Source organism: Heliconius melpomene, chromosome 6 (assembly GCF_056956725.1).
Source record: "Heliconius melpomene rosina isolate 202511_hmr_F chromosome 6, ASM5695672v1, whole genome shotgun sequence".
In the NCBI taxonomy this organism is placed as follows: Eukaryota; Metazoa; Arthropoda; class Insecta; order Lepidoptera; family Nymphalidae; genus Heliconius; species Heliconius melpomene.
In genome coordinates, this window is record NC_140394.1 from 10,142,572 (window position 1) to 10,264,467 (window position 121,896).

At 33.1% G+C, this 121,896-nt stretch overlaps 7 protein-coding genes across 10 annotated transcripts; 4 read left to right on the top strand and 3 right to left on the bottom strand.

Annotated features, from left to right (window-relative positions):
- Positions 1–155: 155 nt before the first annotated feature.
- On the bottom strand, positions 156–2,526 carry LOC146538425 (uncharacterized). Its single transcript, XM_085186636.1, has 5 exons — positions 2,239–2,526; positions 1,817–2,008; positions 867–1,172; positions 527–656; positions 156–314 (listed from the first exon to the last, which is right to left on the bottom strand). Exons 1-5 carry the CDS (start codon positions 2,485–2,487, stop codon positions 229–231), a joined length of 963 nt encoding a protein of 320 aa, XP_085042762.1. The 5' UTR covers positions 2,488–2,526; the 3' UTR covers positions 156–228.
- A 1,244-nt stretch (positions 2,527–3,770) lies between these two features.
- Ppox (protoporphyrinogen oxidase) lies at positions 3,771–5,438 on the top strand. Its single transcript, XM_085186591.1, has one exon. The coding sequence runs from the start codon at positions 3,917–3,919 to the stop codon at positions 5,336–5,338; it is 1,422 nt and encodes a 473-aa protein (XP_085042717.1). The 5' UTR covers positions 3,771–3,916; the 3' UTR covers positions 5,339–5,438.
- Positions 5,439–5,793: 355 nt separating this feature from the next.
- Positions 5,794–10,451, bottom strand: DCTN4-p62 (dynactin subunit 4). Its single transcript, XM_085186590.1, has 8 exons — positions 10,216–10,451; positions 9,741–10,005; positions 9,430–9,584; positions 9,114–9,276; positions 8,645–8,828; positions 8,022–8,229; positions 7,485–7,627; positions 5,794–7,153 (listed from the first exon to the last, which is right to left on the bottom strand). Exons 1-8 carry the CDS (start codon positions 10,342–10,344, stop codon positions 6,937–6,939), a joined length of 1,464 nt encoding a protein of 487 aa, XP_085042716.1. The 5' UTR covers positions 10,345–10,451; the 3' UTR covers positions 5,794–6,936.
- An 8,783-nt stretch (positions 10,452–19,234) lies between these two features.
- Positions 19,235–46,100, top strand: LOC146538428 (phospholipase B1, membrane-associated-like). The gene is made up of 7 exons (XM_085186874.1): positions 19,235–19,607; positions 38,426–38,681; positions 39,349–39,518; positions 42,700–42,916; positions 43,757–43,902; positions 44,367–44,535; positions 45,006–46,100. The coding sequence occupies exons 1-7, from the start codon at positions 19,530–19,532 to the stop codon at positions 45,182–45,184; spliced, it is 1,215 nt and encodes a 404-aa protein (XP_085043000.1). The 5' UTR covers positions 19,235–19,529; the 3' UTR covers positions 45,185–46,100.
- Positions 46,101–51,483: 5,383 nt separating this feature from the next.
- Positions 51,484–73,757, top strand: LOC146538429 (tubulin alpha-1A chain). The gene is made up of 10 exons (XM_085186450.1): positions 51,484–51,639; positions 66,335–66,557; positions 69,132–69,304; positions 69,613–69,741; positions 70,214–70,384; positions 70,838–71,041; positions 71,856–71,911; positions 72,308–72,404; positions 72,549–72,661; positions 73,069–73,757. Exons 1-10 carry the CDS (start codon positions 51,637–51,639, stop codon positions 73,250–73,252), a joined length of 1,353 nt encoding a protein of 450 aa, XP_085042576.1. The 5' UTR covers positions 51,484–51,636; the 3' UTR covers positions 73,253–73,757.
- On the bottom strand, positions 73,745–80,078 carry LOC146538430 (palmitoyltransferase ZDHHC6). Its single transcript, XM_085186451.1, has 8 exons — positions 79,752–80,078; positions 79,454–79,635; positions 79,268–79,352; positions 78,761–78,888; positions 78,372–78,542; positions 77,139–77,345; positions 76,598–76,785; positions 73,745–76,331 (listed from the first exon to the last, which is right to left on the bottom strand). Exons 1-8 carry the CDS (start codon positions 79,801–79,803, stop codon positions 76,154–76,156), a joined length of 1,191 nt encoding a protein of 396 aa, XP_085042577.1. The 5' UTR covers positions 79,804–80,078; the 3' UTR covers positions 73,745–76,153.
- A 453-nt stretch (positions 80,079–80,531) lies between these two features.
- On the top strand, positions 80,532–120,345 carry Moe (moesin). 4 transcript variants are annotated; one of them, XM_085186445.1, is made up of 12 exons: positions 80,532–80,678; positions 80,996–81,029; positions 97,668–97,847; positions 110,611–110,715; positions 112,331–112,357; positions 113,029–113,151; positions 113,571–113,741; positions 114,114–114,325; positions 117,187–117,447; positions 117,708–117,813; positions 118,121–118,255; positions 118,508–120,345. In XM_085186445.1, the coding sequence occupies exons 2-12, from the start codon at positions 81,018–81,020 to the stop codon at positions 119,039–119,041; spliced, it is 1,866 nt and encodes a 621-aa protein (XP_085042571.1). In that variant the 5' UTR covers positions 80,532–80,678; positions 80,996–81,017; the 3' UTR covers positions 119,042–120,345. The 4 variants fall into 4 exon arrangements, with proteins under 4 accessions (XP_085042571.1, XP_085042573.1, XP_085042570.1 ...); XM_085186444.1 differs by lacking the exons at positions 80,532–80,678; positions 80,996–81,029 and adding an exon at positions 86,247–86,405; XM_085186447.1 differs by lacking the exons at positions 110,611–110,715; positions 112,331–112,357 and having other exon boundaries at positions 80,533–80,678.
- The last annotated feature ends 1,551 nt before the right edge of the window (positions 120,346–121,896 follow it).

The following is a 121,896-nucleotide window of genomic DNA, read 5'->3' on the forward strand; positions in this document are numbered from 1 at the left end:
GACGGGAATTTGTAATATTCGACTTCTAAGGGGTTGTTTTTGGGGTTAAAAGTTTGTATGAAACTTCGTTACTACAAATGCTAGGAGTCTCAAATTTTGCATAGACGTCACTTATAGGACGTAGGTACTCATGGAGACAGAAATTAATAATAACGTAGCTCACGCAGGCGAAGCTGCGGGCGGGCCGCTAGTGTTTAAATAAATACAAGATTTTCTATCTATATATAGTTAATCATATTCAGCGCCGATAGTGATACTGATGTCTCCAGGCAGCACGTTCGTCTTATGATACCAACGGTTTGTATCCACGACCACTGCAACAAAATAGAATGATATAAATAAGTATTTATGTTAAAATGATATCGCCTTATATATATTCTAAATTAAATCCAATAAAAAGTAGAACCGAGAAATATCAACATAAAAAAAAGAATAAAAAGAAAATCCATTATAAAGAGATAATTTTACAAAAAACGCATTATAAATAAAAAACCATATTAAACATCTATATAGATGTCATAATTACATATCTCCCCTGGTTCCACAGTGAAGGTAATCCATTTACAAGAGTACAGACATTCAGGGGGCGGCGCCAGCTCCCACTGTTTACGTCCTTTCACCTGGGCCTGCCACGACATGTGTCGCACTGAGTCCACCTGAAAACAAAGATATTATCTCATACTTAATACAATATGGCGGAAATAGGGCATCCCTATGCGGTCCCTGTCCTCTGAGTGCGGGATAAAGCCCGAAGGAGATTTTAATTTAATTGGATTTTAAAGATATTTAATCGGTTTTACAAAGACCTATTTATAATAGCTTTAGAGATCCAAAAAATTGCCACACTATAATAAAAGTGAACATACATGCATATGCGCTCCTTGCCCAGGTCCACCCATAAATATCCAATCCACCATATCGCTTTCAGCAGTTGTCGGCAAAAAGTATGGCCTATTATAATATTTTCTTAAAGCCCTGGTTTCTTCGTCATAGCAAGTACTCCAGCCAACGTACCAGGGATCACCAGACAGGTTGGCTCTGCCCTCATCCATATTAAACACTTCGTCCAGTGAATTCAAGCCAGATTTATACGCAAAATAGAAACAATCGTTTATTTTTCTTCCTAATTTTATGTTTTGATAGAAATCAGCGAAGAAATTGAAACTGAAATCCTGGAATAGAATTGTGATGAGAAAATATTATTTTTATTTATAAGGCAAAGCAGAGCGTGTGATCGTAAACTTATCACTAGCCTAGTGTTGTACCCTCTCCCTACTCTACTATATGCGGGATGCAACGTAATAAATAAGAAAAAATTCTTATGGTTAATTATTTTTTCAGCTTCAAGTCTAATAAATATTCAAATTATGTAACTACATATGTGGTTAATCTCGCTTGTTCACGTAGCATGATGGTTGTAAATTCAATCCTCACTTTTAAGGGAATACTTAATTGTAAATAAATTATGAATATTCTACTGGTTTCGTAACAATACGCGGCAGTAAGTTTCATCACATAAGGCGACATCTTGATAATGATTTTTTAAAGTTGACACTCCGACTCCATTTTCTGCTGATTTCTTTTCTCTGATTTTCTGATTCTGAATGCATTAGGTACTTATGTGTTGAGTGGCGGACCTTAACGCCACGAACATATACGGAATACGGAATCGAACCCATAACCCGTCGCGTGTACAGTCACACTTGGTGCCCCTACCCCACGACTTTCTCTATTAAATTTGGTAATGATATTGAGCGAAAAATTGCCAGAGATGCGAATGTTGCTGAAATTATTTAAAAAAGTACAATTTTGTCACCTCTATAGCTCTCCAATGGTAAGTACCGTCAGTAACTATAACCGGTCGTGTCGTATACGCGTACAGATCCTCGAACTCCTCTGCGCTGGTATTGGAGAGACGCGTGACATCATCAATGCCGATGCACATGGAACAGTCTTCTGGAGATCGAAAAAGGGATTTTGTGTCGAAAGGCAATGAGACGAGGCAGCGCTGTAAGAAAACAATAGTAGATAAATTTTAAATTATAGGTAAAATGGAATTACTACTTACATAGAAAATAATATAGGTAAAGACTTGATATCAACATGTAGGATTTGAACCCACAACCAACCTTGAATTACATTTTGTCTGTTTTATCTATCTATGTACATCTTGTTACAAAGTAGATTATGTAAAATATTTTTATTAGGTACGAATAATATCATAAGATCATAACTTACACTAGAAAAAGGCACGAAGAAAAACCACCACAAGCCGCCTACCACAAGTAAAATCGTACCAAAGTATAAACACCTTTTCAATTTACCATTTAAACTGTGAAAATTCCATTTTTTATTATTCTGTACATCTAAATGTGAAAGATGATCATTATTTAATTTCCAAGCATCGATTTTATTTAAAATCTTGTTCAGTTTTAGCTCAGCTGCTTTTAATTTTTTCTCGCAGATTTTTGTTCGTTCTGCGGTCATTTTTACTAGGCGGTGGAAAACATGAGAATGATGAACTTGCTTCTTTTACAAGAATTATATAGGATTGCTTCCATAGAGTTGATAATGCTAGACAAGAATTTTCTTGTAATTTGAAAAATCTACAACCAACACGAATCAGTGGGTGTAAGCATATTTAACTGGTATTTAACTGTAGTGTGAATTATACTTATGTAGGTACTTTTACTTTTTTAGGTACGTTTTCTATAAAAAAAACCTCGAAGACGAAAGAAAAAGATGAAATTCTTTTATATACAAAAGTTTACAACTAAATGCTTGAATTATATTTTTCAATTAATTTATACTAAAATTTATGTGTTTGTTACTTTCCTACTGAAAGATCGCTCTCTCATATCCACAAAAATGAACCCATTTACTTAAGTTAAACATTAATAGTAGATACTTTAGCGAATATTAATCTTAAATCATCACATTTATACCAAGTCTTCCTTTTCCATAAATTTATAGGTCTTCAGTACGTAAGTAACAAAGTTTAGAACGCGTGTTAAACAGCAATGTGGGTGCAGTTGGTATGAAATTGAAATTCATTATCTGCGCGCGACACCGCAACTGCGGCCCTTCATCCCATTTAACGTGTTCACGCTTCTGAATAACGAAATTGATATATTTGAAGCTATCAATTATGTGAGATATATCTTTTTAAGATACAACATATCTCATATAAAATAAAAGCAAAGTCGCCTTGCAGTTTTCCTGTATAGCAGGGAAGACAAATGGAGACATGTGTTAAGACACTCCGTTCTCAACTTGCCACCGTATTATCGATATATTTTGTGTTGAGTGGCGAAACACTAAGCCGCAATTCATCTGCCAAAGCGAGGAAATTAAAATTGGGGATTGAACCCAAAGACCGTCGCGTTTACAGTTAGACTCTTTCCTATAACACATGTGTTGATATAAAAAGTATAAATTTGGTAGCAAAGCTTGCAAAATTCTATTTTAAATAACAGTACTTCATTGGAAAAAAATGCTTTTTAAATACGTTGTACGTATTTTTTAATCTTTAAACATAGAAAAAAAATTTAGTTATATCTATTACTTTATTTTTTCGTTGTATTTATTATACATTTGTTCGTTTGTTGATCGTTATTTTTTTCCTGTTCTCTTTGTTGCCACAAAAATCCAAAATAAATCCACCTGTTGGTTAACAAAAAAAATGTATTGGTAGGCATTTCGTTCTAATATCTTTGCGCGTAGTAACATTCAACGGATCAACGGGACAAGTGACGTTTGACAAATTGTACATAAAATATTAGCGCAAACGTCAAAGTAGTTTTTGTTTTCAAAAAATCTCAATAAAGCATAAAAGTTATTGTAGTATGGATTCTTATGAAAACAGACAATACTAAGGTTATTCTTTAAAATTATATCTAATAGAAACGTAAATAGCATGGCAGCCATTCTCGGAGGTGGATTAGGCGGACTATCTACGGGTTATTATTTGTTGAAAAACAATATAAATAAAAACAATAACTTAAAATTATTTCTTTTGGAGGCTACTGATTATTGTGGAGGATGGATAAAATCTATAAAAACAAGGGATTACGTTTTTGAACAAGGTCCTAGAACTATCCGGCCTAAGGGCATAACCGGCCTTAATACGTTAAATATGATGCAAGATTTAGGCCTTAGTGAGCACATCGCTGCTATCAAACCTGACCATCCCGCTGCCAAAAATAGAATGATATACGTAAACAATACCCTGCACTTATTGCCTTCTAGCTTAAAAGGTGTCTTTCAGAAAAATCAACCATTTTCTAAGCCACTTATATTTGCTGCCTTTAATGACTTAAAACAGCCTCATAAAGAAATGAAAGATGATTCTATTTATAATTTCGTTGAAAGAAGATTTGGTAGAGAAATTGCAGATTATGCTGTATCACCAATGATATGTGGGATATGTGCTGGTGATGCAAAAGAGATATCTGTAAAATTTCTAATGAAAAACTTATTTGAATATGAGCAACTTTATGGGGGTGTGCTCAAAGGTGTTGTGAAATCATTATTTAAAAATAAGACTGATCAATCTATGGAACTAAGTGAATTAGCCAAAAAAGCACAAGAAGAAAAATGGAGTGTTTACACTATAAAGGGTGGTCTTGAGACTTTTCCTACAGTTATGAAACAATATCTAAAAGAACATAATGTTGATTTACACTTAAACACAAAAGTCAATGAAATAGAATTTGTCGACTCCAGTATGGTGAAACTGAGAAAAGAAAATGGAGAAAACATATCTGCTACACATATTTACTCATCTGTTCCCTCTCATGTTTTAGCCAAATTAGTTATGAGACAACATCCAGAACTATCAAAACTCTTAAATGATATACCCTTTGTGACAGTTGGTATTGTCAACTTATATTTTGCTACACAAAAACCTCTTATTACTCCAGCATTTGGATTTTTAGTGCCTCCTATTGAAAACTCACCAATATTGGGAGTAGTGTTTGATTCCTGTTGTATTCCTGATCAAAATGGCACAGTTTTAACAGTAATGTTAGGTGGGAAATGGTTTGAAGAGAAATTTGGTAGCAATGTTACTAAAGAAAGACTATTAGATATAGCAATTAAAGAAATAAAATCAATTCTTAAGATAGATGAGGAGGTATCAGCACATAATGTAAATATATTAAATAAATGTATTCCACAGTATGTTATAGGGCATTATGAACGAGTGGACAAAATAAGAGAATATATACAAAATCATAATTTGCCTATATCTGTAGTTGGCAGTAGTTATGACGGTGTCGGTATAAATGATGTTATTTATTCTGCTAAGACTCAAGTTCAAGAAGATCTTGTTAAATAAAACTATTTTTTTGTTAAGGGTTGTCATTAATACATGCTTTATGACGTTGTTGTTATATTATAATTTGTTACATTTATAAATAAATTATTAATTAAAGTTATTACGTAACAACTATTTATTTTTAAAATCACCCGGTTCACATTTTTTTAGATTATGAATGAATTACATTAATATAAGATTGCAATGGAGCAGTGAACACTTAGTGTTAAGACACTATTCTTCCCTTTCAGTTTGAATCTGGAATATTGTCAGTGGTGGGACTCAATGCCACATTCAATAAAACATTAGCGTAAAAATCAAAACAATTAATTTCGTTGAGTGGTTTTAGAATCTACAATCATAGTGTTTACTCTCAAATGTTGCTAGTACTTTGTAACTGCACCACTATAGTGGGTTATCTAGGAATTTTAATTCCCAATAGTATATGCACATAAACGAAAAGAAAACAAAAAAAATAGTTTAATAAATACTTTATTTAGCATTTGCTATAAAAGCTGTGGTTACATTAAGTTTTTAACAGAACAAAACATTTGCATTTGATTATAAAAGTACTGCATATTATTACTTTATTTAGTCTTTTATCAAGCCTTATTTTATTATGTTTTTGTAAATTTATTTTAGTATTTGTGTACTTATAAATTACTTACCACTACATATAAATCTTTTTTATATATAAGAGAAAGAGTGCATGTCTACAGTATGACATTGGTTTTAAGCATTTTGTAATATCTTGCTAAGAATTATTCTAAAATATATTTCATGATATCTTTCAAATAAATTAATTTAGTACATCTTTGAAGCTTAATTTAATAATGTATTACGAATTTTACACATTTGTCATGTTTTGGTACAGTTAAGTTTTTTTGAGATGAAATATATAAATGAAAATCCCTTTAAAAACTATAACATATTGGAATTTAAACCTATGCAAACGCTAGCTGTAAAGAATACGTGAAATTTTCGTAAACTTATTTTCTTAAGTAGTTTTAGTAATGCAGAACAAAATATTTTTACATATGTTTCAATACATATTGTGAACACTTAAAGTTAAAGTAAAAAATAATGTTTTAATTTATTAACAAAAAGTATAAATAAGTAATCTACAAAAAATATATAAATCTACATCAAGAATAAAAAAATGTAAAAATAGCAGTAATAGTTATTCCTTTGTTACAGACCAGGGTAACATGGTAGTACATAGTGACTGAATATTGGTAAAATATTGTTTTTTCTAGAGGTCTAAATATTTCTAACATAGATTTATTCTCATGTGAAATTATGAGACTAATGAATAAACTAGTCTTACTAAAAATATCACACAAGAACAGCAGGTTATTGACATTTGAAATAATAATGATTTTTGAACATGTGAAATAACTAGTTATTGCAATTCCTACCTAACAATAACTAGTTATTCCCCAAACATACCTATTCAAGTTATTTTAAACGTTATTTCACACTTAAGAAAAAAAAATACTTCTATAGAAGACGTAAAAAAAATTAACGATAGTGGAACCCGCGTCTCTCGGATGGTTTCCATGAGATGCGGAAAAATATTTATGTTTCCTAGAAAAAAAAGTATTTTTCCTTCAAGTTATTCAAATATTTTCACATATTTTCCCCAGTTCCAATAACACAGTGGTATATAGGGTGTAGTCGCGGCGCTGCGAGGCGGTAGAGGAGGGCGCCACTGTGTTCCGGAAGGAGTACTGCAGGGAGAGGGCGACTCGCGCGGCCTCGCCTACTACGGCGTTTTGATCGGTCTGCACTTTCAGTCGGAGTGCTAACTTGTTGGATTTCCTCCAGAGGATTACGCTGAAATTATTTAAAATTGGTTATTTAATTCAATTATTAAGTTCAATGGGGAAGCTTGATGATGTATACTGTTTTCTTCTTTTTTTTTCCGCTTCACGTTGTATCCCGCATATAACAGGGCAGACCTTTCCTTTGAAGGAAAGTGTTAAGACACTCCATTCCCCACTTGTCTATCAGAAGGATAAAACATAACTCATTTCAAAATCGAAGTATAAGTTCATAATCTAAGTGCAAACATATATACAAATTTACTCAAATATATAGATTCAAATATCACTGAAAAAAAAAAACAAAAAATATATTTCAAGACAAATATAAAATCCATACTAACTCGCTACTATCTTGCTGCGGGTCGTCGTCGTATTCGGCCGCGTCGTCACGCTGCGCCAGCGTCAGCGTGACGTCGGGCGCACACACCGCCGTGTTGGACGGCAACAGGGGCTTGCGCTGTAGTGCTTTTGTCCAGGACATATCCTTTGAAGGATAAAAAAAAAATTAAGATTAAGATATTTTTACTGATTTTTAGAAAACGTATATAAAAATACTAAAGTATTAAGAGTCGAACCCACGGCTCTCTTAGCGTTTAAGCGTTTAAGCGCACTTTCTCCACTTTTCACTCAAACTCAAGGCGTTAAGTTTGAGTTACGAAATTTAACAACACACTTTGTCTGACTAGAGCGATATTACCATCCTGGCTGGGCCATAATGGCGTCAAATCCTGAGTTTGGAGGTTACCAAAGATTTCTTGATGTTCAGATATTCTTCTTTACTTTGCTGTTCTGAGGCCTTAACAATCTCACTTATATTTCATGCACAATGTTGTTTGTCAGGTTTAACTAACATCCATATTACCATAAAATTGACTAACCTTCTCCAAATTGAGAGACTTCTCTAATGACTTCTCAATGGTCTGACCCTCTTCTTCAGTTTGAGGCTGTTCTGGAAGATCCTCAGGCTTTAATAGCCTCACTTGTATTTCATGTACTGTAGGATTTGTTAGCTTTAACAGAAGGGCTGAAGTAACACCGGGCTTTATTGTCTCATATGATATTATTTTTACTTCTGGTACATGGTAGCTAGAATAAAAGATATGTAATGTCAATATGTGATTTTTTATTTTTTAAGGATATTTTCTTTTCTTTTTTTTTAAAGGCTTTAGTTAATTAAAGATATAGCAAGTGCGAAAACAATGGTATTTTATGTTTTTTAATAGAGTTTGCAGAAAATTTATCCTAGCTCCTAACTTAAATTTTGATAAATTTGTTTTTAAATTTAAATCCTCTAACTTAATTGTGCATAGAGTCAAAATTATTAGGCAATATTCTAAATAGTTATTAATGTTAATTGTTTGTATATACTGTGTAAGTAAAAAGAAAAAAGGTAGAGATAGCAAAAACTAACAGCACACACACAAGATGTATAAATTCAGTACTGGTGACACATGCCTACAGTTTACTTCAGTGTAACACATATAATATATAGTATACTCACTATGCAAGCAACTCAATTTTGAACTTAACAGATCCAGGGTTGTACTCCGGCTTGGTGAGGTTATGGTCGCAGGCGCGGCATCTCTGGCTGCGTTTAACGCTGAGCGGACGTGCCACGGGGTGCAGGCGGGACACTGAGCGTGGTTGGCGCGATGGTGATGCCAGGCGCTGGGCCATTGTTGTTACTATAGGCAATTGGAGACATGTGATAAGTATAACATGTTTGTAGAATAAGTAAATAAATATTTTAGAGAATTCTGCAATATCCTTGGAACTTCATTTTTGTATAAAAATTATTTATAAATAACAATAGTGAGTTAATATGTATATATTAACTAACATTGCAAGCAAAAGTAAATGAAAATTTTGCAAAATTCCTGCTTATTTTTATTATTTTACTCAAATACAAAATTCCTGCTTATTTTTATTGTTTTAATCAAATAATTATTTTAATAATTAATATAACTCACTCTGTTTTAAATTAACCTCTTGCAAATGGTAATCTTCAGGTAGTTCCTCAACCTCCTCAGTTGCCTGGCTCGGCACAAAGTTGGCTATAGCTGATGAAGAACTTTCACTTGACGGTAGTCCAGCTATATTACGTGCCATAGCACCAGTTAGACCGGTTTTGTCCTGGAAAATGAAAATAGGTATTAACTAATTACCGATTTGGTGGAAACACACAAGGAACATATTTCATGCATTGGCTGGAATTTTACCCACAACCATTGCTTTATGCCATCATGGATCTAAAACTGTTATAAAAAATAAATAAACACTACTTACAGTAAGTGTAATGTATTTCCCCCTAAATATAATCTTCTTCCTCTCTCTGTCCAGTTTCTCTTGTTTCTCTTGCTGGGCTATTGCTTTATAGTATTCCAACAGTTGATTGAACCGAGTTGTAAATGGATTAGTGCTTTCAGGCCAACCTCCAGAGGCTGTTTATTTAGAAAAATGTTGTAGTTAAATATTATTACTTGTTTAATATATTTTAGTATCATAGTTTGTATCAGTCAAGGACTACATTACTGCTCCATAATATTATATATTTAAATAGATATATTTCTTTAGCGCTATCAATTCATCAATCTTACCAACAGGCTGATCAGGGATGCCAACATCTCTAGAAGTCCAGCGACAGTTAAAACATGATAAATAATACATTTTCTTAGGCTGTTTATTTTCCACTTTTGCATCCCCTCCAGCTGGGTCTTGCCGTGGCTGTGCTAGCGTAGCTCTAGTGGACAATGTATGGAAACAGCTTGGACAGTCAAAACAGCTGCTGCAACGATTTTTCTTTAACCTAGCTTCAGATGATGGCATGTTTTCGAGACAATTTGCACAATAGTGTGAATCAACCTGAAATATATAATTATATTCTGTAGATTTTAATTTAACAATAGTTTTTTCAAATAAGAAAAATAGGTCATGGCGATATAATATCACAGAAATAATATATATATAGAAATTATAATTACTCCAAAATAAGTTATATTTTCAAATATTAGTGTTATTTTTAATGAGAGCACTTATAAAAATATCAAACTACCTTACTTAAGTAAAACTTACTTCATGGCAAATGCAGAAGCCGCAACGGATTTTTAAGCAATGTCGACAGAAGTACAAATTCGTGATAGGTTTCAGTTGCCCGCACGAACAGACATACTTTACGTAGTCTGGTTGTGTTAAATAAGCCATTATTATACCACTTATTTAAATAAATTCGATATAAGCTGAGATTCCAAACCCTGAACTGTTGACTCACATAAAGAAAGTGTCACTGTCATTATCTAAGTCCATTGGTAAATGTCAATGTTTTTGTCATTAAAGAACAGATAAAATATACTTTTTATGATCCATTTATTTTAATTTGGTTTCATTTAATTATACTTTACTGTACGGTAGGCGTACGGCAATTATTTCATCGCTCCTAGTTCCTATTTTTATTTAGCGTTCCGAATTTAAAAAGCAGCCTTAAATCTGGGAGTTTTTGTGAGCGAAATAAATTGATTAATTACTTAATTTATTCGAGTAGAAACACAACTTGGCGCTTTTACCCCTTGTGCTGCCATGACTGGCCTCAAATATTTAATAATTAACTGTAATGTATAATGTAACCAATTACATAAAATATAATACTTTATAACATATATTATGTATTTTTGTATGTAGCAGGGTAGGCAGAGTGAACCTATTGGTAAGACACTTCGCTCCCCACTTTCCGCTGAATTCTGAAGGCATTGCGTATTGAGTGGTGGAACTCAACGTCGCGCTTTGCCTCGATATCAGAGCGAAGTAATGACAATATTAAATATTTCTTCTTCGAATGGGAATCGAACCCACCACCTGTCACTTGTGCCCCTGCGCCAAGACCTCACATACCTCATTCATCATCATTGGTTTCATATACATATAAAATATGTATATGATGTTAATTTCGATAATTTGTTTTATAAAGCTTGGACATGATGATGTTTTCAAATAAGTGAAATCTAAATTGCGTAGTAAAAAAAAGGAACAGTTGATCATAATTTAACATGTCTTTAAATTTAATTAAAAGTTAATGATTTTACCTCTTTACTATTTATATAACTGAAAGGTCGATCCTGCAGAGAAAGTTTTGTATGTAAAGCAATATTTTTGGTCATATTTTTAAAACCTGGCCTTGCTTATGTAACAGATTTGCGCCATGATTCCTATAAAATATATATTTTATTACACAGTGTATTTTTTCCATGTAATACAAAATGTTTAAATAAAGATATTAAGATATTATTGTTACAAATCGGAAGCGGTTAGTGCCTTTAAAAGTGCTTTAGTGTATTTAGAAAGAGATTCCACCGAGCGGGGAGAGGCGACAGTAGCTGTCCCTGAAGTCCGCGTTTGACACAATTCCACTGCTTTTACAGTCTTTTTCACCAACTTCTACCCACTTTTACACGAGTACGCTAGCGATACTATCATTGTGAGCAGTTGGTAAAGAACAGAGTATTCTACCTTTTAGAAATACGGGTACGGGTTCAAATCCCGTTAATTTCAATTTTTTATACGTTTCTAAATAAAGTATTTTTGTTTGCCAAGTGTGGAATAACACTTTAAGATTAAAAAAAACACAGTTATCTGTTGGTAGGCTTTTTCCCACGCCTTAAATTTAAGAGAAGATTAGAAGATCAATATAATACCTAACTAGTTCCGCTATCTTATACATCATCGATAAAAACATATACATTTAATTAGACTGGCATAACGAAACAACCTTTTAAATACAGAATGACTTTTTCAATTGTGTTATAATTATAACGACGTTCGATCTAAGTAGTAATACTTGCGTGTTTTGTGTAAAGTGTAAACTTGTGAAGTAATGTGAGAATGTCGCTATTTTTAAGTCTTTGGGAAAAGCAAACTATTTTTTAAGTACTTGCGCAAAAAATCTAAGATCTGTATTTGAAATGAAGGCCGAGAGTTGCAAACACTTTAAAGTGTGCACTATTTATCTATATGTGCATGATTTCCTAAAACTAACAGTGGCCGAGGCTACCCCGTACCCGACTCTCCCCTACCTAATTTATATTCTTGTACTTATATATATTATTTTTAGTTTTTTATTCTTTTGATGTACAAAGTAGTAAGTAAAAAAGTAGGTTATTCTATTTAAATTAAACGCACGTCACTTAATACTATCGCAACGACCATGTAAGATGTATCTGAAATTCTGTTTTCTTATTAGTTGTCTCAGCACGTATGACCCAGTGTTGTCAAACTTTAACAAAATTAACGCCTCGATTCATTACACGATTCGCAAATACTTGTGATGGGAATTATAATTTTTTAAATTTTTTAATGCCAATTATTGCCATGTCGTGTAATTTACCTTATTTTAGGGGAATTTGTAGTGAATGCCAATTTTTTTAAAAATCTACTTTATTATACGAGTATTTTTTGCGTATTTTAAGTAACTTTAACTGAGGCTTTAGAAGAACGCCACTATATTATCAAAACAGTATATATTTCCCTCGTCAGTAGACATTCATATTTGTAAAGTAGTAAGTGATCTGTCGATTATTAGATGCACTAGATACTATAAAATATATTTCAATTTCACATAAAACAAATTTCCCTAATAAACATAATCCGCTTATATGTTGCATATATTGACATTTATTTAAAAAGGTAATAATTAAAAAAAAAGTACATTACAGTTAAGTATAAAAAGAAATCATTTTCGGGTAGCAACACTAAGTTCTTTTTAAGGTATGCCAACAGGAACGGCGGACGGTCGGACAGGCTGAATGGCTTTCTAATGGCGTAATGTATTGCGAAACGAGGGATCCAATTATGTCACCAGTATTAATTACTCACGTTTTTTTAAATCCCGTATGACTTCTACATGGGTAATGATAGTTTTATGTTAGGATATAACCTTACAAAGTAACAACCTACCTAAGTATTACAGTATACAGATACTGTATTGGACTTGTATTACAAGGAAAAGTACTCTTGGGACAAGCTTATTTTAAAATATAATTAATTATAAAATGTATTTTATTCAATTTGTCCATATTATGAGCCAAAACTCAACGCCAAGATAAAGATCTCGACACCAGAGCAAAGAAAATGGAAATATAAATTTAAATAAATATTTCATTTCCTCGAGTGGGGATTGAACCCACAACCAGTCGCAATTTGTGCCCCTGCTCCACGAGTTATGGCCTCTAATAATAATTAATTATAACTTTTCGTCCATTCCACCCACAGCTGGGTATAGGCATCTGACTGGTAATAAGACGGTTGCGGATTCTATTTTCATTCGGGGTACAGATTTTTTTTTTCATTCACTTGAAAATTGGACAACGGAGTGTCTTGTCACTTCCTCTGCCTACCCTTTTATATGTGCGGTACAGCGTGAAGCGATATCGTATTATGCTCTGAATAATATTTACAGAAATTAAAAGGTGTTAATGAATATAAGATTTCATCCTAAATTTAGGAAGGTCAAGGTATAAATAAAATCTAGTGTGACAATCTCGAAGATTACAATGAGAGTAGGTTATCTATATATATAAAATCGATAGGTCACTCACTCATCACGAAATCTCAGAAACTACATGTGCTAGGAATCTGAAATTTTGCATAGGAGTTATTTATAGGACGTAGGTGCTCGCTAAGACGGGAATTTGTAATATTCGACTTCTGAGGGGTTGTTTTGGGGGTTGAAAGTTTGTATGAAACTTCGTTACTAATGACATTTGTCTTTGTCATTCGTTACTAAATGCTACGAGTCTCAAATTTTGCATAGACGTCACTAGGACGTAGTCATGGAGACAGAAATTAATAATAACATAGTTCACGCGGGTGTAACCGCGAGCGGGTCGCTAGTACTGTATATTATTATGTGAACATAATATTCCAATTAAGTTATTGGCCATTCTAAATAGTTTTTACTTAATTAAATTCATATAAGTTTAATCCAGAATTCGGCGAAATGGGGGGGTTAATATTAGGCTCCTCTGCATACCCTGGTACATGCTGGATAAAGGGGAAACTAAAAAAAAAGTAAGTTATAATTTTTTAAACATCGAACATAATTTCTTGTTCTGTGACAAACCTTTTTAAATATTTCATTTGTCCAAATATTTAAATAAATGCCGCGACCCATGTATATATGTATATAACTTTCACATTCTCATAATAATGTACACTTTACATAATACATGGTTTGCGCGCAGAATTAATTGTCTATGCTACTTATTATTAATTCTTTTTAAATTCTCGACGTCAACGACGGACGCTCCCGCGACTAATTTCTTTAATTGGATTCAAATGTCGATTAGAAACCAATTTATATGATGTAATGTTAAGTACTGTGTATAACAATTTATGAAATAGTGTAAAATGTTGTTTTTACTTATAACAATCTATATTTTTCCTTTTTTTATTTTTTTTTATTATAAGCCAATTCTTATAAGCCTGTCATAGAGCTTGTAGCAGCAAATATTTTTAAAATTCAATGTCGAAATTAATAAACGTTTCAGTAAGCAAAAGATCTTTGATTTAAGCGATAATAAATCCAAAATGTATAATTGGTGGCCCCAGGTAATAAAGAGTTTCCAATCGTCTTCTCTACTGAAACTACATATTTTTGTTTTTCAATAGATTCCCGGTCACCGATAACATTTGTATTATTTGACCAGGAGATCGAAGCTGCCAGTAAAAAAAAACATATTCCATAATAAATTGTAACATGTAGAACATTTTAAAAAGAACTTGTCTATAGAAAAGCGAATGAATGAATCATGCGTAAAAAATTCGCATTAATGACATTAATTAAAGTATACAAGGGATCGGCCATTACAACTATTAACATACAAATATGCAAAACTATATATCCGTATAGTCTAACACATACACATACCTACATACATATATTACGTATTAATTTCTAAAACGAACATAACATGTTAAACTTAACCTCGTTAATAAGCATTATGTCATGATATCTTTTAAATATTTCAACAAAATGTTGATTGGCCAGTCTTTTATTTAATTATTAATTATGAATCCGGAAGCAATGGTTTACTGAAATGCATATGATGCGAAATAGAGAAAAGGACTAACTAGAGCCGAATAATGTTTAAAAATTGGTTAATATCTTCTTAGAGTTAGTAGAGTAAAAGTGTTTATAATTTTCTTTATTAGCTTCAGAGAGGGTGTAATATTAAGACATTCAAATTCAAATTCAAAATATTCTTTATTCAAATAGGCAATTATTATAAGCACTTTTGAATCGTCGAATGAACATATGAACAAAAAGCTACCACCGGTTCAGAAGGCAGTTCTGCTGAGAAGAGGCAGCAAGAAACTCAACAGTTGCTCTTTTCAAAATCAATAATTGATTTAGAGTCTGCTACGGAGGTCTCTGCAGATTGTCTGCTGAATTGTTTATTTTACGATTTCACTAAGAAAACAAATATAACAAGTTAACAAAAGAAAACAAAGTAATAGTGGAAAAAACAACAACCTACCTATGTAGATTATGTGCATAATTATTGTTTAGTTATACCTACTTGACCCCGTCGTGGTTCGGTAAACGTGACGGTTGTGGATTCGATTTCCACTAGAGAATATTTCGTTAAGCGTTAAGTTCCGCCACGTAATACAAAATGTCTCGAAAATTGTTATAGGGAAACACACTAAGCTAAAAATGTACATACTTACTAGTTTAAAATTAATGATCACATTAAAATATTTTTTTATATGTTTTACATTTGCAATTTTTTACAATTATATCTATAAGTACATATAATGCTTATTAATTTTATACCTAAAATCTGTGTGATGTAATTTGTGGTTAATAAAATTGAAAATAAAAATATAATAATAGATTAAAAGTTCTGTTTGATGATATTGTCACGATACGGTAAATTATTATTACATGTATTCAATTTTCGTAGTGGGTATCGAACCCACAACTATCACGTTTATAGCCAGACCCAGTTCCACTGCACCACGAAAGCCTCTATCTAGAGTTCGGAATAATTTGCTATGGTAGAGCACTTGCGATGCGAGGTTTCTTCGCTTAGCATGAAACATCACATAGTGGTCAAATAGCGGAGAATGGTGAGTGAGTGACCTGTCCTTATATTTTTTAATTGTCGCAAAATTAAAAAGAGACGTAACGACTTCAGTATGAATTACATAATTTCGTACACGCTTTCTTTTAATGAGTTCTTTATTAGATCCATGGGAGAGAACAATGCTCGATTAATTCATATTATTAATATATAATTATATGGAATTGTCTTTTGTTTTTGCCGACAGAAAAAGTTCACTGGAAGTGCTAACTAATTAAAATTAAACTATTTTGAGTAATTACTGATTGTGAAATGGACTATACGAAGCTAATTCATAAAGAAAGGGGGGTTATTAGGTACATCGGCTGTTGTAATATAATGTTCAACTTAAAATAGTTCTAGTAAACATATTTATTGAATTTTGCGTTAGACAGAGAGCACCTGGGGAAGAAACATTGTATGAATAATTAATAAATTAAAAAGAAAATCATCTTCACGCATGTATGCCGCACACAGCAGGGTAGGTTTCCCCACTTTCTGTGGAATTCTTGAGGCATTGCGTGTTGAGTGACGGAACTCAACACTGCGCTTTGCCTCAACACCAGAGCGAAGAAATGAAAATACAAATTTAAATAAATATTTCATTTCTTGGAATGGGGGTTGAACCCACAACCAGTCGTGTTTACAGTCACACTTTGTGTACCTGCGCTACGACTGGCGACTGGTTATTTCAGAATAAATAATCGTTTTATCGATTAATAAGGCTTTCTTCTTTATCATACGAAATTTTATATTCATATAACCACTGCTATATTTGTAACGAAAAAGGAAAATAATGTATTAACAACAAATATAAATTCATATGAATTATTGAGTAATAAATAAATAAAAAAAAAACCTCCTTTTTTACAACATTGGTTGACAGTTTTAGGCATTTTTTTTTAAAGAATAAAAAAGTTAATATCAAAAATGATGAAATAAAAGCAAACAAATGTTTTTTACATTATTTACACATGTAAGCGATATAAACGGTCGCAGTAAAAACTTGTTCTACATGCATTTATTGGGTCAACAACGTTACATTGTGTCTGACAAGTAAAGTTCGATTATTTTATTAATATTGTATGTTTCTTGTTTTTCTGGTATTTGTAATTGTATTACTTTTCCATATCTTGATTTATGTTTTTATGGTGCAATATAACGTTGTTTTTGTATATGTATTTGTATATATAACTATTACTAGCGGCCCGCTCGCGGTTACACCCGCGTGAACTATGTTATTATTAATTTCTGTCTCCATGACTACGTCCTAGTGACGTCTATGCAAAATTTGGGACTCCTAGCATTTGTAGTAACGAAGTTTCATACAAACTTTCGACCCCAAAAACAACCCCTTAGAAGTCGAATATTGCAAATTCCCGTCTTAACGAGCACCTACGTCCTATAAATAACTCCTATGCAACATTTAAGATTCCTAGCACTTGTAGTTTCTTAGATTTCGTGATGAGTGACTGACCTTTCGATTTTACATATATAGATTGTAAGGTAAGTCGTGGGCCGCAGCGCAGGGAAACAAGCGTGCGACTGTAAATTTGACAGATTTCGGTTCACATTTAATGATATGTAATATTTAATTTTCATTTCCTTGCTCTGATGACAAAGCAAAGCAATAAAGCAACTTTGAGTTTCACCACTCAATAAAACACGTAATGCCTTGAGAATTCAGAACGGAAGTGACCTAATGGGTACGGAATGTCTTAACACTATGTTCCCAGGTCCCCTCTGCCAGGTGCCTCTGCTACGTGCAGGATACAGAGTAAAACTATTTCATTATCATAAGGCATTCTTTGCGTTTCACAGAGCTAGCAATAAGTTACTCTTAACTTTTATTTTCCTTTATTCGTAAATATCTTAGTAAACTAAATATCAAGCATTATTGGCGGAATAAAATGACAATTATATATAAACATTTATCTAAAATTCGTAATTACCATTTTCAGCCAGGCATATAACTACGCAACGATAGCATAATTCATTTACATATGTTATAATGAATTATGATAGTCATTAATAATTTCTACTATAGTGTCTGCTCTACGGTAAACGAATACATGAAATTTGGAAAGTCCACTTTGAAGGGTTGACATGATTAATTAGATTGCACATGTATAAGGAGAAGGGGCATTGGTAGCGTTTAAATTATTATTATTTTGCAATTTTTTAATATATTTTTCATAATATCTTATATGTAATTAATTGACAGAATTTAACATTGTGACCTACTTGAGATGTGGGGTGCGATATTTAAGGCTGTTCCACTTTTGCACAAGAATGCTTTTATTTATTGTTAGAAACTTAGAACCATTAGATAGGAAATGGAGACCGGAGGAGGTTTACGTAAGTCCTTCTTTCGCATAATAGTTGTAAGTAAAGAAAAAAATGTATATATTATAATATGTATTTTTTCTATTAATAGTATAATTATATTACATACACTTAATTTAATTACAGTAGCAGTTAGCCCTCGGTTCTCTCTGAATACCTAGGGATATGGCGTGAAGCTAAGTAAGTTAAGTTATATTACATACATTAATTATGTTATATATTATATATGAATCTCACACAATATAATACTAAAAATAAATAAATTGTAATAGTTTTTTAAGATTAAAGATAGTAGTTAAAAGATTAAAGTGATTTATTAGATGTCTACAATGAAATGATACCTTTAAAAAAGTCTACTTAATATCTTAGTTACTGTTTTAATAGCATCTACAAGAAAAATATCTTTTATTCATCTTTTATTAATAAAAATTTAATGTCCATCGAGCCAACCATGCCTTAAGGTTTATGCAGAAGAAAAAGAAAATAATATATTAAATATAGATTAAGTTTCAATTGCTTTAGCAAATACAAACGTCAATTATGTATTTGAAACCAATATATTACCTGAATGATGTGTTGATTGATTAAACACAGCCAGGTGGGGATATTCAAAGGTCGTGATAGTGCTATCTGTTGAGTAACGGAACGCGCGCGGCGCACTCGCGCATGCGCCAACATTACCCGCCAACGGCCGACAGTTCGTACTACACAGATAAAACATAAAAATAAAGATCAAAATTAAATAATTTAAAAAAAATCTAAAGTGTTAGAAATAATTTTCTCTAGATTCAGAAAAAATAATTATATTGACAAAAGATAATATTTTCTTATTATTAAAGAAAAACTTATAATAATTAAAAAATATAATAATATTTTGATATTACTGAATATGTTTTAATTAAGTGGTAGTGTCGTGATGTGGTCATCATGTGGGGGGTGGGACTGCTGTTGTTGGTGAGCGAGGTCCTCGCGTACAATGTCAGCTTTGTAGCTTTTAATAATGTGGTAAGTTCTAATATAATATTAATTAGTTTAAACTTTGTTAAACATATATTAGTTTTTTTTTTATATTTATGACACTTTATAAAAAAAAACAAAATTAAATAGCATTATGTGTATTATTATTACAAATATAATTACTTAAATCAAAAACAAATGTATGGTAATTGTATTGTTTATGCCGGTAAACAAACGTTAGTAGTTATTTTTATATTTATAAACTTAAAATTATTAATACGTAACCCTTTAAAAATATACTAATTAAAACAACGCCAAAATTACAAATCCACAATCTAGTTATGATCTACTTAAAAATTTTTTGAAATATTAATTAATATCATCAACTGAAAAAAAATCATTTATATAAAATTAAAAATACCAACTTATTACCAGTTGCAACGAATATAACATTATATAAGCTCGCAAAAGATTTTTGACTTTTCTTAAGTAATAAAATAAAATATATTTTGCATGACCGATAATTCAAAACGAATGTAAGCCAATTCGATAACCATTATTATATAAGTGAAATTAAAAACTACCTGTAGTACTGTAGGTATTCCGTTTTTGATCACGTTAAAACTTTTGCCGTAAAAGTTAATAAATGAATAAACTGGACTAATTTTGTATACGAGTATTGGATTAATTTCTTATACCAAAAAGGAATGTTGCAATCGTAACAATTATTTTTTTTTCTTTAGCAATATTGCACATCTTGTGGGTGTCGTAATAAAAATCTTATTAATATTAACATTTAAATATTTTATGTAAGGATTTTTTTGTGGGTTTTTAATTAGGATGGAATTTTTAGTATCATAGCTACGTTTACCCAAGTAATGATAAAAAGGAAGTAAAGTTTTAATTATATATTTATTAGCCTGTAATAAAAACTCGGCTCCCTTCTGTCCTTTTTTAATTTATTTGTATACTAATACATATATAGGTGCCTACACGACAAATAATTTATTAGGATCATTTAATAAGTAGATAAAGAAAGAAAAAAAATAAGCTATACGCTATATGTCGCAACAGGGTAGGCAAAGGGAACCTAGTGTTAAGACACACCGTTCCTCACTTTCCACCGAATTCTGGAGGCATTGTGTGTTGAGTGGTGGAGGAACTCAACGTCGTCGCGCTTTACCTCTACACCAGAGCGAAGAAAATGTAAATAAATATTTCATTTCCTCGAATGGGGATCGAACCCACAACCGTCGCGTTACAGTCACACAGTTGTGCCCCAGCGCCACGCCACTTAATTTAAAGTAATGTATATAAAGAATAAACTAGCTGTGTACCGCACATAGCAGGATAGACAGAGGGACCCTGTTAACTTAGTGTCAAAACACTCCGTTCCAATTAAGCCATTTCCGTTCTTCACTTGCCTCCGAATTCTTGAAGGATCGAGTGTTGAGTGGCGGAAGTCAACGCCGAGCTTTGCCTCGTTACCAAATCCAGGAAATGTAAATATTAATTAAGTACATATTTATTTCTTTGAGTAGGAATCGATTCCACTACCCGTCGCGTGTAAAGGTAGCATTATATAAATAAAAAATGTTTAAGTATTTTTTTTACACTCATACGAGGGTAAGTGACCTTAAGCACTGTCATAAGTACCTACTAAACTACAAACAAGATTGCATCGTTGTCTTTTAAAGAGTTTTATTTTTTTATCAGAACCTATATACAATAAAATAAAATTGATAGTTATATTTGGGTCATAATCTGATTTTGTTTTGGAAGCTTCGTTTTCCATTTTTCCCTCAATTTTTAAGAAATTGCTTACCTAGCGAGGTAAAAAAATAATTCCTGCAGTTGGGAATCGAACCCGCGACCGTTACGTTTGCAGTTATACATGCTGCTACATATAATCTGATTTAATATAAATTTTCAATATTCATATAAATGCAAATTCATGCAGATCTTATGTATTAAAATAACACTTTACATCTAAAGTCAGCTCTCAGCAGGTGCAGTTTCGCCATGATGTTTCTATTCCAATGTTATTTTTGACCTTAATCTGTATCTGAGACGACCACAATTCGTCATTCCTTTTCTAATAATGATTTATAATTCAGATGTTCCAGAACTTTCTTTTTATATTTGTACTAGTGGACCCGAACGCGGCTACGCCCGCTTGAACTATAAGAATATTTATTAAATATATTTATGAAATTATCTTCAGTCTTCAATACAGAAATGAGTTAAGGTAGTGGCGGTTGTTATTAATATGGCGGAATAAATTGCATGTCAAATTAATAAGTATTTTAATATATTGGTATATATCGAAAATATTACAAATATGAGAAAAAAAAGTATCCTATGTTCATCCCGAGACCCATATTTTATTATTAGCGGTTTGGCCCTGATTGCGTAAAAGACAGACAGACAGACAGAGTTACTTTCGAATTTATAATATAGGTACAGATATAGTATAGAATGGAAATATATTTGAGAAAATGTATGAAGTCTGAATTTAATGAGATTCGAACCTGTTCTTAAGTTACTTGTTATTTAATCAATGTACAGGCTGTACTCTGTTTTTACTATGTCCTAAATACGCATTGATTAGTTAAATAGAGGATAATAAAGTGACTTGTCACTGTTTTCCCTATATCTAGCATATATAAATTTTTCTTGTAGTTGAATATTTGTATGTATGTATGTCTGCTAAGCAATGAGGACGGGCTTGGATTTCTTATAAAACAAGTTAAGTACTATTTGTGATAGCGTTTTTGGTAGAATAATTGACGACGTTACACAAAAAGTGGGTTTACATCGAATTCATAAGGTTTTTAGTTAGTTTTGTGACTGAGTGAATATTAGGTAGATATTTGATAATAATAAAATATGAAAATTAAGTCAGGCAGAAGGAACGTAGTGTTAAGACACTCCGTTTTCTACTTACTGCATTAGACAAGACATTACGTTTTGCATTCTTACCAAAATGAAATAAACAATGACACGAAATGAAAATAATTCCAACCTCCGAGTGGGAGTCAAACCTAAATCAAACGACCACTACGCCAAGACGGACTCATAAAAAAAAAAAATAATAATGACTTTTAATTATACTTAACTTTTGCGCAACTAACTGTTTAACTCAGTCATAATTTAAAATGTGCAAATAATCTATTATAGTATCTCGTTAGTTTGAATCGTGAGAGATAAGTAAGTAAATACGTATTATATCGAATAAAGGAAATAGTAGGTGAGAGGTACAAATGGGCTCGCCATTAGTTGTCTTGTGATGCTTCGTCCGCGGTGCTTTGTAAAAGCTGTTTCAACACCATTCGATTTCAGTCACCCTGAGAATTCTGATGCTAATGAGTTCCTGTAAAGATATTAATGTATAATAAATATCGCTTCTCGTTCGGTCCCGCACATAGCAGGTTAGGCTAGGAAACATAGTGTTAAAACACTCCGTTCTCTATTTCCTGCCGAATTTAGGAGGCATTGTGTGCTGAGTGGCAGAGTTCTCATTAAAAATATTAATGTTTAAATCTCATAGTTGGGTAGGTAAAGGTGTTACTACACATCGCATATGTATTTTTTTGGACGATATACTTTTCAGTATAATTACTTAATAGGTAGTTAGATTTTTCTTTAAAAATACGTAAAGATTTCAAAATTTATACATTATTGACTAGCGATAAAGCAAAATTAAAATGTATAACTTTTTTATGTAAATAATTTAAAAAGACGAACTAGTAATAAAAAAATACAAGACCATCAACTAATAATATTAATTGATTGCTATATTTTTTACAACACATTGTGGATAACATCTCTAACTTTCTTTGGCCTTGGTTGTAACTTTTAATGCCATTCTATACTTGATTCATATAATTTATTCTACTAAAAGTTCGGCGTTGTCGGCAGGTAAATTTCTCCACACAAAAATTGAAAATCGAAAATCGGAGAACAGAGTGTCTTAAAACAGAGTAAATAGGCAAGCTTGCATCACCGTAGCCCGCATCAACGCTCATCAGGCTCATGAAGCGGTCAAACGCGAGCCTATTTCAGCATAAAAAAGTTCCTTCTGTTAAGCGGGAAAATGCGTGAAAGTGCATGCTTACCCTACTATATTAGTTTTACACCTCATGTTGATTGGCGGAACTTATATACTCTGTATAATCGATTCACCCCAATACAAGTGACTCGAGTTACAATATTAGCGATTACGATTATCTTTCACAACATTGGAATAGCCAGATCCCAACTTTCGTTAGCCTTGACGTTGCTTGCCCAACTGCGCATCGTGTATGTAACGAGCGTGCTGTACGCTTATTTACCGAAAAAACTAATGTTGAAAAAGTCATAAACATGAGTCATTTGTGCGAATATTTACTTGATGTTAGCACATTTTGAGTAATCTTCCTTTGTAAATCGTTACTAAATATAAACTATCTGTTTATACGTTTTTTTATAATCATTATTAATTGTAGAATGGCTTATCTATTGCAATGTTTCATGTCAATGTGGTCGGTCGGCATCTGTAGTTCCTCTGGTGTTACATGTGGTCGGGGGTGGCGATGATTACTCACCACCACGAGACCCGTACGCTACGCTGCCAAGAAGTTGAGAAAATAGACTGCTTTTCTTTTCTTAAAAATCCACTTAAGTCCTTATCAGAATTGCACTCGCACTGAGGGGTCCGACTTCCGAGTAAATATTGTGATCAACTTTTAAAAGTCGACAACTTTAGCTTAGCAAACTCATTTTATACTAAATGAAATGTTTAGAACGAAACCTATTAAAAAATAAAAATTAAATAAATTAGAAAAACCTAGATTTAATATACCATTGGAAATTAAAACTTGGAACTAATTCCATATCACATAATACCTAATTGCTATAATTTAAAGAAATATAATAATTTCTATATATGTATTGGATTTCCACTTCCGAAATGGTATTGTAGGACAGACGGACGTATTCGTAGACACTTGAGGTCCCTATCGGGCTGAGTTCCGACAGTCGTACATTTTGCATAATAACTCACTTTCCCGATACAAACCTGTCAAACTCACTTTATATGGCGAACGGATTCATAATATATGTACCTATATAGAGAGAGTTAATTGTTTTACTAATAACTTTCAATGATATATGTGCTTATTTTCTATTTTAATAATTATTTAATTATATAATTTGTATTTAAAAATATGAGGCCGTAGTGGCGCAGGAGTACCAGCATGTGATTGTAAACGCGACTGTAAGACTAAGGTTCGATCCACTCGGGGGAATGAATTATTATTGATTGAAGTAAATTTGACAGAAGATGGGGAACGGGGTGACTTAAAACTAGGTACCCTAAAGTAATAACTTAACACGCTGGATTCTGCGCATAGCAAGGCAGGAGGAATCCTGGGGAACGTTCATTCAACTCTTCCATTTTCCGCCAAATTTCTGAGCCATAGCATGCTGAGTGGCGGACCTCAACACACTTCGCCTTGGCAGACGAGCAAAGAAATGAAAATATGAAATATTTCATTTTTCTCTTGGTAAAATCGAACCCAAAACCTCTGCGTCACGGCTGGCCTCCAAAAAATATAAGCATATTTAAATAAAAACAAAATAAATAGATTTACGTTATATCCTGAATATAGCAATCCTCTGGGTAGGAGTCAAATTCATAACCGTCGCCATTACAGTCAGACCCTATACCGCTGTGCGACCGCCTCCTATATATTTAAATTATATTTAAAGATTTTATATACGAATTGCTTAATTTTCCTTTTGTATTTTGTGTAATAATATCAAACATAACATAGGGTAAAATTACGTGATAACGTTCTATATGGTGGTCTAGAGCTTTTATCCGGCCTGCCGGTCTCTGCGTACTGACCAACTTACGTCACTCAACCCGTTTACACCGTTCAGCTTAATTGTTGTCGATAAATCGAATGGACTAATATCCAGATTCCTTTTGAATGGGGCCGGTGGTTAAGCTTCTAGTAGGTCTTAGCTAAACTAGTTTTTAGTGTAAGCTAAAATATTCAAGATAGTAGGTAAAATATATGTGAATGTGTTTATTTCATGATTTAATGTTTTGTGAAATTTGTTTTTCTTAAATAATTAAAAAAATATAGCAGTGTAAGCAGAGAAAACCTGTTTTTCGAGACATGTGTGTTACTTGACGGAATTCAACGCTGCACTTCGTCTGCCAGAGCGGGAAAATGAAAATAAATTAAATATAACCGTATGGGGATCGCGAGATCGAGTCCCACTGAGCTAGGAACAGTTCAATAATTTGACTCTATATTTTTTTCTTTCTATAGAAAGAAGTATACCTCAAAATACTTTTTATATATTAGAAGCTGAAGACTTTAAAAGCTCAATTAAAACATGGACTTCTATTTTAAAATTACGTTTAAATAAATATAGCTCCTAGATATGTAGTTATAGACCGACCTCAAATCTGAGATCAATCTTGAAATACGGTTTTCATTCATTAAATTCTGAATTTCATCTATGAATGACAACTGTATCTTAATATCGATCTTAGACTTGATAATCTAAGCGGTATTAATTTAATGCTGCATCTAAATATAAAATTTACATTCGTTGTTATTTTAATATAATAATGTAAAATATTAATCGTGATGCCATAATGGTGCCATCAGCTTAATTTAAATTGATTATGTAGCATAATAAAAACTCATTCGTAGAAATCTTAATATTTCCTGCCTTGATTAGGCAAAATGTGGTGTTAGATTTCGTCACAAGGAATCCAATTTTGGACATTAGTTGATTCTCGAAGAAAGGCGTTAATCTATTTTTAATTAAAATTAAAAAAAAAAAATTAAAACTTTATTGAGGTGGACGACCTCACAGCGCAGGGGCATATCCTAGCTCAAAAGAAGAAGGCTTAATAGAGAGAAGTGGTGTTGTGTTCCGCGAGTCGACTAGCAATGTCTTTAACATTCGACGGAAATTGGGGAACGGAGGAAATTTTTAACGCTAGGTTCCCAATTTGCTACAGAATAAAGCTTAACGAAATATTTTATGGGCACAATTATTATAATATGGACATTTGAAAAGGGAAGGGCTCATTGACATTTGACTTTTGATCAATGATCGTACAGAACCGGTAAAGGTTTGGACCGTCCTTACAACATGTAAATGTGTTAATATAATTCAATAAAACTCACTTTTAGTTACTTTAATGGAATACCTATTCGATTACTAAATTTGAGTTTTACGTAACTCTGCAAAGAGAAATAGAATAGAGAGAAAGATAATTCAGCGAACTATTAATATTTATTACAATAATAATATAATGATATGGTAATTTAATTGTAAACGGGATGGCTGTCGGTTCATTCTAACTCGACGGAATTAATTATTTTCTTTTTATCGCTTTGGTAACAAGACGCATTGATGAGTTCTGAGTCTCAAAGTCTGGGGAACGGAGTGTCATAACATTAGATCTCACTAGGAGAGTCCTAGAGTCCTAGGGTAGACAGAGGTCTACCCTGCCATATGCGGAATACATCGTGAAGCTATTTATTAATTAAAATTGATATTTTCGGTATTGTAATATTTAAGGCAAATACAACAAGTATCTCTATTTTTGTGTTTTTAATTTATAAACCATTTCATAGCAGTAAGCTTAGTTGAGCACAATGTTGTCTTCTTTTGCATTTAAAAAAAACCAAATCAAATATATGAACTTAATTTTACGCTTTATCCCTAGCGGGGTAGTCAGAGAGAACGGAGCGCCAAACTCTACGGTCTCTCCATAATTCTTTCGCCTCGTCCACTGTCATCAACCTCTTCATACATGCTCTCAAATATATCAATGTATACGAAAACACTATTTACTAAATTTGATTGTGTCTCCTTAAAAAATTGCAAATGCATACGTCAATGTTCCCCCAAATAACTAAATTACGCTTCGATCATTGATAAGAACGTCTATTGTATAATTGTATTTAAAGAAGTAACTTTTATTTATTGTTTTATTATATGTTTATAATAATAATTTATTACGTTATCGCCTGCATGCGATGCTACTACATATAATTACATTAACCCACCCAATAAAGAATGGTGACGTAAGCGTGACCATACCTGACGTGACTAAACGAGACTGTCCCGTTTTTCTTGTTGTCCCGCTTGTGTGTCCCGACGTTCCGAAGCATGGCAATGTGACACGCGACACGTAAATCTCGGTATGACATTGCTAATAGATAACTGGACGAAGTAGAATAAATAAAAATAACAAACATCACCTGCAAAAACGCCAAAAACAAAAAGAAATATGAGATAAATGTTTCTCAATACAAAATAATTAAGAAAATTATATAACCAAATGTCCCGTTTTGAACAGAGCAAAGGATGGTCACGCATACCCATTACCCATATATTCGTATTTCTATTACTTTTTACTTAAAACATAAAATATTAAATAATTTTTTAATATGTAGTTAGTAAATTAATATTTAGGTAAAATAGTTTTAGTTTCCCAATGTTTTTTGGTAGTATCGTTTAATACTAATTCTCTCAAAAGAAACAATGAAATTGTAATATATTTTTTCATTTCTATGATTGCTTAGCTTTAGGTAATGAGAATTTTTTAATATAGCTCTAAAATTTGCGGGAAAACAATGTAAAATTAAGTGATGTATCGGTACTTTTTTTAAAATGAATTATTGGCATTGTGCGTTTGATCGTCACTAACGTATTTGTCTTTAATATTTTCAGCGTATTAGTTTGCATAATACTTATAATATTCTTTACTGCACTAAAATACATTAAAAAAAAAACAATCGTCGATTGTTTTCTAAATGTTTTTGATAGTCCACCTTTGTAGGTGGACTATCTCTGTAAGAGATCTCCAGCCAACAAGTGGAAGTGGATGAGTGACTATCAGCGTATAAGAACACAATTAGTATAATTAATTTTTATAATTTAATATAGATAATACAATTTTCAACGAAATCAAATGAATACTCAAAGACAGGCACACAAATTTAAAAAGCAATTCAATGAATTATTCCCTTCTTATGTGTAAAATAATATACTTGTCTATTAAAAGCTATAACGTCGTTAGATGCGCGTGCGCACCGACATAATTTTACGTTTAAATTGGTGTTTGTTATTTTAAATGTACTAATTTAATATATATTTTATTTTATTTTATATTTAGACTGCAATTATTGTAGGTAAACTCTAAATTTATTATTTTGAATTTATTTTGACATTTTATTTGTATGTACATACATATACGCAAGAAGTACTTAAGCCTTTACAAAATTCATAAGATTTTTTAGTTGTAACCCGAACATGATGAGGCAGGCAGAAGGATGAAGTAGAATTCGAACCTAAAACCGTCGCATTAACAGAAATATGCTATATCACTGCGCCAAGACGGCGTCGACAATTTTAAATAACATACTGTTTACATACAATGTTTGTTTGTAAAGGATGTTGCATTAGAAAGGTAAATCAGCCATAAATCATTCGTAACAATACTCACTTATATTAACGTAACCGTTCCACATTTTACGACTTCAAAACTGTGAACAGTTATTTTACATACAAATTATTACAATGTATTCTATACGTCAATAAGTTTCATGAGGCCAGTCGTGATGCAGGGTCGTCGGTTCGATTTCCAATCCATGTAATGAAATATTTAATATTTTCATTTCTTCCTAGTTCCGCCCAACACGTAATGTCTTCCGAATTCGAAAGTGTGGAGCGGAGTGTCTTGGCTCTAGGCTCCCTCTGCCTGCTTTGATATATGTAGGAAACAATTGAAAAAAAATTTTAATAAGTAGAACTTGATATTTCGTTTCAATATTACTAAAGTGAAAATTTCCTCATTATATAAGATATCCTGCTCACTTTGTATGAGCACTGTACTGTCAATTTACTTATTATTATGTCAAATTTAAATACGTTTACAAGTTTAACAAGTACACCTGTTCTACATTGTATGGCCGCTCGTGCTTTTAACAACCTGATTGTAAATGTTTTATATTCATTGAAATGTCGTATTTAAGACATATTAACAAATATCTTAACTAAGGTTTAAATTATATTATAAGGATTTTTTTAGTTTCATGCTGTATCCCGCACATAGATAGCGGGGTAAACAGAGGGGTCTTCAAAATAGTGTTAGGACACTCCGTTCCCCGCGTCTCGCTGAATTCACACTGAGCAATGAGGCAAAGCGCGGTGTTGAATTTCCCACTAAAGACGCAATATCTCCAAAAATTTGGTGGAAAGTGGGGAACGGAAGTGTCTTAATGTGTCTCACGAGGTTCCCAGGTTCCCACTGCCTACACTACTAGGTGCTGGATACAATATGCACTCCAAGCAATTGCTCCATTATAACAAATAAATATTTGACATTCGCATATTCATTATCAAGTTATGTAAATTATATCACTAAGCTTACATATCATTAGAGGTTCATTCACTCCGACGAGTTTTGACCGACTTTGAATATTGCTATATTATACATATACGTACGTAAATGTATGTATGTATGTATGTACGTATGTGGGTTTCGTCATATTAATTAAAATTTAATATAAATTGGAGTGCGGAACTATGAAGTAACAAGGAAGGTTATTGTGAGATATATTTGCTTATGTATATTTTGTCGATTAATTAAATATATTTTCTTTTTTATTAGTTTTTCACTCGAGTGAGAACCGAATCCACAACCGTCGCCTTTACAGTCACAATTAAATATTAGTATGTGATATAATACACATGAACGCTATTGGGTGGTCAGTGGGTTGCCGAGAAAATGAAATATTTTCATTTCTTCGGTGTATGGTAACAAGGCAAATCGCGGCTTTAAGTTCCGCCACTCAACACGCAATGTCTCCAAAATTCGGCAGAAAATGGAAAACGGAAGTGTCTTAACATCAGGTTCCCAGGTTCCCTCTGCGTACCATGCCATGTGCGGGATACAGAGAGAAGCTAAAAAAACAAAGAAGCTAATAAGTATGTATTAAAATTGCAAACTAAACGTTTGTCTATAACATTTTTTGTTCTATTACTTAATATTACAACGAGTTTTGCTTGTTCAAATCAAATACGTATGTGTTGCTCGTACCTGTCTTGATTCCAGTAATATTAAAATCATCGGAAGGAAATACGGCTATTGAACACTAATATAATCATTATTATAATTAACTGTGAACGCAACGGTTGCAGGTTCAACTCTCACTCGGGGTAATGGACTATTTTCGTATCTTTTACACAAGACTAGTGTTGACTGTCTAGTGTGAAAAGTTAGTAGGTAACCTACATACTCGTACATCTTATAAATGGCTTAGTTTAAAGTAGCTAGAGGAGTGTCTTAACACTAAGCCCTATCTGCCTACCCTACTACATGTGGGATACCTCGTAAAGCTGTATATAACAAAATGACAACCTACGAGTACTATATGCGAATACAATTTATAATTTTGTTTTTAATAAACAAATTGGACTACATAACAAAAAATGTACGACGCCATACTGTCTGACGCTTTTAGACGTTGATATTATGCTAATACTAAAATTGATGAATGAAAAAATATATTTATAATTTAAAGTAGGACCTAATAATATACGATTACGCTTCAGATTTCTAAACTTTCTAACATTGATAAAAGTTATAGATTATTTTAATTAGACTTAACTAAATGTCATTACAAAAAATTGTTAGTAGTGAAGTTTATAATTAACTATAGGTAAGTTAGTTCAAAAAAAAACATGAAAAAACCTTATCTTGAGGATTTACTATTAAATAATAATTCCACCACCCAACCCTACGTCTCGTAAATTATGCGGCGTGTGAGGAACGGGATGTGAAGCTTAAAAAATATTTTTCATCTAACTCTGGCAAGACAGGGCGCGTAATTGAGATCCTTCACATAACACACAATGTCTCTAATTCAGACTCTTAGAGTTGACTGGAGAGAGAGATAGACTGGAGATCAGAGTGTCTTGATAGTGGTTTATCTCTCCCTACCCTAATAGCCTACATAAAATCATATAATAATCATTAAAATATAACACTTTAACAAGAAATAAGACTTGCTGATTTGAAACTGGCATAGTAAGTTTGCAAGCCGTTAAGCTAAAACGACATTTTTGTGTTATCTACTCGAACTGGTTCTTATGCAATGTAATTAATTTCTTTTCAGATCATTGGATTTTATAATCACTCCAAACTAATATTTTTTGAGTTTTTAATAAATATAATTGATGGTAAAAGTATGAAAGTCCTTACTAGTTTTTACCTGAGGCTTTATTTAAAAAGTTTTTCCTAGGACCCATTCTCGGTTTTTCGATTTTCGTTCTAGATATAACAAAATATCGGAAGATCCACTAAGTCTCAACAAGTGCTATAGTGAAGCACGATGTATTCCTCAGGGTACTCACAGGGAACCCGGGAACCCAATGTTAAGATTAACCGTAACCGTTCCCATTAAGACACCACCCAATTTTCGAGACATTGTGAGTTTAGTGGCGGAATTCAAAACCGCACTTTGTGTTGTTACCAGAGCAAAAAAATGAAAAAACTTCATTCTAGAGAGCGAGAATGGAACCCATAACAGTCAGACGTTGTACCGCTACACCACGAGGGCCTCGATAATATATTCATTTAAATGTGTTTTTTTTGGTTAAGCTATCAATACTATTTAATTACAAGTATAGTAGTTAGTTAGGTAGTTTTGCAAACAATTTTGAAGTGCCTAGCTATGGCCTAATAGTTTTGAAAGATATATTTATATTATTCCTAATATCTATGGCCTCGTACTAAAATTTATGAGCAAATCATAAAATATTTTTATTTTTATTGTTAGCATCGTATGTAATCTATGTTTTAGAATAAATCTCCCATGTATGTTAAAAAACTCTACCTAGTTATTTCTTTTATTTGTTCTTAAGTTTCACATTTGATGAATTCAATTAATGTGTATATTTCATGGAAATATTTAATACCGTCTGTCTGATCGTTGGACCCATCGCTGCAGCGTCTGGCCGAAAATGTGAGGTTGTGGATCGATTCCCACTCCCAAGTGGGATAGAGAGAATTATTTTTCGACGGAGTGTTCTAACACTAGGTACCTCTAACTGCCTTGCATTATGCGGGATACAGTTTAAAGCTAAAACAAGATGTCTAATAATATAATGTCTTAAGTAACGTTCTTCTAGATGATAATATTAGTATATGTATTAAATGAGTCTCATCAGGACCAATTGATTTTTTATTGCATAGTCAATTTATAAAAACTTTTGATTTTAAATTTATAGCTTACTATGTTGTAATTAGAATGCCATTTAAGCTCTTTAATATTTATCGTTATAGCTATAGATTCCGTCGTGGCGCAGTAGGACACATTCTGTCTCTAAAAACGAGTTACGGATTCGATCCCTAATCGGGATAAAGAAATATTTTCATTTACTTAGTCTAGTCAGATCAAGCGCTGTGATCAGTTCAGCCATTCGATACAAAATATCTGAGATTCGGACGGAAAGCGGAGGACGGAGTGCCTTGACTCTAGAGCGCGTCGTCTGAGGAGGGCTACGAACGCGGTTCTACCAATTTCCCGGGTCCTCCCATAATGTCCAAGTCGAAAGCCCCAGGGGTAGAAATAATAGTAAAAATCCTACATAATCTGGTCCTCCCCAAGGATTGGATATCTTTTGAAGATTTCCCCTGCGAAAAACAAAAAAAAAATAGATGGTCTATCCCGATGGGTAGATCTGCTAGATAGAAAAAACCCTGAAACGGTTGTTTGCTTAATAACAATATCTAAAATGCAACTTACTAATTACTCTTTGTAATAGTTACATAATTTTAAAATATTACAAAAAAAAGATGTAAATTACTTGTACAAAACAACAAAAATTGCATGTAAACTCCTCTGTTACCCACATATTGAAGTCAATAGTCAAATGTCGATGTTAGGGGTCAAGCCAGAGCTAATTGTTATAACATATTCACTTATACGAATAGCATCTAAACGCTAGTGGGCAATAAACTGGTAAATGTTTTACGCACAATTTATGATGCCATATCATGATGATGATGCCATTGTGGTTAGCAGATGTGAAATAGTGATTATAAAAGAAATACGAGTGTAATTTCTGTTTCCTTGTTGTGTGTTTTTCATACAATTATTTGATTTCCATTCTATTCCACAGGAATGAAAATAGAATAACTGTTTGAATTTATTACTAGAACGTATTTTAAAGACAGCATTGGCTGGATCATTTCAAATTTGATATAGGAGATATGTAGGTACGCAATAAGGCAAGCAGAGCCTCGCATCTCGTTTTCTCTTCCACCAAGACCTACCAGAATGGGCCTTCAGTAAAGAAGAATACGACAAAGAAGAAAGGAGATAGGAGATTGTCGATTGATATAGGAGATCTGACAGCCCTGATGAATGATAGTTGTTTCAAATCATTCCCGAAGAAAAAGCTTACTTTAACAATATTTCTATAATAATAAAGAACTTGAGGATGTCATGGTTAAAAAGTAGAAACGTGCGATTGTAAACGTGTCGGTTGTGGGTTCGATGTCCACTCGGGGAAAGAACTACTTAATATTTTCATTTCTCGCTCTCTCGCAAAAAATTGTCGGAAATTGGAGAGCGGTAGTGTCTTATTATGAACGGAGTATTTTAACTCTATGTTTCCAGGTTCCCTACCCTGGGTTCGCTGCTCTGCTATATGTGGGATACAGTGTTTCACACTGTAAACAAAATAATCTGATTAGAAATTTGCATTAGATACAACTAAATTTCATCATTTAGCAAGTCTTTTAATGGCTGAAACTGAAAGCTATACGTACCGACAGAATATCATGTAAAAACGATGAAAATGCACAAAAATAGACAAATATTTTAATCATCTTTCTCATTTAAGATATAGGCACGGATAGAGGTAGAGCTGAAACTAAGTTTTACTTAAGAAAATGATTTTAATCTTTATTTTGTAACATCCATCTATGCAGGTCAACTATTAGAATGTAAGAAATTGTAGACGTATAAAGCAGTAATTAGCATAATGTAAAACGTAAACCACGACGGATTGCGTTACATTAGAAAACCCGAGAAATACATATTCCACTTTCATACTAGGGTACACAGGGTAGGCAGAAGAAGCCTAGTGCTAAGACATTTCGTTCCCCACTTTCAGCCGAATTTTGGAGGCATTGAGTGTTGAGTGGCGTAACTCAACACCGCACTTTATCTCTACACCAGAGCGGCCATAAATATTTCAGAAAATTACATATATTATATAGTTTAGATTAGATAGACACCATTGTTGTGTTAGTTCATGACATCTATATCTTCGGAAATGGAGAACAGAGTGATCGAAGGTAATCAAAGTTCTTCCTACACATTACATATCTGATATACGAGTTTGTATAATATTCTATGATTACTTTTAAAGAGGTAGAATATACTTGGTGGTCATTATGATTTAAATGTAAGCTTATAGCCCTACATCGTTAGGATAAATGCCTTATTTCCTACTTTTCTTTGCAGTCTAGACTCGTGGTACAAAATTTCACTGGTAAAGTAGTAGCAAGTAGCTTAAATGATGATAGGTTCGCATCCAGCATGTGTTGTTTTTAACTTATATGATTAAATGTATAAAAACTCATTAAATATTGTTAAGGAATAAAATAAAATGCATGTCAATTTTTTGTCTAAAAAAAATGGAAAAGCAGGTATTTTATTGTCCTTAAAGTAACCTACCTATCCTTATAGCATCTCACTAGACTAATAAATAAATAAAAATAATTGAAATCAAACTTGCAACCACCTCAGAAAGCACCAATAACTCACAACACCATTACGCCAGACTATCTATCTTTATTTATCTTTTCTATCTTTCTTATCTATCTTTTTATAGCATTTCGGTTAACAAACACACGTGTCGCTATTGTTATTACACAACTTAACGACAGTACTAAAGATGAAACAATTAGAGGTGCTCAAACAATCATATATGGTCACCGAGGTTCCCTTATCGTACTACGTGGTGCTTTCATATGACACCAAATGAGTCGCGATTAGGTGTCATCTATATGCGATTGTAGTAGAATTTCGGTCATCGTGCTCCTAAATTTGTTCTGGGTCAAAGCCAGTGTAATACTTCCTCACTTGGTGGTGTCTAATGCAAAATTCGTGACTTTTTTATGTTTTTTGCATGTGAAATAATACATGTGAACATATGGTTACCTCATTCTATGAAACGTGAGTTAGATCAAACGTTGTTTGTTTGTTATTGCTAAATAACTTAACTTAACTTTTTATTACTATTTTAAATATTTTTTTATATAAAAAGTACATTAAAATTAGTATGGCATTTATAATATTTTCATTTTCTTCACTCTGGCACCTAGGCAGTAAGCAGCAAGCGCGGCGTTGAGTCCCGCCACTCAACACGGAGTGTATTATCGCTGGGTACCCTCTGCCTACCCTGCAGCGTACACAGCGTAAAGCTGATTTTTTTTATTTTAATTAGTTTACTTTAAAAAAAAATATCCATAGTTTCTAATACACAATGTATCTATGTAACAATTTATTTATTATATAATAACCTTACATATGGTACTTTAAAAAACCATACGTAATATTAAGTAAAATTTACATACAAAATGAAAAATAAAATGTAATAGGGTCATCAAAGTGTAAATTTATTTAGTGTGCGTCCGATAAGTAAATACACAAGAAGAACTAATACCATACATAAGAGGTGCCAATACGAAACTAAACTTATACCGTTACTAAAATTTTGAAGACTTTTATAGACAGGGAGCTTAGTGCTAAGACACTCCACCCCCCCCCCCCCTCCACACCCCCACTTTCCGCTGAATTCTAAAGGCATTATGTATTGAGTGGTAGGCCTCAACACCAAAGCGAAGAAATGAAAATATTAAATATTTAATTTCGTCAAGTGGAAATCGAACTCACAACCTGTCACGCTTTCAGTCACACTCTTATGCCCCAACACCACGAAGGCGTCGGCTAATTATAATTAAGTTAATCCTAAAACAAAATCGAATCTACAACTTCTTCCTGGCATTAATCCCGGCTATCGCCAGGGTCTGCCTTCCTACTCAACTTACTCCATTTTGCACGGTCCTTTGCGTCCTGGGTGGTTAGACCATTGGCTCTCATGTCCTGCATCACGACATCCAACCAGCGCTTCCTTGGGCGTCCGGGAGTCACTCGAAATCGCATCTACAACTGTGTTATATAATCGATTATCGCCTTCAAATCCATTATATTTTATAACATTCACTAACATTGTCCAGAAACAAGGACAAGAACTCCATCACGTCTCGCTTTCCTGGTCACGTACGTTTGTTTGCATATACGCGGTCGGGCGGCGGGAGTCATCGCGAATACCGAATGATGGCTTGCGTAACCGATCCTATCGATACTTTCCTGATTCCCCTCTAATGTCCACTTTGAATAAATATTACATTATATTATGGAATCATTTCTTTAATTGTCATCAGAGTACCTACTTTAAATTATATAGAATCTAAAATTGCTTAAAGACCTAAAACTAAATTAACCGCGGCGTTGAACTCCGCCACTCAACACCCAATGCCTCGAGAATTTGGAGTGTCTTAAGACTAAGCTGTGTCTTTCTCTGCTACATGCGGGATACAGCGTGAAGTTGAAAGATAAGAGAAATCTAATATTTTTATTTGTACTCTCAGGCAATTTTAACAATGAAACGCATACTATTTAATCAGCTAAAATGACAGCCTTAGTATTAAAACTAAACTTTACCCAAAATGTTTAATCTGTTTTTTGTTTAGCAATTTTTTTCTTTATGTTCATATTATAAACATTATAATATATATATACATTAAAAGAAAAAAAATACATTCAATATTTTTTTGTTTAAACTAAAATTGAAAACCGCATGGTTTTCAATAAACTTATTTGTTACAAAATCGTCTTTCGAAACTTAAAAATATATTCATATTGTTTATGCTTACACAAGTTTATAATTATAGCTTTAAGCTTTCAATAATAATTGAATACGTAAAGCAATTTAAAAAGTTTCGCAAACACAATAGATTTTTTGCCAAATTTACACAACTTTCTTTTATGTGGCCTCTCTAAGACCGAAGACATTAAGAAGTAAAGCCCCTTTCGCAATAAAAGCTTATGTTTGTTCGTGATCAAATGATGATTACATCTCAACATTGTGCTAGTTGTGCCCTTGCATATGTAATTGGCTATTATTTGTAAGGTTTTTTTTACCATCATCCATGCTAGCTGGTCTTCTCTTTTCGCCCATTCAGAGACTTTAGGTATTGGGTAACCGAAGCCATTGCGATACAGTAATATTAGGCGAAAAAAATATAGTGATGAACCTACAATTACTTGTTTAAGGTGTACTCAACTTGTTCAGATCATTATTTTAAGCTGCTATAAAGACATACCTTTCCTAGTAAGACACTTACCACAGTAGGGAACGGCCCTACTTTCTGCCAAATTCTGGTAGAATTGCGTGGTGAGTGACGGAACTCTGCCGGGTTTTGCCTTGTTACTAGAGCGAAGAAATTAAAATATTAATATTTTATTTCCTCGAGTGGAAATCGAACCCACAACCCGTCGCGTTTGCGGACACAAGCTTGTGCACCCGTACTACGACTAAACATATATCATTTTGTAGTATTTAATTTTATTTTTATTGTATAGTCTTTGTAGAATCTATTAAAGAATCACTGAAAGCTTCTTAGTTCGTTTTAATTACATATACAATCGGTAGTACTTATAAACTTTACAATAAATTATAACAAAAAACGTTCTTAATTACAGTGGACCGTACATTACCCTCAACGCAAATCCAACGTGCGTCGTCAGCGCACCATATCACCCGCCACGCCGTTCCCCTGCCAGGACTCGGTTCCCTGGGGCCGCAGTCGACAGGTCCCCACGTCTGTGCACAAGCTGAGACCAGGGGATATAGATGTGGTTGCTGCGATAGGAGACTCTTTGGTGGCAGGAAGTGGTGCTTTAGAAGAATTCGCGCTGGGAGCCATCGTTGAGTACCGAGGCGTTTCTTGGTGTGCAGGTATGTCGCATATTTTTCTTTTAATTTAATTTTATATATTAAAAGTGAGTGGGAAAATAAACAATCAATTATGTTTTTTTTATTTCTTACTAAATTAAAATTCCGTATACCAAAAATAAAAGCAATTGGGTAACCAGAAACTTTAAATATAAAGAACAAAAAACTAAGTAAACTTGTCTTGGGTCTGTTTATATAACTGCGTTCGATTTTCTATTCCGGTAGCGACTTATGATGACATACAAGCGTATTCACAAAAAATCTCCAATAACTAGTACTATATATATAGGAAAATCACGCAAATCCATAGTATTGAAGACTTATACTTAGTGGTTCTATCTCTGATTGCGACTGAATGAGTATTTAATGTTCATTGCCTAAGAAACATCTTGTTGCCTGATCACTTTGTTGGCCAAAGGTTATATTTATCTTATATCTATCTTTTGAATTCTCATATATGAGAAACTCCTTGAGAAATGAAAACCGTGTTTTGTTACCAGACCAGCTTTACCTACTACTCTACCAGAGCTGAATGCATTTCCCCGAGTGGAAATCGAACCCGCAACCATCGCTTTTACAATCAGTGCAGCTGCGCTACAAGTGCTTCAAGATTACTTTAACCCAAGAATACTATAACTATAATTTATTAACAATATTGTTCACATTCCAGGTGGTGACAGTTCATGGCGGGAATTCCTTACTTTACCGAACATTCTGAAGGAATACAATCCGAACTTACGAGGCTACTCTACGGGCACCGGCGAGTGGCTTTCGAAGAACTCAAGGCTGAATGTCGCGTTCCCTGTGGCTTCAGATCAAGATGCTTACAAACAAGCGAAGGTAGATTTGTTTTTGATAGTATTTTTAGGTATATTTTTGTAAATATTAGATGTATAGGTAAAAATATTTATTTTTGTATAGACATAATTGTAATATCTAATTAAAATAGTTATTCGATCGTGAATAATTTGGAAAACAATTTTTTTGTAATATTTTTTTTAATTTAATTCGCTATGTTATTTTTTTCGTAATTTAGGCTATTGATCCAGTCTAAGATAATAATCCAATTCAATAGTAATACATTGTTACAACGATTCGACACATTAATTTCATTTAGTACTGATATATCAGTTGGTGTGTTTTTTTATGAATTCGTTTGACCCACTGCGTTTGTAGACCGAGACGGTTCAAGTATAAGCAAGTGCAATTAAAGTTAATTTGCCATTTATTGCTAATATCTTGTTATTTTTGTTGATATTGTTAGAATGTTTAATGTAAATTTGAATACAATCTAATTAATATACAGGGTGGAAGAGGCAGCGCTTCTTTAACTGAAACTGCATATAGGGTAAAATATTTCAATCCCAGAGCTAAGAAAATTAATCAAGGTACCTCAACAGTTTGGATGTAGGATTTTTTTTTCATTTCACGATTTTTATCCATACCTGTATTTCGTGTGACGCACACATAAGTGTACGACGTTGCCGCTTTGACATGTAAGTGTGTGCATGCCTATGTTATACATTACAAATGGCGTTTTATTTTAAAACGATAATTTTATTATTTATTTTGTTTGAAAAAATAACTTTTTCATTTTTGGGAATTATTTTTTTTCTGAATTATATTAGGCTTTTATAGAGTAGTTAAAACTGTGGTTTCCTTTAAAGTGGTGCTGAAAATTCCACCCTGTATATATATTAGATAATCGACTTTTCCAATTTTTAATACGTATAAACCTCTAGGCGTTAGTTATTTCATTAGAAAAATATATATATGAAGTATAGACATTTAAGGTTTAATAAAGTAAACATTTAAGAAGAAAAAGTGAATAATTAGCTATTGGATATCTACATATAAAGAGGCGATCCTCCTAAGCTTAGGACGTTACTAGCTGAAAACGTTACTACAGCATAATATTTTGAACTTCCTTATACCGCACATAGGGAACCCGGTAACCTAGCGTTAATATACTGTTTCAATTACGACACTTCCGTTCCCAAATACCCACAATATCCAACTAAAGAATACTTAATGCTTCCTGTCCTATACTATCCTATCCTATATCTTATAAAACAAAGTCGCTTTTCGTGTCTGTCTGAACTTTCTAACTCTTCTTCTTCTAAACCACCCAACGGATTTTTATGCGGTTTTCACCATTAGGTCGAGTATTTCTCAGGGAAGGTTTATATATAGTTTATTATTTGTACATTCTTATGTTAATTAACAAAAATACGATAAATGTGTATAAAGTCCTACCCGTTGAGACACTTTCGCGCATGCGCTGCTTTAATGGTAAGTACTATATGAAAATAATGTACTGGAGTATTGTTCCTCTTAAAAAGATCTACAAAAAAGTCCGCGACAGCATATTTTTATCTTTTAAGGATAACGTGTAGTGATAATATTTCTGTCTAAAAATTGTAATTTCAATATATTTTTTATTGTGAGGGATATTTTTCCATAATGATATTAATCCTTATCCTTTAAAATACTTTATTAATTTTCTACGTTAAACGAAGATAAAATTTGCTTTTTATACTATTTCGAAATTGCGAATAGTTTTAGAGAAAAACGCATTTAATTGTTGACACATCCCGCCGTTGACACATCAGCTGCATGTTACTCAAGTTTCACTTATCCCTTACTCTCAGCATATAAATAAATATATTAGTTACGTTGGCCATTTAATGTAGATCAAAACTGTCTTTTACTGTTTTTTCATTTTAATAAGTACTTTAGAAGTTGTTACAATATCAAAACATCCTTGCTGCGAAACGCGCCCCGCGACGTTTTGCTTATACAAGCGCGTCATGAGCAGTCATCGGTGGTTCAGTGGTAGAATGCTCGCCTGCCACGCGGGCAGCCCGGGTTCGATTCCCGGCCAATGCATTCTATTTAATTTTCCTCACAGGCAGCCACGTAGTGCTTGCTTTTCATCAGGGACAGAATACCCTCTTCAGCATTAATCACAAGCTCGAAAAAAAAACCCACCGCCTTTATAGCAACGAAGATTTAGATGCGTTTGCACGTATTGGATAATTCGAGTTGAATGTATTATTTAATGTCATTTAACTATCTAAAAATAGTAATTTAAATATATTTTAATAAGTACTTGAAAAGATTAGTATCACAGATATAAAATTACGGTACCTACTAAAAAATCCTTGCTGTGTAAAACAATTGGAAAATCCTTATTGAAACTACGAAAATGCGGGTTGCATTAGGGTTTAATTAATTTTCACATTATCTTAAGTGCTTTGCAAACCTACATTATATGAATAATCCAGTAGTAAAAGCGGGCGAAGCCGCAAGAGGGTCGCTAGTATATAATAAAATTATAAAGAAATGAATACCGCATCAATCAAAATTACCATTCTCCACACTCAGATCAATTGTTAATTCCATTAAACGGCGTTTAATTAAGCCTGTATAAAAAACTCGTGTGAACTATGTCACTAGGCGCTGCCTACAAAGTTGTACTCACGTAACCACGAGATTATGGTTAATGATAATTTCAATATACCGTGTAATCGCTGTGAAAATTATTGATTATGTTTTTTGCTTGCTGTACGTACCTGTAAGTATATGTATATTATAGCATATTTTTTTGTAGAATAGGCAGAGATTACTACGGGAAAAAGGCACTCATTTTGTTAATTTTGTTTGTTTGTGCTGAAATTAATGATAGGTATTGCCTTATAAAGAAAGGAAATAAGTACTCCCCAAAGCTGAGATTAAACCCACGACCATTGCGTGTACAATCGGATTATATTTAATGACACCTACTAAGTAAGAATAAATGATTTGTGCATGTTTTTTGTTTGCCGGTTTGAATTATTTAACGATTTGATTTTCCTTGCTCTCACATAATAAGACAAAACACGGGGTTAATTTCGACCACTTAACATTCGATATATTGAATATTGTCTGAAAAGTGGGAAACGGAGTGTCTTAACACTAGCTTCTCTTTGCCTATCCTGCCATACAGCGTGAAACTAAAAAAAAATATCGAAATTTCCAGATACTAGTAGCCCGCATCCGCTCATCGCCCGACATCGATGTGTCGCGCGATTGGAAGATGATAACAGTGTTCATAGGTGCCAACGACCTCTGCTCCGCGTCGTGCCTGTCGCCCGTCGCCTGGTCGCCCTCCGCCCACGCCAGGAAGCTGGCGAAGGCCCTGGACTACTTCCACGACCACCTGCCCAGGACTATTGTTAATTTAATACCTGTTTTAGGTGAGATTTCTCTGGTAATTCAAACAACAAGAAAAACATTTTAAATGTAGGCTTAAAATTTATTTTATGATATAACTATTTTTCATACATTTTAATCAATAACTTTAGTATATACATTGTAGTATAAGTATTCAATTATACAATCTCTATAGACCTACTTTCGTATTAAGAAATAAATTAAACAATTTCCATTCAAAATAAGTGAGCCCTTATGGTCTGAACGACTCGTTAAAGTAGTTCATGTGCCAATAACCGGAGCTTACGTTGAATATATATTACGCATTTCTTGAAAGCGTGTCGTATAAAAAGCAGCGTAGCAATTGGTTGCCGGTTCGATTTCTATTCATGGTAGCTAATATTTTTTTTTTCATATAAATAATTTATCATCCTCTCAATGGTTTTAAACAAAATCGTTTTATACAAATGACCCGAAACGAACCCGACCCAAAACTTGCAAGTTAATTAGAAAAATATATCCTAACCATTTGAGGGACTAAATTATTTTCATTTTTCCACCCTGCTAAGACAAATGGCGGTATTAACATTCAGCAGTCAATACGCAATATAAAATCCATAAGTAAAATAGTGTACGGAGTGTTGTAACACTAGGTTCCCTCTGCTTACAATACTCTAAGGAGCATACAGGGCAAACCAGGTGGACGTATTTAGTATTTACTTTTTAGTTTCACGTTAGGGACTCTGGAACCTAGTGTTAAGACACTGTGGTTTCCTTCTTAACGCCAAATTCTGGAGACATTGCGTTTGGAGTGGCGGAACTAAACGCCGTGCTTTGCCTCGTTACCAGAGCGACATATTTATAATATATTGTTATTTCATCAGATGTATCAGTATCAGTGCGAGTATTGCGGCCATTAATGTGTCGGTTGATGCATCCTCTTTTCTGCACGTGCTTCCATCAAGGTGGAGGGGAATTGGCGGAGTTGGTGAAACAGGCGAGGTTGTATCAGGCCGCGGAGAAGGCACTTGTAAGTAAAATTTGTGGACTTTATGATTTATATGTATTATATTATTTCATATTTTTGAAGATTTCAAAAGGGATTGTTGAGTGAGTTTATAGTTGGTTGTTAGTATTAAATATTATAAAGAGTTTATCAAAAATAAAAAACAAATATTTTACTACTTCGTTTTGGGTAAGTGCTTGTAGATTAAACTACTAATCCGATTTATATAAATCATAGTACTACTAAGATACTAAAAACCTCTGCGATGATAAAAAAACTACAGTCAAATCAGTCAGCAGTTAATTCTAGAGCTACAGTTCGACACAAAGACAAACATACACACACGTCAAGATTATTACACTCTTCCTCATTATGAAACTTAAAAACTCTTTCTCTGGCTACAAGCTAGGGAAAAAGCGTAAACCTAAAAAAAAGTTTAGGAAAGGAAAATAATTGCAAATATTTGAATGATAACGTTTTTTTAACAGATCGACTCAGGTCGCTACGACACGCGGCCCGACTTTACGGTGGTCATCCAGCCCTTCATGCGCCTCTTCAACGCGCCGCAGCCGACGCCCACGCCGCTGCCGCTGGTCATACACCAGTCCTATATCACTCACGATTGCTTCCATTTCTCACAGAAGGGGCATGCTCTTGGTAAGAATGCTTTTTTATCTTATTACGTTACTAATGTTTAAAGAATTTGGCTACAGAAGACTTACTCTTGATAGATGATGATAGAGTTTGGTATTGTTAATTGATATTAATCATTAACCATTTAATTGGTTTTTCCAATTCCTCGCTCTGGCAAGACGGAGAGTAACGTTAAATTACGCAACTCAACTCACAACATCTAAAGCTAAAAAAAGATAGAACATTATAAATTGCAGAAAAATTAAGTGAAAATAAATTAAGGCCATCGTGGCGCTGAGGCACAAGCGTGTAACGCGACGGTTGTGGGTTCGATTTGGCGAAGTGGAGAACAGAGTACCTTAACACTAGATTCCCAGGTTCCCTCTGCCTACCCTACTATACCTCACAAAATACTGCACACTGCGGTACTGTAGTTATAGAATACGATTATAAAATGAAATTATTCATATTATATGTATATTTTAAACTTTCAGCTGCAAACCTCCTCTGGAACAATCTCCTGGAACCAGTCGGCAACAAATCAGACAATGTTCCTCCTATACTAATGCGTTCCTTTAAATGTCCCTCTCGCGAGACGCCATTTTTATTTACTAAGAAAAATTCACAAGATTACTTTACAAATGGATATCAGGATGGGGCATTTGATGATTGAGATTTGAGTAATTTTAGTATTTTGTAGTTTTCTTAATATTTTTTTTGGTTCATTTTGTAAATTTGTTTTAGTTTTAAAGTGTTAGAAGTTATTATAAAATTTTGTGCCAGTCACAGTGCTCATTAATGTAGTAAAGTAATTAAATTCCACCTCAAATTAATTTATATATTATTAATGCAAATATTATACATTTAGAATAAAAAACACAGTTCTTTTGTTTCTTATAATTTCTTTTTTTAAATACAAAATCAAATTGTATTTTTTCTATACTTTAAATACTACCCCGAAACAGATTTGAACTAAAAACTTTCACATTTAAACTACTTTAACTATTTATAAGATTGGCATCTGTTTTTTTATTGAAACTTAACTATATTTAATTTAATATAAATTGTAAATAAATTAAATAATATTTAATGTAAATATTTTAGTATTTAATAATTTTCATTACTTAGAAGATATGCACCAAAGGTATAGATTTGTATTGTAAATAAAATATATTTTATTTTGTTATCTGTAACAATAAGAATGTTTCATTTTATGTTTTTTTATTGGAATGTACAAAATATTTTTGATTTTAAATTTTTTTGGCATGTAATTTCTGTATTTTAAAATAGACATAAAAATCCTTGCAAAAATCTAATATAATAGAGAAACAAAACAAAATCTTTTTATAAAACAAAAAAAAATCGCTGTCCCCATTAAAAAAGTTGAACAAAATTATTTGTTTGTACGATATTCATTGTGTTTGTTCCTTTAATTATTCATTTAGTTTAGTGCCATCATTCAATATGCCAATAATGTCAAACTTAAATAAATGCTATTTTACATTTCTCTTATTATTGTTTTCTTAAGTTCAATGGGTATTTTTAAATTAAAATTACATGCAAAATAAAAATTTGCTTAAAAAATGAAAGCTGTATTTTATTTGAACGCCTGATAAAAATGTGTGCGCAAATAGTAAATCATGAAAATTACTGCAATTTACTTACTAAGGAAAGAAACGTATAAAAAAAATTGTTATGTAACGGAACTCGAACTTAGACTAAAGCTGGAAAGAGTCGTTGGGTTTTTTCCTTGGAACTTTCCATGGGTTCGAGACCCGCTGTTAAAATTGTATTTAGTTTTGCCGCTCAACACGCTTCCGGAATTCGGTGGCAAGTGAGGAACAGAAGTGTCTTAATGGAAACAAAGTGTCTTAACACTAGGTTCCCTCTGTCTTTCCTGCTGTGTGCGAGATATAGCGTGAAGCAAAAGAAATTAAATGAAATATAGCAGACATTAAAACTCCTCTTTCCTCCTCTCCTATAAATCCTGTCATGCATGCGTCTATTGTTTAAGTTGAATACGCTATTACTGTCTGTATAAGAATGTTTTTGTGGACATTCAAGAACAGCGATGATCTTTAGTAATTTCACGGGTCATTTGTACCCAACCTTAGTGTTTACGTGATTGATGATACAATGCTATATAGGATACATGGGTAAATAAAGTTTCTTTTTAGGGTTCCGTTTGTCAAAAGAAAAAAATAGAACCCTTATAAGATCAATTTGTTGCACGTCTGTCTGTTCGTCTGTGAAGACCATTTATCTCGAGATCGCTTGGAAATATTAAGATCGTGCCAAAGCTGTGTTGAGTGAAGAAATGAATGCATACGGTCGCGAATTTCAGTTTGTCAACTTTTATAAGCAGTACTTGATTATAGTTGTAGTTGATCTATAAACCTGAAATACTTCAAGTAATTATTCCCTCCAGTGGAAATCGAATCCATAACATCGCGTGTCTAACAACCAAACATTATCCAACTACGGCACGACATCTCGACATCATAAAAAAATATTAATAGTTATACTTAGATATATTTCCTATGAATCTTTTACAAAAACATTTATTTGTATGTAATATAAATAAATATCTGTAATGTACTGAGAGTTCGTTCTTATAACAAACGTAATTAAACCAATATATTAGACCAAGAAAAATACCTACTACCTACATTAAACAAAAGTAAAAACACTCGTAAATTTCTTAATTATATTACACAACGAATTAGATTACAAAATAACAGGCGAATTAAACTTTTCATTGAAAACACGTTAAGGGCAATATCCATTCAATGTAGACGCCATATGGCGAGTCTCCGCTCTAGTTATTAGGTAGAGTTAGACAGACATACATATATGGTAGCACTGTGTAAAACCATTATTTTAAAGTACTATTGAAAAAATTTGCCTTTGAGGGGTTTTGAGTAAAATTAAAATTAATATATCACTTATATTTTGTAACTTGTAAAAGAAAATCATACCATATACTTATTTTGTTTGATTTAATTGTTTTTCACTCGATACTCTACTTACCTCAGAAAAATAGACGAGGAAGTAGTAAGAAAAATTCTGAGAAGGATTTGAATCTATGAAAAGTTAACACGTTTCAAATCAATGGTAAAAAAAATTAACTTATTCTGTAAAAATCTTCAAATAGTATAATTATATTGCCTTTTAATATTAATGCGGATCTAGTTTGTAAGATACTGTGTTCCTCAATTTTCTTCCTATTTTCTTTATTTTGTTTTCTGTGGTGGTTTTCTGCTCACGTCTCACGAAAATAATTCATTCAGTCGAGGTGAATTCGAACCCACAAATGTCGCAGTTGTTCCACTGCACCACAACGGGCAATTTATAGTAGTAGTTTTTTTTTTTTTTTCCCCTATTTGGGCAATTTTTAGTTTTATGTCCATGTATTAGTTACTATTTCCATGTATTAGTTACAGACAAGTTACTATTTTAAAATATATTTCTATTGGAAACTATTAAATAAATATTTACAAATTTGGTAAGCAAGCGTACTTACTCTATAAGGCGATTTCTTGGCCAATGCTTCTTGTATTATTACCGAATATGTACGGTGACTCACTCAATGTGAGCGGACGTCCAATATATCGAACAGTACACCTACATTTAAATTAAATACACTAATAGCAAGTTTAGTAATAAATTATTATTATTCACAGATACAAAAGCGTATAATAGCATTTGCCTAGTAACATGAAGTTAGCGGGTTCGATCCCCATTCGGGGGAAAGAATTATCCCACTACGCTACAACGATCTAATTCTAGTAATATTAATTTTCAAATTGTTATATTTTTTTATTTTGTTCAGCCTTATTTCATCGACTTAATACTAGTCGTAAAACATGAAATTGATATTTCATTTATGAAACTATTCTAGTAGAATAGAATAAAAAACACAAAGCCAATCAAAATGAAAGTTGCCCCAATAACTTACAAAGCATGTATTAGGGTAGTTAAGGGGTGGGGTAGGATGAATATATTATAAAGGAAAATTTGAAGAAAAACGTTTAAAGTAGCAATTCGATTGAATATAATTATTATATTTAAGTTACTAGCGACGAAGACGCGGCTTCGCCCGCTTAAATTTAGCGTGAAAAGAAATATATATACAGACGAGTGTTTTCTAATAATCTATATATATAAAATCGAAAGGTCACTCACTCAGCACGAAATCTCAAAAACTACAAGTGCTAGGAATCTCAAATTTTGCATAGGAGTTACTTATAGGACGTAGGTGCTCGCTAAGACGGGATTTTGCAATATTCGACTTCTAAGGGGTTGTTTTTGGGGTTGAAAGTTTGTATGAAACTTCGTTACTACAAATGCTAGGAGTCTCAAATTTTGCATGGACGTCACTTATATAGGACGTAGATACTCATGGAGACAGAAATTAATAATAACGTAGTTCACGCAGGCGAAGCCGCGGACGGGCCGCTAGTTATTATATAAGAGTATAATTATCAGGTAAAAACGCGGGCAAGGGCAACACTAGCTTGCAGTTATAGTGACCCCAGACATCCAATATGGCTAATAAACAAATAAACACTCTACGTAAGTAATGTGTAATACTGATGGAATGCTCGTCTGATCTGTATGGTAGTTAATTAACGCCACGGCGGCGTAGTTGGGTATTCTTCTTACTGTACGCTTGTGGGTTCGATTCCTATAAAAGGAAATGTATGTACTGAATGGTATAGAAAATAATATACTTCATTAATTTTTTTTCAGTCAGCTTCGTGATGTATGCCTCATATATGAGGGAAGGTAGAGGAAGCCTAGTGTTAAAACAGTCCACTTCCCACCTTCTGCCAAATTCTTGAGGTATTGCGTGTTGTGTGGTGAAACTCAACACATTTGCCTCAACACCAAAGCGAATAAACATAAATATTTAATATTTCATTTCTCCAATGGGAATCGAACCAACAACCATTGAAATCTAATACTTTCATTTAACACATTATATTGAATAGAAATAGAATACCATATATGAAATATGAGTATTAATAATGCAAATTTTAACTAGAATTTTGCTCTGAACAAAAGCTTGGACTCAGTGCCGCAGTGCAGAACTCTTGTAATAGAAGCTTTAATATAAACCTTGCCTTTGACCCGCTCTTGCATGTATTTAGGAAAAACTAAAAAAGCTGAAGTTGGCAGGAAACCTAGTTATGCTAAAACCAAGGTATGCATTTAATACAGAATATTACAAATTTACATAAATATTTCATGATTTATGATAAAATTAATACTCTAAATTTCACTCGACATTTTGTAACGTACAGACGTTTTTATTTTCGCAACCTAGTGTCCTCTGAACATGTACTGGACTATTAGGTTAATATTTGGGTTGATCCCTGGTGGTAAAACATAGCCAAGTCACATTTAAAACTTGAAGTTTACCCCGAGCGAACACAGACCTCGGCACCCGTATAATTCTGTAATTTTTTTTTTGAAAATCGTTTACTTTCGATTTTTGTATTTGTACAAATTTGTAAATACAACAATTATTACGTTAAAGTTAGACAAAGTACTATTAAATTTCTACTACTTTTCTAGTAAAAAAGGATCGAGAAATTCGTGAAAGTAAAAAATCTTATTTTAATAATACCATTTCTATATTTCACGTAAATATTTATTCAAAGCCTAAACCGACATGACAACCCTTTATACGTTAGATATAGGTGTGTTCAGTGAAATGCAGTCAAAACAAAACGTTAGGGTCAAGGTCCCTCCCTTAGCATCCCTCTTCATCCGTTTCCCCATTCGCCATTCATCTCATCCCTTCGCTAAGGTGACCATATTTCGCGACCACACTTTAAATTATTTCAAAAAATTTAGAAATTGTCATCACCGTCAACACGACGGTAGTGGATTCGATTCCCTCTCGGACGATTAAATTGTTTTCGTTGTTTCGCCTCCCCCTCGCCTCCTCGGTGTTGAGTTCCGCCATTCAACCCACGGAATGCCATGATAATTCAGCGGTGAATGGGGAACGGAGTGCCTTAACACTAGGTTCCCCCTTTGCATACCTTACTGGGGGTTATAGCGTGAAGCTACAAAAACAAGTTAAATAAAAAATAATATAGCTGAATTGTGTTATCTATTTTTAGAAATTATTTTAAAGTTTAAAATTTTTGTTTGTGTGTACAGTCATAAAAATTATCAGTTACAATTTTATATTTAGGCATTATTAATGAATCATAAATTTAAAACAGCATTAGTTTCATCAAAATAATTTGAGCTTTATACACTTTTAGTCTTTGAAATTATTTTACAAAATGGTATATGATATTTGCATAAATGTAAATAGTTTAAATAAATACACAAACATGTAAATAAAAAAAAATAGACAAAACGAATATTATTTTACATATTTTCTATTATAATTCCGAGCGTGTAAAGAGAATAAAAAAAATATATAAAATCCTATAAGAAACTAGTATTTAACGTAGCATTACTAAAATTTTTATTTTTTTTAATAAAAAAATGGTATGTAAATAGCCGAATTACACGGTATATTACTCACAATGTTAGTCATTGTTGTTGTGTCTTCAGTTTCAGTTTCGATTTCGGTCCACTAAAAAATAAGTGGTGGAGTCTGGTCACACTAGCGTCTGCTCTTATAAATCAGCAGTATTATTCTGAATACATAATTTAACTATGATACTGCGATACTAACTTTAGTTAAGTTACTACATTCCTAACATTCCTAATTTTCAAGACACCACGTGCTAAGTGGTGGAATTTAACGCCGCTTTGCCCCAGCGAGGAAATGTTAATATATCTCTGAGTGGAAATCCAATCCACAACCATCACATTTAAAGTCAGACATAGTGCCGCTAAGCCACGATGACCGCTTGAAGGTAGCACCCAACCCCAATCTTACCAGCTTGAAGAAATATATATGAAAATTTCAATTTTAATTGAAATACAGACTTCAAAACATGATATATCTAGAATAACCATCCAACCAAGTATATATAAGCGGGGCGATCCCCACGACGCCACCAGTCCGGCCCGGTGCGTTGCCTCGCGAACTCGCCACGCCATACTCTATTCTCAACTTTTCTCCGTTCTCTACATTTCTACTTCATCGTCATCATGGTAAGTTCAAACGCTCTAATATTATTTTTTCAGTTCTTACATGTTTATTTTTCTTGTAAGATTTTCTGTTTAAATATTTATTTTATTTAATTCTTCTTTTGGAAATTGAAATTGTAATAATAGTAAAAAATATAATAATTTACCTTTTTTCAATTTTACATATATTCTCCATGTTTGCTTATATTTTTAAACAAACACCCTCCAAACAAAAAGCTCCAAAAGCTAAAGTTAACTTGTTAATAATGCTCAAACAATACATCGATATTTGTTGATAAATATAAAATAAATAATTGGAATAGATTTTGAGTTGCTGAAAAAAATCCGATAGTTGATAGGCATTATTAAAGGCAGTTTTAATAATTCGTCTTTTTATACATTATACATATGTAATTCGCCTCACAAAATCAATGTTCTTTGCTTAATAAATAAATACTTTATTTTTTAAATTGGAGGACATTTATTACAGAATTAAGCTTATTTCAACAATTCTCGCACTGTCTAATTTCGGTTTTTCATAGGACAAATACATATATATACTTATAGCAGATAACTTTCCTTGCATATTTATTACAAACATTTTATGTAAATGTGAAACAAAATTAACACATATAGGAAAAATAGATATATAAAAGTAATATTATTTATAATCTGCGGTTGTGGATATCCTGACATTGTATTCAAGGAAATCTATTCGATCCGCATTATTCTGATATCGCCGTACTGGCACCACCCGCCATTGTTTATGTGTAGAATGTAGATATTCAATTATGATACTTTTATTAATAAACAATATGATAATAAGCGATTATTATATTTATGCTTTTTGCTAGTGGACAGCTGAGGCCAGTGGTTGCGCAGGGGTCAAGCGTGTAAGTGTACAGTCGTCAGGTTATAGGTTCATTTCCCACTCGATAAAATTAAACTAATAGGTATTTTCATTTTCCTCGCTCTAGTAACGAGGTACGCGACTTTGAGTTCTGCTACTCATCACGCAATGCCTTCAGAATTCAGGGGAAAGTGGGAAAGAAATGTCTTAATGTGAACGGAATGTTCACACACTAGGTTCCCTTTGCCTGCGTCTAACATATTTGCCTTTTTTATTTTATAAAAATATATTTTAGAGATAGAGCTTAATATACTTGTTTCTTTTTATACTGATTCTTAAGCTCTAAGTTTATTTTTTATTTAATAAAGTCCAGTAATTATTACTCCTTCCGTTCCTTGACCTAAAACTTATAGAAAAGTCTATATTTATATTATAAAAAAATAAATATTTCACCTTTTTAGTAACTTTTAATGGTGTAAACTTATAATGATAGTATAAACTTTTCTAACTAAACTAGCTGGAATCGTGATAGCACGCATCGAAGAATATCGATATGCATCGCGAGTAATGCACGCGTGAATCCTGGATTAAATCGACTCATGTTGAAATGTGTAAAGTACTTCTCTTAGTCTTTAATTGCTCAAAGATAAATGTAATTAAAAAATATATGAAACATATATCTTTGTATGCTATAACTTCTTTTTTATTATTGACTGCTAACTTTTTATAGCCTTTCTAAATAAAAGATAAAATAAAAACCTTAAATGTGTTTGACTGCCCCACAGCCCGGATCAATTAACTATTTCCCCTTAAAAAAATAGACTTAGAAGCACAAATAAAAAAAAATGATTAACACATATTCCATCATAAAAGAGAAAAGAGAGTCTCTAAAGAATAATAAATAAACAATTAGCGCTCTCCTACGAGCACACAATGGCCACAATGGGGCATTGTCAAACTGCATGCAAAATTAATATAAGCTTTGTAAGCTCTATAAAGCTACGTATATAATAGCTCTACATTTCGAAATTCTACTGTTTTGCCCCCTTTTTTCATACAAAAGGGGGAGAGTACACTAATCTTTATATTATTTTTATATATCAATCTAAATTAATAAAAGAAAAACATAAAAAAAACAAACAAAAAAGCTGAACAGTACCAAAAATAACAATTCGAAAAAACCTCAGTGCGTTCTTTATATCCAGTTATTAAATGGATATATCTTCGAAATTACATCGTGGAAGCAAAAACCGCGTAACTGATTGAAATCTGCTTTGATACGTACTTTAATAACTTGGATGATTCACGTAATCGAAGTAGCGACGAGCTCGAGCTCCACCCTCATGCTATTTTATAATACCTGCCTACTACGAAAGCTATGTGAAATGAAAACTATTATTATAAAAAAAAAACTGTGTTCTATGAATTGAAAGGAATATTTTTAGGGTTCCGTACTTCAGAAGGTAAAAACGGAACCCTTATAGGGTCACACTTTTGTCCGTCTGTTAAGACCTTTATCTGGAGATTGCGTGGTCTATGGTCCCTTGAAGTACAGAAAAAAATCAAACAATTTTTCTCCACTTTTTATGAAATTTTCTGCCTAATCAAAATCTATAGGATGCTACCCGTAGACTTACAGTTATGAAATTTGGCACGAAATAAAAATGTACAATATACATACAAATATATTTTTGAAATGCAATTTATTCTTCATTTGTTGAAAAGTTCTATTACTACAGAAAATTGGTAACGGTACTCCGAGCTAGACTTGTGCATAATAAGAATAGGAAGTAGGGGATTATGCGGTCACTAATCTCACTGCAATCTTTTAAAGAGATTCTATTTTAGTTTGTTGCAATATAGTATTATAGAATTTAGTAGGTAGAAGCCGTCGCGACCCAGTCGGACAACGTCTGGTGTAAGCGTGACTGTCGGGGGCTCATTTCCCACTTGCGGAAGTGAATAATTTTCAATTTTTCGTTCTGGATAGCTAGATTCTTATAGAAAGTAAAGGCGACTCTACACTCGTTGTATAAGAATCTATACTATAATTATAAAACTGAAGAATAGTAAAAATACGAAGTAATAAGTTTTATGTGTTGTAAAGTCTATTTATTGAGGAAACCTATATTACGCATATATAACCCACTGTATCCACGCTCGGGCTAGGTCGGTGTGCCCTCTGTTACAGACAGCTCGTAGCTTTTTTACCACGCGAGAAAAGCCGTAGGTTCAAATTAGTATTATCTGTATAATAGATTAAATATTATTTTCTTTGAAAATATAAAATTTTAACATCGTTATCAACGTGTCAAAACAAAATATTCTAATAAAACACTAACATTTCTTCATGGACATACATAATTAACTCTATGTACATTTTCCCGAAAGCAATATTGTTCACAATGGGGTGGAGGTGGCCCGCCTTGTGTGGATGACTCATCCACATATTCATGTGAGACAATGAACTATTATTTAAGTGCTATTTAGGGTAAAATGTTATATAATTAGTTGCTATTGTAGTGCAGTGGGAGACTATCTGGCCATCTGTAAACGTAGTCGTAAGTTCGATTCTTACTTAAATAGCCAATAATAGTCATTTTAATTATTTTAATTTTTTTATTATTTTAAAGTTGAGTTGTGTCTCTCTATACTTACTAGAGACTTCAATGCAACCCATTTTTATTATTTTTGAAATTTATCAGTGCGTGGAGAACAGTTTTATTGTCAATTTTCAGAAGAAACATAATTACTATATGTTTTTAATTTTTATATTTTTATAAGCACTCAGGATTTGAAATCTTAATTTTTTCTCTGTTTTTTCTCTCTCCCATCTTCACGCTTTATCAACAGGTATAATATAAATATATTCCTAATATACAATAATGTCATATACATAATTATATAGGATAATATAATTATAGCAATACATAGTTTATAATAAAATACGCTGCGTGACGTTAATTTACTTAACGAATGAAATTCTGTCAGGTCGCTGCTCTGCGTGCCTCCAGCCGCGTAATTAATTTGTTTCTTGGATAATAGAAGTTATCCTATAGTGCATATGTAATATCACTATTTGAAAATAATAATAATATACTTTCGTAGAGTAACGGCACAGCGTCTGTCTGTAAACGAGGGTGTGTTTTCGTATATGCGCTCTGCTAACAAAATGAAGAACATGAGTACCGTCACTTGTCTCATATTGCAATGTCTTGGAGCGTCTTAAGATTAGGTTCCCTGTGCCTATTGTCTTGTGTGTAGGGTACAGCATGAAGTTTCATAGAACATTGTTACGTTCTGAACTCTCCGCCAGAGAGAAGGTAGCAGAGATATAACGTATTGGATAACGCAATTAAGGTCTACTTTTAATTTGAATAAACAAGTCCACCAAAGATAAGGCGGTCAACAGTAAAAAGTGACATAATATTTGTTAACCCTCTACATTTCTATACATAAGACTCTTTCGTCGCGATGAAGATTGCAGATCTTTCTCTTGGTAGCATGATCGAAATTACTGGAAATTTACTGAATATTTAGAAATTTGAGATATAACAAGTTGGACATTAGATTAGAGTGTGGGAAAGACAGGAATACTCGAAATTCCAACGGTTACGAGAAAAAACGTGATCCTACTGACACAGACAGACACACACACTTACAGTGGACGAAAACATATTTGCAGGCGACGACTCATACCATAAATTATACAAATGTTATTATCTCAAATTACTTTGCCTAAAACATTTCTGTTGAAGAATACATTACTAAGAAAATGTCTCAGTATTTCTAATAAGGAAAGGAGATAGGTTATTTCTGTCAAACGAACCAAGGCACGTTTCTTGAAACTCTGAATCATACTCGAGCGTGACTCTGAGATAAACAACAAACCTACTGTTACTTAAAATATCGAAATTACTGACTTAATACAGATGTTTATGCTAAATATATGAATGGGAGGTAATTTAAATCTTTTATTACTTAAATGGATTTTTTTTATTGAATTTATCAAATCGGACCGGACCCTCAAAAATTTATTTTAAAAAGGTGAATGTGAAGCTAATGACACAAATTTAAATCTGTAACAAAATTTTTCATGCAATGCCTCGAAAAATTCGGCGGAAAGTGGAGAACGTAGTGTCTGAACACTAAGTTCGGAATCTATATTATAATATTTATTAACCTACTTTACATTTTTATATTGTATTTATTAAAAACTATGGACAGAAATATAAAAAATGTACATGTTTTACTGTAAATGTACATGCTATATATACTCGTATACAATATATAAAGTTACCAAAGTAAACACGACCACGACCAGTAGCAGAGTGGTCGGCAAACATTTATGTGAAACTCTATCCTTTACTCACACAGCATCGATTGAATTGCGGTTTTATCGAAACACAATAATAAAAAAAAAAGATTTTTTAAAGTGTTTTGTAGCAACTTATATATTATATTTTATTATTATTTTTTAAAAATTGGCTTATAAAACACTCCTGAAGCATCAGCTAAATACCATCAGTTCCAAATTCTAAAATATTTATAAAAACAGCTTAAAGAAAACTACATCAAATTTTTTTATATTATACATATTTTACACTCCACATACATTTACACCATCCGTTCGGTAAAGGTAAATATGAAATGAAACCTTTATATAAGGGTTTTGTGCCCTTATTAATATCTAACTAACCCTCCGGTGAAAAAGGAAGACTGTCCACTGCATTATTAAAGCTGGATTTTTTATTTAAAACTTAAGCACACTTTGCTAAGACTGAGTAGCGGATCTTAACGCCGAGCTTTGTTGAACTAAAATACGGAGGATGAAAATAACAATAATGATTTAGAAATCGAACTCACAACTATTGCATATACAGTCAGACACTATACACCTGTACCACGTCAGCCAAAAATAATACTTTAAATTATTACAAGTTTCACATCAGATTCACGGCTTATGGGGTTGTTGAGAGAAACTGTAGGGTTAAAACACTCTTTTTCCCGTTTTCCGCTTGAATTCGTACACATTTCACTTTGTTCTTTGAATAGCCGTACCCTTTTCCTCCGATGCCCATGACCGACGATTGCCTCTAAAATAATCAAGAGAATAAACTCAATCAAAACCAACATAATGATCTAGCAGTAACTGTAAAAATAAATGTCCTATGAAAGTTTTAACGAGATTTTGAATTAGAATAATATGCAGTAGTAGTTATATCTAGATCATTTCAACTAACAAATAATCTATTAACTTACCATGACGCAATAAAATAGTCGCTGCTATCGAATACTTTTTGTTATTAAAAACGCGAAAAAAACAGAACATAAGACTAGTTGCAATCTGTGCTATTAAAATTTTAATTTTATCATTTATATTTGAAGTTATTGCTTTTAAAAGTAAATTATTTTAATTATATATTTATAGACAGTTATCTTAAAAATTATAACGTGATTTTTAAGCTATGGTAGTGTCTATTCGAGAGGAAGGATATGAAAATAATTTAATTAGGAATCGAATCCAGAACCATCACATGTACAGCCGGACGCTGTGCTGCTAAGCCACATCGAATCTAACATTAATGAGTTGAAAGCATCAAAAAAGTTTTAAATCTCTAATAAATTTTGAATACTGTCAGGGATATAATATGTGCGATACACAACCCTCAAATAAAATATTTTAAAATAACATTAATGACACAAAATAAAACTATACGGATTCTTCATCTTCTGGATTTATTGAGTACTTTTCAATAACCAGTTCAAATATTAGATCCAATGAAGATTCAAACCGTAAAACGTAAAATAACAATAAAATCATTATTTCTACACGTCAGCTCGCACTTATAGTTCTTTTTTATTTTTACTTTTTGTTGCTTCGATGAAAATTAGTGGGTACAATGCCCTCGGCGTGACCACTCTACCCATATAATAATAATCTACAGCCAGTACCAGTTACTATGAAGACGGTTTCAAACTATTGTTTCAGATGTACATAAAAAGTACAGTTCTCACTTCTCGTCATTATTTTAGCGCAGCTTTTAGCTTATTTTTTTAAGCTTACAAAAGAAAATAAATCTTTATATAATGTCATACTATTTTAAGAGTAACATGGAAGGAATCTAGCGACTTATTAGCAGAAACAACTTTTTATTTCCGTATAATCAAATCTATAACATAGAATTCTTTATTTACAAAATCTTTCTTCAGATCTTCTTTCGCGAATTTGAATACGATGGTTGTGAGTTCGATTTCTACTGGAGGTAATAATTATTTTGACACTATTTCATTTCCCTGCTCTCGTAGCCTACCATGTTTTTTTCCAAATACAATGCAAGTCATAACTGCAATGCCGCAAATATTATGTAATACCAAAAAATCCTCATTATGACTCTTCATATCGATTTTCATCAACCCTCTTATTTAGATTCAATTTTGAATCCTACCCCTTCTTCACGCCCTAACTCATTAGGGGATGGAGTGCCTATTCAGGCTTGTAGTAAATTAGTACAGTCTAATGAGTTTGTTCTGACGGAGTATACATTTGGCAGAGCTATTATAAAACTAAACAATATATAATTAACATTTAATTAAATTTTAAAAAATAATAATTATACAATTAAAATCAATTTAAAAAGTTGGAAGTAATAAAAAAATCACATCTTTAATTAAGCTAGACAGAAAATGTATATTAGACGGTTTCCAAGAGTTGCAGGTTCCCTCCAATACGTTCAAATATTTAAACTATTATTCTTTATGAATGTAACACTTAAACTAAAAAAACTTTAACTTAAAATAAAATATATGTATTTAATTGAAGAATTCCTAGCAGTATTTCCTTTAACTTTACTTCAAAGTCTTCTTTAATACTCAACGTCCCTCCATTTAGGCATAAAGTTTCAAATAACAGGAATTGTAAGATTGCAACCCTACAAGGGGCTTTCCTGTCACGAGTTCGTATGCAAATATACATACAAAAGATGTATAAATATGATATAATCCGCTTACTTCATACTGCCATAAATAAAAAAATATAAACTTTTTCGATAATTAAGGCCAGTCGTTTGACTGTAAGGGTGACAATTTGTGGGTTCGAATTCCCGCTCGAGGAAATTCACTCAACACGCAATGCTTACATATTCGTAATTAATTTTATTACTATGAGAACACATTGAAACATGCCAAACTAGATATTATTAATCTAATCTTTGTATATTCAAACGTAATGCTTGTACCTCTGCGTGTAAATCAAGAAAAAACCGGGGTCAGGTACAAAATGGTACTACCATCATCAATCAAAGTTGAACTACTTATAAATAAATACCTTTGTACCTTAGAAGCTACTATAATTCATATATTTGAAAAGACCAAAATACAGAACAATAAAGGTAGATTGTGGAATGTATTTTTAATCGAAAAACTTTACCTGGCTCGACCCGGTTTGTGTGAAAATAATTAGCTTTACGCATTATTTCATAGTTCACGTAATTTTTTGTATGTAGTTTTTTTATTTATTCAAAAGTTTAATGAATAGGTTAAAATATAATGTGATGAGGCCAATTGTGGTGCAGGTACGTGACTAAAATCGCGACAGGTTGTGGGTTCGATTCCCACTTGCGCATTGCGGAAGCATTGCGTAGACTGAATTATATAATCTTCGCAATATCTTACATACATACATACATACATAGCTTTACGCTTTATTCCTAGCGGGGTAGTCAGAAAAAACGGAGTGCCAAACGCTACGGTCCCTACATACCTCTTTCGCCTCGTCCACTGACATCAACCTCATCATACATGCTCCTCGGGTCCTCATGCTTTTAACGTGACCTTTCTCCAGTATCTTTATCGCAAATACTTAGAAGATATGACAAAAATACTACTAATTCTATATAGGCGATAATATGTATTGGGGTTAATGTTTTCATTGTCCAACGTCTAATTTGCCGAAGTAACTATATAAACAGCAAAACTAAATAACAGCGTGGGAGTATTTTCCCATTTACAACCCAAGATGGACAAACAATCACCAATTATACTCCCACTTCTTTTGCTTTTTTGGGAAACGTCTGTCGATTTCAATCGATTGCAAATCAATCACTCTAATTAGATCAGTTAACTATACTTTATAGGATAAATGGCCTATTGACTATACACAATTGAATTACCCATTTTAAGATATCTTTACGTATCTTCTTCCTGCGGTACAAAGTTAATTATTTAAACCCAATCCCAAGTTTAATTTTTATATAACTTTTTTAGGACGTCCAGTATAAATGTTACATTCTAATTTGTAGACCATAGAATTCAATATAAAAAATGATTACTATAATATATAGCTATTACTATAAGCTATAGCTTTATCAAAATAATAATAGATATGCCTGGCCTCCAGTTTTCCAACCTTAATATAGGATGCAGTTAAATATTTGTAGTTTAGTAAAAAAGTTTTCAAATTTTCTCAGGCTTAAACAGATAGTTGTGTATAAAAATTTTTCAATTTTCAGTAAAACATAATTATTGCCAACTAGTCAGTACATAATATCTGTACATCAGACTTCTCCCTCCTCCTCCTCCTCCTCCTACGCCCATGAGTAAGCGTTTATTCAAAATAGTTTCTAATACAAATTACTCTAATTAAAGAAACAAGTGAGGAGCGGACGCAACGCTTGAAATGCTCCAAATAAAAGACAATTCGATACAAACTACCATTTAGCCATCGAGATCTGATTACCAGCCGTGACTAAGATTAAAACTTAATCAAGCATTTCTATAGAAACTTCTGGTCTAATTACTCTTAAAACTATTTAATCTTCTTAATTTATGAAATACAACGCGCGGCGTTATGTTCCGCCAAGCGATGTTTTTAATTCGGATGGAAAGTATATAACGAAGTTCCACCACCACCACCACATAGTAGCCACCCTAACGAGATATACCGTGAAGCTAGAATAATCCATAGAATTGTAATATTATCAATGAACAATAATTCTGTTGTCCCGCTGAGTTTCTTGCGCCGGTTCTTCTCAGGTTTGGGGCACTAACTTTAGTGAAATGGTGGTAAATTATTTAACGTTCAGTAAATGAAGCATGTAACTTCTAATTTTGAATAAAAATATTTTAATTTGAATTTAGAATTTGTAATACTGCCATAATTTTTCACCTAAAGGTATAATTGCTTCCATAGTTTTAGATGAATCATCTCTACATATGTGAAAAATTAACCCACGACTAATAATAATTAGGTACCTATGTATATGTAAAAAACTGAACATTATAATTAAAATGCATAGTAATAGTACTATAATTATATATATATATTATATATAATTATATATATATAAAGGCAGAATATAATTACGATTCAGGTGACATATAATTATATATATATCCTATCCTATCCTATCCTATCCTATATCTTATAAAACAAAGTCACTTTTCGTGTCTGTCTGTTGTTTCTAACTCTTCTTCTTCTAAACCACCCAACGGATTTTGATGCGGACTTCACCATTAGGTCGAGTGTTTTTCGTAGAAGGTTTATATATAGTTTATTATTTGTACATTCTTATGTAAATTAACATAAATACGATAAATATGTATAAAGTCCTACCCGTTGAGACACTTTCGCGCATGCGCTGCTTTGATGGTAAGTACTACATGAAAAAAATGTATTGGTAATTGTTGACACATCACGCCGTTGACACTTCAGCTGTATCGATTCAAGTTTTACTTATCCCTTACTCTCAGCATATAAATAAGTACATTAGTTACGTTGGCCATTTAATGTAGATGAAAACTGTCTTTTACTGTTTTTCATTATAATAAGTACTTCAGAAGTTGTTACAATATCAAAAAATCCTTGCTGCGAAACGGCTCGCCTGCCTTACACGCATCGGTGGTTCAGTGGTAGAATGCTCGCCTGCCATGCGGGCGGCCCGGGTTCGATTCCCGGCCGATGCATTCTATTTTAATTTTCCTCACAGGCAGCCACGTCGTGCTTGCTTTTCATCAGGGACAGAACACCCTCTTCAGCATTAATCACAAGCTCGAAAAAAAAAACCCGCCTGCCTCTATAGCAGCGAAGATTTAGATGCGTTTGCACGTATTGGATAATTGGAGTTGAATGTATTACTTCAGCGCGATATACATATTTGGTTTCATATTTTTTGTAGTAGTCATTAGTAGGCAGGTTTTTGTTTATAATTTCTTCCGTTTAAAAATAGTAATTTAACTATCTAAAATTAGTCATTTAAATATATTTTAATAAGTACTTGAAAAGATTAGTATCACAGATTTAAAATTACGGTACCTACTAAAAAATCCTTGCTGTGTAAAACAATTGGAAAATCCTTATTGAAACTACGAAAATGCGGGTTGCATTAGGGTTTAATTAATTTTCACATTATCTTAAGTGCTTTGCAAATATACTTTACATGAATAATCCAGTAGTTAAAGCGGGCGAAGCGGCAAGAGGGTCGCTAGTATATATATAAATTCTCAAAGTAACATTTGTAGGCATAATAATTTTGTTCCTAACAATGTACATAAAAACTGGCTTTTCCATGTATTTACTTCATTCTCCTATAATTATGAAAATATTTATGCTTTATCAATAAGTCGATAGGTATCTATGCGTGCACTGAACTCATCAAATTTACCAATATAGCCACAAAAGTGAGTTATATAACTGCAGCCGAGTTAAAAATGTATTTTTACAGTTATTCACCCTTCAGGATCGATATCGTGAAAAATTATTTAATATAATCGTGATGCTCTTATATTACGTAATGTCTATGGTTTTGACTCTACCTTTTTTTCCATCATGTTCATATAGCAGGGTAGACAAAAGGAACCTAGAGTTAAGACACTCCGTTCCCTACGTATATTGTAGAGGGGTGGAACTCGATATCGCACGTTGTTACGTTACGAGGAACTTAATTTTGCCTTTGTCCAAGTAGGAATAGAGCTCACTGCCGTCGCGTTTACAACAGACGCTGTGCTGCTAAGCCATGATGGCCTTAAGCTTCTATTAGATGAACTCTATCTTAGAAACCTTAAAGTCATCGATTACCCACTTCTGTCACCACAAACGTTGATTTTTTTAAAGAAATCACTATTAATAATAATAATTTTGCTAACGCTCTATAAACGCTCTTGGGTCATAATCAGAAAAAGTGTCCTTTTTGTGTCTTTTCCTGTCCCGCTACTTTGAAAGCGTTTTAAAAATACAATTTTAAAGATAATTTAAATATTTTGCCATTTACGATAAATTTATTTATTAACTTAAAGATTTTTGTAATATTTTAAATGTATTATGGCAAATAATAGTATTTGTTGTTAGTTGCAAGAAACCTTTCAAAATGCTTCCATACAATTTTTCGTGTCCCATTCACCACTTTACTTTTTAAGAATTGATTTGTTACGAATGTTTATGGTTTTATTTGATTTCAGATATGTTTATATTACTTTACTTTATGCATAATATTAAATAGAACTACTTTTATTGATACATTATTTAATAAACAATATATATTAGTTAAGTAAATTTGTCCCAAAATATTGTCTTTTTGTTGCTCAGGGCTAGTAACGTACAATTAAATTATGAACGCAATTATTTTGGATGGTGTTTAATATTATTTTTTGTTGTGGCACCATAATTCTAAAAGTCAATGCTGTCGTAGCTACAACTAGTAGTGTACTCGCAGCAGTTGAGGGGTTCAAATGTTTTAGAGTGAATGCGTGAAATTACATCTCAGGGTTATAAACGGCTTTTATTTTGGTAAGTATTCTATAATTTCGTTTTCTTGTTTATGTTATTTGCTTCTTTTTACAAAATCTCAAAAAAGAACTTCAGTGCTTGCAGATGCAACACGTGGCTTATGAGCAAATATTTAAAAGGGTTAGAATTTCTCAGATTTCATTCTCAATTTCGTTATATTTCGTTACGTAACGAAATTGAGAAAATATGAAGCCTAGTTCACAATTACGGTACCAATGTTTTCTTATATATGTTTATAATAAAATTGTATCGAACCGGTGCTTGTATATGGAAGATATGTATATAAGAAAAAAAAATTGCTGGTATATGAAAAAAACTATTAGTGACTTTTCATAAAGTAAAGTAACCAAAAATAATGATTTTTAAGTATTTTGCTTGTTTGCTTGTTTGTCTGTGTTTGTGCACGCTAATCTCAGAAACAGCTGAACCGATTTAGTTAAAAATATTTTTTATTCTGCCTGAAATTAGTTGTGATTTTGTGATTATTATTTTTTGATAAATATTTTTGTATTTTCAGTAAGCGTCATGGCTCCAATGTCAAGTGCTGAAACACATAAAAGATATAGAGAACGTCTTAAAAAGATCAATCCTATTAAATATGAAGATATGCGGAATAAACACTTACAAAGAATTAAACTTAATTCCAGTGATAACGACTCAAATTTTGATATATTTTTAAGTGGATTTAATTTTATCATTAACTTTGTGATCTCTAACTAGAAATATAAGTTTATTACGTTACTAAATAGCATTATTATATTGTTCATATTGTCAGTTTGTTATGTTTTCTTCTTACATTTATAATCTGTTAATTCAACGATTGAATCTTTAAAATTTTAATCTGTGTCTCATTAAATAAAAAAACAATATTTTATTCATATAATATCCTTATTTTGTTGTGTATAATGCCTTATGACATCAGTTTCGTAACAAACATTATCAGTGTTGTTACTTATCAGTTACGTTACGAATTCGAAAATGTCCACTTTTCTGATTATGACCCTCTTATAAAATAGACTACGGTCAACTCAACGTAATATATTACATATATTCAAATATATTTAACTTATAGAATTACAATTGTCAGCTGTTTTAACTAATAATAGAATGATTATAATTAGACTCGTAAAACATGAAACTTATATCTAAACGGATATATTTTATTATTTTGGTCAACTCAGGCGTATCGGTGAGTAACTCGTGCGTTGCAAATACACATTTATCATTCCATATGAATAAGCTCTTGAGGAGATGCTCTTAGAAGCTCTCAGTATTCACGAATTAAGCTTTACTCCACCTTCAGCTAACTTCTTCGTTTTAGCGGGATACCTAGAATAGATAAAAGATATAGAAAGATAAGGGCAACGCAACTCAACGCCGTGAATTTTTTTTAACTGTTATAAAATGATTTATAATTATGTAGAAACTAAGTGTCTAAGTTCTCTTTGTTTTGTCCGCTAATAGCTGAAGATGTGTGAAGGTAAAAAATATCTGGATATTGGATTGTGTCACCGACCTCAGAAACCAGCTGGTCCCTGTCCCAGGCACAACATTGTCTGCTTCCAACTTTATTAATAAAATTAATTGATTTTATCGTTTTTACCTTTACGCTGTTAGTCATTTAAAAAAATAATAAAGTATTTTTAACAGCACTTCATGAAGAGAGGTGTATTTTTCAATAGAATCGCCTTGCCCATCTATAAAAATTCATGAAAATACAATTCAAATCATATATTTTAACATTCTAATATATTTACAGGCATTAATATGAAAGACTGAAACTACGTGACATGTCACAGTAATTTGTAAGTGTACGTCTCGTAAATTCCACAATAACCTCAATTATAGGTTGTTTTTTGTAGGGGCCTGGGGGAAACGACCTCCATACGAAATGGAGAGCGTGACAAAAAAACTATTAACGCTAAATTTATTTGTTGCTTTCGAGCTTTTTTTTATTTGGTAATTATATTATTTACTTATTTTCTATTTCCACTTAAATATATTTAATGATAGTTTTAAACATTTTTTTGAACATGCAGCCGAAGCTATAGTTTGAAGATAGTTTAACGTAAACTTGTCTTTTACAGAGGGAATGTATCTCAGTCCACATTGGCCAAGCTGGTGTCCAGATCGGTAATGCCTGCTGGGAGTTGTACTGCCTGGAGCATGGAATCCAGCCTGATGGCCACATGCCCTCAGACAAGACCCTAGGGGGAGGAGATGATTCGTTCAACACCTTCTTCAGTGAAACTGGTGCTGGGAAGCATGTTCCTAGAGCAGTTTTCGTTGATTTGGAACCTACTGTTGTTGGTTAGTATTTAAATTTAATAGTGTTGTAAATACTGAATGACATTATAATGAACATATTTTATACTAGATATTTCAGGTATTTTTTTTTAATAAAAAGATAGAATATATAAAAGTAATAGATATGCTAAAAAAGGCAGGCAAATAATCTTATTTAATGCAATGGTAGAAAAGAACAGTTAAATAACATTTAAATTCACTTAGATATTTTTTTTTTGTTTCATAGCATAGCAACTTAGTACTATACAGTTATGATATATATAGGAAGTAGTACGAAATCTAAAGCAATAGATGTTATTTTAAACTCAAGAGGCATCTGCAGCTTACGATTAAATTCAAAGGCACGGGAATTAAAGGCAGACAAAAAACCTACGCGCAAATTATCTTCTTAGGCTCATTTTGTACTTGCAACTTTAAGTGATTGATTACTACGTTTTTTTTCTTCATACTATCCTGCACGAGGCAGCTTAGACAGAGGCAACCTAGTGGTTGGACACTTCGTTGCCCCATTTCACCAAAATTTTCGAAACGGTTGTCTTGAGTGTTGCAATTCAACGCCGCGCTATGTCTTGAACAGAAAATTAAAATAATTAATTCACACAAATGGTAATCCAACCCACAGAGTTATAAAATAATGAAGCTAATTTAATAATTGAATATATTATTTTATATTGTTATATAAAATCCTTTAATGTACCTCTCTTAAAATAATGCATGCACTCAGTGTGCAATGATCCTAAAAGCACAAAATCTCGTCGAGACGTCCGGCGTTCATCGAACCCACTGCCTCTGCCGCCCGTTATTACCGCACCGTGTCATTGCGTACAATCCGCGCGGAAAGCTTATCTCCATCCTGAAGTATTAAATGTGAAATATAACATGAAATCCGTTTATAATGAAAAAGTTATTAAAGTTTTTAAGTTTAAGTAATAAAAGATTTATTATCTTTGTGTTACACTTGCTTCTCAGATTTGAATCAGCAACTGTAGGCAGTGAGCGATACTAATAAGACATATCTATTTCAATAGAACTTGACGTAGACGTTAATTTGAATGTAATCCTATTACATTTAAATATCATTAAAAAATAGATAAAAAATAAAATATCTTGTCTAGAGTTACCTCTATAACATACTTTGATTATTATCACATAAGTAGATATAAAAAAATTGCATTATTTTTTTTTACTCCATGAAATGTTAAAGTTGCGAAACAGTAAAAAAAATACAACTAGTCTCTTAAATAATATAATTACAATTTACAATTTAGCAACCATGTTAATCAAATTTTTTTTTAAATATTAACATAATATGCATCTACATTAATATTACAAAGTTATAGGCATTTGTTTGGTTGAACGAACTAATCTAAGGAACTGCTGATTTCAATTGTTTTCTTTTTAACCGACTTCAAAAAGAAGGAGGTTATCAATTCGACTGTATTTTTTATTTTGTAGTTTGTTAATCACCTTTTTAGTTTGTTAATAGCCCATGAATTGATGAAGATTATAAGTTATATTACATCACGTTAATACTTATGATGTCACAGAAAAAGAAAAAGATCTTCACACGAAAATATCAGTTCTAAGCTAAATCTCTAAGACTAAGTTCAATAATACACAACTTTTTACAATTTCCTTTAAAGCGTACAGGTGAAGCTAAAAGCTAGTCATCTATAAAGTTGCGAACAAACACCGGTATGTGAAAAATGTTATACATATTTGCATAGTTAGAAATCCAAGACGACACGCTCCGATACGGTCGATTCGCCCATCCCTAGAGATGGTCACACACGAATAACATTACTGCCTAACAGAAAAATAGAAAAATATTTTTTTTAGTCAAAGTAAGCCTAGGAGCAACAGCAGCCTCTGATTCTAAACGTGAAGAATTTGGTTTCGATTCTTACTCCAGGGAATTAATTACTTCTATTTTCTTGCTATGATAAGTATTGGCATTGAGTTTCGCTACTCAATATGCAATGTCTCGAAAATTGGGCGATGAGAGAGGACGCAATGTTTTAACACTTGGTTCCCTCTGCCTATCCTTCTATGCGGGAAGAAACGTGAAACTGTAAGCAATGACATAAATAGTCAATTAGCAAATAAAAATATTAAAAAATAACCGAGAATATTATACATACGCAAGTCTATCAACACAAGTAGCTGCACTCGTGTCAGCAGGAAGCCATTAGGCTGCAGTTAGGGTGACGTCTGCCTGCGTCTGTTCGAAACGAGCAAAACAAACCAAGTTCTGTATTCATTAGTGGATGTCAAGTGCTCTAATTGAACCAGAGTTAGTGAAGCTCGCCCTTCGTGATTGATAGAAATTATATTTGTTATATCTAAAAATTGCTTTTAAATATATTGTTTTTTTTTCATTTTGGTCAAATCTCTGAGTTTCTATAAGTCATAAATAAATTGGGTTATATGGCAGAGTTTACCGCCGCACTATGATTGACGTAACAGATTAAAAATCCTTTAGAATATACTTATTTACACACATTTACATTTTTGTAAATAATTGTTGTTCCAGATTATTATTTTTTTATTTGTATTAATCATCAAAATCAATTCCAGATGAAGTCCGCACGGGCACGTACCGGCAGCTGTTTCATCCAGAACAACTTATCACTGGCAAGGAGGACGCGGCGAACAACTACGCGCGCGGACACTACACCATCGGCAAAGAGATCGTCGATGTCGTCCTCGACAGGCTCAGGAAGTTAGCTGACCAGTGCACTGGTCTCCAGGTGAGAGGATAAACAGTTTTATCCTTTTTCCGTATAAAATAGTATGCAGAAGAAACCTGGTGTAGTTACATTCCGTTCCACATTTTATGCCCAATTTTTGAGTTGGTGGAACAATTAGAATTATGTATAATTCAAAATAATTTAAATTTGACGTCGATTCTTGTACATTTTATTGCAGATAAAGTAGTAGAGAGACTGAAATAAACTTTTATGAATGTCAACTCGGTACTTGCCAGACTTGCCATTGACATTGATCGAAGTTTGCAAGTTTTTTTCTATACATTCAAAAATAATAATTTATCTGACAGGGTTTCCTGGTGTTCCATTCATTCGGCGGCGGTACCGGCTCCGGTTTTACCTCCTTATTGATGGAGCGTCTCTCCGTCGACTACGGCAAGAAGTCGAAACTAGAGTTCTCCATCTATCCTGCTCCTCAAGTAAGTTGAACTTTTTTAATTGTATGTGATAATTGTAATGATTCGGCAAATATATAAATCTGTAACATCTAAATATCAGTTATTTTCCTCTTGGAGTGCCACAAGTATTGAAAAACGTATACGACTATTTATACAATGTCGATTGATTGATTGATTTCTTGATATATGGCGTTTCGAGCGTGCCAGTTGAGCACAATTCATTTCGCCAATGTCACGTTGTATGGAGAACACTTATGCAATGTCATCAATAATGTATAATGAGTATTTGTTATATCCTTAAACGTCAGTAAAACCTTTTTCAACCTTGACGAGAGACAACAACCCGACCAGGGTTGCAGGTGCCATTCACATTCCCTCGAATCCGAATCGAACCCGCAGCTATCACGCTCACAGTCAGTCGCTATGTCACTGGACTACAAAGGCCAGAAGATTGGAATATTTCATTATTTCAACAATATTTCATTAAACATAGGTATCAACGGCAGTAGTAGAGCCATACAACTCCATCCTGACCACGCACACCACGCTCGAGCACTCTGACTGCGCGTTCATGGTCGACAACGAGGCCATCTACGACATTTGCCGCAGGAACTTGGACATAGAACGTCCTACTTACACCAATCTTAATAGGCTTATTGGACAGGTAAGTAATATTTAACATGTTATGATATTGTTGTTTGAATAGGAAACCATGTTGAAATTTTCCATCTTCTATTATTTAATCTATAATGATATTTTTAGTCAATCAAATAAGCAGTTTAAAAAACACAGGTATTACTTTAATGTAATATTAGGTAATTATCCAAATTTAATTTTTCTATTTATAATATACAGATGGACAAAGAGTACCCTGGATTTATTATTACTGCTGTTTTACATTTTCTACCAATTACTCATATACCATGAAGAGTACAAATGAAGAGTTTATTTGGTTGCTATACCTCAGGAACTACACGTCCTAATTAAAAATGTGTACCTAATACCCACCGTTTTGTTAATCTTATTTGTGCTTGGGGACGAAGTCAAAGAAAAAAGTTAGTTGAATATAAAATTTATGTTCAATATCTGCAATAATGCTGTCATTATTTTCTTTCAGATCGTCTCCTCCATAACCGCGTCTCTCCGTTTCGACGGCGCGCTCAACGTGGACCTCACAGAGTTCCAGACCAATTTGGTGCCGTACCCGCGCATCCACTTCCCGTTAGCGACGTACGCGCCCGTCATCTCCGCGGAGAAGGCCTACCACGAGCAACTTACCGTTGCTGAGATCACTAACGCCTGCTTTGAACCCGCTAATCAGGTTTGTTAATTGTAATTTTATAGAAATGTGTTTAATAACTAAACTTACTTGTATATAATACTATTTTTTAATGGCTTGATTTTTCGCTGACAAGCGCAAATAAAAAAAATGTATAGATTTCTTGGTAATTTGCGGTTACAATGCACTATGACAAGCGCACTGCGGGAATAGTAATATCATTTAGTGACAAGTACTGGCGCGCGGCCGACTTGCGGTTAGAGCCGACTGTTTTACTAGTGTTAGATACTTTAATTCTACTGCTAAGCTAGACTTCGCAGTACTACTCAAAATAGGGTTATTGACCTAGTTTAAGTGGTATAGCTTTTTTTGAATAAACAAAGAAATTTCAAAATCAATTCACTTATTTTATTATATCAAAGGTAGAGCGGCAAAGCTATATAAGTAAGAATTTTACTTCAGATTTTTAATATTTGAAAAAAATATATTTTATTAATAATAATAATTAATAATTATATTAGTAGGTATGTAGTATTTCATATTTTTGATTCGAAAAAAAAACACAATAACAAAATTTCTATTTGGTCTAAGCCAACTCAATAAATTCAAAATGACTTAAAAATTTGACGCACGTATCTACTCCTTGGTTTTCTCGTCCATTCAGCAACTCTATGTAAATACTATCAACTATGCTATGTGCTTAAAGTCCGAAGCCTTCTACTTTAATAGCCATATGTTATAAACATTACCTCAAATATTAGTTGAAATCACAACTATTTTAATTATTCGAGCATATCCTAACTGCGTCACAAATGCCATAAACCTACACTATAAACATAATTATCTTTTTTTCCAGATGGTGAAGTGTGACCCACGCCATGGTAAATACATGGCATGTTGCATGTTGTACAGGTAATTATATCCTTTTGCTTATTTTTTACGACTATCTCCCACTGTATCTAGTCTAACATTTAAATTATTATTAAAATATTAAATAAAATATCGATAGAGTTCGGAGTTTTCAAAATGAAATGTAATTGAAATAATTTTATAAACAGCTTTACGTTGTTTCGTTACGCTGGGTATCTACCCATTCTTCTATCTAGAAGGAACCAAATTTTAAGACATTCCGTTCTCCATTTTCTGGCTAATTTTCGTGCCATTTCGTGTGAAAAGGGAAGTAATTAAAATATAAACATTCTTCCGAGTGCAGACTGAGCAACAATAGTCTCGTATAATTTTATAATAATAATCAATTTCTCTAATCAAAATTCGAGATACAATTATATAATTTTAATGTACCTACAGAGGCGACGTGGTGCCAAAAGACGTGAACGCTGCCATCGCTACCATCAAGACGAAGAGGACTATCCAGTTCGTGGATTGGTGTCCGACAGGATTTAAGGTAAATATCGCGCCCCACTTTAGATTTAACTTCGTTTTTCTTTCTTCATATTCCTTTTTCCTCAAAGAGATGATTTATCGAATGAATTATATGTTTAAAATTTTCTATTACAAATAATTCATATGTTTTTATTACTTTAACCAGGTGGGCATCAACTACCAGCCTCCCACAGTGGTGCCCGGCGGTGACCTCGCCAAGGTGCAGCGCGCGGTGTGCATGTTGTCCAACACTACAGCTATTGCTGAGGCTTGGGCTAGGTATGATATTTTCTTTAATTTATCATACATATAAGTGACTCATATGACAGAGTACCTATAACGACAGAGTACCAGAGTACCTAAACGAAAAAAAATCGTGATATTTTATATTTATTTTTGGGTTCTAGCCAAATGATGAGAATAAAATTGCTTGCACGGCTTGTGTAGGCTTATTTAAAATTATTTATGAGATAAAGAGAAGGAGAAGGTAGAAACTAAGGACTAAGGTACCTAGTACTTTTTCATAAAAATCTACTTTATTTTAGCTTAATTGTCTTTATTTATTTAAATAAACGACATGGCTAGGACCCAACGCGTCAATTTGTCACGACTACATCAAACAAATATTTAAAAAAAATATCCTTCCTTTATTACTTAGAAAATAAACTCTTATATTAATTTCTCAGACTCGACCACAAGTTTGACTTGATGTATGCAAAACGCGCTTTCGTGCACTGGTACGTAGGAGAAGGCATGGAGGAAGGCGAGTTCTCTGAAGCCCGCGAGGATTTAGCTGCTTTGGAAAAAGACTATGAAGAAGTCGGAGTTGACTCCACTGAGGGAGAACTCGACGAAGAAAATGAATACTAAACAAATCAAATATTAAATAACCTTCTCTCGATGACATAACAATAACTACCATTTTGGTAGAATATAGTAGATTTTGGTAGTTTTATAATATATCTGTCATATTAATTTAACAATGTAATTTAGACTTTCATACAGTGATTTTACACTATTTTTTAAGTTGAATAACTAGTTTTAAGGAAAATTGTGAGCTTGACTGAAAGTAAGAATGCTTATTAACAGTATAAACTTTTGAAATACAATTTCCAAGGAGAAATAAAAAGTTTATATATCTGTGGCGTGAGTAGTAGATTCGCAATGCGCATTTATTAATTATAAAAAAATCGTGATAATATAATTTAATTTTGGATTTGAGAATCTTTTATATTTTTATTAATTAAGCTAACTTATATATATATATATATATATATATATATATATATATATATTATAATTATTATGCTTCTTACAAGCATTATGTATGGATGATAATTTATTTGAATGCACATTAAAAACTTTTACACTTAAACACTTCTTTTATTTTTGACAAGACATTCGGAAACACATAAAAATACACTAAACAAAAATTAAATTGTTAAAAAATACATTTTTAAATGGCAATACAATGATAAAAGTAATAAATTTATTATAAAATATAAATATATAGGTAGGATATGAACATTTTATTAAAATCAGGTGTAAATTCGTTTTTTTATATTTATGAGATCCTCCTATTATAGGAATTTTACAAAATGCTTTTATACCTTGTACTTAAAAATGTTATATTTTTATCTATACTACAGATAATATATTGTTATTTTTATTTCACGCTTTATCCTGCATATAACCAGTAGGTAGAGAGGATTGCAAGATTATTTATTGCAAATATAATTATACATAAATAACTGGCATTAATTATTAATAACAATTCTTTTTCTAATCTAATGGTTAAAATTTAAAAAGTAATAGCTTTACATAGATTATAAATATTATGTACAAATTCCACAGGGTGGAGTAAAAAATACCGGCATATTAAATATTATTTTTTTTTAAAAAAAGTTATGTCATTAATAGTTTTAGTTTCTACATATTTTATATAATTTGTAACATTCATTTAATATGTAAATTTCATACATATATAAGATGTTCTTAGTTTCACACTGTACGGGCGAGACCCAGAGCAGGGTAGGCAGAGGTAATCTGGGAACCCAGTTTTAAGACACTCCGTTGCCATTAATACACTTCCATTCCCCACTTTCTGCCTAATTCTGAGGCATTGCGTGTTGAGTGGCGGAACTCAACACCGCGTTATATTTCCTTACCAGAGCGAGAAAATATAAATATTGTGCGAGGGGAAATCAAACCCACAACCGTCACGTTTACAGTCACACCCTTACTGTACCTATGTATCTTATGTTTTTTATAGTTATGTAAAACCACATATAACATTTTACATAATATATAGAATATATTTCATTATTATATTCTTGTTAAGCTAAACAATATAAATACGCTTTCTCTTAATTATTAATTTATTACACGATTAACGATATGATTAAATTGATTGTCTGTGAGTTTGTCTAATTTTAAGTAATGTTAATATATGTAAAAATATCCATCTAATGCTAACCAACTGACTTTAGTAAATAAAATAGTTAATAAAAAAAATAACTTTAAAGAAAATAACGCGGTGTGAAATGTCAGTCATAAATATAATAGATACCAAACACTATTCTCATATATTGTTGTGATGTGGAATTTAAAAAAATACATTTAAAATAAATTTAAAAATACATTTAAAATAAATTTAAAAATACATTTAAAATAAATTTAAAAAATACATTTAAATTAAACTTAATTTCGCTAAAAAATTATAATTCAAAATCTTTTTATTTTTATGTTGGATCACTTTCTTTCCTAGCGATGTTACCACAATATTTTTTACATGTAAAATTGTATTAAATGTATAAAATTTCGCCCCTAAAAATCTTTGATATTATTACAAAGTTTAAACAATTTAAGCATATCATTACAAGAAACATCTTTGTTTTTAAAATATGTAAAAATGTTAAAATATTTTCATAAACTGTTAATGGTCGAAACGTTTAAAAAAAAGTATATTAACTATTCAGTCTATTTTTTTAAAAGATTAACTGATTTATTAAGTACTGATTTCTGCAATATATTGTACACATAAAAAAATAAGGTTGTTACAAACTTAATTTACGTAAAATACATAGTTTTAAAGTTATATAATAATTTTAATTTTTTCTATCATAGTTATAACCACAAATCGGCTTCACGCTGTATCCCGCACACAGCAGTGATGGCAGAGGGAACTTAGTGTTAAGACACACCATTTCCCGCTTTCCGCCGACTTCTGGAGCCTTTGCTTATTGACTGGCAAAATTCAACGCCGCGCTTTGCCTTGACACTAGAGCGAAGAAACGAAAATATAAATTCAAATAAATATTTCATTTGCCTCTGCGTCATGACTTCTTTACAGTCAGACGCTGTACCAATGCACCTCTACAGTTTTAATATTCAGTAAATTCTTATTTATTTTTCATACAGAAAAATATTCTATAAGATAAATAAAAAAAATATTATAATTTAACAAAATGGAAAGGCTACACACTTCACCACTTATTTAAAAAATAATATTCTTAATAATTTTATAAAATAATGCATTGGTCTTGAGGTATAATAGCGAATATATTTCTATTTAAACACTTTAAAAATATTTAAATATTTCAAGACATGAACCTGCTCTAAACAATCAAACATTTACATTATGTTACACCATTTATAGAGTTAATTTAGTTTCTATACAATTAAAAATATGGTATATTTCATACATTAATCAACATTTATTACAAAATAGTGTATACACAAGTACTCTAAAGCTTCTCTAATATTTACTGATTAGTCGTGTTTATACTTATTATTGGCTGGAGTCACCGGAGTCACTTTGGTAACAGGGGTTGAAAGGGTTTCAGGGGGTTCAATAATGGCGGGGGCCGCTGAGTCTCGTGGAAACCACCCTCGGGGACCTCTTTTGCCGTCTTCTGTTCCTGTTAGCTTCTCACCGAAGAGCCAATGCCTGGTTAAAAAAGTTAAATTACTGTTTATGAGTAAATGATAAATGAAGCGTGAAACTAAAATAAGTTTCACGCTTTATCAAAACATGCATCACATCGCTACGAGCGCCCAGTGTAAGTTAAAGTGAAATGACAACATCGCTACCGTACCATATAAGTTAGAACGAGACAGCAACATTGGCACTGCCACCACACCATGTAAATTATAAAGAAAGCAATAATCCCATTGTCACCACATCAAACCAGTTAGAGCAAGACAGAAACATACCTGCGTCGCCTGGTCGCGCGCACCACGTCCCCCAGCGCCAGCGGTAGTCGCGCCTCGTCGCTGCAAGGGGGCGCTAGTGCGGCGCGCGGGTACGACAGTATGGGGGCCCAGCGACCGGAGTATGGGCGTATGGCAGTATAGATGCGAGATCGCTGGTGTTTGTCTTGCTTTTGGGCTAGTTGCTCTATCTGCGGGTTGAATGTTTTGTTTAGTATAGTGCGGTTGACCAGTCGTGGCTGACCTGAAGTTAGGCATTTTGAACTTTTGTCCTTTGTACACAGGAAGAGAAAACATTCAAAAGGAACACAAATCTTAATCTAAATCGATTGTACTGTGTACATCGGAAAGACTAGCCTGAAAGTTTAAAACATGGCCCATACATATAAATTAATATACACAGTAGACATATATTACATATCCATGTCTAAATTGCAAATTTATTATTTTAAACAAAAAAATCTACACAGATACATTTAATATTAAAATTCAAAAACCTAATATTTATGTTTTTTCAAAGGTCAAAATATAAAAAAATACTTACAGTAAGATCATATTCCCCACATTCACTAAGCAAAGGCCATTTTATGCCATCATATTTGTGTCCTCGTAATAAAAAACCCACATTTTTCTTCCACCCCAGGTCATATGGGAATTTGAATGGCGGCAAACCAAGCTCTTTGCGACGACACTGCGCCTTCTCTATTATCCAATCTTCTATTGTCGTGCAATTGCGTAGGATACTGCGTACCTGAAAAATAATGTTATTTTTAATTTTTTTGAATAATATATAAAATTATTATTAACCGGATTGTATTAATGGATGTAGAATTATATAAAAATCTGTTTTTGTTTTTATTTTCGTAATTTTATCTAGCATTAAAAAGCTAAAATTCCTCATGTACAATGAGGAATTTTAACTTTTTAATTTGCTTACTTTTTGCTAAATAAAAAACGCGATGTTTTTACAAAAATATGTAATTTCAAATACACAGATTGAGAGATTACATAGAATGTAGTTACATATTTTCATAAAACATATCATAGTCAAATAACACTGCTATGGCCTCATAAAATCAGATTAAAGAATGATAGACGATAGTTGGGGTAAATTTCAATTAATAAAACGGGAATATGAATGAAAATAAAAAATACATAACATTCTATAGTGAATAATCACAGATATAGTAGAGAACAGTTTACCGACGATGGCTTGGCGCCAGGCATTTTTTAGCATTTTAATGAAGCTATAAAAATTTTTGGGCAATTTTCCACAATGTGAATATTTAGACGCTTGGCTTAAACATAGCAAAAACTGCCAATAATATATCTAATTAAAATATTTTAATTAATTTATTATGGTTAAAGACGAAAGAGTTACGAGTGTTTCGCCTTGTTTGATTTTTCATAAAAATTCAAATCTTTGTTTTTTCAAGTGTAATTTTACTTTTAAAAAAAAAATTGACATGTAAAAAGGTACCTAACAGTTTACCCTTTATGCATACGTCAATTAAGACATTCAGTGGAAATCATTCTTCTAAATGGATGTTACAATATTTTTTAGTGTTATAGTTAACACAAGTATGTTAAAATTAATAATGGCATTCGAGAATTCATTCGAGAAATTAATAAGGGCATTCGAGAATGCTAATATAAATGGACATTTCTAATAACTACATTTAAATATTTCTTATAATTTAGATTTAGATTCCTAATGTGTCTTAAATTACTAATAACCACTAATTTAACCACAAATCAATAAAAAAATCCAACCCACCTGCAAATACAGTAAAGCTCCAACAGCCAGAACAACACCAACTGCCATGCCAGTTGCTAATAAAGTCATTAATAGTGTTGTTAGAGTTAAATACACTAGCGGTTCATCACCCATCCCATAATGAACATATCTTACACGGTTGATTGCATGGTAGAGACATATTATTAGCACCTGGAAATAAAATATATTATCTTTTAACTTGTATATATATTTTCTTGTCAACTGTAAATTTGATAGGTTGAGAGTGTAATTCCTACTGAGAAACTGAAATAATTAATGTAATTTTATTTTATTGCTCTGGTAACAATGTAAAGTGCATTGATGAGTTCATATCATGCTATATGTGGGATACAGTATGAAGAAAAAAAATATTAAAAGCACATTCTTACAATGGAAGCATGTAAGCATCCTAGTACAGCAGCTATAAGAAACATAGTGAAGGAGCAATGGTTGGCATGACCCACACAACAGTTAATCCATGGACAGTGGTGATCCATCTTCTTAATACAGTGACCACCTAAAATAACAGAAATATGTAGGTATAAAAAACAATGAAGGATGTATATATATCTATAAATATTATTGTTTTGTGGTTAAGATAATTTTTTATATTTATATTAAATTTTAATGTCATTTTTGTTTAGAAGAGAATATTCAGTTTTTTTTTTCATAATTAAACTAACAGCACATAATATAATATTATATTTGCTTCATCAACTCAAAAATTCCATCATTACTAAACCACCAGTTACAAATAGATAATAGCCAACCTCTAGCTTGATGGGGATGATACCCATAAACATGGCTGGCAGTGGGATACCATTAGGAGGTCAATGACAACTGTTTCATTATGTTAGTTAAACCTCATATAAAAATAATTATCAATTAATACTTACATTTCCTACAGTGGTGTGATCTCGGTGCTTTGAATCCTTCACATACTGTGCAATATTGTAAATGTTCCTTATCAGCTTCATTTTCCTGTTTAACATATTTAATATAAGCACATGTAATTGAATATACTGATGTACCTCATCACAATGTTTTATGCTCAATAGAATAAATAAATGTTTAGCACTTACAGGTTTCCACCCAGAAGGAACAAAGCCAGGCCCTTCAAGAAGTGCTTGTAGGAAGAAATATAGTGTAGACGCAGCCAATATCAAAAACATTGCCGCGTGTAAAGCTGCTGGCACGCTCTCATGCGGTGGCCACCACATTCCCATGAGATGAATCATTGACCATGTTATTAATTTAATTATACCTAATGTATAAAAAATATTACAGACGACACTAAAGGCAGATTTTATAAGTAAATATATCAGCAAAGGCAATATATTTTCGAAATATTTAATTTTCAATTTTCAGAAAAACTCTTACCTAAAACTGCTATTGGACCCCAATGACATAACCGACGTAAGGGTGTCGACATTGTTTCTAATATATTAGTGATTATAATTATATTTCAAAAAGATTAGATTTAATCTTACTAAAATCCGAGGTAGTAATACATGTATCGGTTTATCACTTAACAGTTACATTAACTTAAATAATAGATTCAATGCTTAATTTAATAATAAATATTGTATTACATATTGTTATATAAGTGATATAGTAAATATAATATATTTTAAGTATTTATTATTTATATTTGGTAGTGTTATAAAGTTGATAAGTCATAACCGCTGACACTGACTGACCATTCGGGGACAATAAGACATAAGATATCAATGAAGCTGTCAAAAGTCGAAAGTTCGAAACTGAAATTTAAATGTCAATTTTTATTTCTTGAGCTTTAAAAGCATAGACAATCATAAGACTGCACCACACTCTACTAAGTGATTTTTATAGTGGCCTAAATTATACACATAATATAATTCATTTCAAATTAAATATTTGCATATTAGAAAGTGTAACTTGTAAAAAAATAAGAAAAGTATAAATTTCCGATTATTAATGATCGATTGATAATTTAAAAGTTAAATTTAAGATATCAACAAAATAATTAATTGTACATATGTCGATATGTGTTAGTACTTGAATAAGGTAATTTTTATTGGTTGCGATATTTTTTTTCCTTTTTATAGTATGGCAATAATTTATTGCAACATTTCATAATTGCCATATATTGACAAATTGAATATGGTACATTTTATAATTTAATAGATGGTAATACCATTTACCACGTCACACAGTCACTTGTCACATCACATCGTGATATTTTTGTGGCTCTTTTGGGTGTGTGCTTTCTTCATGTGTGTTGTGCTACTTATGTGGATTATTAGGTGATACTCTTCTTTTTATTGGGTAAGTTTTATGTCTGACATCGTATTATATTGATAATATTACCTATTTTAGTAATTTATAACATGAGACCTAATCTTTCTGTACCACAACTTAATCCCCGCCGGTGGCTGCATATTTACTGTCGCCGCCTGTACAACTACTTTTTGAACAAACTTGGAAACTAATTACTAAACACTTTATGAGCCTCTGCTTATATTTACAATTAATACAATCATCGGATACTTTACAAAATTCACACAGTTTACAATATTTGCCGACCACTTTCCTTATTCAGATATTTCTTGAAAATGTGTCTCACATAGTGCTTCTCGTTGCAGATTGTGATCCTAAACCGCAAACATGCCTAAATCGGTAAGTGTACTTTTATTTATAAATTTATTGATATTTATTTGCAAGCAAGTACAGTCAGAATATTAATGCATGTTTTATCTGATTTCTCTAATGAAATGTGATGAAGTTGCATACGAACTAATGGACGTACATATCTTATATTGCTCTTTCGGATTTAAATAGTAATCTTAATATTGGGCCAAAATGTGATGATATTTTTATAATAGAAAACAAATATTTCGTAACATATAAACAAACAAACATTTTTCTAATAAGCAGTAATATCATGCATCAGGCTACATTCTTTAGCTTTTCATAAATTAACACTTTATCTTAAACATTTTTATGTGCATATTCCTATAGTCATATAATATATTTAAAAAAAAAAGAATTTGGTAAAGTAATTAACTTAATGTGTAATTAATTATATATTGCTAAGTATAAAGTTGACAAATTATGCAATTTACTTTCAAAGAAATCATTTTATCTGATGAATAATAAATATATTTTTTAAATTTGTTACCTTAGTGAAATTATGAATTATACATATAAATATTAATTTTGAAAACATTCTATTGTATGTTTGTCTGGTCTGGTTATATTATAAAATATTTATTTAAAATATGCTTTCATTTTCAATATATATATTTTTTTAAAATGCCTAAGATATATCTGAAGTATAAATTGAAATTACTATTATGGGTTTTCTCATTTATGTGCAACTGGGGAAAAAAATTGCTTATCAACACATAATTAAAATAAATTATTTCAAGTAAGCTGATATAAGGTTATTAACCGTTGATAAACTAACTATTTTAAAATTCAATACAAACAAGATCTCATATTAAAAAAGTATTTTATTACTTAAATAGAAAATTTTACACATTTTTTATTTCACATTGTAGAGCTAACAAATAGCAGGGAGAGCAAATTAAACTTAATGTTAAGACAACCACCCTGTTGCCAATTTCTACTAAATTTTTAAAACATTGAATGTTGAGTGGCAGAACTCAATGCCACATAGTGTCTTGTTGCATATAGGTATTATACCAATAAATATGGTACACCTGGTTGCAATCCACTAAACAACACAATGTCTTTGATTCATGTGAAAAGTCAAATGTTTTTTGACTAGGTTCTGTGTGTGAGGGGCAAAGTGTTTAACTATTAAGTTGTTATGAATCCATAGCCAGATGGACTCCACTGTTTGTCTGAAAGACATTGAAAGATGATATGTTTCAGTCTGCTATAACAACAAATATTATAAAGCAAAATAAAATTAAGAAGACAGCGGGAAACCGCTGGATTCAAAGGGCGCAGGACCAGACGGAGTGGCAAGCATTGGGGGAGGAGTATGTCCAGCAGTGGACCTTAAAAGGCTGATGGATGGATTCAAACATATTTTTTTTGGCATTTCTATAGATTGACGGTTACAAAACCCTTTGTGCCCGAGTCCGACTTGTATTCAATTTTTTTATATACATTATTTTGCTACTGAAACATTTTGTAATATGCTTACTCACTTTCTATAATTTATATGTAAGCTTTAAAATTAACCATATAATTTCACATGCCTATATACTCACTATTATATTTATTTTTCAGATACTTGAATATATTACTAAAATCATTGTTCCCAGTGGGGACGATGTATTGGTTAGTCATGCTTTGCAACTTTGTTTTGTTTTTTTTTTACTAATTGAATTTTGTTTTTTTTATTATGCTATGCGCTACATGCAATGATTGGTTAGAGTTTTGGTTTGATTGTGTTATTTTAAGTGTAAATTTTCGCTTGAAATAGTTTTTGTTTAGATTTCTACCTTTTGTTTTAAATTAAATCAAATTAAATCAGCTTCACGATGTATCCCGCACACAGCAGGGTAGGCAGAGGGAACCTAGTGTTAAGCCACTCCGTTCTCCAATTTCTGCCGAATTCTGGAGGCATTGAGTGTTGAGTGGGAGAACTCAACGCCGCGCTTTGCCTCGACACCGGAGTGAAGAAATGGAAATATAAACGTAAATAAATATATCATTCCCCCGAGTGGGGATCGAAGCTACTTTTAAAATATAATTATAAAAATATCAAATAATTACAGAGAAATAAGAATTTGTGGAATCTCTTGCAAATATTATAGGGGTCATAATGTTTTGGTTGTTGGTATGCATTTTATTTGCATGTCGAGCCTTGAGATTTATTTCCCTCCGATAACAATTCAAACGAAATTAGATATTTAATAGTTCTTTGAATTCTCATTGTGGACTTGTTAGTCATAAATTTTGATGACGTTCATTTTGGTTTTGTATGTTTAGCTAGATGTAATTTTGATTGGAAATGTTTTAGTAATATAAAAAAATAAAGTCAATGAAGAAATACTACGTTCTTCATAATTGGCTTTATTTTTTTTAAGAGAGTTAATTATGAGGCCAGCTCGCCATAGCAGGCGCACAAGCGTATGACTGAAAGCGCAACAGGCTATGGGTTCGATTCCCATTCGAGGAAATATATGAAATATATGTTTTCATTTCTTGGTTCTGGAGTCGAGGCATGGCGCGGCTTTGAGGTCTGCCCCTTATCACGCAATGCATCCAGAAATCAGCGGAAAGTGGAGAGTTCAGCGGAGTGTCCGAAAGCAGAAAATAACGATAAATTTTGAAAAGTAATTGAACGAGTACACAGTATTTTCTTAGTATGCGAGCGCATAGGAAGGAAGCTAGAAAGTGGGACACGCGTTATCTAGTTAGTGGACACTGCACCCGTGCGCCGACAGCCGACACCATGGTGTACTAACGTGTCTGTACGTGTATTTAGTGGATAGGAAAAAAATGTTTTATCGTTTTCTCTATTTAGCTTTCATTAAAATCTATAAAAAGTTGATTTTTAGCTTGCTTAGCAAATATTTTGCTAGATTTTTCTTTTTTTTCTGGTTTTTATTAATTACAATAAATAAAATAAATACAATTAAATAATAGCGTGTTGTATAACAGTATTTAAAAATATACCCAGTAAGATTTCAGTCAGACTGTTAACGCCATGATTGTGGGTTCAATTTGCATTTAAAGAAATAAGATATTTCTCCTCTCTGGTAGAGAAAGATGTGTTGAGTTTTGCCACTCACCACTCAGTATCTTGAATTCTCTGCCGACCTATATGGATAAAAAATGACGACCCAAAGGCGCCACCAATGGCATCACAAATAACTACCTTGTTAAAATGTCATAAATTCAATAACTATAATTTATTGCATTGTGCACTTGACACATAAAGCGGCTACGGAACGAACTAATTTCGTAATGTATGTACTCTACTTCTATTTACTCTTCACTATCATCAACTCGACGCGCGTCATTTAACGTTATAGTAGTGTTTAATAAGAACTGTCTAATAAAATATGCCATTGCCGACTTCAACCATATCGCTCGAGTCGACTTTGATTGATGATAAAATTCGAACCGCGTACTACTGGATTAACGGTAATCTGGTAACAAATTACTTTACTGGGCTATTACTGTAAATATTGACATCGTACTTGACAACATAGACAAAGCTTTCACTACTTATGTACAAGTAAGTAAATAAATATAGTCTAATGTTTCCTTTGCATCAATTACATGTTAGATAATTCTCTCGTACATTGCTATGCATATGAGTGGAGGTTGATGGAGGCTCCAGCCGCGCAAGATTTTATTGGGAAAACGTTGACCAGAGCCGAAATAAGTCTGTCTCTACTGTTTAGGGATCCCTGGGAATTTTTCCTTATGGAGTGAAAGGTACCTGGGTCAATTCAACCCCCAGAAAACACAAGTTTGGACGTTAACCACTAAGAAAAATCCATTTGTCGTGTCACCAGTTTTCGAGAACAATCCTATTAAAACAGCGCCCAGTATATGAGCATAGAGGACCTTAGCTTCGATTGAGTTCCAGTATCGAGATGATTTAGAAAGCAAGGCCAAGTTAGCCTCAAGAAACTGGGTGCCATCGGTAGGGGGAGATCCTTTATATGGCCCAGGATTGGCCTCAAATTAAGTAGCAACCATCATCAACAAACAATCGCATACTGTTAACAATTTAGCCGCTTGAATAACAGACACAAAGAGTTATTATATTCCCTCATAAAAGGGCAGACCATACCTGGTGCCAAGTAGAAGTCATTTAGTTCTTCACTATCCGCCAAATTAGCGAGAGATTGCATGTTGAGTGACAGAACTCGAATATAATTATATATCAGAACGAGAGAAATATAATAAAGAATAACCATTGTCTCGAGTGGGAATCGAACCCGCAGCCGCTACAGTCAGACGTCGTCCCACCGCGACAGCCTCCAGAAAATGCAATATAAAAAATAAATGCTAACAAATGACCATTCATGGTTAAATACTGTCACCTGAATTTTTTACAGGACGGATGCACTTATTCCAACTAAATCATTTGACCAATTATGTCTATTGTTGGATGATACAAGGTCGTTCATCCTCTGTTTTACATTTATCATTGATAGCGAGATGGTTATCTATCACGAAGTAATTCTTAAGCTTTTTGAGATTGTTTTTGATTTATATAAATTTTATTAAAGAAGTTTTTAGTTGAGGCCAGAAATAAAATAGAAGAATTTAAGGAGTTTCGTGCAAAACGTTCGATGTACTTTATTGTATAGTGATATAAAAATATTAGTAAAGTATTTTGTGGGCATCTATTTATAAAATCTTCATGTGATACATTAGCAAAGTTAACGATTACTCGCGAATGATTTGCACTTGTCGACGAATCCATGTATCTATGAGAAACTTCTTACTTATTCGAAAATTTTGTTATGCATACAGTATAAAAAGTGTTAATAATTTTTAAATTGTAAATATAAAAACATAATAAAATATTAAGAAGTAAACGTGAATTAGAATTGCATTTTTAATTAAGACTGCTCTTCACAATGACTAAAATATATGTATATCTAACTACTTTTAGCCATTGATTGAATCACGATTCCATTTAAGAGTAAGAAAGAATAAACTGTAGGCTGTTGCACATATCACAGAGCACTGCTAAGAATACACCGAAAGCTACCTGTCGCGCTGCAAAATGGAATTGCACAAAACCTTCGATGTAATTCAATGTATAAATAATACATCAAGCGACTCGATAGTGGTTTATAGCATTATAACCAGTATAAATAACCATTATAAAGGTTTAATTCGCGTGAGGGTGTGCAATTTCAATATCAGGTAAGCCTTCGTCCTGCGCAGGCGCATCTCGACCGTTCAGTTCAAACTCTACCGCCGCGTCCGGCAGACGCGGCTTCGCACGGATTACCTTATATAGAACATCCTGTATTGTGTGTGTGACCGTGACTTTTGTACCTGTGCTACTCCAAAACCAGCAAAATGGTCGCCGGCGGCAAACAGGTACGGATTATATAATGTAATGTACAAAGGACAATGCCATGAAACGTATACTTTTGACCTCAGTTACATAATACTTGTACATACTCTAAGAAAATTCTAAACCAGATTATAATGGAAGTAATGAGAAAATTGAATCGACATGAGCTTAGCTCGTGATGGATCATTAAATAGTTTTATATTAGCGTGCAGTTTTCGCTTTGGCCTCACATATTATTTATTACCTAGCAACAGCACGAATGTCATATTTCCAATACGCTACATGTACATTGTACGCTCAATTCACCAAGTAACGCTGATGTCATCGCGACGTCATACAAGTAGAGTCGGTTGGGATTTTATTATTTATTTTGTCCCAAACGGTTTTAACCGTCTTTTTATCCCCGTCCCTGTCCCGCCCGGCCGGATGGAGAGGGACAAAAGGTTTCCTGTTTCGCGAAAGCGTCCTCGCTCTCCGTTTCGTTTGTTTGATGTATTGTGCTGAACACAGTAATGGCTATAGTTTAAATTGGATAAATTTCTTTTTAATTTTATATATGACCAAAAAAAATTCTATTTTTTTTTATTTTATAATATTTTATGATGTAATTCTAATTTATACCTAAACTAGTGGACCCGGACGCGGCTACGCCTGCTTGAACTATAAGAATATTTATTAAATATATTTATGAAATTATTGGATGAATATCAAAATATAAGTTCATTTTGGGTGACGTTTTCTTAAAACAACAAACAAACTTTGCAAACCGTCCCTTAGCAACGGCGGTTGTTATTAACATGGCAGCATAAATTGCATGTCAAATTAGAAAGTATTTTAATATATTAGTATATATGTGTAATGTAATGTTATATAGCCTATAGCACTTCTGAAGAATGCAGCTTTCATACAAAACAAAAACATAGTAAATCGGACCAGTAGATCCAGAGATCTTAGCGTTCAAACAAACAAACAAACAAACAAACTCTTCCGCTTTATTATATTAGTATAGATAAGTAAATATTGAGGCCTCAAAAATACAGGTATAATTACGTCCAACATCGTTATCGTTGCAAAAGGAATTTGTAACATACCTATACTATGAATTGCCGTAAACCATTATAAATGTTATCTAATCGTTTTTAATATTTCATTGCCTCGCTCCGGCGTGCATGGCTGCTGACAAGCATTTTTTTTATTATTTTATCTACAAATACTTTAAGCCTTTGTGTAAACTCTAGCGTAGGTAGAACCTAAAGTGCCAGAGTACGTCCTCATAGGAACCCGAACGGACGGAACCTCCTCTTTTGTCGTATCAGTAAAATAGCCCGAAATACGATTCAAATAGATAATTATTGTATACAATTAGAGATTTTTTGCTTAAATTTTGAACAACATTTTGATGTACAAATAAACTATAAAATAACGTTAAAATTACTACAATGAATCTTTAACTCATAGATTATTCAAGGATCTTCCTCGTTCGAAGAACGTCTTACTTGACAAAAACAATAGCAAAAACCTACTTAATACGTGTTTCTCTCCATTGTAACTTATTTTAATATCACAACAGCCTTGTACAACTTAGACGCGATTATAATCTATGACATGCATCCCATTTTCATTCAACTATAATACTATAATATGATAAACACTGGTTAATTGTTATATAATTAATACAGATTGCCTTTTTATACTCGTCTTCACGACAATTGATGAACATTTTCTTTTGCAACTCAAAAGCTATGGCCGATTTCGAAAATTTGAATAAACTAGACAAAACTAGTGAATTATTTTTCAATATATGTTACAATAAAAAATAAATTCGTTCATTATTTTCATGTAGAGGCCAGTCTTGGTAAGGGCACAATTTGGGTTCGATTCCCAGTTGAGGAAATGAAATTAAAAACTCGAGAATAAAATGTTTGTTATTTTGTTAAGTTAAGTCGGTGTTAAGTTCCACTATTCAACAAGCAATGCCACCTGAATTCGTCGGAGAGTGGGGAGCGGAGTGTTTTAACAATAGACTCCCCCAACCTACCTGTTACATGCCAGATACAGCGCGAAGCTAAGTATACTGTACTATTGAAAAACGTCTGTTGAAGTATAAATGGTTACTTTTTTAGAGACAAAACGTGGGAACGATGTGGTCGCCATCCACCTGTTTCAAGGTCTCACAATAATACCTATTAAATTCCAAATATTAAATGAAAAAAAAAAACTCGAGAGAAACTTGTATTAACGAAGCAATGACAGACTTTTTTGCTTTAAGCAAAGAAGTATATTTCTGTTTTGAAATATTTATTATATAACATGTCATGTAAGTATTGCGTAAAGTAGATCTTTAGTTTTATAACTTCCGTTTATATACAAAGTGATTTAATAATTATTAATTTTGCCCTAGTGGTCAAAACGAGTTAACTATGAGTTATGTATGACACATGTGACATGACACATTATAACTAACTTTGACCGCAGGTACAGTGCGTGACATGACGACGTCGATATAGCCATATTCATAGCCCGCCTCCTGAACCAGTACTTCTTAAGATTATCGCGCTAAATACCAAACAAACTCCTCGCTTCAATAATAATTTTAATATCTATAGATAAAAAAACCATTGCTCTACAATTGTTTAATAGAAGTCGACCCAGATTACTTTTCATTTCATTTCACCGTTACATGTACACTCGTCCCACAATTCTTATGGCAACTTTATTAAATCGATTCCATTTTTATATTAATTTTCCTATAAAATCGATTCGATTTAAGTTGTATTTTCCTAATTAATACCATCAAGTCGATTGTTGGTTTTCCCTCTATCTTTATTATTATTGGTAAATAAATTAATTTATTTTCATATAAATGATTTATACATATAATGCAAATATTGTCTGAGATTTATTAAAATAGAAATGACGTTTGTTTTCGTCTTTTTATCTCAATTTGTATGTAATTAGTCATTGCACTTGGTTCATGATTTTGTTTTCTTGATTCTTTATAAATACTTAAATAATGTGTTTACGTTTTATTTAAAATTCAATTAGTGCCTCCTTTGCTTACGTATCTTGTTACCTTGAACTAAGTGCCTTGCTTAAAAGAAGAGAAGAGGTAGTCATAGTCCACTATCACAGCCTCAAACTAAAAACTTGACACTTGTGAGTTCGATTCCCACTTGGGAATAAATTATCAGCCACAAAACACGCATATGCCGAAAATTGGACAACGGAGTGTGTTAACACTAGATCTGCTCTACCTACCAGCTGTATGCGGGATACAGCGTGAAGATAAAACATTATCAAAAGAATATCGCGACATCTTTAATATGAAGTAAATTATTATCTTATCGGTAATGCAATTATTGGCGATTCAAACACCAACTTTTGTTTACTTTAATTATCATCTGGCGTTGCTAAGCGAACCACTGTTAAGTAAGCTACTATAAACAGTACATATATATTGTGTATATTATGAATTATCCTCTCTATATTAAGTATGTTAAAGAATGGCTTGCATTCAAATAATTTTAAATCAATAACGCATACAAATATTATTTTAATTATTATCTAGTACTATTACTATTAGAGGCCAGCAGGCAGGCAGGGTCCCATGCGTGCGACAGGCTGTGGGTGTGATTGTGACGATAAAAGTGTCTTAACGGAAACGGAATTATGTTGTTGTTTCGTTTAGTTGTGTGGATGTTTCCAGAGCAGATGCATTCCGCCTACTTTGCTATTTGCTACGGGCTACAGCTGAAGCTAAAAAAGCTACTAGAAAACAAAGTTCTTTTTTCATTTTTAGCGCTAATAATAATGTAATTGTTATCTTTGATTGTACCCACGTTCATCGCGAGGCAGGTTAGCGCATCCCATTCATTACTGGTTGTACTTGAAAATTAATTTGATGGTCGATATGCTCCGTGGCCATAACGTCTCACATCGTTTCACTTACACTTCTTCGATATCTTGAGCTCTACATACCCTAAGCTTCTCTATTATTATCTATTAACTTATAATTGTTTTTTTTTTTTTTTATTTTATTAAAATAAATTAAATAATAATTTCGTTTAGTGGTCCGTTGCGAACGGAGTGTTGTAATAGTAGGTTCTCTTTTCTTATCCTGTTATATGCGGAATACAGTGTGAAGCTATAATTTTTCTTATTCTATTTACTTCTAAAAACTAATGATTTTGGTTGTCAGAAAGGGATAAAATGCAAAAAGAACAAAGGATCTTGTAATTGTGTCAAACATATGACAAGCACCTGCTCATTCACCTGTCGGGAATGTTGGACGTCTCTCGCCCATTACAACCACCAGCTTGCATATCCGTTATAGATAGTTTCTAAAAATTCATTAAATTTTGGAAAAAAAATCTATATTTGGTCGGGTTTTAGACGTCTGTACGTCAAAACGTAAAAACTAAACTTATAGGTTCACTTTGTTCTTTGTCTGTCAAGACCATTTGTCTCGCCATCTCTTGGAGGTGTCTGAAATTTATATCATATATTTAGATCTACGGTCCTCTAGTACGATCCCACAAATAAAATCAAGCTTCTAAGTCAACGCAATCAAAAGGTACGAGCATATATTAATCGATTTCGCTGCATTTTGTATGAAATTCGCCGCGTAATCTACTTTATGGGTCCCGTGCCACGAAGTGAGAACTGACAATACAAATAAAGCAGAAAATCTGAAAAATGAAAATTTATAGGAAAAAAACATTACAAACATTTGTAGTGCAAATGAGTGCCCGCTTAAACTTAAGTTTGTCAACTTTTATTGACATTGTCAAGTTGTACTTTCGGGTGACCTACAATCCTGAAATTTGTATGAAAGCCTCGGCGAGCCTCTAGTTTGATTCGCACTTAACCGGTTTTTTTTTATGAAAATGCAATCGTTGATTCTAGAAAATAAACACTGCATTCTGTCGTCACTTCCTTTGTAAGCGGCACGGAGACTCATTTGCAGTAATATCCGTGGAAAATCGTTGTTATTTTCATGGTCGGTAATTTATCATTATGTACGTTTCTTTATTGGATGACCGTACAGTATTGTATTTTTTCTTATGTAGAAAACTTTAATTCTTTGTAATAAGGAAAAATGCTTTATAAAAATATATAAATACTAATAAGATTATTGTTGTGTAAATATTGTATAATTATTTTATCTTAAAGTCGAAATTATAAATTAAAACTGACGTTCATGAGTAATTGGAATCGAACCAACATCCGTTTCGTTTAAAAATAAATAAAATTCAGAAAACAAGTAAAATAAAGGTTAGATTTTTTTATATAACTAACTTTTTATATATACAAACCACTGTTTTAAATAAACATACCTAAATTACGATTATTATACATAAGCCTACTTTAACGTTAGTTACCTGTAATTCATAATGGAAATTAATTCCTTGATAATATTACTGTCTCGATAAATCAATCGATAACGCTTAAAAATTATACGACTACAGATAAAAAAACTATGATAATGTTAGCGTAAGTCAACACATGTGTAAATATTAATAAAATCGCTTATTTGATTTAAATTAAAATTTAATTAACTCTTTCTGCTAACCTTGACATGAAAATATAATGATTTATAATATCGACAATATTTGCTGTGTTTATGTGATAGTAGGTCATTAGTCAAAAGTAGGTACCTAATCAATAGCTCTTCTAGAGCTTATCATATAAACTAATATTGTAAAGACGAAGAGTTTGCTTGGAAGTGCTAATCTGAGGAACTACTGGTATAAATTGAAAATTTTGTGTTGAATATGCTGGATAGTTTATTAAGGATCACTATAGGCTATATCATTTTCTAGTTACTCTTATTTGACTACACCCACCCCCACTAGACTAGTAAACAATAAATATATAGGTTTTGCTTGGCAATGTAGAGCTCCTTATAAAGTGTCGTGATAAAAATTAACATCATTATGAATCATTACTGACACGAATAATTATACAACAATTAGAAGTGTGTGTAATTCAGATTCATAAACCCGGTTTCTAACGCGAGTGGAGCAAGTCCATTAAGGACTACATTGAACTCTCAAAAGTAAACTGCATATTTTTATTTTCACTAATTAATAGTCGAGCTAAGAGAACCAAACGAGCTGAACTAAATCGTTCAGATACCCAGTTCCTTAGGGAATATAATAATTATAAAATATTGGATAAGGTTACTCCATAAGGCTTTGTTGGTAGGAATGTAAACCTATTTTATAGTTCCGCCTAGGCATTACCCGTTAATTTCTCTTTCACGGTGGAAACAGGCCTATAGATTGTACCGACCTAATAAAAGGATTAGCTCTATTATTTAAGAATATTAAGTAAATTAACTAGTCATAGTGAAGTTTGAATAATTTTAAATAACTACAATAAAAAAATACTTGCTAAACATTTCATTAACATTTCCACACATGGATCGAACCTTTAGGTTATCTCCAAATAATTGGTAATCCAAAATAAGTTTTTAATGTCGATTACTTCTCACTTGCGTCAATATGACGTTGATGATAGAGGTGTAAAAAAATTTAATTTGTTACATAGATATAATTATTATGCAAATAATATTTTTTAAAGTTACACAATCAAATGTAAAAAAATCTTAGATTTGAAGTAAAAGAAAAAACTTAAATTTATAGTCTAAGCAATTTTTTTTCGAATGGCACTGTAACAATTTAATTGTATTTTAGTCCAAACGAGAAAATATGTGTCATGCATCAGAGCAAGTGAGCAGTGATGTCATCGCCATATCTTAATTGTTTGTAGAGACTCGCCATATGCACTCCTCAAACACGCTGACGATATTCGTACCAACTTATATTGTAAACTAGTTTTTTGATCCAGCTTTACCCCCCTGGTGAAATATAAATATGTATTACTTTTCAATTCTTAGTTTATGGTGTTCCGAGCGTGCCAGTTAAGCACTCATCACTTCGCCAATGTCACTTTGGTTGGGAGATCACCACTTTTGTATGATACGTGACATATGATTCTATATGCCAGAAGTAACTCTGACCACGGTAGAAGAGGTTACATTAAAACGATTAAAAAAAACCGAGTTGTAATAGTTTCTGAGATTATGGCGTTCCAACAGACAAACTCATAAACTTTATTATATTAATATTATAAAGTCAATAAATTACTTGGATGTTTATTCGCGATCACCTTACCGCTTTGAGTCATGAAAGTAGGATGCCATGATAACACATTTGAGCCAAGGCTCCTAGACTCGACACGTCTTTATAATCAACGTGAATTTTAATTAGCCATTTTACAATTACCCTACATTTGAAAATTAAATAATGAGGGTATTTGAGTTTCTATTTCGAAGAAAACATAAATCTAAGGAGAAATTGGCTAAAACTAAAGATAGTGTAAATGTTGATTTGGTAAGTGAGGAATGTGTGTATGTACTATGTATCAGTAAACCGTCTCTTGTATACGCTTGTGTCGTCTGTATATAATTTGTAAGAGTTTATTTTCAATTCATCAAAGAAGTTCGTAAAATTTACAGTTGCGGTTGATTTAGTTATTAAAATCTGAATCCTAATAAATAAATCAAATCGGAAGCTAAACATTTTTGCATACATAATATGTTTAATAAAAAATAAAAAGTTTTCGATAGATATGTAATTCCACAACTTAAAATTGCTTATTACTTATTAGAAAAAAAAAATAGTTACTTAATCTCTCTTCATATGCGTATTTATTTGTATGCTATAAATTATTTATCGTAATTGACATTAATAAAGTAAAACTTTCGCTTAAGTATGTAAATTGATAGTATAGTTAGTAGTAATAATTATTTTTATATATTTTTTTATTTATACTCAATGAATTTATTTATTTTTGTCGTTCTGGTTACAAGATAAAGTACGGCTTAGTGTTCCGCCACTCTACACGTTATATCTTGAAAATTGATGAATGGGGAACACAGGGTTAATTCTAGGTTCCCTTTACCTACCCAGCTACATGCGAAAAAAAAATTATATCTTCAGCATCTTAAATATAACTTTAAATAGTTTTAATAATAAAAATTGATGAACAACAACATAGTTAAAAGATTTCTCTTTAAATTATAAAAAAATAGTAATAGTATTTTTTAAAAAAAAAATTAAATTAAATCATGTCATATCAAATAGGTTTATTGCTCAGGTGTAATTTGGTACACCAAAGTGCTAGTCTAGTCCATAAACATCCGCCGTTTACTTTGATAAGGCTCAGATTGTCGCTTATCTCCCGCCTGCTTGCACGATGCTGATTCATCGTTCTCAAGATCAACTGGCCTGTTAACTTTGCTCTCAAATGCTTTTAATTAAGATGATTCACAATGAACGTCTTAAATAGTTTTATATTCGTTAAGCCCGGTAATCATTTCAAAAATTTAAGTTAGACTTTACGTGCTTTGTTTATTATTATTAATAATAAAATTAACTAATAATAATATGAATCGATCTATTGATTTATTAATACATATTTTAAGGGATAAAAAATATCCTTAGCTTGATAACCTGCGAGAAATGAGAGCCAAACGCTGCAGTCCCTGCATATCTCTTCTTCATAGGGGAAAGGAGTCTCCTGCTTTTAACTTGACCTTCCTACAATATTATCGATACTGTATTCTTGAAATACTTTCCTGGCCTCTCTTTTTTTCTCTGATATAATCTTTGTATGGAATATAAATAGTAAATGAATCATTGAAATTTTCAATATCGGTAATGCGGGCCGCAAGTTGTAGGAATAATAAGGGAGGAATCAAGGCTCATCACCGACCTCGTCGTCATTCAATAGCGAACACATTGTTACCAACCAGTAACCAGTAACCACCGATAACATCGCACACGAGACCATTGTTCATAGATTTACGATCGCATGATAAAGTACTACTTGGAACTTGAAACAGTCACTATTATTCTAGACTTTGATGCATTTTATGAGTTTTTATAAAATGACATAGTATAACAATTGAAGAGAAATTCAGTATTATTGTACGTACTGTGTGTATGTAGTGAGAATCTTCAGTAATATACTGAACTGCGTATGACCTAAATTGATTTATTTCATTTTCCAATACAATTGACAATTTGCATAATTATATTGAACTTATCGTCGAACGAATGAGTGATGAAAGAATGGTAAAAAAGCTTTATGATGGAAAAGTGAGTGGTAAGAGAGGTAGGGGGAGACCTCGGTTGACCTTCGAAAATACAGTATCAAATATACTGGAAGAACGTCACGTAAAAAGCATGAGGACCCCCCGGAGGGCATGCATGAAGAGGAATAATAATGACAGTGGACGAGGTGTAGAGACCGTAGCGTAAGGTCGTTCGTTCTCTCTGCTACGGATAAAGCGTGAAGTTAAGTTATATTGAACTCATTCATTATGTATGCAGAAAATAAAAAGAACACTATGGTTTTTCTTAAATACTCAAAGCAAATTTCGTGTTAGCTTGATTCTATAGATTTATTGGTTGACTGTCGGATTCAGTTATCATTCGGAACAAGGTGAACTTCTAGTTATTAGGTAATTCTGTATGCGCAACCGGTAACATTACGCTGGAGTCTGCCAAATAAGATAAGATAAGATGTCGCGAACAAACTGACGCACAGAATTAGTACATCTTCTATTTCTAATAAATTATATATCTTACTTTTTAAGCAAGATGCACTTGGTATTATTTCTAGGTGCTATATAGAAGTTTTTGTATTAGATATCTTTTTATCTTAGTGTTGAGACACTCTGTTTTATACTATCCGCCATATTTTTAAAATTTTTCGTGTTGAGTAGCGGAACTCTGCACCGTATATTGTGTACCGGAGCGAGAAAATGAAAATAATTTAAATATATTGCTTTTACAAATAGCCATTAATCTCCAAATAACTCATCTTTTTCTTTCTTCTGTTTGGGGGCGTAGCTTGTAAATACGGATGACATAATCGCCCCGGAAGATCACATCCGTCTGGCACCGGTTCAAAACATCGCGTAAATATAGATACGAGTACTAAACAAGCGCATCCAATGCTATTTTGGTTCAACTTTCCCTACGACCTAAGGAGTCAAATAAACAACTATAAAAATATGCATTTAATATTTAATGGAAGGATAAAATTTAATTTAACGGTTTATATTCATTATTATGCTATGTCTACGGCTATGTATAGTTGATTTTTTTGTAATATGCAGGAAATGCATGCACTATTTATGCACAGGAGATGCATGCAAAAAAATATAAATAGTCTTTGCGTTTACACATTTGACATTTTTTTTTTAAATGGGCAATTCTATCATTGCTGCTCCAATCAACATGATAATAATGCTCCGATTAGGAACTGTTGCTTAGAAGCTGTTCTCATATTCCTTACAGATTTAGTCCCTACATGCGGTATCCAGGCCTATCCGAAAATGTGCATGTACAAATGTATCTTTTACTTTTTGTTGTTTAATCACAACCTTTATAGATTGACTGGTCTATATTTAGATCAGCAAACATTTTTTTTTACCGTATTTAAATTAATTATAAAATTTCTGACGTCTGGAATTTTAACTAAAGGACACTTTTTTAGCAGTATTGTCGGTACGGCATTTCCATTGCAATTTATTTTTGCAAAACCTGATCAGCTAATAAAGTAATTCTTTTTTACTTCATTTTTTTTTGTTCTTTTTTTATTATATTTTTAAATAGTTTCGATAGTCAAATATTTTACAATAATTAATAAATTGTTGTTTTCTAAAAACTTTACATATAATTTAACTATATTACATATAATGTTCTATTAAATTAGACTAATTCGTCTTCCTAATACTAATAAGCGACAATCAATATTATTTTTGCTGGGAATTCTTTCCATACCCTTATCATAAAAAATCTTTGAGTGAAATATTTCTACTACAAGTATATCTAAAGCCACAATTTTATAAACAATATCTGAACTCTAATGCGTTATAAGATTGCAATAGTTTTTAAGTTAATATTATTTATTTCTAGCTAATTTATGTTTGGCTAAATTTGCAATTTAATATCTCCATATAAAATGTTCTCAAAAGTTTTGTATTCTTCCCGTAGATTGCATTATTTTGTTTTGCTTTAAAATTTTGAATATGTTATGTTTTATTCGCTTGTGTTTATTTGGGTATGATCTTTTCAATATTCAGTTCAAAAATATAACTAATGTACTGCTTTAAACATATTATTTTTAAAATCCTATATATCTAAGACACCCCATGGAAACTATAACAAGTTATGGAAGTATATTTAATGAACAATAAATATTTTTAGATGAACGTCCGGGTGACGACGATGGACGCGGAGCTGGAGTTCGCGATCCAGCAGACGACGACCGGCAAACAGCTCTTTGACCAAGTCGTGAAGACCATCGGTCTCCGCGAGGTCTGGTTCTTTGGACTCCAGTACACCGACTCCAAGGGCGATCTCACTTGGATCAAGCTCTACAAGAAGGTTAGTTTTATCATATATTTTGTAACTACACATGATAAACGTGACTATGTAAAGCAAAAACGTTGTACCCCTTTTTATGAAAATTTGGCGAAAAAGAAGTTTGAAATTTAATAGAGAAATATAACACACACTACTATATGCTTGACAATATACACTTTTCTATAAAGTGGCATATATGTTGCTATGGCAACATCTCGTTCTTCTTAAGGTTCCCTAGTACTAATATTTAAAAAAATATATATATAATCAAATTTATAGCTTGGTATATAAAATGATTTATTTGCAACCAACTGAAGTAATAAATCATGCATTTACAAATAATATTTTACACTGATTGACGTACTTTGTATCTAATATAAGGCCGTGACGTACTCGAGAATTTATCTGCAGCCAAAACCATCAAGTTCAAGTTTATGTGTGTCGATATTGTTATTCTGGAAAGCGTTATGTTCTCATCAATTTATTTGCGAGATTACTTTTACGCTTGTTTGCCAAATGGGTACACTGTCGCTGATAAATAAGACAAAATTGTGCTGGTGCTAAAATATAACTTATTTTTGCTGTAGGAAGAATCTGTAGGAAGACTTAAAATTAAGCACTTTTCAAAACTAATAAATGTATTTTCATTTTCTTGTCTGTTTTCCACTTTGAACGCCTAATTTAGATACTGGTCATTACGTGGTGAAACGACGTCACAGTTAGCTTATCAAGTAAGGTCCAAGAAATACCTAAGCGTAGAGATGTGAATTTTGAACCAACAAATATTTTTTTTAAACACACACATACAGAAACAAACGTGAACAGAACCATCCGTTCTGAGTGCGAACCGGATTTTCTAAATAACCATCTCCATAATTCTCCATCAGAATTGTAATTCACGGCGACGCGTATTTCCTTCGTTTTGTTTTCACTTATACCTTTTGCCACATTGATTTCCTTGTATACATATACTACGCTGACATTGACCTGGTTACCAATGTCGCCGTGTACAACTTCACCAAAAACCCTCGATCAATGAGGACAGCTAGTTTTTTTTTTTACTTAAAATTATTATAATATACCTATCTATATTTATATAGCAGTACTTCGTTGATTCCTTTCTAATTACTTTTGCAAATAAGCTGCTCTACGAATATTTTTTGAGATCTTTTTTTATTTGATTCGTTTAGTTTCTTTGACAGTTTGATTCTTCCGACATATTTCGATATTTTGCGCCTAACAAAAGCTTACGACACCCTTTTTGTTGTTTAAAATTGTCTATTTCTTTATTAACAATCGATTCGCCAAATTCCGTGTTTTCTATTCACTGGTGTTCTCCCAGTGAATGGTCAAACAGGTGTAATGTTACCAAACTTGTTCTTGTCAGTGGGTTGCGACTTGCGGTACATTCCTATTGGTTATTATGCATAGATATTCGTGTTCAGATGAGAATTGGTCAAATAAATCGGTATAATATATCGAAAATTGTCAATCTTTAAATGCTTTATAGGTTTCAATAGTTACATGTTATGAAATATTTAAGTAAATAATTTTGTAACCGGATTTAGGAGTGTCTGCTATTATCATTATCATTAACAAATATAACGTTGATAAGTATAAAAACAAACACTGGAACCACCATACTGTTGATTTCTGACATCTTCTGTGTTTCATTGCCTTAAAATAATAGTGTAGTATTATTATTTCTTTTCATAGAAAATGTTCGTAGATATTACTAATACATTTATCTTCTTACTAATTTAATTTCTCGCAGTCGGTAACAAATTATCAATGACATTCTATAACAGTTTGGATGGAATTAATAATTTATTTTCAACCACTATTAGTAACATAACATACTCGGAATATATTAATTATTATATCTAGAACGAACATTTACTATGAGTTTTTAATAAGAACATTTAATAAATTCTTTTAATAACATAATTATTATACACGATAAAACAATACGTGCCTCTTGCAAATCTATTTTTGTCACAACGATATCTTTTAATGCTTACTACTGGTGAGTCGTCTCGTGATTGCAACGTGGAAATTGAAACGAGCACGTGCCTTGAAGTGACATACTCTGCACATAGCAGTCAATCTAAAATCATTATAGCCCAATTTTCAATCGATTTCAAATACCGTTTAAAGATGAAATTTGAAATCGATTGAAAGATATCTTATTTGCTGATATATTTATAAAAATGGACCATCGATGAACCGCACTCAAGTCCATCCGTGTTGAGATGCCGTTTCTTTTTTCATAGATATATAATTTATTAATGAAAACGGCATCTCAATATCGATCTCGGACTTAAAAGCAGTTTATAATTACGGGCCCACGAGTCGTATCAGTTGCAATGGCACCTATTCCAAGAATTAATATTATTTTTTTAACGTTATTCACTCTAGTTTAGGCGGACTTTCAATGTTTTAATTGCAATTTATGATAATTATACTTAAAAATTATAAGATATATTTATATTTTTTAAAATCCAAATAGGATTTTTTTTTTAAATCGAGTGAACGATTCTTACATTCTGGTCGTTATTAAGATGATGTGTATTTTACATTATTACATAGAGTCATTGAGATATCTTACATATGTGCTAGTACAGCTAATACATAAATTATTATTTACCTCAATATTATTGAGGAGGATATATTAAAATTCAAGTTAATCACAGCTCAGTAGGCAGCAGTCAAAGCCAGAGATTACTCACATGAGGCAGGTACGATATTACCTTTACTCGAGGTTGAGCCCACATTGGTTTTTGCATTCAATTCATTCACAGAGTCAAAGATACGACGAAACCAGTGAGTCACCATTTAAGGCGGTCATCTTTATAAATGACATTACAGCCTGTCATTGTTGTTGTTCATTTTTAATATTCTAGAGCATGTCTTGGCGTTTGTTTTATATATTATTCGTATTTAGCTACTTTGCTTATCGCTACTTGTTTGTGGCGGAGTTCAACGCTGTAAGTCGTTTCTAGGCTACCATTTCAAGTCATATCTAAATACTGAATTGATTTTAAATATATTGGGTATATAGCTAGCTATATATGTAAATATTTTTAAATGTATTAAACAAAAATTTAAAGTATAGACTGTGTTATAGGAATGTGGGAAAATCCCAAATACGTCAATGATTATTTCAATGGATGTTGAGTGATATATGTTTTTTTGCTTTTAAGAAATAGTACTAATAAGAATTTACTGAACAAGTCTAACCAAGTGCTCTGAGCTTATGTAGTATTTTGTATAGAAATTAAATCTAGCAGTCTGTTCTCAAATAGATACTTTCACCATCGACAAAAAGTGCGCTATATTCAAAACGTCGATCGAATAGACGAGTTTTAGCTTCGATTAATGTCCGTAAATAATTCGTTCGTTTTAAAATTCAAGTCTTAACCAAAGTTTTCATAATTTAAGTAACTCTCTATACATTCCTTGGTGAGTTCTATACCTTTCGTCCTCTCATCCACACCAAGATATATATTGTTCTATATAAATATAGTTATTAATAAAATTCAATCTCATAATTCTCCATATAGTCCACATGAATAATATAGTCCACATTCCAACTGTTTCACGATGCGACGGTCGTTATTCAAACTCCCCCGCGTAGATTGTCGAATGTTCAAACGCTAACGGTCAAATTTTAATTACCCGCATGGCGGCGTTCGCCGTCGACCTCCTTGCAACAGCTTTATTTATTATACTAGTTGTTATCGAATATAGTAGAATCTTATTAATATTAAACGCAAAAGGGTGGTGGATTATTTTTATGTTGGCATTATTGGGTTGTTTAGTAAATATATCTAACTATAAATTACAGTAATAAAATTTTATGTTGGCATTATTGGGCCCACTTTTCTAACTATAAATTACAGTAATAAGAAATATACAGCTAAACTTATCTAAGTACAATATACCACTTTAAATAATTTAAGGTTGTTAAATTTTCATTTATATTTCTAAGAGTTATAAGGATATTGGATTTGAAGGACTTTTAAAATGTGGGGTAATGAAATGTAGTTAAATGAATTGTCGTTAAATTTGTGTATTTTATGTTTTACACTAGCTTCTACTTGCGGCTTCGCCTGCTTGATCAATTAGACGTAACTAAGAGTTGTGTATGAATAATGTCACATGTGTCTTTGACATCATCCTAACACACTAAGTGTCGAAGGTAATTATGACCGCAGGCACGCTAGGTTACATCGAAACGATTAATGTCATATAGCATATAGCCTATAACATTTCGCGGTGAGGGGACTAAGCAATGCAAAAATATTTTTCGATTCGAACCAGTGATTCTTGAGATATGCGCGTTCAACTACACTTTTTATCTTAATAATATTACAATGTAGATGTTAGTATCTGCCACATATAATTTATCATAGAACACGTAATCATCGTTTTTTTTTCTTAAGTTTTCCTGTTTTGTGTCTTAGCTTACGATATACCTGTGCATTTCCATCTTACCTTGTGCTAGTAGGTTTTATTAAAAAATATTTCTATGAATAAATTTCAATAGATTATACATAACAAGTAATTTTAATATTAAATTAAAAATAAATAATTCAAGACAATAGTCCCAATTAGCCATTTTTATGCATAAAAAATTAACATTACATCGTTAGCAGATGGCATTATTCTAAAAATCATTACATATTTATGAAGCATGTGGTACCGGTATGTGCGAGCCAAGGCTCGGCACAAGGTGAATACGTACTTACTTGTTACCTCAAAATTGTCTGAATTCTTCTTATATCAATTTTAGTTTAATTAATTAATTTAGTTTTATATATTTGAAATGGTAAATCATAAAGGTATATTTACAAATCTTAAGAGTTTGATTTCTCTTTTAAATAACGTCAAAAAGGTAGAGTTTGACATTTATGAACGTGATTTCTCAAAAATTAAAAGTAACAGCCCGCGAAAATCAGGTAGGTATATTCCAACATAGGAGACTACGTTTCATAAAAAATGGCTTGGTAGTTCCACTTCATTTCTAGAAGTAATAAATCAATATTTGATGTGTTTTAATTATTTTAAATTACTTTTCTTATATAAACAAACAAAATACACAGATAATTCTGTTTGACACGGCGGCAAATGTAAAGACATTCCTTTGAACATTATCACTGTATTACACAATCATATGGAAAGTGATGAAAAGGACGAGAAGAGATAGAGTCGTACGATAAGCCGTTACAAGCTACCAGCACTTGACTACATAATTTATTACGTCTTTATTGGCACTTAGACGCAGTACTGTATATGGGTTTCCGACATATTACACGGATGTACCATACATACATACATGCACACTTCGAATGATTAATTTGAAAAGCCACGTCATGGCTGTGAAATGGTGGTTGAATTAATGAACTATGGAATTTCTGATTGTTTTTCATTTAATAGTGGATTTTACTTACGCCTACGCCATCTTAGTTACCTATATGCAAATAACTTACGAGTATGACATGGTATACACGTACAGTGAGTTAATTCGAAACTATTTACGTTAATAATAATAAATAGATTTTATATTTATATAGGTATAACACAAAATTAGTTTTTCAATCCGTACCAATAGTAGCAGTTCCGGAAGTTGGCGCATTCAAGTAACTAGAACTAGAAACTATCGAGCTTTATTATATCTTAATGTAAAAGTATTTTTTTTGCGTGATTATGGTTTTTCTCATAAGAATATGTACAATGGGCCTATAATTATAAAACTGTAAAATATTAGAGTTACTTTAAAAAAATCTTCTAAATAAAAAAAATATATAAAGTTCAGTTAAGAATATAAATTTTCGTTACTATAAATTGGCATAGTGATAAGCGGCTTTAGATAAGTGAATCGTGTTTCGGTGTTTATTTTACCGTCGCCTTACTTTGACGTCAAGGTACCTTAACACTGTGTGACATCATCTTCTTATTATAATGTTAATTATCTTAGAATTTTTCCCTTTTGTTGTCGTTAAAATTGCGACTAAGAATTTTGAATTTTATAATTATTTTGATATAGTCTTCGTCGTATAGTAACAAGACTAAGCGCGAAGTTGATTTCAATCAATGAACGCGTATTACATAGATAATTAGGTGGAACACTAAGGATGGAGTGACTTAACACAACGTATTTAAAAAAACGGAGTTAATTGCACTTAGCAGGCATTTGTATTATTTATTCGTACTAAAATATATTTTCAAAACCACGTATTTGATCTCATACTTTTTGATGATGTTTCTCACATAAAAAAGGCTGTGGCAAATTTATATTGTAGCACTTACGTAATCGTCACCCAGAGACGAATGACGCATACATAGACTTGGACTGACAAAATTAACAACCGTGTTGATATCACTACTGATAATAATGATATAATATCGTATAATTATTTTAATACACTATTAAATGGAATATATCCTGATTAAGATTATTGTCTTTTATGCTCATAGTTATTATCAGAAATAAGTAATTTTTCAATGTTTTTGCAATGTCTTGAAAATTGAGCGGAGAGTGGAGAACATAGTAGTACATCGTGAAGTTGAACTCTCATAGGACAAATAAAAATAAAGTATCGATATTTTTTTCACGCTGTATCCCGCATATAGCAGGGTAGACAGAACAAACTTGGGAACCTAGTATTAAGATAATTCCGTTCCCCACTTTTCACCGAATTCTCGCTACTAAAGCGAGAAAATGAAAATATTAAATATTTGATTTCCTCGAATGGGAATCGAACGCACAGCCTGCCGGGTTACGGTCGCACGCTTGTGCTTCTATAAAAAGGATATATATTGAAATATTTATTCAACAAGTTTCATATTAAATATTGCCAGTAAGGTAACGTTAACAAATAATATACATAAATTGGCTCTCAATGTTAAATAATTTTCCTTTAAAACGTTTACTTACGTCATTCTTCTTTTTAAAACTTGAGAATGTGGTTCATTGTTATAATTATAATATTACAAATGCATATTATGTATAGTATAGCTGATTCATCTGGCGGTTCCGTTGTGACTAAACAAATTGACGTTTTTGATAAGCTCGGTTATTGAGAAATGAATGCTATTAAATTATCAAATTCCTAAGTATTTAATCATTTACAATTATTACACCTGTTTACTTGTTTATGTATCTGGATAAAATAAATAGTTAACTAATGTTATCACTGTTTGTCTATTTACTGTTTGTTTAGCTTCACGCTGTATCCCGCACACAGCAACGGTAGGCAGAGAGAATCTAGTGTTAAGACACTTCGTTTCCCATTTTCCGAATCGGAATTCTGTGGGTATTGCATGTTGAGTGGCAAAATTCAACACCGCGCTTTGAATCGGCACAACCTGCCGTGTTTACAGTCCCACTGTACTGTCTACTGTTCCCTACGCCACGACTGGCCTCGAAAAATAATGAAGGTTTTCATACCAAAATGGTAGTATAAACAGAAACTGGCAACACTGGTCGCAACGGGAAAGTTGACCGAGACGTCCCAGTGCAAGTTTACTTACGATTTCTCCTCAACTGTGCAATACGATAGTTATTCAAACCCGACACACGCGTGTCGGAGACACAAATAGAATGCCCAAATTTCTTTTTTTTTTTTCTCTCTCTAGAGTCTCCAAGTGGCAACTATTTAAGTTTTTTTATCATGTTTAGAGATTATTTTTAAAGTAAACTTCTATCGTAATCAAAATTTTAATATTTTGCTTGTTATATAACGTAATTTACATAATTTAATGTAAATCAGACATTAGTTATTTATTAATATTATTTTGTTACTTATTACAATGAAACTAAAAACACATATGCAACGGAATTAGAACCCGCTTCCATTAGAAAACACGTTCATATTCCATCGTAGCTTTGAAAAAAAGCTTATTTTTAGAAGTATAAATGCAACGGATGTACCTTTAATCCTGTTTAAGCTCATATAAAACGACTAGTTCGATAAAACACACCGGCGGCGGGTATTTATCTAGTCATCGTGTAATTAAAACTTTTATAGTTATTCCTCGTATACTCGTAGATACTGCGAGATAAGTAAATTTTGCACGTAAAATATTAACTTAGTACTTAAATATACATGTATTTACGGAATTGGTAAAGTGAAAATAGAAGGGAGTATTGGATGTTCGGTATTATGGTTGGTTATGGGTTCGATTCTCAATCTGGGAATAGAATTGTTTTTATATATTTGTTCTGGTAAAAAGAGCGCAGCCTTTGAGTTTGATCGCTATCAAGCAATTAAAAAAATCTATCCAATGAACACGTGCATTACCACGTAGAGTTTAGATATTTATTCTATTTGAAATTATGTACAAAAAATCTAATAAAATATTAGTAAATTTCTTTTTAAATTCTACTAATATTATAAATGTGAAAGTTTGTTAAAATGGATGTTTGTTCTACTTTCTTGTAAAAATTAAAGGGATTTAAATGAAACTTTACAATAATATAGTTTATACATCATAATACACATAGGCTACACTTCATGTAAAGATTTTGTATAACTTTTCTATAATATAATAAGATAAAGCGGGCGAAGCCGCGCATGGATCGCCAGTCCTATCCACATAATGTTTGGGAATACCGTCCGCGAGCGCAGCATAAAGTAAATAATGATCCAGACGCCAATTATATTAGACATTGCCCTGCGACTCCCAGCGGGGTTGAGTCACTTAGCAGTTCATTATACAAACGTTGAACTGTCTCAATAGAGAGATATCACGTAATCTGCTAAGAGCGCCAGGCTACTGAAAATGAATTATAAACAGATAATATCGCACTCAAGATAGCCCATTAGCGTTTAAATTACATTAAATCATTACATTGTGGTCGTCGTGGCGAAGCGATACAGCGTCTGGACTGCATATTTCAACGCGACTATCGTGGGTTCGATTCTGACTGAATTAATTATTTTTATTTCCTCGCTCTGGTAACAAAACAAAGTATGGCGTTGAATTTTGTTATGCAATATGCAATGTCTCGAAAATTTGACGGCGTCTGGAAAACTAGGTTCCATTCGCCTACCCTGCTGAAGCTACCAGCATGAGGGTATTACATCTATAAATTTGCACCAGTTCAATGTCAGTCAAACGTTAATTAACGTCTCATAACTCATTGCATGTAGTATATAATTATGTTTGCATAAAATATTGTATCTAAGGACGAACATTATTGTTTATGATGATTAAAAATATAAAAATAGCATTTAATAATACAATACTACCTGCTTACGGCTAAAGTCACGTCTTTAAAATGTTATTATTGTGAATGAAAACGGCATCTCACTATTGACTTGAGACCGGTTTGTAAATATCTAGGGCCTAAGTAAGTTGAGTGGTGGATCTCACTGCTAGGCTTTGTCTTGTTACTAGTACGGCAAAATGAGAATAATTCATTCCTCCTAGCGGGAATAGAACCCACATCCCTTTACAATCAGTTAATAAATAACACAGAAGCTCATTATCCACTAATGTCGTCCACAGGACATACGAGTAGCGCGTTAGGTCTCAAGACCAGTTGTGACACTCGCTTAGTAGATTGGGTTCCATGCAAGCAGATCTCACGCACGCGATCCCGTTCCATTGCTCACGGAATGCTGCTTTTTGTCATCTACGATAATTATCGTTATCGTTGCATATGAAATACGGCCTCGATACCCGCCGCGACTACAGTAGTTGCGTCACGGTTTTCTGTGTTATCGCCGTGTGGATAAGTCGATTCGAATATTATTATGCTTGTTTGATAGATACTTATTGTAAAACCGGTGTCGTCTTTGTGGAACCTGTTTTTTTTTTTAGGTTCCACAAAGGTCTTTGTCGGATTCCGTTTGTGTGATATGTCATTTGGGTATAATAATTTAATTTCTTGGCTCCGGCAACAAGGCAAAGCGCAACGATGAGTTCAGTCACTAAACACGCAATGCTTCGAAAAATCGGCGCTGGCGGTGATGCTGAAAAAGAAAAAAAAAAGATTTTCTGAAAAATTTTAGTTTGGGGTGTGGTATTAGAATAAGTAGGTAGGATGGGGTATAGTAATTTTGTCAGCACCTAAGTGGAATATTATAAAATGATAAAATACTAAGTTACATCACAAAATGACCTTCGCTCGGTGTTTAATAATCAAGAAATCAAGATTTGTATTGGATTCATGTTTCGCGATCATCACGCCACTAGTCGTGTGACTTTATATCCAAACTAGCGGACGCGCGCAGCTCCGCTTGCTTATTTAGGGGTGAATTCTAATAAACCATGAAATATGTGTTCAATAAAATATTTTTAAGAGTCTAAATTTCAAATTTTATAAAAATCGGTGGCGATTTAAAGACTTTTCCATACAAACTTTCAACCCCTTATTTGCACCCTTAGGGGGAGAATTTTAGAAAACTATGAAACATGTATTCAATGAAATATTTTTAAGAGTCTAAGTTCCAAATTTTATAAAAATCGGTGGCGATTTAAAGATTTTTCCATACAAACTTTCAACCCCTTATTGGCAACCTTAGGGGGTAAATTCTAGAAAACCGTGAAACACGTGTTCAATTAAATATTTTTAAGAGTTTGAATTTACAATTTTATAAAAATCGGTGCAGATTTAAAATGTTTTCCATACAAACTTTCAACCCTTATTTCACCCCTTTAGGGTAAAAATTTTTCAAAATCCCTTCTTAGTGGATGTCCAGATTACGAAAGTAAACATCTGTCCAAATATCACGTTTCTACGTACAGCGGTTACGGCTGTGCGCGCGTCTTACCTCAGTCAGTGAGGACAAGTCCTTTTATATATATAGATTATAGGTATTATTATGTCACCTCTGTGACACGTGTATGTACGTAAGTACAGTAATGATTACTGAATGGAGAGTTAGGTCACCACCTAGTTGTACTGATAGTATTAGGCGGTGAACTAACACTCATTACTGGATTTACTTTGTTGTGGATATCCTCATCATATATTTTTTTAAGCTAGGATGATCCTATATGAAAAAAAAAATAATAATTTTATGGTCTTGGTAAACACAAGGGTTTTTGATTTTATGAACAACGATTAAAAAAATATTTTATGTTTTTATATTTTGAAGTTTCACAGAAATATATATTACATTTTAATCTTAAATTACTAATTAATTTATATGGCCTAAACATTTTTCTTTGCACCCAATAAACCGCCAAAAGTTATGGATTAATTTAATTATTTTAATAAAAGTCTTAACTAACAAGCATTTGTGTGGTTTCGCCAAATCAGCACATACGATGCGCAATGGGCGGCCAGCCAAGCGAGACACTGCGCCCGCCTGACCCCGTTCCCACGACTCTTCATCACCAGGTGGTGGTGGGTGACCCTCGCTTCGCATCTTTCGTTATCTATCTTTGCAAGTCATTTAATAAACAATATCTGCTTCAAAGGCTATCTTTCTACTGTACGTTTGTGTTTATGTTAGGATGTATTTTAGGTTTTTTCTGGCCTCACGTTGTATCCCGCGCCTAGCAGGGTAGGCAGAGAAAACTTAGTGTTACGAAACTCCGTTCCTAACTTTCCGACCAATCCTGGAGACATTGCGGGTTGAGTGGAGAAACTCATAGCTGCGATTTGCCTCGTTACCAGAGAAAATGAAAATATTAAATATACCATTTCCTCGCGTGGGAATCGAACCCACAATCTGTCGTGTATACAGATACAGTCCACCGCCAGTAGCGCCAAAACTGACCTCTACTTTAAGTTATTAATGTATTAACAAGATAACTGAGTTTTATACGAGGTTAAAATAAAGAATTCCCTATAAATTTGCACTAAAGTCACAATTAATTAAGACTTTATCGTGGAAAAAAACATGAACGAAATACATACGAGTGAAAGTGGCGCGACGTGCGGAGAGACGACCTTGCTGCCACGCACACGCGTAGCGAACCTCATTTGCTCGGCCGTCTCCTATATACCTACGACATGCGTACGCAGCTACGTACCTGCACGACGATCTGGTCAGCCTCACGGCTAATCTCTCGCAATCTTATACGGCCGATGGACGTCTCGCAAGGAAAATATCATCGTTTAAAAGCAATTTTTTATAAACTGCCTCTAAATTAAGATAATTGCATGTCTAATTCATTCTTTAAAGTGCAATGGCGGTTCATCAATCAGGTTTAAAGACGAATTATTATAAGAAAAGGCGTCGCCACGGCCGAGATGCGCCGCGAGCTAACGTATCAATGGTGAGGAGAAATGTCTCTCACACGATCGCGAGTTTCACTAAATCGAATGTTTCCAATGAATTGCGCTAGTTCGTCATAATTGATCAATTTCTCTATGATATATGGAACATATAGAAATATGGAAGAGGGTTTTAATAGGAAAGTAATTAAAGTTGTTAGAGTTCTATTTATACAATTACAACAGTTGTGGAATATTATACAGTTAACTTAAACTTTTTTTTTTGGAAATATATTGTTAGTACTTTAGGGCTTATTGATATTATTAAGATTCCATACTAAGATGATAGTATCGACTAGTACCGGTATTGCAGGAATGTTCGCAAGAACAGCTGATACAGCGATCGCGGACACGAGGTTGTTGACCATACTTTCGCTCCCGCCGCTCGCTGCCATTAGACGACTCTACTTAATACTTGTTTAACTTTGAACTTACGCCGATTGGTTTTGATACTGTATAAATGATTTAATTAATGATAATTAATTAAATTCAATTAATTATTATTATTATTTATAATAAGTTTAATTATTAACATATAAATAACAGCCGGAAACAGTGGTGGAGAAAACAGCACGGTGTGTAACCACAGCGGTAAGGAAAATGGTGTCCGAGGACGACGAGGAAGCGGCGTTTGATAGGGCAGACGATCTGGTAACAATGTAGAAGTGCTAGTTGTACCTATATGCTAAAATCTTTAGCGTTATGCTAGAACCTTCTGGAAAGAAATACCATGGTTTTTCTTATGTACATTTACTTATTCTCGGTATATAGAGTTAGCATCAAAGCTAAAGTTTTCCTCAACGTGTTTGTGTTGTCCCGTTTCACTAGTATTTCAATATTTACCGTGTAAGCTTAGTCATATCCTGTAAAATTGTATACCAATATAGCTTTCGGATTAATTTATTTGAACTTGGAAACCTTTTCCGTAACTACTGGTGCTCATTAAATATAAAATCCGCTTCACGCTGTTTCCCGCACACAAATGGGTAGGCAGAGGAAACTTAGTGCTAAGACACTCTGTTTCCTGTCAGTGACGGAATTCAACGCCGCGCTTTACCTCGACATAAGAGAAAAGGAAATATAAATTTTAAAAATAATATTAAATATTAAATTTCATAAAATTTGAGAGAATTGCAGTGTCAATCGCTATCATATTTGAATAAAAAATAAAACAAATAAAAATTCGACATGTGGCAGATAGCATTACTATCGACGCCTATCGTTTTAAAAAGATTGCATCACACTATCTTATCAGATCCTGTATTCTGAAATATTTGAACGATAAAGTAAAGCCAATGCTAGATAGTTTATGTTGTCATATAAATATTTATAACTTACCTAGAATGTTTTTTTTTTTTCATTTTTGGCCTCACATTTGTCCTGCATACCTATAATGGGGTAGGCAGAAGAAATCCCCACTTTCTGCCCAATTTTAGAGACATTACGTGTTGAGTGCGAAGAAAAGAAATTCATTTCGCCAATTGGAAATAGAACCCGCAACTGTCACTCTTCCAATCGGATGCAGGACTGCTGCCCCACGACGGCTTCAGTTACAGCAAAATAGCTTTAACGCTATTCGAGACGTAACAAATGTTTGTAGAAAACGTAGCAGCAGTTTGTTGTTATATTATACACATGTGAAACGGGAGTCGTTATCGTTATTTATTATTATGTACTCATTTCAGTTAGTTGAAAATTTTAACTTTCATTTGTGAGTCATTTTTGATAGCGAATGTGTAATGTATAGTACCATTATTTGGGTATTAATTAATTGTTAAAATAATAAATATTTACTATTATGACTAAATTTCGATTCATTAAGAGTGCAGAATTGGAATTTAAGAATTTAATCGTCATCATCAGCCAATGACGTGATGATCGTTAGAATTTGAAACGTTTATTAGTTTTGTTATGCCATCAGATATATTTTCATTGTTAATGTTGTTTCTGTGAAATTGTATGATTAGGAGTAATGTGGAACCAACAAACTAGAAAGGATGAGCCAGAAAGAGGTGTGTGATGGCACACGCCGAATCTGTAAACGTAAAATTAAATAAAATTAGTATAAAATACCAAACATTACTATATTTATTTATATTTATCACAATTCTCAAACTGAACTGCATATTATGTTGCTATGCACTCGTTGGTATTCTGTCTCGTGTCGTATGTACCCTTGAATGTTGTTTGCCGAAAACTGACGCTGAATTGTAATTAATTGTTGCCTTTTTAACGCTTTCCCTGGACACTCGGGCACGCAACGAAGTCAGGGTCGCTACCGTTCTCCAGATGGGTAAGATATGTGATATGACATTATATTATATATGCAGAGAGAGATATTTGTCCTTAAATTATTTTAAGACGATAAATTAAATCATGGCCGACTTTAATTTGACATTTAATGTTTAATTATATTCACTAATTTTGTTTGTAATTTTATTGTATCAAGGATTATGGCTGTACAATGTCAAAAATAGACTAAAACCTTCCAATTAGATTACGACGAATAAGCCACTTGATACAATTGATTTTTGTTATATCAACACTATATTATAGTAAAAAACCTAAGTAATCTTTATATTTACAAAATAATACGACATGCCTACTGAAGGTTATTTAAAGTAAATAATAATTACCCGTTTATCTCACAAGCCTTGTAATATAAGCATTTTGTCGTCGGTCGGTATATTGTAGGCCGAGGCAGAGGTTAAGGAGGTTTCCTCGTAAATTTCAATAAACACATTTGATGACTAAGTATTTGCCTAGCAGATGGCTAGCGTAATGTGATAAATTATACAAAACTATATTGATGACGGCTTTAGTATGGTTGTTAGAAAATGGTGTGGGAATTCAATTTCTCAATCTTGTGCAAAAGAAACGTAAAGTCTAAAATTAAAATAATATTTACTTTGTTTTAAATAATGTTGATTATGTAGGGTTCAAAAATTTTGTTTTTAATTACAGGTGATGCAACAAGATGTGAAGAAGGAGAACCCGCTACAGTTTAAATTTCGGGCCAAATTCTATCCGGAGGATGTCGCTGACGAACTAATTCAAGAGATCACGCTCAAACTATTCTACTTACAAGTGCGTATGATACTTAAATATGATTTATTAAGTAAACGCAATTTTTTTCTACTAAGAAAAAGATAAACCGCAACCTCTTTACACGGATAATCGTGTTTATGAAAATTTGTTAATTTGCCAGTAGTTTTCCTGTATTTACCATAAATTTTATGGGTTGATGTACATTTTCCCCTATTAATGTTGCCTCATAGGAAAATTGTACAATGTCTTATATTATAATTTTTGATATATATTGTAACATTATAAACAAAAAAATGTAAATTAAAAAATATAAATATATTAGTCTTGTGTCTCCATTTGTTTGAAAAAAAAAACAACATAATTCACTTCTTACTAAGGCTTCACTTACAACATTACACATCTTAACCTAATCTTTTCTAATTACTCAAGCCTAACAGTCTACCTATACGTTAATTAAGGTTAAAAACGCGATCCTCTCCGACGAGATCTACTGCCCGCCGGAGACGTCGGTGCTGCTCGCGTCGTACGCGGTGCAGGCGCGTCACGGGGACCACAACCCGTCCATACATGGAGCTGGGTTCCTCGCTAATGATCGGCTGTTGCCGCAACGTGTTACTGATCAGCATAAGGTTAGTTGGAAAATGATGAATGAATGAGTGGTGGAACTCAACGCCGCGCTTCGACAACAGATCGAAAAAATAAAAATATTTAATATTTAATTTCCTCGGGTGGGGTTCGAATCTACAACCAGTCGCGTTAACAGTCACACACTTGCCCCTATGCCACGACTGGCCTCTTGAAAATATGAAAATATAAATAATCAGGTGTACCTCAAGGAGAAAAAATTGTACTCGTATACTGTAATCTCTACTTTATGTTTAAGTTGTTACCATTTAATCGTTTATACCTAAAATCAACCATTAAAATAAAGAGATATTCTTGAAATTTAAGTCAGAAGTAAGTCTACACAAGCAATAATTTAATTCGTTTCGTCAATCTAGATGTCCCGTGAGGAATGGGAGCAGAGTATCACGAACTGGTGGCAGGAACACCGCGGGATGCTGCGTGAAGACGCCATGATGGAGTATCTCAAGATCGCCCAAGATTTAGAAATGTATGGTGTCAACTACTTTGAGATCCGCAACAAAAAGAACACCGAGTTGTGGCTCGGAGTTGATGCGCTTGGACTCAATATTTATGAGAAGGATGATAAGTGAGTGTTGTTGAATTGTTATTAACTTTTTACTTGTCTCATTTCGCGTAATATGAATTGGTTGACAAAACGAGTGATGTCTTTTGTTTGTTCAAAATTCGTATTTTTTTTAAAAACCTGCCTTAAGTAACGGAATACTACGCCGTATTGTTTTAAAAGACGTAAAACTATATTTTTTTTAATTTATACCTCTAAAACAACTGTTTGTCATTAGTAAAGACGCCCAACAATTTTGTTATGATTTTGATAGGTGATTTTTGAATTTGTTGCTACGTACTATTACTGAAATCAATTTGTTTTACTACATTAAATCTATTAAAACAACAGAGTAATAGTAGTAGCGAAGTATTCGATTACGTTTTGCATGATAGCCCGATGCACTGACGTCATTGAGATGGACGGTGTCTTATATCACTCCGTATAAAGTTACCTCTAGCCGTTCATTGCAAAGTACCTCGTACTCTTTAGTCTTACTAGCAGCCCAAACGCGGCTTCGCCCGCTTAAACTTGGTATATTACAACCGAATTATATAAAATGCTTACATCAATTGTAGCCTATGTGATAAACGTGACGAAAATGTTTAAGAATAATTAATTAATATTAATGCTGTGGATTCTGATAATCGATTATAGAATGGAATAATTGTGCACGTCACGAGCGGTCTTGAACCCTTTTTGCCTGCTCTAGACACGTAAATGTTGAAACTATGCCGTTTTTTGTAATATGTAATTATTAATAACTAAATATGCATACTTTAAATATTTGATTAATTATTAATTTGCAATATCAAGTTTAAAAAACTTAAACTGCTTTGAAGCTGCCTAGCTTATATAGCCTCTATCTGCTTACACTGCTAAATGTGAAAAGTGTAAAGCTATGAGAGAAGCTAAATATAGATCAGGTTCGATCTATCCTTCTTCCTGGCATTAATCCCGGCTATTACCAGGGTCTGCCTTCCTACTTAACCTACTCCACTTTGGACGATCTTTTGCGTCCTCGGTGGTTAGACCATTGGCTCTCATGTCCTGCATCACGACATCCAACCAGCGCTTCCTTGGGCGTCCGGGAGGTCGGGCCATGGAACTAGTATAGCAAGGCACTTGCGTCCGACATAGTTCTTAGGCCGGCGCGTAACGTGGCCAAACCATCTCAAGCGACGCTCTTGGAGCTTATCCGCTACGTCACGGACCCCAAGACTACCTCGAATGAATGTGTTGCGTATGCGGTCAGACCGCGATACGCCGCACATCCACCTCAGCATCTTCATTTCCGGGACGTGAAGCTCCTGAGTGTGCCGAGATAGTTCTGGCCTGGCCATTCGCTGCCGTATAAAAGAACCGGTCGGACGATGCTCTTGTATATCAGCCCCTTGAGCTTGGGCGGTATTCTGCGGTCGTAGACCACACCAGTGACCTCCCGCCATTTGGCCCAGGCAGCGCTTATCCGGCCATGGACATCGTGGTCGATGTCTCCAGACTCGTGCATAACAGATTAGGTACCTGAACTTCTCCGACTTAACGGCTGGCTCAGGACCTATAAGGATGATGCTCGAGTCCCGGCTCCCGCAGGCCATGTACTCTGTCTTCGACACATTTAGTTTAAGACTGCCGTTCTCAAGCGTACCCTTCCAGAGGTTCACTTTACGCTCCAGCGTCAGTCGGTTCTCGGCAATGAGTGCTATGTCGTCGGCATACATCATCAGCCATGGAGGCTGGTCCTGGATGTGAGCCGAGACAGTATCGAGCACTACATTGAATAAGAACGGACTAAGAGCCGAGCCCTGGTGAACCCCCACTGTAATCGTGAAGGGTCTAGTGTCGCCAACAGCAGTTCTAACCATAGAAGCGGAATCGTGGTACATGCCCCTGATAATCTCAATATAGGCCTCAGGGATCCCTTTGGATCGCAATGCCCACCAGATACACTGACAAGGCACACAGTCAAAGGCCTTCTGCAGATCTAAAAAGGCCACGTGCAGAGCTCTCCTTTTTTCCCTGTATGCCTCCATCAAAGTTCTGAGGGCGAAAATGGCGTCCATGGTGCCCGATCCTGGCTGAAATCCATATTGAGACTCAGAGACAGTACACTCTCGGCGGAGCCTGAAGTCGATCATGCGCTCGAAGAGCTTCATGGTATGACTCATAAGCTTAATGCCCCTTTAACTACCATAATCTTGAACACTGCCCCTTCCCTTGTAAATAGGGGTAATAAAGCTAAGCCGCCACTGATGCGGCATCTTACCAGTGTTCAAGATATGGTTAAAAAGGTCAGTAAGCATGAGCACACCAAGAGAGCCCAACGATTTCCACGCTTCGATCGGAATGTCGTCAGGTCCCACCGCTTTTCCGTTCTTCATGCGTCGAAGGCAATTACGTGTTTCGTCAAGGGTTATTGGGGCAATAAGTCCGAGGTTAGGCGGTGGGTCGTGATGAAGACTGCATGGGTGCTGAGTATTCAGCAACTCCTGGAAGTAGCTTCGCCACCTCTCCTTCATAGAGTCATGATTACAGAGCAGCGTGCCCTAGGAATCTCTGACGCAAAGACATTTTGCGATATCTTGCGTCACTTTATCCCGGGAACGTGCCAGTTTGTAAATGAGCTTCTGCCCCTCCACAGTTTCAAGTTTATCATACAATGGTGACAAAATCTCACTGCGGGCTCTGGCTACAGCTCTTTTACTAGCACGTTTAGCTACTGTGGGTATCGTATCATATCGTATCGTATGTGGGTATCAGGTTCGATCTATATTTGACCAAATTACACATTTACCTAATTTAAATTATTAATATTTTTCGATACATTTATTTATCTTCTTAGAATGTGGACGAACACTAACATTATGAAAAACCTCAAATTCCAGACTGACCCCCAAGATCGGTTTCCCGTGGTCGGAGATCCGCAACATCTCGTTCAACGACCGCAAGTTCATAATAAAGCCGATCGACAAGAAGGCGCCCGACTTCGTATTCTTCGCGCCGCGCGTGCGCGTCAACAAGCGCATCCTGGCGCTGTGCATGGGCAACCACGAGCTGTACATGCGGCGCCGCAAACCCGACACCATCGACGTGCAGCAGATGAAAGCGCAGGCGCGCGAGGAGAAGCTTGCCAAGCAGGCGCAGAGGTCAGTGATAAGAGTGAACCCCCACATATATTACTAGTTTCTGGACAATAAACAACGATAAAAATGAAATTTGTAAAGAAATAAACAAAAAACACCAAATTCAATATAAATATTGGTCATATTTCTGTCACAAAAGAACTTGAATAATTTAAAATTAACTGATAGTTGAAACCTTTTTTTTTTTTTAATCAGAAAATGTGTTTTATTTCTTACATATTATTGACATTGACCGAGTAAATTAATATAATATATTGTATTAGGGAGAAGCTGCAACTGGAGATAGCGGCCCGCGAGCGCGCCGAGAAGAAGCAGCAGGAGTACGAGGACCGCCTTCGGCAGATGCAGGAGGAGATGGAGCGCTCACAGGTCGACTATTTTACACTAACTTAATAAGACATTGCAATTTGATAAATGAAACATTCGTGTTTTTGAAAAATAGTATTTGAATATAAATATTTTGAAATCCATTCTTTTAAAGAATACTATTTATAGATAGTTTATGTACGATGCGTTCAATTGAACGAGGTGACAGGAAAATACAAAGAATTTAGACCTGACAATTAGATCAGCATAAGACATAATATTGCGAATTAAATTTGAAATAATTCTCCCTGACTACACCGCTAGAGATAAAGCGTGAAGTTAAGTAAAGTAATTGATTTGTGTGTTTTAGGCTAATTTAGTCGAAGCACAAGAGATGATCAGACGGCTGGAGGAGCAACTGCGTCAGCTGCAGGCCGCCAAGGAGGAGCTGGAGCAACGCCAGAATGAGCTGCAAGCCATGATGCAACGCCTCGAGGAGACCAAAGTAACAGCCCTATATTATCCTTGTCCTCTTTATTAATATTTTCACGTGTTTGCAGTCACTAATGTAAATAAGGATATTGTTACTAAGAAATTCGTATACTTATTATGTATAAAAAGAGAACAATAATTAAGAAGAACAAGATAGCCAAAGACACATGTAGTATGTGGCACTTCATAAAAAAAAAACATTGTTCTATGTTTTCCATTTAAACAAATTATGTCTATTATATAATCTGTATGTTTGTTTGCATAGAATATGGAGGCAGCTGAACGACAAAAGCTGGAGGAGGAGATCGCGGCGAAACAAGAGGAGGTATCCCGCATCCAACAAGAGGTGGAGATTAAGGATTCTGAGACACGCCGCCTCCAGGATGAGGTGGAGGAGGCGCGCCGCAAGCAGGACGAAGCCGCTGCCCTACTCGCCGCAGCCACCACCCCCACACACCACCACGTGACCGAGGCTGGCGGTGACGTCGACGGTGACGGCGGTGATGATGGAGAGGGCAGCGGTAGCGAGGCCGGCGGTGGTGAACTAGCACGTGGCCCCGATGACCTGGTCGACCCACTAGAAGAACGCCGCACGCTAGCGGAACGCTCGGAGCGACTCCACAGCCAGCTGCGAGCCCTTAAGCAGGACCTGGCGCAGTCCCGGGACGAGACCAAGGAGACGCCCATGGACAAGATTCACCGTGAGAACGTGCGCCAGGGACGCGACAAGTACAAGACGCTGCGCGAGATACGCAAGGGCAACACCAAGCGTCGTGTCGACCAGTTCGAGAACATGTAACCGCCGCGACGTCCAATTTGTACACTATTTATGTTAGGGGTCGTTCGTCAATTACATCACACGTTTGTATAGGGTTAGCGAGGTGTGACATGAACATGTGTATCGAGGGGTGGGGATCTTAAGTTTCATGGCGTCACAATTCGAAATATAATATAGAAACATCATTTTTAACTGCGGTTTTAAAATATGTGACGTCACACAAGGGGTCGAAAATCATGGAATTCGCGTGACGTAGTTTACGTACGACACCTTAGATGTATGTATGTACGTGTAGCCCGGAACGGTCTCTTCGACCGGTGCTCTGGTCGGGCGTTGTCGGGACTAAGTGTAAATATTATTAATTATGAATATTACTTAATAGTAATTTTATTTTTAGTATATGTATAATGTGCTATAATGGAATATAACAATACTTTGATGTATCGAAGTTTCATGGGCGTTCGTGGACTTGTCTGTCTGTATGTTGAATGGGGTTTCTGTTGACGGGTTTTTTATTATTTTTATTTATATACAACAAAAAAATTTTTTCTTAGAATTCACATTAAATTGTTTGACTGCCTCTATGCTACTTAACATTACTCAATTCTAAAAAACACGAGTCCCTACAAACGAGGGGGAGAAACGCGAGCAAATCCGCGGGCAACCGCCATACCAGATATGATCGAGGCAAACTTGTTCAATTATAAGTAATTATTGTAAGCGATTTGTTACAAGTCAAGTGTCAAACACCATATTTTCTAAAATGTTTACAACTAGTTAGTTGCTCAAGGAGTCCGCGCGGTAGAGGGAGGGGACGACGGCCCTTATTTATTTTTATAATCATTTATAATTATATATTGTAGATTAGGTGTTAGCTTCGAAACCGTTATTTGTTACTCTTAATTCTTTAATAAGAGTTCAGAGTTGGTCAAACCTGTTCATTGATTCATATATCATAGATAAAGTTCCGGCCTAAATCAGTTTACAAAATTTCTGAACAAAATTCTAAAAAAAGAAGGTATAATATTTAATTGTATGCTTATAGAATGTGTATAATGTTATTTTTTAAGTGTAATGAAGGCATTCCATATGTGTCAGTGCGGTGGCGTGTACTTGTTCCCGAGATATATTTTGATTTGTATTTGTATAACGTTACAAAGAGTGCCATCCGTCGCATCCGGCTCCTATACACTATATATAACCTGTCCATTAACTGCAGTATTTAGATACTTTATAACGTCGTAATTTCTTAAAAATATACAATACCACGTTGCCTTTCAATATAGGATGAAATTTTTTTCCAATAAAATGTTTAAGTAATTAAATGAATAGACTTTTATTTTTACACGTTATCCATCTATTTAGTTTAGATACTTGTCACATTGATATAACAAATGCTATAAACAGCTATAAGATTGCTATTGCAGTACATATTGATCATTACTTACAATATACAGGATGGAAACGTCACGAACAGCATATAGAATAAAATATTTAAAACCCATATCTAAAGAAATTAATCATGATATCTCAACAGTTTAGACGTAGGATTATTTTTACATTGTCTACCTGTATTTCGTGTGACGCAGTTACGCATAGATATCAATAACGTAAACACTACTACAAAAATACTACTAAAGGTTAAACAACTTTGACCTTTACCGCCAATATCTACGACTCGATTTCGAAATGAGGCGTGTGCGGCGGTGTCCCTTTGATAGGTTTAAGTGGGCGTGCATCGTCCTTAACAAATGGCATTTTATTTTACAACCATAATTTTATTATTTATTTTGTTTGAATTTAGGCAAAAATAAAAATTAATTGTATTAGGCTTTTATAGAATAGTTAAAACTGTAAAAAAATATACACCATATTTTTTTAATAAATAAAATATATTTAAAGTTATAATAATGAAAAAAATGTTAAAAACTTAGTTTACATTTGTGAAAAATTCTATCCTGAAAATATACCAGGAATAATTGTTAAATAATTGTTGAAGGTTGTTTAATTGGTGTCAAGTACATTTGTTACTTTAAATTTGATACAATCTACTTCTATGAGATTTTATTGGTCTTGATCAACAAGTTATGTCAGTACTTATTTTGTGCTTGCTTAATATTCTTGGTCTCTCTGTAACTGTGTTGTTGCCTCCACTCTGGTCTCACATTTCAAGCTTTAATAATGTTGAGCAACTGCGATTTTTTCCTCTTCGGTCTTTTCTATTTTGGAAGGTTGTAAATCACAATCATTTAAAGATAAGTTTAAGAGAACCTTTTTAAGATTAAACATGGACTATTTATAGTTCAAGTGTGTGGGTAAGAGCCTTTTTTCCGTCCTCTGTCATCTTGATTTTGCTTGGTTGTGCATAACAATTATTCAAAAATGTTCTTTTTAAGATAACTTTTTTTAGTTTAAACATGAACTTCAGAAAAATTGTCAGCGGTGGTTGAGCTACTACATACACTGTAGTGGTTTGAGGTGTTGGTGTTCAAGGAGCTGTAGGTGGCGGTGTAGGCAGTAACAATTGCTGTTATGCATAGTAGCATATTTAGAATTTGTCGTGTCACCTGCCTCGTAGCAGGTAAATACTGGAGACGGCAGGAGATTCAAAAGATTCTTTAACTGTTTATAGTTTAAATGTATGTGAGCTGCATTTTTTTCCTCCTCCGTCTTTTTGATTTCGCAAGGTTGCACATCGTTTAAAACTGTTCTTTTAAGGTAACCATTTTGTCATCCTAAAATTTCATTGTGGATTAAAACCGTTTAAAAACAGTGCATTTAACAATTTTTGACTTTATCTATCAAAAAATGTTCCATGAGTTTCGTGAAATTAGTTTTTTTATATGTAATATATGGATTTATTGTAACAAAAACTG

Excerpts from the sequence above, each read along its gene's own strand:
- LOC146538429 (XM_085186450.1), top strand. Across the intron at positions 69,742-70,213 it reads CCATCTATCCTGCTCCTCAA|GTATCAACGGCAGTAGTAGA; the intron begins GTAAGTTGAACT and ends CATTAAACATAG. Across the intron at positions 72,405-72,548 it reads GGTGTCCGACAGGATTTAAG|GTGGGCATCAACTACCAGCC; the intron begins GTAAATATCGCG and ends TACTTTAACCAG.
- DCTN4-p62 (XM_085186590.1), bottom strand. The coding sequence starts at position 10,344 with ATGGCTTATTTAACACAACCAGACTACGTAAAGTATGTCTGTTCGTGC. Across the intron at positions 10,006-10,215 it reads GCTTCTGCATTTGCCATGAA|GTTGATTCACACTATTGTGC; the intron begins GTAAGTTTTACT and ends TATATATTTCAG. Across the intron at positions 9,277-9,429 it reads GGAAATACATTACACTTACT|GACAAAACCGGTCTAACTGG; the intron begins GTAAGTAGTGTT and ends TTCATTTTCCAG.
- Ppox (XM_085186591.1), top strand. The coding sequence starts at position 3,917 with ATGGCAGCCATTCTCGGAGGTGGATTAGGCGGACTATCTACGGGTTAT.
- Moe (XM_085186444.1), top strand. The coding sequence starts at position 86,385 with ATGGTCGCCGGCGGCAAACAG. Across the intron at positions 97,848-110,610 it reads GGATCAAGCTCTACAAGAAG|CCGGAAACAGTGGTGGAGAA; the intron begins GTTAGTTTTATC and ends TATAAATAACAG. Across the intron at positions 113,742-114,113 it reads GTGTTACTGATCAGCATAAG|ATGTCCCGTGAGGAATGGGA; the intron begins GTTAGTTGGAAA and ends TCGTCAATCTAG.
- LOC146538428 (XM_085186874.1), top strand. The coding sequence starts at position 19,530 with ATGTGGGGGGTGGGACTGCTGTTGTTGGTGAGCGAGGTCCTCGCGTAC. Across the intron at positions 38,682-39,348 it reads AGGCGTTTCTTGGTGTGCAG|GTGGTGACAGTTCATGGCGG; the intron begins GTATGTCGCATA and ends TTCACATTCCAG. Across the intron at positions 44,536-45,005 it reads ACAGAAGGGGCATGCTCTTG|CTGCAAACCTCCTCTGGAAC; the intron begins GTAAGAATGCTT and ends TTAAACTTTCAG.
- LOC146538425 (XM_085186636.1), bottom strand. The coding sequence starts at position 2,487 with ATGACCGCAGAACGAACAAAAATCTGCGAGAAAAAATTAAAAGCAGCT. Across the intron at positions 657-866 it reads GGCAAGGAGCGCATATGCAT|GTGGACTCAGTGCGACACAT; the intron begins GTATGTTCACTT and ends CTTTGTTTTCAG. Across the intron at positions 315-526 it reads TGTGGAACCAGGGGAGATAT|TGGTCGTGGATACAAACCGT; the intron begins GTAATTATGACA and ends ATTTTGTTGCAG.
- LOC146538430 (XM_085186451.1), bottom strand. The coding sequence starts at position 79,803 with ATGTCGACACCCTTACGTCGGTTATGTCATTGGGGTCCAATAGCAGTT. Across the intron at positions 79,636-79,751 it reads GGGTCCAATAGCAGTTTTAG|GTATAATTAAATTAATAACA; the intron begins GTAAGAGTTTTT and ends TTTATACATTAG. Across the intron at positions 78,543-78,760 it reads GATGCTTACATGCTTCCATT|GTGCTAATAATATGTCTCTA; the intron begins GTAAGAATGTGC and ends TTTTATTTCCAG.